This window comes from Phyllopteryx taeniolatus, chromosome 12, assembly GCF_024500385.1.
Source record: "Phyllopteryx taeniolatus isolate TA_2022b chromosome 12, UOR_Ptae_1.2, whole genome shotgun sequence".
Classification (NCBI taxonomy): Eukaryota; Metazoa; Chordata; class Actinopteri; order Syngnathiformes; family Syngnathidae; genus Phyllopteryx; species Phyllopteryx taeniolatus.
In genome coordinates this window covers 10,091,513-10,210,168 of record NC_084513.1, presented here as the reverse complement: position 1 = coordinate 10,210,168, position 118,656 = coordinate 10,091,513, and the positions used below count along the sequence as shown (strand labels likewise).

General features: G+C 41.0%; 4 protein-coding genes across 11 annotated transcripts; 2 read left to right on the top strand and 2 right to left on the bottom strand.

Annotated features, from left to right (window-relative positions):
* Positions 1–12,905: 12,905 nt before the first annotated feature.
* On the bottom strand, positions 12,906–17,186 carry htr2aa (5-hydroxytryptamine (serotonin) receptor 2A, genome duplicate a). Its single transcript, XM_061791597.1, has 2 exons — positions 16,875–17,186; positions 12,906–15,900 (listed from the first exon to the last, which is right to left on the bottom strand). Exon 2 carries the CDS (start codon positions 15,890–15,892, stop codon positions 15,104–15,106), a length of 789 nt encoding a protein of 262 aa, XP_061647581.1. The 5' UTR covers positions 15,893–15,900; positions 16,875–17,186; the 3' UTR covers positions 12,906–15,103.
* A 56-nt stretch (positions 17,187–17,242) lies between these two features.
* On the top strand, positions 17,243–45,294 carry esd (esterase D/formylglutathione hydrolase). 5 transcript variants are annotated; one of them, XM_061791593.1, is made up of 11 exons: positions 17,243–17,389; positions 17,552–17,712; positions 33,188–33,313; positions 39,833–39,900; positions 39,995–40,083; positions 42,688–42,786; positions 43,200–43,324; positions 43,408–43,527; positions 43,697–43,795; positions 44,018–44,185; positions 45,121–45,294. In XM_061791593.1, the coding sequence occupies exons 1-11, from the start codon at positions 17,377–17,379 to the stop codon at positions 45,199–45,201; spliced, it is 1,149 nt and encodes a 382-aa protein (XP_061647577.1). In that variant the 5' UTR covers positions 17,243–17,376; the 3' UTR covers positions 45,202–45,294. The 5 variants fall into 5 exon arrangements, with proteins under 5 accessions (XP_061647577.1, XP_061647575.1, XP_061647578.1 ...); XM_061791591.1 differs by lacking the exon at positions 17,243–17,389 and having other exon boundaries at positions 17,396–17,712; XM_061791594.1 differs by lacking the exons at positions 17,243–17,389; positions 33,188–33,313 and having other exon boundaries at positions 17,396–17,712.
* Positions 45,295–45,931: 637 nt separating this feature from the next.
* lrch1 (leucine-rich repeats and calponin homology (CH) domain containing 1) lies at positions 45,932–89,908 on the bottom strand. 4 transcript variants are annotated; one of them, XM_061791587.1, is made up of 19 exons: positions 89,538–89,908; positions 76,733–76,877; positions 74,784–74,910; positions 74,577–74,682; positions 73,117–73,253; positions 71,926–72,041; positions 70,395–70,482; positions 68,650–68,755; positions 67,826–67,917; positions 64,408–64,484; positions 62,510–62,602; positions 62,354–62,431; positions 60,626–60,662; positions 56,868–56,937; positions 56,250–56,369; positions 53,285–53,394; positions 52,726–52,863; positions 52,573–52,650; positions 45,932–50,716 (listed from the first exon to the last, which is right to left on the bottom strand). In XM_061791587.1, the coding sequence occupies exons 1-19, from the start codon at positions 89,758–89,760 to the stop codon at positions 50,441–50,443; spliced, it is 2,217 nt and encodes a 738-aa protein (XP_061647571.1). In that variant the 5' UTR covers positions 89,761–89,908; the 3' UTR covers positions 45,932–50,440. The 4 variants fall into 4 exon arrangements, with proteins under 4 accessions (XP_061647571.1, XP_061647573.1, XP_061647572.1 ...); XM_061791589.1 differs by having other exon boundaries at positions 45,932–47,619; XM_061791588.1 differs by lacking the exon at positions 56,250–56,369.
* A 469-nt stretch (positions 89,909–90,377) lies between these two features.
* Positions 90,378–94,525, top strand: LOC133486448 (uncharacterized). Its single transcript, XM_061791598.1, has 6 exons — positions 90,378–90,617; positions 91,357–91,555; positions 91,654–91,843; positions 92,392–92,590; positions 93,799–93,844; positions 93,954–94,525. The coding sequence occupies exons 1-6, from the start codon at positions 90,542–90,544 to the stop codon at positions 94,015–94,017; spliced, it is 774 nt and encodes a 257-aa protein (XP_061647582.1). The 5' UTR covers positions 90,378–90,541; the 3' UTR covers positions 94,018–94,525.
* Positions 94,526–118,656: the final 24,131 nt, after the last annotated feature.

The following is a 118,656-nucleotide window of genomic DNA, read 5'->3' as shown; positions in this document are numbered from 1 at the left end:
GAGAATTGTAATGCTGAGTTATCCAATTTATTTGGAGTGCGTCATGAATTGATGTTGCTTCAGTCACTCCCTATTAATTAGTTGTGCTGACTGACACGCTGAGATCATCCAAGTGAGAATTATATCCAAACCCGAATCAAATGGAGTAATACCAACAATTGGATAAATACAAATGTCACCACAACCTTGTGGCCTTGTGGGTTCAAGTATTAAATTAAATATAAAATGAAAATATTGTTTCTAGTTTCGTGGTACTGTAATTCTGACCGCCAAAAGGTTTGTGGGTAATTTTGTGTCATGATTGTCTGAAAGTGCTGAATTGCTAATTTGCTAATGGGGTGTGTCAGAAGAGTCTGCTCATTTGCATAATGTTCCAGTTTTACACTAATGCAACTGAGGTGTTTGTTTATAGCAGCGCCGCACAAACCACTCACACATAGTGCCACATTTCAAGTTCCTTTCCTGGGTGCCGAACTTACCCATTACTTCTTCATCACCCTGTTTCCGTCACCGACATGTCCATTACAATCTGCACCAGTCACGATTTTCTCTCTATCTGGGATGCTCGGAAGTACTTCGTCTAGCTCCTTCCAGAATTTCTCTTTTCACCTCGAGGTCACATCCTACCTGTGGGGCATATCCATTAATTACATTAGATATAACACCCTCAATTGCGAGTTCCAACCTCATCACTCAACCTGACACTCTTTTCACCTCTAAGACATTCTTAGCTTACTCTTCCCTTAAAATAACCCCTACTCCATTTCTCTTCCCATCTACACAATGGATAAAATAATTGGAGGCCTGCCTCTAAACTTCGAGCCTTACTGCTTTTCCACCTGCTCTCCTGGACACACAATATATCAACATTTCTCCTAATCATCATGTCAACCAACTCCCGAGCTTTTCCTGTCTTAGTCCCAACATTCAAAGTCCCCACATTCAGTTCTAGGCTCTGCTTACTTCTCTTTCTGCCAAAGAACCCGCTTTTTTCATCTTCGACCCACAGTATCTGAATTTCCACCGGCGTCCTGTTGGTTAACAGCGCCGGTGACGGACGTTGTTAACCCTGGCCACGACCAATCCGGTATGGAATTCTTGGATGAATGCTCATATATGTTTGGCAAAGTTTTAAGCCAGATGCCCTTCCTTATGCAAAAAACTATATTTGAAACCCTTCAAATGGGTCTTTTGAGAATATCAAGAGTTGACTTCAACAGAAGAGCAAATTTATTTGATGAAAGGAGGGATGAAGGATGAATATGACCACTTTCTGGAAATATTTTTTACTCATCATAAAAGAAAGATAGAGTGTGTGTGCAAATGTGTTTCTCCATAGACTCAGACTTGTGTGGTCTGGTGTATAATTGCTAATTTTATTGCATTAAGTGCTTATTTTTCACAGCCCTTTTAACCCCAAATTGGGTAGAGAGTGGAAATGTGTGTGTGTGTGTGTGTGAGAGAGAGAGAGAGAGAGAATGAGATACAGTGCTCTCCAAAAGTATTGGAACGGCAAGGTCAATTCCTTTCTTTTTGTTGTATACTGAAGACATTTGGGTTTGATATCAAAAGATGAATATGAGACAAAAGTTTACATCTAGAGGTATTACACAGCGCCTTTTGTTTAAAGCCACCCACGTTTCAAGTGAACAAAAGTATTGGAACAGACATTACATGAACTTAAAGTGAATAACATTTAATATTTGGTCGCATAACCCTTACTTGCAATAACTGCATCAACCCTACGACCCATTGACTTCATCAGACTTGCATTCTTCATTTGAAATGCTTTTCCAGGCCTTAACTGCAACCTCTTTCAATTCTAGTTTGTTTCTTGGGGTTTCTCCCTTTAGTCTCCTCTTCAGGAGGTAAAATGCATGCTCAATTGGGTTAAGGTCTGCTGATTGACTTGGCCAGTCTAAGACCTCCCACTTTTCCCCCCTGATGAAGTCCTTTTTTGTGTTGGCAGTGTGTTTTTGGTCATTGTCTTGTTCCATGATGAAGCTTCTCCCGATTAGTTTGGATGCATTTTCTGTAAATTGCCAAACAAAATGGTTTTGTAGACTTCAGAATTTATTCTGCTGCTACCATCATGAGTTACATAATCAATCAAGACTAGTGAGCCCGTTCCAGAAGCAGCCATGCAAGCCCAAGCCCTGACATTACCTCCACCATGCTTCACAGATGAGCTTGTGTGTTTTGGATCATAAACAGATTCTTTCTTTCTCTGTAATTTGGCCTTTCCATCACTTTGGTAGAGGTTAATCTTGGTCTCAGCAGTCCCTCAAACTTGGTTTTAAAACATTTGTGGCTCATACATGTACTTCTTTTCAAAATCCAATCTGGCCTTCTGATTCTTTTTGCTGATGAGTAGTTTGCATCTTGTGGTATGGCCTGTATATTTCGTCTCACGAAGTCTTCTTCGAAAAGTGAATTGTGATACCTTCACCCCTGCTCTGTGGAGCTTGGCAGTGATGTCACTGACTGTTGTCTTTGGCTGTTTCTTCACAGCTCTCACAATGTTTCTGTCATCCACTGTTGTTGATACCATTGGCCGACGTGTTTGATGTCTGTTGCTCAGTACACCAGTAGTTTCTTTCTTTTTCAGGATATTTCAAATTGTTGTATTGGCTATGACCAATGTTTGTGCCATAGCTCTGATGGATTTTCCCTCTTCTCTCAGCTTCAAAATGGTTTGCTTTTCTCCCATAGACAGCTCACTGGTCTTCATGTTTGCTTAACAGCAAATACTTTTCACAGGTTAAACCCAAAGCCAAAAACAAGCACTATCTACTGTGTAAGCAATCAATCTAAAAGGCAACACCTGAGCAACTACAAAACACCGATCAGTCGCATGTTCCAATAAGTTTGCTCACTTGAAAAGTGGGTGGCTTCAAACAATAGGTGCTCTGTCCTGAGTTGTTTAACACATCTAGATGTAAATACCATGAAATAAAAGCTGGAATTCTGAAATTTGTCTTATATTCATGCTTTGATCTGAAACCTTAATATCTTCTGTATACAACAAAAACAAAGGAATTGACCTTGCTGTTCCGATATTTTTTAAGGGGAATATATATATAAAGCATCACAATGACTGTAATATTAATGTTGATAAAGAGTTGGACACTTTTTGACCTCATCATCAAAACAAACAATGTAACCTTTCCTTACAAGACCAAATGTGCTGCACCCTGATTTATTGTTTTTGTCTGGAAGTATTTTCAAGCCCCAAAAAAACTGTTTTTTGGTCCTCAGGTCATCATATGAGGGGAAGTTTACAAATAATGACAAATCTAGAAGTGACTCATCAAGACCTTTAACTTGACGTGTGACTTCTAGCAGTTTGTTGGAAATGCATTTTGTGTCCTTGCCATGTCAAATTATTTTGAAAATGAATTTTCAAACAAAAAAAGGTCCTTTTGGTTAGCAAATCATCAGATGAGGGCATATTACCAAATAAGGACACATCTGGAAGTCAAGCCTTTCATTTGCAGTGTGAGTCAATGGGTGCAACCAGATTTACAGAGTTAAGAATTTTCACGTTTCACAAAAAAACATGTTTCTTGGGTTATTCCATCATTATATGAGGGCATATCACCAAAATAATAACGCATCTGGAAGTTACTCATCAAGACCTTTAATTTGAGGCGGCACTCTGTGTGACATGCTCTGCCAACTGATTTTGTGAGTTTAATAAGAATTTGGTATGGCCATGGCATTATCATATGAGGGCATATCACCAACATAACGAGAGATTTGGAAGGCCCTCGTCCAGACCTTTGATTTGAGGTGCGACTCGATGTGTGCCGTGTAACAAGAATTTTCAAGCATTTTTTTGGTGCACTTTTTTTAGGCAAAAGAAGTGTCGGCCTCAAAAAAAGCTGTTCAGAGCGAGCTGCTGGCTCCCTGTTGTTGATGTTTGTAAGGACACGCTCAATAGATAGGCGGCCTTGTTAACGCACACTTGTAAAAGACGGGGTGTTGCTGCACCCCCTCAACCGCCATCGAGAAAATGAAGCGTATGAGTCATCGCATGCAGCACATTTCATCTCCTTGACAACCACAGCCAGAGCTTTCTTGCTTCAAGGCAGCACCGCTTGAGGTCATTGCACAGAGCTCTTGATTGCATCTCCTCTTGCTGTTTTTAGGTGTGCACCCACTCGTTTATTTATTTATTTGGGGTCTACCCCCTCTTGGTGTTTTTATGCCCCCACCCCCTTGCTGTTTTAGGGTTAACTTCCTTTTGAGGTTTTTAGAAGCATGCCCCCCACTTTGTGTTAGCGCACCCCCGATTAGTGATTTTAGGGGTGCACCTCTTCTTGGTGTTTTAGGGTCAGGCCTCCTCTTTGGGTTTTTAGAAGCACACTCCCATCTGGTGTTGGTACACCCCTCTTTGTGTTTTTAGGACGCATCGCCTCTTGTAGTTTTTAGGGGCATACTGTCACTTGGTTCTTTTGGAGCAAAGGGTGCATCCCCTCTGTTTTATAGGGGTGCACCCCCTCTTGGTGTTTTCATGGGTGCACTCCCTCTGTGTTTTAGGGTCAGGCCCCCTCTTTGTGTTGGCATGCACCTTGTTGGTGCTTTTCGGGCTGCACCCCTTTTTTCTGTGATTTAAGGGTGCACCCCCTTTTGCTGTTTTTGGGGGGTGCGCAGTAATTGGATAGTTAAAAACCATTGTAAGACTCAGGGAACTTTTGCAGCCGTTTCCAGCGAATGAAGAGACATCAGAACTTTCCCCCCAATATTTCCTCTTTATGAGCTACTGAATTTAGGGTTTTATTCGCTGTGAGCCATGATGAAAAGATATAAAGACTTGAAACGTGTTGAATATATGGAATGTACAAGTTTCACTTTTTAATTGAACTCTTCAACTAAATGATCTTTTGCACCATATTCTAATTTATTGCACCTGAACACTACATTCCATGCGTGGACAATTTCTCCAGAATGAACAGAGGACGTTTGGCTTCTTTTTTTCTCTCTTTTACTTCTTCTTCTTGCCGGTGCTGCCTGGCGGCTTTGGAAGGTCTCCGAATGTGTTTTTAATTTCAGCTGTGACCCTTGAAGCCCTCTGGAAATGGACAAATATTATTTCATAAATAAGATTTCCCGGACAAAATGAGAGTTAAATGTCTCGTTCGGGGGGCAGCCGAGGAGAAGGAGAGGGGCTTTAATACAGAGGACACTTGAGCCGCCTGACGAAGCCCGTCGCTCCTCCTCCTCATTTTCCCCTCTTCTTCATCTGTTCCTTCTCTTCTTCCTCATCTTCTCCCTAATCCTTCTCCTCCTCTTCCTCCTCCAATAGTTGTCTTGCCTTTCTTCTTTCCATCCTTGTCCTCTTCTTCCTCCTCCTTTTCCTCCTCTTCCTCCTATAATCCTCCTGCTCTTCCGCTTCATCCTACTCCTCCTTTCTATCCTCTTCCTTGTCTTATTCCTCCTCATCCTCCTTTTCTTCCTCCTTCTCCTGCCTTTTCCTGCTCTTTCTCCTAATCCTCCATCCCCCTCCTCTTGTTCCTTGTCCTCCTTTCTTTCCATCCTCCTTTCCCCCCCTCTACTTGTCCTGTTTTCCTTCCTATTCCTCTTGCTCTTCTTCCCTCTCGTCCTCTTGCTCTTCCACTTCATTCGACGATGAGTCTTCTTTCCATCCTCCACATCCCTTTCCCTCTCCCATTCTCTTCTCCTTTTCCTCCTCTTCTTGTTGTCCTCCTCCTTCTTTATTCCTCCTTTTGCTCTTCCTGACCTTCCTTTTTTCTTCCTCCTCCCATTCCCCCTTTGCCCCTCCTCTTCTTTCTGGTCTTACTCCTCTTCGCCCCCCTAGTCCTCTTGCTTTTATTCTTACCTTCTTCTTCTTCCTCCTCCTCTTCCTCATAGCCCTCTTTCCATCCTTCCCCTCATCCTCCTCGTTTGCTTCTTCATCGCTTCCTGCTTCCCCTCTCCCTTCTCTTCCTCATCCTCCTCCTCATGTTTCCTCTTCTTCTCTTCTTTCTCCTTGTTCTCCTCTTTGTCCTCCTCTTCCTCCTTCTCTATGTCGTCCTAATCTTCCTCAGCCAAACGAAATCAGTCCAAAGCTGGAAAAAGGAGGGGGGTGGGGTGGAACCCCCCCCCTGTTATCAGCAAGGAGCAAACAGGCGCTGAGCCAGGCCAGAAGAGGACTTTCACAGCTGGACAATCTTTCTTTCTGCCAGTGTGCAAACCTGCATTCAAACACATGCAGACGGGGCGGGCTTTTATCTGGATGCATTTTTAAACTATGTAAAAAAAATAGTGCTATATTATAATTGACAAACATTTGAAAACAAAATACAGTGGTGCCTTGCGGTACGAGTGACACCACATGAGTTTTTCGAGATACAAGCCGTCATTCGGCCGTTTTATTTATTTTTTTTGCTTTGACTTGTGAGCTTAGACTTAACATAAGAGTGCTGTATGGTGGCAGTGGACTCAGCTCACTTCACAATGAGAACCATTTTGAAAAATAGTGAAATTAAAAAAAAAAGGCTTCAAGCGGTTTATTGCAGCTCCCAGTTGAAGTTCACTGTCACACATAACACAAAATGGAATTGCATCTTGTGTATTTAAAGCTGCCACATAATTTTGGCTTTCAGTCTGCTACCTTAATGCTAACGCTAAATAGCATCTATGCTGCAGTGCTATAACCATTTAAGCAACGAATTGAACACAAACAGTGCAGCAACACCTGTAGACAGACAATATAACAGTACTCAAAGTCATAGTTTTATCCTCTGTGAATAACTGATAGTGCTGTACTGATGATCTGAAGGAGTTGAACCATCTCAATGAAGAGTTTATCAGTTCTTCTGCCTTATACTGCCCCAGGTGGCCAAGGCAGACACACACGAAGGAGCAGCATTTAATTGATGCTGTGTGACAAGTGTTTGCTTTTAATTTTAAAAGTACAATATTATCGAGTTCTATTTTTCTTTAGTTTCCTTGTTTTTTTGGGGTGAAGACTGGAATGGATTAATAGCTAACCATTCATTTCATTGGGGAAAGATGATGATGAAGACTAGTGTTTTGCGTCATGAGCCTGGTCACGGAACAAAGTAAACTCTTATCTCAAGGCACCACTGTGTGTACAAGAAGCAAATAGTGGATTACTAGGATTTTCCTGACTGGATTATTTATGGTCGTTGGAATTCGTGGTTATCATAAATGGTGAGGAATACTTGTCATAATAATTTTATGTATGTACTGTGGAATTTTATGACTGGATTATTGTGAGTGGTTGTGTGTCATTACTATTGTGCAAGGTGATCCATACATTGCTCTCACGAATGAGATTTTGATTTGTGTCCAATTAAAATCTACCTTGATTAAAGCAAAAAAAATTAAAATAGTTCAACAGTGGTGATAGTTTGTATTTCTTTTCTCTCTTTTTTTTACCATGAGTGGATTCTCACTCTCTCCTCAGCACCAGACGATGATGATAGCAACTGATGTGGTGCCGCAGGGAGGTTTGTCGCAGAACACTAGTGAGGAGGCGTGGGAATTAACAACACTGGCCTGCCCGCACGCACGCGCGCGCACACACACACACACACACACAAATGCACACACACATGTACTGTATTTGCTATTCGGATTCAGCATCTTGCAGGCAAACGGCAGAAGATATCTGATTATTTGTGTGCTTCATTGTTGACAAGCGATTAAAGGAAGTATAAGGAGCCGACAACGACTAGAAATAATCCACTGAGTAGAAAAAAAGAAAGGCCCACAGCGCTGGTGTGCATGCAATATAGACCAGTTGTATAATTACTGTCATGTGATTGTTTCTTGCCAGCTTTCTTACACAATAAAATAAAGTGACTTAATAAAAATAATCCACATAGTCAAAAAAAAAAAAAAAAAGTCTACAGGTTACATTGGAACATGTGCAGACTAAATCCAAGCTAAACTCCTCTTGACAGTTATTCCTGATAATGGCCACTTTGCACAATAGAAATTAAAACAATACCTAGAAAGAAGCCACAGTCAAAAAAATAATAATCTACGGCATGCTTATTGTGCACAATGTGTCGCTATTCTAAAATTACTGTCATGTGATCCTTCCTTGGCAGTCGATGATGATAACCGCTCCCTTGCACAACAGAAAAAAACACTGATGAAAAATAATCCACGGCATGCACAGTGCTTGGACGGTAGACCTGTCATACGATTAATGGGTGTGTTTCTCTCACCAATTAATTGTGATTACTACCACCTTGCACAATAGAAATAAATTAATCCACAGTAAAAAAAAAAAAAAGGCCACTGCAAGCTTGGTGGGTGCCTTTGATGTAACGCTTCTTTCTTCAAGTCCTTTTTATTTTTTTGGGGGGCTGTTGAAAAATTTCACCTGCTCCGCTTTATTTTGCAAAGTGGCCAACCTCAAGCTCCATATCTAGTTTACCTCCACAGCGATCACATTATTTACATACATGACGCGTAGATTGCTCGCACACACATTACAGAGCATGATGTGGTCTTTTTTAATGACTTGATGGAATTTTTCTAGTGGTTGTGTTCAAGGTAGCAGTTATCATATATAACTGGTGAGAGGCCCCGTCGTAATAAATGTACGACTTCTACTTCCATAGCACACGTGACAAAGTGTGCTGTGGTCTTTTTTAATGACTGGAGATTATTTCTAGGCATTCTGTTAATGTCTATCATTCAAGATGGCAGTTATCATGAATAACTGGCGGAAGGCGCTATCGCATCAATTATACGATGCATATCTTGCTCGCCCACACGTGAATGAACATGCTGTGTTATTTTTTACGAATGCGTATTATTTTCATTGGTTGTGTTTATTTCTGTCATGTAACATGGTAGTTATCATGAAAAACTGGAGAGAGGTGGCGTCATATTAATGATCTGACATGTATGTGACAGTGTGATGTGAGCTGTGATTTTTATGACTTTGTGGATTATTTCTAGGCATGATTCATTTGTGTTGTGCCAAGTGGCGGTCATCATGGATAAATGCTAGAAGAGCAATCGCATTAATTACACGACTTGTACGTCCCTCGTACGCACGTGACAGTGTGTTGTGGTCCTTTTTTTAAAAGACGTGGATTATTACTAGGCATTGTGTTAATTTCCGTTGTGCAAAGTGGCCCTTATCATGAAGTTATCTGGTGAAAGGAGCTATCGCATCAATTATACAAGCTTGCTTGCCCACACGTGACTGAACATGAAAATTCTTTGCTGCTGTGGATTATTTCTCATACTTGTGTTGATTTCTATTGTGCAACGTCGGCTCAGGAAAGTTCAAAAGTGATATACACAAAAGTATTCGGACACCGCCGCAATCTTTTCCGCTCTGAATGTCTTCACTTACTTCTGCTGGACTCCTTTTTCAACTTCTTCTTTTTCTTCTTTTCCCATCGCAAGGCGATATTATTTAATGAGACGCTCAATCGTCCAACTAAGACTCCCACCCCAGAATCCCCCGTGGGCGTCCGCTGGGCACAATGAATCTCACTTACCTTCATCTTCAGCATCATCCTCCTCTTCCTCCTCTTGCGCATTGACCTTTACTCGCTTTCCTCACCGCTGGATTGTCTCATCTGTCGTCTCTGCAGAGACTTTTTCGAGAATGTCACTCACTAAATTAATAGCTGACAGGTTTTTGCTCAACTTGTCAAACTGCTGCTAATAGCATAATATTGTGTCATAAAAATGTTAAATCTGTGTAAAAATGCTCAATCTCTGTGCACTACCGAATATATTTGAACATAAAAAACATTCCTTTGACCTTGCTCATTGGAACGATCGGTACTCCTCTCGACAGTTTTTTCATGATAACAATGTATTATAAAAATAAACAAATAATAAAAAATAATCCCCAGAGTCAAGAAAACTGTGATGCCTTCAGATGTAAGTACCTTGACCTAATTTTTATTGAGTCAGGAGCAATTATTTTGTCTTGGGATACGAACAAAAACTTGAGATACTATTGTGCTTCAGTGCCCCACCGCTAGATTGTGCCAGCAAACCTCACAGCATCCGGTCACCATCAATTCACATTGGTTTCTTCTCAGTGGAAGGACGACATCAGTTGGAAAATATGTTGGTTTTATTTTTTTAGATGGTTTACCAACCGCCAATAGAGACCACAGAAGAAGAAGACGAAGACGAAGAAAGAAGGGCAAAACATTAGGGACAGTTGTGTTTCCAGCTTATGTGGAGAGAAAATGTTAGTATTGTGTATCGTACAGTACAGTACTGTTAATTGGATTTTTTTTGTAAAAATAAATGTAAAACAAAATTGTTTTTTTTTTTTGGGGGGGTGGGGGATTGCTGGAACAGATTAACTGCAATTCCATTCATTTCAACAAGGACAGATGATGTTTTGAAATACAAGTGAAGTCGTGGGACAGATTAAACTTGTATCGCAAGGCACCACCGTATATTGTAGTGAAGCGCCTACTGTATCGCTGACGTACAAATACTGTGACGCAATAGTTCCTTTGGTAGGCAGGGCTAACTATTATTACAACAACTACATTTATCGGAATGGCGCCGTGATGAGTTTCATTTTCATTCGTTTGTTTTTATTTGTTTCTATGCTGCTCTGTCAAAATATGTCTATGTCAAAGTGACTCAGTGGCGCAAAATAGCTGACGATCGCTGATCTAGAGAACGCCAGATGCCCCCTGTTTTTGTATTGATGGAACTCCATACATGCATTCATTCATGTTTTGATTGAATTACGTTTATAGGATTTATTCGTACAGAACACAAAAAACAAAACAAAACAAAAAACACTCTTCTTCAACGTGAAGGTCCGCTCGTGGCGACCGGCTGACTCTGAGTCCGCTACATAAGGTATTTCCAGATTTAAAGTGTGCTATATTTTTTTTCACAGATTTTAATAACATGTACAAGCCTCAGGAAATATTCCAACCTCGGCCGTTAGCGAATCACGCTTATTTCTTTGTTGTTTCTGCGTTCCTTTCCAGTTTATGCGTGGTGGGTGTGAGGAAAGTCTGTATGTGCAAATGAAAAGTGCGCAAACTTGCATGTGTATAAAAGTACTTACCCAGATGGATGAATTTAACCCAATGTTTGTTATCATATAATTACTGTGATGGCTCCTCAGTAACCCCTAACCACTCAGTAAAGATTAAATAGGGAGACTTGTAGATTTACACAAGTTGTGAAAGAGACACTTTTGGTACAGAGATCCTGAAACTTCTAGAATAGGCCTAACCAAAACCCTGACCTCAACCCAATTGAACATGTGAGGAATAGCATGCATGATTTTGAGAATGTGGGAGGAAGCCGGACTCCTGGGAGAAAAACCAACACAAGAGCACAGGGAGAACATGCAAACGCGAACCCAGAATGTCTGCACTACGAGGTAGACGTGCTAACCCCGAATTAACCATGTCCCGCAAACGCCGTTCAGGCCCAGGCGTGTTTATCGCCTTGTTGAAAAGAGGACCAATCGTGCGAGTGGAGCAGCTGTGTGAATAACACAGCAGGAAGGCGGCATTGGCCGAAATAATAGCTCGCTCGGCTCGCTTTTCTTTTACTCGTTGGCTTTATTCAGATGAACCCCGAGGATAATGGGACACCTCGATCCGTCATAAGAAGGATGATAAACACATTGTTGAAGCCGTGACGCATTTCACACGGTGACACGCGCTCGGATCATTACGAGACAAAATCAACAAAATTGGTGGTGGGCTGCCAGGGGTTTTGAAGACAGAATGATGGGCCAGGTTATTTGTTGATTAAGTTTAAAAAAAAAAAAAAAAAAGTAGTAGAAGTAAAATAAGTACAATTGTTTATTTTAAGAACAAAATAATGCTAATTTTTAAACATTACTTTATAACTTATTTAACTGTAATTAATTAAAACAATTATTTAATATCGTTTCAATGTGTGGGTAAAACAGTTTTTACTCATGTTATTTTCCATCCATCCATCCATTTTCTGAGCCACTTCTCCTCACTAGGGTCGCGGGCGTGCTGGAGCCTAACCCAGCTGTCATCGGGGTACACCCTGAACTGGTTGCCAGCCAATCGCAGGGCACATACAAACAAACAACCATTCGCACTCACAGTTACACCTACGGGCAATTTAGAGTCTCCAATTAATGCATGTTTTTGGGATGTGGGAGGAAACCGGAGTGCCCGGAGAAAAACCCACGCAGGCACGGGGAGAACATGCAAACTCCACACAGGCGGGGGCGGGGATTGAACCCGGGTCCTCAGAACTGTTAGGCTGACGCTCTAACCAGTCGCCCACCGTGCCGCCTCATGCTATTTTGCTATTTATAATTATTCCGGGAGTGCCGGAGCCCATTCCAGCAATCATCGGTCAGCAGGCGGGTTACACCCTGAACTGGTTGCCAGAGGAAAAATTGGCTAAATTAATGCAACATAGTTTCATTCATAAAATAATTCCACAGTTAGGGTTTCAAATTATAGTTTCAGACAGGGTTAGAGTTTAAAAGTGGGGTTTCAAATTATGATTTCAAACTAGGATTGGGGGTTTAAATAATGGTTGTGCTTTAAAAGTAGGGCTTCAAGGATTTAAGGTTGTAGTTCTAATTTGGGTTTCAAGACAAGGTTTGTGTTTCAATCCACAATTGGGGTTTAAAATTAGGGTTTCAAATCTAGGATAGGGTTTGAAATTATACTTCTAATTAGGGTTTCGAGACTTGATTAGTGTTTCAATCGAGGGTTAGGGTTTCATAGTAAGGTTTCAAGCCACAGTTAGGGTTTGAAACCAAGGTTGGGGTTTTAAATTAGCATTTTAAGCCTTAGTGTTGAAACCAGTGTTTGGGATTTCAAAGTAGGGTTTCATCCAGCATTAGGGCTATCAGATGAATAAATTAATGCCATACTCATGTCAAAGGGAAGAAATGTGAGGAAAAAAGAAAATGAGAATCCCATCTTTATTGGCATTTGACAAAAAGAAAGATGATTGGACTCCGAGCTCCTTTCATCTTCCACGCACCTTTTTTTTCATCATCCCACTGAAAATAATCCCGCAGTTTCTTTGTGATTCTGGAATGTTCCGCGTGAGTGGTTCACACTGACGCTGACAGCACGTTGCGCTTGTTATCCCCACCATCTCACTGATTTAAAAAACTAACTCTTGAGTTTATTTACACAGCTCCGCCCAGAATATAAAATATAGCTTTACGTACTGGACACTTATTATACATCATAATTTGTACATATGTGCATATAAACATGACATCAGACATCAGATCCTCACTTGTGTCCCCACTTCACACATCCATGCAAGGACCACCATTGTGACACTTTTTTCTGGTCCAACAGAAATCCTTTCAGTTGCCAACATGGCCGGTTTTTGACGTAATCCGCATTTTTGACACACTTAATGACTCTGGCACAATTCACACTTATGGCACATTTTGCACTTTTGACACAATTGCCATTTTTTGCAGAATTTGCATTTTTCTAACAAAATGTAAACAAAATGTGGAGTTCACATTTTTTAGCATAAAGATTTGCCATTTTTGACACAATTTCCATTTTTACACAATTCCTTTTTTCATCAATTCACATTTTAGACATTGATCCCATTTTCTGCAAAATTCCCACTTTTTTCAGAATTCCAATTTTCATGCATTTACAGATTTCTGGCAGAATTCCCAAATTTTTGCACAATTCCCTTTTTTTTTTTTACACCAATTCCAAATGTTGGCGCAAATCACACTTTTGGCACAATTCACAATTTTGACAGTATAATTTTTTACACAGTTAACATTTTACGCACATTTTCCATTTTTGACAGTTCCCAATTTTTGGCAAAATTCCCTTCAAAAAAACAATTCCCGTTTCTTAGTACATTTCCATTTTTTACATGATTGCAATTTTTTGGTAAAATTCCCATTTTTGTCAAAGTTCCCATTTTTTATCACAATTCCCATTTTTGACCCAGTTCCCGATTTTGGCACAGTTCCTGTTTTAGTAAACTTTTTGTAATTTTTGTACAGTTCCCATTTCTGACATTTCCCACCTTTCCCACCAAATTTTGGCACAATTCACACTTCTTACACAATTGCTAATTTTGATAAAACTTCTATGTTTTTGACAAAATTCACCCTTTTTTGACGTTTCACGATTTTGGCACAATTCTCAGTTTGGGCACAATTCACATTCTGACGCAATTCGCGGTTTTGACACAATTACCATTTTTGGCAGGATTACCATTTTGGACAAAATTACTTTTGGCAAAGTTCCAATTACTATGCACAATTCTTATTTTTGTCAAAATAAATGTTTTTTTTTTTTTTTTTTTTTAGCCCAATCAGTATTTTGACACGATTCCCATTTCGACATGATCCTTTTTTTTTTTTTTACCTGGTTTTGACAAAGCTCCCATTTATTGCGCAATTCCTGTTTTTGGGCAGCAGTATTTTTTTATTTTTTTTATCACAACTCCCATTTTTGCCACAATTGCAATTTTTGACAGAATTTCCCATTTTTGGTACAAACAAGTATGAATAATTCTGACATCATATCGAAAAAAAATAATGGATTGTTGCTATATGTGAGAATAGCAACTGTTAGCGTGTTAAGAAGTACGATTTGAAAATGATACCTTTTTATGCTTTTTGTAGTCAGGCTACAGTATCTCGCTATGTAATATAATGCTGAGCTATTTTTATTGCTAATCATGTTTGGGCTGTGCTTCGTGTTTGTTTGTGACAATGAGAATCCAGGAAAAAAAAGCCGTCTTAGTTGTCAGATTGAAAGGGATTTCAGGATCAATGCTAATGCTAAGCAAATGATAATCATATTCGGGCTATGCTTGGTGTTTGTACACAATAGGTTATGACAAAAGCTAATTTAAATGGACAATGTGAAGTGGGATAATGTTTACAGATTACCTAATACAGATACAGTAATGCTAAAGCTAATGCTAAGCTAATTTTAATGCTAATTAGGTTAGGCTAATTAATGTTAGGGCTGTGCTTGGTGTTTCAATGCAACAGTGAGAATTAGAATAAATCCGATTTAGATGAGAAGTTTTTGCTTTAGCTAATGCTAATGCTAATCAAGTTCGGGCTGTGCTTGGTGTGCATAGAGGACCGTTAACTCGCTGCTCACACGCAGCTTTCGTCTTTGTCTCCCATCGTTCTGTCCAGTTCTTGGGGCTCTTTTTCCCGACCGTCAACGGAGAAATCGGGGAGCGGGGATACATTGTGTATGCCCTCGATGGAGGGGTATGCCATTGGGGGGATGGTGTTGACCAGGATGAGCTGGAGGGGCTTCTTGGAGGGCGGCGCGTAGCGGCAGCGCAGGTAGCGCAGAAAGGCGGCGCGGTATGTCTTGTTGAACAGCGTGTACACAAGCGGATTGACGGCGGACGACAGGTAGCCCACCCACACGAACACGTTGAGCAGGCCCCCCATGAGGGTGGCGTCGCAGGCCGGCGCATCGCACACCGCCACCAGCACGTTGGTGATGAAGAAGGGGCACCACATGACCACAAAGAGGAAGAAGACCACTCCCAGGACCTTGGATGCCTTCTGCTCGTTACTAATGGACTGCATGGTGCGCCCCCCGAAGAACGAACCCACCGGACCCCCGCTCCCTCGGCCGCCACCCACTTCCCGCCTCACCAGTTTCTCGGAGGACAGCGAGGCCTGCGGGAAGAAGCTGAGCGTGAAGGCAGCGCCCCACTTAGGTCGTGGGACCAGCTGGTCCAAGCACAGGGTGGCCTCGTTCTGGAGGGCCCGGATGGTCAGGAAGTAGGTGACCACCATGATGGTGAGCGGCACGAAGAAGGCCACGAAGGAGCCGGCGAGCACGAAGCTGTCGTCGGTCAGCAGGCAGCTGCCGTCCTTGAACACCTTGGACCGGTCACGCAGTCCCATCACCGGGACGGGCATGGAGATACCTGTGCACAGGAAATGAAACATGTACAGTCAACCTACATTTATCACGGGGGATATGTTCTAAACACACCCGCAATAGGTGAAAATCCATTACATACTGAATGCAGTAAGTTATATAGCCGTCCCTTGCCACAACTAATTTTATATCGCGGGATTTTGCGGTGACCATTTTTCCACACGGACTAATGTTACTGCAGACTTATGTAGCAATAAGTGTGAGCCAGGAGGAAAGAGTGCATAAAAGAGAATGTCCAAAGTTTGGGATCATTTTACAGTTAATAGACGAAGATTCAACTCTGACGGCTATTTTACTTGTGTCGAAAGCCATTGTCACTGATATTTTATATGTCTCACCAGACCAGACGCTAACGATCTCACGCAGGATTTGGGATTCGGTGTTGCTGTGTGAAATCATATCTCGCTTTGCTGAGTTCTGTGTGAAAAGCAAACCCCTGATCTTTTATGGCTGCCGGAATGGGACATGGGACATGAGTGTAAAGTTTAACACTCTACACTTACTACTTCCGCCTCGAAAGCAATTGTCGCTAATGTCGTCACACATGATTCGGGACTGTGTGAAATCATATCTCACTTTTGCTGGGTTCTGTGTAAAAGGTAAAGCTGAAATCTTACGTTAGGGCATTAATGGCAATTTTGATCGTTGTATCGAAAGCAATTCTCGCTACTATTTTATACATCACACCAGATGCCTACGTTATCACACAGGATTTGTGATTCTGCGTGAAATAACATTCCGATTTGCTGGGTCGTATGCCAAAAGCCAACTCTTTTGTTACTACTCCAAAACTCCAGATTTGCTGTATCTTTGTGTGGGGGGAAAAAGTTAAGTTAGGTACAAAGGGTGCACACACAAGTGTGAGCAGTAACGACATTCGCGCTGACGCTAGCGCTTACGCAACACAGCAAGCGTCTGACGGTTGCCATGGCAACGTAGCCGATGCTATCTTTTACTTACTCGCAGAGGAGGCTTCATTCTTCTTTGTTGTTTTTTTTTAGCACAACAAATTGTTGCTGATGATGACACAATCCGGCCGTGGTCTCATAACATTGATTAAAAATGACCAAAGCCTATTAAATATTTGTAACACAGAACCACGGGGAAATGAAAACCATCTGTGTCATAACAGATGCAGATTCAGCACACATGGCAAGTGATGCTTATGCTGTCAAGCCATACCATCTGTATGAGTGTGTGTATGTGTATGTATTTAGGGGTGTGTGCGTGCGTGTGTGTGTGTGTGTGTGTGTGCGTGCGTGCATGGCGGCAGACAGATGGCCCGGTAGTCTCCAGAGGGATTGTTACGCTGGCTCATATTATGGCTGGAAGCAGACCAAGAGACACAACTGCAACCTGGATGCACTCACACACACACACACGCTGTATATACACACAACCATACGTCTTTGTTGTCCTGTAGTGTGGTACTATTACAAACGGGAATTGCTGAAACGCTAACATGCTAAGTATAGGTGTGTGTCTGTTGTTCTAACAGTTCCTGTGCTAACATATAGCAAGATAGCAACCTAAGTGTTAAGGCTGATCCTTAAGAATTTGACATCCTACTCTGTAGTTGGCTATTATTTCAAATGAGAGTTTCTAAAATGCTAACATGCTACGACTGTGTGTGTTAGCGCTTGCCCGCCGAGATGGTCCACACGGCCATGATCTTGATGCGGGCCTTGGTGCGCGAGTTGAAGCGGCTGTGGTGGATGGGGTTCCGGATGGCGATGTAGCGGTCCAGCGAGATGGCACACAGATGCATGATGGATGCCGTCGAGAAGAGCACGTCCAGGTAGATCCACACAGGACACAGCTCTGACGGCAGAGGCCATCCGTAATCTGAACGAGCGGAAGGGATTACGGAACACTGTTACATCCTCAAGTGCTAACATGTTTACTTTTTGCTATGCTAACACATAGCTACCAGTGTACAAAAAGCACAAAGCCAGATAAGGATTTGAAATCATACCCTGTAGTCCAGAGGTGGGACCAAGTCATTGCTTTGCAAGTCACAAGTCTCAAGTCTTTACCCTCAAGTCCCAAGTCAAGTCCCAATTCAAGATAGGAAAGTTCCGAGTCAAGTCACAAGTATTACACTTTGAGTTTCGAATCCTTTCGAGTCATTTTAACAACAAAGTAATAATGTATTTTAATATATATAATATTTATAGATGTAATTAATACCTTGTATTTTTGTTTGTACCCTTTCAAAACCGATCGATAGTATGTTTTCAGTTATTCTATGAAAAATTATACAAAATGCTATGACTTACTTTTTCTCACTTTGTTTCTGAGGTGACATTAAACAGACCTGTCACAAATGAGAATTTGCATTTAGTAGTGCTATAATTAATAATCAAGTGTCCTACTGACAATACTATCGAATAATCAAGTAATCGGCTAAAATACAGATTTGTGTGTAGTGGTGTGACGGTGGCGGAAGAGGAATATAACTAGGGTTGAGTATGATTTCAAATGAGAATAGATCAAATCCTAACAGTTGCTAGGTTAACACATAGCATCCAGCGTACAAAAAGTGCCATCCATCCATTTTCTTTTACCGCTTATCCTCACGCGGGTCGCGGGCATGCTGGATTCTATCCCAGCTATCTTCGGGCGCGAGGCGGGGTACACCCCGAACTGGTCACCAGCCAATCGCAGGGCACATAGAAACAAACAACCATTCATGCTCACATTCACACCTACGGGCAATTTAGAGTCTTCAATCAACCTACCACAGATGTTTTTGGGATGTGGGAGAAAACCGGAGTACCCGGAGAAAACCCACCCAGGCACGGGGAGAACATGCAAACTCCACACAGGCGGGGCCGGGATTTGAACCCCGGTCCCCAGAACTGTGAGGCAGATGTGCTAACCAGTCGTCCACTGTGCCGGCCAAAAAGTTCCAATTAAGGCAAATCCATAAGGATTTGAAATTGTGACCTGTCTGGGACAGGTGCTATTTCAATTGTGAATTGCTCAAAGGCTAACATGCTAACACATAGCAATCTGTGTATAAAAATCACCAAGGCATAGCTATTAGAATTTTAAATTATGCCCTATTGTTTGGTACTTTTTCAAATGAGAATTGCTAAAAGGCTAACAAGCTTGCTGGCTCACAGCCAATCAAAAACAACAACAAACAATTGACAGCAGAAGAGCAAAATGGCCTCTTCAAACCGAAAAACAATCTGCATGTATGTTATACAGCATGGCTTTTTGAGATGATAATTTTTTTTTTTTTTTGGGGTCGACTCATGATTAACACATCTAGCAAAGTGAAGTGAAGCTTGCACTGACTGATTTTTTTTGTTTTTTGTTTTTTTTTTGGACTTCATGCCTGGGACTATCTAAAGATACATTTTCGCCACAGCTGCAAAATGTGTGAGATGTTGCTTATGGCCTAAGAATGATGAAATTTGAAGAGGGCCCTAAGTAGCACCAGAGCTGTAACGAGCAGCCGTGGGAGGTGTTTATGAACAATTAATGACACATAACATATTGGATCCGTCCGCTGTCTCATTAGCTAGGACTCGTTAGGGCGGAAACAACCCGCGTGACCTTCGTTAGTGTCGCCATCAAGCCGAGTGTTTTTGGCGGAATGTTGGCGGCATGTGAATTGAACAAATTACATATTTTCTTCTTAAGTGAGCAATCCTCCGCTTGTCCTTGCCACTCCTTAAGCATAATTAAGGAGCCCTAAACACTCCCTAGCATGACACACGTTAAAGTGAAGCTTCTCAGCTGCTTTGGCTTTCATGCAGAGAGCAAACCTCCTGTCACAAAGCTTCTTACTAAGACCAATCAAACGTTAGTGTTCCTCTCCCGTGGCCTAACTCAACCTGCGGCGCGCAGGCCATCATGAAATTGCTTCCCTTTATATTCTGGGCCCAAATAAATCACCATTTTGAGATATTTCCCAGCCTCTAAACGGCCGACAGAATTTTGGGAAACCGAATCCCTCAAAGACAGTTCTACTTTGCAACATGAAATTTGGTGGACATGTCAATCATGTGTAGACTCACTCAAAAATGTCTCAAGACGCCATGAATGAAAATGCACACGAAGTCTGTCATTTTGGTTTAAAGTGGCCAGTGTAAGGCCAATTTGGCCATTTCCAGGGGTCCTTCAAATGGTTTGCAAATTCTGCCCCAGCCCAGTTGCACTTAACAACATGAAATTTGATAGCTGTGTCAAGCATGAGTAGACCCAGAAAAAAGTCTCAAGAAGCAATGACTGAAAAGACACAGGAAGTCTGACATTTTAATTTGATTTACCAATTTTATGGTCATTTTGGCCATTTCCAGGGATCTTTCAAATGATTTGAAAATTCACCCCCATAAAAGAGATTGCCAAATCGACATGTAATTTGGTGGGCACATGAGTGGACCCACCAACAAGTCTCAAGAAGTCCTGCTCGTAAAGACACAGGAAGTCTGACATTTGGATTATAAGTGGCCGTTTTGGGGAAAAAAAACTAAATTGAAGTTTGAACCAGTAGACGGATAGGTAACAAAAAATTTGTAATTTCCTCCCTGAGGTGCTCTGCTCTTTTATTGTTTGCTTGTCTGATTTGTTGGCTTCATTAAGCGGGATGATGTTAGACACACAAAATTAACACAAACCTACGTAAAATGATTTCTTCCTATTTGCTGATGAACACAATCATGGGCCGTCGTTGGTTCCCTGCCGGAGCAGTTGAGCTTTATTCCCTGCGCCGGTCGTTTATTTCCCACATTAGTCAGTGCCAGCACAAAAGAAACACCGAATGACTCAAATGCGGCCAAAACCCACGGAAACAACCAGCTCGTAAACAACGCCGGTCCCAAAAGAGATGTGTGTGCATGTTGCAGATATTGTGTCAGTCGGACGCAATGGTGCTATATGGCGGCGTGACCAAAATCTTTGCAACACTTTTTTCTAAAATATAAAATTTTTATTTGGAAATATAAACTTTTTTTTTTTTTTTGGAAAATATACGACTATTTAGAAAACATACAACTTGCTGAAATTGTTTATTTTATTTTATTTTTTTATTGCATAAATCATTAATCATACACTTGACACTATGTGAGTCCCAGAATGTACATGTCTGGAAACAATGAGTCCCAGCCCTGGAACAATGACTCCCTGAAACCTACCATCACGGAATACAGATACAGTAATCCTCCGCTATATCACGGTTCTTGCTTCACAGTCCTGCTATAGTTCAGATTTTTATTTGTACAATTTGTACAATATTTTTGTGTTACCCATTGCCCTCGCTCTCTATCAATATATTATGTTTCAGCCTGTCACGATAGCAATTTTTTTAGGCCAATATATTTTCCCAAAAACTATCACGATAAACCATAGTATCGTTGATGTTTTTTTATGCCACTGATAAAATTATATTATGGAGCAGTGCTTCTTAACCTGGGTTCGGCAGTCGCTGGGGTTCAACGGAGGACTCGACACACATATGTGTTGTTGGTGAAGAGCTTCCACACACAGCGAATCAAAAGTACGAATCCCGTGTTGGTGCTAGCCAATGAGAGTCAGAGTATGGCGGGATTATCGTTCCATACAATGGACATGGAATTTTTTTTGAATTCGATACATTTTCATTGTTGTGGAAACACCCGCCACGCCACTCTCAACACAGCAAGTCGCTAGCAGAATTGTGTTTGCTCTGTAGATGCACACTAGTGGGAAACTTTAGGGAAAGTTAACTGTTTATTACAATCGATAGCTTGCGCGCTAATGAGCTAGCGAGCTAAGGGCTGGAGCTAAAAAGCTCCCTCGACTGAGAGACTCGGAGTTGTGTACGTGTGTTCCCCACATAACACACACACATTTCAATCCCCGGCCCCGCCTGTGTGGAGTTTGCATGTTCTCCCCCTGCCTGCGTGGGTTTTCTCCGGGTATATGGAGTATATATATATCTAGTTTAGAAAAATATCCAACTTTTTTCAAAAATATCCAACCTTTTTCAGAAATACATTACTATTTTTTCGCTAAAATATAAAACTTTATTTTCTTGATAATATTACTTTTTTCTAAAATGTACAAAAAAAAATTTCAGTGCGACACTACTTAAAAAAATATTTAGCCTATACGTTTTTGCCATATTTTGTATACAGTATATATATTTTTAGATACACACGTTTACACAACATTTTTAATGAAAATATCAAACTTTTTAGAGGGAAATAGAAAACCATTTTTACTGAAAATACTCTGACGCCATACTCTGACTCTCATATATTTTCGAAATGTAAAACATTTTTGAAAAACTTTTATTGACTTTTTTAATGAATGACATTTATTTGGAAATTTACGATAAATTATTCCCAAAAACTCTTCCATTTTTTATGCTTGGGGTACTTTGATGAGCACATGCCACAGACATGTTAATAAGACACCTGGGAACTCCAAAAACAGCATGTCTCCTTTGATGTGGTCTGCTTGGTACATGAATTGAAAAGCTGGTTTGTGCTCAGCGAGCCGCCGAGCGACTCGCAAAGACGAGCTAATTGCGCCGTGTGTGTGTTTGTTGTTAGTTTGTCTAATGACTTGTTTGTCATCTCCTTAGAGAGACTAATCACTGCCCTAGGCTTCTGCTTTTTCTTTTCTCCTAAGTGATTTACTCTGCTCCTGTGCTCTGTGCATGCGTGTGTTTGAGCAATAAACACAAAAATATGCTTATAACGCAGCAAGACAAAGTCAGAAAACATATGTCGCACCGACATTGGTTTTAAGGCTGCCACACATGGCGACATGGCCGAAGTGATTGAACTATCGTGCAGTGTGTGGGGTTTGACAGCTGTTTTCATGAGTGGCCGATCGTTCTGCCACTGGTTTTGTCGCCATTCCAAATTTTAATTGCCGGCGCACGGAGTCGCAATTTCACAGCTTACAGCTAATCAAAATGCATAAAAGCTTTCCCTCGCACTGGAAATACATTTACGGGTTTTAAGTGTGCCGCGCTGCCGTGCCGCCCCCAGTGATAAAAATAGTATATAAACCATCAGATATGGTGTTTTACGTCAATACTTAACTGTATTCATAATCTATAAAGTGCCTGTAGATGAAAAAGTGAAGTTTGCGACAAAGATGTACGCGAACGTACGTACTGAGCTGGGAACGTTCAAATGCGAGACTCCTTTAAAATATCCACATGGTGTTCTGTGGGTTGATGTTTTGACAGTAGTAGGATTTCCACATTGGGCAAGTGAATGCAGCACTGAGCCGATCAGCAGAGTGAATGGAGCAGAACAACCCTCGTTCAGACATCATGTGGTGGTAATTTTCGAATTAATGTCGACGTCGCTGCGACATGTTGCCAACGAGCAGAAGCACTCCCTAAAACATCGTTGCGATGGAATTTGTTTAATTATATTTGTTTGTCTTTATGGATCGGCCTTGCCGTTTCACCTACCAGGTTTTTCTTCTATTTTTAAGCATAGCAATGGTTAGCATGTTAGCATTTAATCTGTTTTAGCAATTTCTCAAAAAAAGAGTTTCTATTTATGTATATATTTCTATTTTGATGTTGCTATAGCAACTGTTAGGATCTTAGAATTTTAGCTACCTCAGCGGTATACCTATTCAGGTTGCTATCTCGCTGTTTGTTAGCATAGCAACCGTTAGTATGTTATCATTTGAGCCCCCTTAGCGCTTTCTATACTCAGGTTGCTAGCTCACTACATTGTTACCATAGCAATGTTAGCATTTGAGCAATTCTTGTTTGCAATAGTACTCAACTAGATAAGACAGAATCTATGGCAGGGGTGGGCAAACTACGGCCCGCGGGCCACATCCAGCCTGTTGGTCATTTCAATCTGGCCCGCCAAAGATTGGTACAGAATCGCCCAAACCATATCAAAATCATGACTAAATTCATTTGACCTTGTTCTGTAATGCCCAGTGGTTCCAACAGGTTGTGCTGTAATGCCCAGTGGTTCCACCAGGTAGCGCAGTAGGCACAGTGATACATTGACTTGACTTTGGCTGTTCTGTTTTTACTCTGCTACTGCTCTGAACCCTTCTTCAACCATGAGTGGGCCAAAGAAAAGTCGACGGTGATTGCCGAGTGTTTAATATAGAATGGACGACTAAATACTTTTTCACTGAAGTCCGGTCAAAGCCTGTATGTCTTATTTATTAAGAAAACCATTGCGGTTTTAGAGGAATAGAACATCAGCTGTCACTTTTCTACCAAGCATGCTGATTATGCTAACAAACAGTCAACCCAGGAACTAATGGCTATAGCTCAGTGGTTAAAATCAAGCTTGCAGGCTCAGCAAATCACCTTTATCTAACAAACTGCCATCCAACATTCAGTCACCACGGCTAGTTTTTTTCTGACATTCAAACTAGCAAAGACCAGCAAGCCTCTTTCTCAAGCGGAGTTTCTGAAAGAATGCATGGTAGAGACAGCAAGTATCTTGTGTCTTGAGAACAAGAACAAATTTGAAAACATCAGCTTATCACACAGGACAGTGACTCACCGTGTTGAGCTAATTAACGAAGACTTAGCTAACAAGCTAAACAAAAAAGCAGAGTCATTTACATTGTATTCAGTGGTACTGGACGAAAGTAATGACACAAAGGATACCGCTCAACTTTTAATTGTTATGAGAGGGCTTAATGACAATTTCGAAATAACGGAGGAGTTTTTGGCCATGGAATCCCTGAAGGGAAAAACGTGAGGAGAGGATTTGTATGACAGCCTGTCGGGTGTCATCAAGAGACACAAGCTACCTTGCCAACATTACCACAGATGGATCGCTAAATCAGTCACTGATGGTGTAGTGGTGCACTTGCCTAACTTTGGTGCGGGCAGCGTGGGTTCAGTTCCCGCTCAGTGACGGTTTAAGTGAGAATCGTTGTCTGTGTCTATATGTGCCCTGCGACTGACTGGCGACCAGTTCAGGGTTTAGTCTGCCTTTCACCATAAACTTGTCAATCGTAGATTCAAAAGCCACGTGGTCGTGTAATATGGACAAAGATGTCAAGGTCTTTGTGGATGAATTACACCCAGGGAAAGCCTGGAGACATAAACCTCCTGCTTGGTGTCTTCATGAACCTGAATTTTATTAAGCCCACATTATTAAAACATCTTTTGTTTTTTAAACCGAGTCCCAGACTAGACAAAACAATCAGGAAGGAAAAAAAGATTACTTTTGGGGTTGAAAAAATAAGAAATGCTGCTGCCATGTGGCTCCTCTTTCATCTCTCTGCATGAAATAGCTAAAGTGGTCCATCTGTCCTTAGTAATCAAACATCAACTGCCCTTTATCCATCCATCTTTCTATATTTCCATCCATCCATCTATACATCCATCCAGTTAGAAGATGAAAACTACACAACAAGGCCAGATCCCAGATGCAAACCCTGAACCTGAGCACTGTGACGCAGATATTGTAATTCTGTCAGACTTGAGGTTCGGGGGATAAATCTAGTCCCCCACATCTTGTTCTCTCTCTCTCTCTCTCTCGCTCTCTCTCTCGCTCTCTTTCTTTCTCTCTCTCTCCATCTATCCATCTATCCATTTTCTACACTGAATGCAAATCAAATTTGCTTAACCAAAAAAATATGTAGTTTATAGTGTATATAGGCTATACAGTTTGAAGTGTAAAAAGCAAAAAATATTAGCGTCAAAGTTACTGTTCTGCTTGAAGTTTCTTTTCACAAAAAGCTAAATTTCTCCACTTTTTCGTCAAAAACTGGTGTTTGGGGTAAAACCAACTCATGTTTTACCGCTGATTACTATAGGACAGAAAATGCTACAAACGAAGTTGTTTCTGGTGAAAAAAAAGAGAATCTACACAATCTGGGGTAATAAGGGACTGCCTGGTAATAAGGGAAACAATTTCAGAATGTTTTTTTTATTGCATTTTTCTAATCACTGGAACTGGTAAAATGATGAAATGAACAACATCTGCCTCAGTTTACAGTACTTTTTGTTGCAAAGCAGATAATAAAAATGTGATTTAAGTAATTTCTGAAAATTTTTCCCTTTTTACCAGGCAGTCCCTTATTACTCCACAGTAATAAGGGATCACAGATTAAAATATTCAGCGGGTCTTTAAAGACAAGTCAAAATGCTCTAAAACGGCAGGCAGTACAGGGAACTCTACTTTGAAAATGGCTACCAGTTAATGTGTTGATATAAGTCCAGCAATCTTATTTATATTTGGTTGTCACTATTTGCCATGATGCCTGATTTCAAATTAAATCTGTTGTTAAAATTATATGCAGTGAAACCCGAATATTCATAGGGGGTAGGGACCGAGCCCTACAGATTGCGATAATCTGTGAGTGATTGACACCCACCCAAAAAGGTTTGTTATTGCATATAGATGCCACAAGAAAAGCAGGAAAGCACAAGACAAGGCTATCACCTGACTAAATGAAGCTCCTTCTGTTACTTCAACAGAGTTTCTTAGCTCCAAGATGCCACAAGATGGTGCCAATGCAATATTTCTTAATTAGACATGGCGTTGGCCTGATCTTAAAAACAGCGAATGGAATTTCCAGCGAATAATGGAGGCTGGGTCTCCAAAAAACAAAAATCAAGAAATACTTGAATTGAACTGTAAATAGGAAAGCATAACTATGATGGAGCAATGAAAATGAGTTTGTTACCCCATTTTCCAACTGTCAATGTAGCTAACATGCATGTTTTTGGAATGTGAAAGGAAGTCCCTGAAGAAAACCCACGCAAATACATGGAGAACACGCAAACTCCACATAGAAAAGCCATAGCCCAGATCCCAACCCTGAACCTCAGAATTGTGAGGCAGACGTTGTAACCACTCGACCACTATGCTGCCCCAATTGTACTTTGTTTACAAATTGAGTCAGCAGCGGGCAGTGCACCAAACAACAAAAAAGCCCTGGCTGCTTACCGTAGAGGATGGTCACCATGGAGACCGGCATGACCAACATGCCCAGGAGCATGTCTGCCACGGCCAGAGACATCAAGAAGTAGTTGGTTGCATTCTGGAGTTTCTTCTCGAGGGAGACAGCCAGAATGACCAGGATGTTGCCCATCACGGTGACGCCGATCACCGCCAGGATCAGCAGCGCCGCCCAGTTCTTGCTCGCCTTCGCCACATCCTGGCAGAACCAGCCACCCCCGTCCTCGTTTGAGCTGTTCCCGACGTAAGAACACTTGGCGTGGCTGGTGTTAGCAGGGCCCGGTAGGAACCCATGCGAGGGCCACAAGTTGGGTTCCAGGACCTCTGGGGGGGTTCCGACAACCAGGGTTTGAGAGATGAGCTCGGACACATTGCTGCCACCCCGCAGGTTCATGGTTTTACCGGCCCCTCAGGGTCTGGGAAACGGGTCGAACGTTGCAGTGTTTGGCTCTCTGAAAGCCCAGTCAGCACTCGGTGAATAGCACCATCCCATTTTAAAAAAAATACAAAAAAAATCTAATCTCTAAGGATGTTAAATGGATGAACTGGTGCAACCCGGATAAAGGCATTGTGATGCGACCACTGAACAACTCAGTGATTATTCCCTGTCTCCATCCTCGCTAGTAGGATCCATTTGAGGGCACGCTGGCAGGGTTTGCTTCCCTCAAGGTGGAAGATTTTAATTAGGAGTCGTAATCCAGAGTTTCCTATATACTTCTGGAGAAATAGCCGACACAAGGGAGGGTTTTGCCTACCTTTCTACCTACACGTGTGTCCTTGCGGTCTTGACCCTCACCTGAAGCTCGGAGACTTTGAAATACGTGATTGACGAAAACACCAAATATTCCTTCATAAGATTCTCCACTGAGGACCTCCTGCAGGTTTCTTAGGGGTTGTGGGGGGAGTCTGAAGGGAATTAAGAGAGCTGGAATAGATTTCTGCTGGTCGTCTCCTTCACGCTGTCACTCGCCTTCGCTCTTTGCGCTCTCAACTGGGAGCTCCCCCGCCTCTTGTCCCCTCCCTCCATCCCTTGCTCCCTCGCTCTCTTTTAGTCAGCGTCACAGAGCCAGCGCTCGCTCCGGTTGCATGAATGAACATTTACGTTGTCTCCTGGCTTTGTGTTTGTTCTGGGAAAATCCTCAGGCTCATGATTTAAGTCACTATTGTGGAGTCCTGAGGGATCTCTTTTTACATTTGGTCCATTAAGTTAACATTACCAAGATTTCTGATGCCTACCGTGGAAGTCTGATGATGAAGACATTTTATTTTCTCGAGAGTCACAGTTGGCCCCCACAAGTGTCAGTTAAAAAGCGTACTTTTGTTGTGTTTATGAAAAATCCGGAGATGATGAGCCTGTGTCAATAAACCAAGTACAGTGGTACTTTGAATGACAAATTTAATTTGTTTCGTGACCAAATTCGTTAACTAAATTTACTCTTGCATCAAATCATTTTCCCACATTGAAATGATTTGAAATGCATAAGCCGCCCGCTCCTGCCCCCTTTAGGGTTCGTGTTTAGGGGTTAGGCTTTTGTGTTAGGGATTTACATTTAAGGTATAATTTTAGGGTTAGGTTTTGGGTTTGGGTTCAGCATTAGGTTTAGCCATTTGGGATTAGGTTTACAATGTAGGGATTTAGTAATAGTGGTTAGGTTTATGTCTTAGAGGTTACGGTTAGGGTCCACTTCAAAGTTGAATAAATGAAAGTCAATGTGTTGTCCTGCCATTCTACTGGAGAGTGGAAGACAGTTTTGCTCAACTTGAATTTCTGAGTCCGGGGTCTCCGTTGTCGTATTCTACGCTTCATGCGCCACACATTTTCAATGGGAGACAGGTCTGGACTGCAGGCAGGCCAGTCTAGTACCCGCACTCTTTTACTACGAAGCTACACTGTTGTAACACGTGCAGAATGTGGTTTGGCATTGTCTTGCTGAATTAAGCAGGGGCGTCCATGAAAAAGACGTTGCTTGGATGGCAGCATGTGTTTCTCCAAAACCTGTATGTACCTTTCAGCATTAATGGTGCCTTCACAGATGTGTAAGTTACCCATGATGCTGGCTTTTGAACTTTGCATCTATAACAGTCCAGATGGTTCTTTTCCTCTTTGGCCTGGAGGACACGACGTCCACAATTTCCAAAAACAATTTGGAATGTGGACTCGTCAGACCACAGAACACTTTTCCACTTTTCATTAGTCCATCTTAGATGAACTCTGGCCCAGAGAAGCCGGCGGCGTTTCTGGGTGTTGTTGATAAATGGCTTTTGATTTGCATAGTAGAGTTTCAAGTTGCACTTACGGATGTAGCGCCGAACTGTATTTACTGACATTGTTTTTCTGAAGTGTTCCTGAGCCCATGTGGTGATATCCTTTACACATTGATGTTGGTTTTTGATGCAGTGCCGCCTGAGGGATCGAAGGTCACGGCCATTCAATGTTGGTTTTTGGCCTTGCCGCTTACATGCAGTGATTTCTCCAGATTCTCTGAACCTTTTGATGATATTATGGACCGTAGATGATGAAATCCCTAAATTCCTTGCAATTGTACATTGAGGAACATTGTCCTTAAACTGTTCGACTATTTTCTCACGCACTTGTTCACAAAGAGGTGAACCTCGCCCCATCTTTGCTTGTGAATGACTGAGCAATTCAGGGAAGCTCCTTTTATACCCAATCATGGCACCCACCTGTTCCCAATTAGCCTGTTCACCTGTGGGATGTTCCAAACAGGTGTTTGATGAGCATTCCTCAACTTTCTCAGTTTTTTTTGCCACCTGTCCCAGCTTTTTTGGAATGTGTTGCAGCCATAAAATTCTAAGTTAATGATTATTTGCTAAAAACAATAAAGTTTATCAGTTTAAACATTAAATATCTTGTCTTTGTAGTGTATTCAATTAAATATAGGTTTTTAGGACACGTGATGAAGTGTTCCAAGAATTCCAAATAACAGGTGGAAACTTTCTTCAATACAATAAATTAAAAGCAGCAATAAAAAAAAACATACCAACACGCTCGAACTGCCGGAGTTTGTCAAGCAAACAGTGAAGCTTCTTCCGCAAAGGAAAAAAAATCTATCTATCTATCTATCTATCTATCTATCTATCTATCTATCTATCTATCTATCTATCTATCTATCTATCTATCTATCTATCTATCTATATATATATCTATATATATACGATATACTGTGTATAAATATATATATATATAAATATATATATATATATATATATATATATATATATATATATATATATATATATATATATACATGTGAGTGCGAATGGTTGTTTGTTTGTATGTGCCCTGCGATTGGCTGGCAACCAGTTCAGGGTGTACCCCGCCTCCTGCCCGATGACAGCTGGGATAGGCTCCAGCATGCCCGCGACCCTAGTGAGGAGAAGCGGCTCAGAAAATGGATGGATGGATGGATTTTAGGAAATGGCTGTAATATAACAAAGGGTGAAAATTTTAAGGGGTTCTGAATACTTCCCGTACCCGTATATATATATATATATATATATATATATATATGATGTGGATTGCGCGTGGGGATTACGGTGTTTGGCCAGACGAGCCCACGGCTGACCTGCCTGTGCCCCGGCGGAGGTTAGCAGCAAGAAGGACCAGCGTGATAAGGCAGGATGAAGTCTGCCAGCAGCCAATAGATGCATCACGTAGATATCCACTAACGAGTAAGCCAACAGCAGCAGCGATAAACACCACGGAGAAGAAGAGGATGAAGAATGGACCACTACTTGAGCTCTACGTGTAAACAACACACTCCAAATCACCCCAGAAAGAAATCGGACCATTGTTGACAACAAAACTACGGGGTGATCAACATTTTTGCACCTTCAAAACCAATTGCGAGTAGGTCTATGAAAATGCTATGCTATGACTTACTTTTTCTCACTTTATTTCTGAAGTGATATTAAACAGACAAATAAGAATTTGCATCCAGTAGTGCTGCGATTATTAGTTCATTATTCTACTGACAATTCTATCGGAATAATCAAGTATAAGGATAAATATATATATTACATGGAAAAGGATGACGCGCTGTGGTGACCCCTAACGGGACAAGCCGAGAGGAAAAGAAGAAGAAGGATAAAATCTATTTTTGTTTTTTGCTTTTTGCTTCCCTCTCCCCAGCCACTTCCTCTAGCTCTTCCGGGGTGCTGATTATCATCCCAACTGCTTCAAACTCGGCTGCGAACCGCTCCAGTGAGAGTTGGAGATTACGGCTTGATGAAGCCAACAGAACCACATGATCTGCAAAAAAAGCAGAGATGCAAAACTGAGGCCACCAGACCAGACCCTCTCTACGCCTCGGCTGCGCCTAGAAATTCTGTCCATAAAAGTTATGAACAAAATCGGTGACACAGGGCAGACTTGGCGGAGTCCAACCCTCACCGGAAACGAATCCGACTTACTGCCAGCAATGCGGACCAAACGCTGACGCTGGTCCAACCAATACTAACCCATACTCCATCTAACCCATACTCCCAAAGCACTATATCCAGTCGTAACTTCTCAACCTCACACACCAGCTCAGGCTCTTTCCCTGCCAGAGAGGTGACGTTCCGCATCCCTGGAGCCAGCTTCTGTAGCCGGGGATTGGATCGCCAAGGTCCCTGCCTTTGGCCACTGCCCAGCTCACACTGCACCCGACCCCTATGGCCCCTCCCAAAGGGGGTGAGCCCATGGGAAGGGGGGCCCACGTTACCCTCTCAGGCTGTGCCCAGCCGGCCCCCATGGGTGGAGGCCCGGCCACCAGGCGCTTGCCTTTGAGCATTACCTCCAGGCCTGGCTCCAAGGGGGGGCTCAGTGACCCACGTCCGGGCAAGTGAAACTGATGTCCATTTATATTAATCATCATAAGAGTTCATTTGAGCCGTGCTTAGTCTGGTCCCTCACCTAGGACCTGTTTGCCATGGGTGACCCTGCCACACAAACACCTCCACCATGATAAGGTGACAGCACAAGGAGGGGTTTTCTTAAATTCACATTGTGGAAATATCAGGAAACTGCATTTTCTTGTCTATAAACATTTCTTGTGAGGCAATTTCAAATACAAATATAATTTCAAACTTGGAAATTCTTGTATCAAAAACATAAGGCATTAATTTAAAAAAAAAAGAGGAACACAAGTTGCTGGCATGGTGGACACTGGTTAGCACATCTGCCTCACAGTTCTGGAGACCGGGGTTCAAATCCCAGCCCCGCCTGTGTGGAGTTTGCATGTTGTCTCCGTGCCTGGGTAGGTTTTCTTGTTTTGTAATTTGGTTCTCGACTATTTTTTGACTTTTCTCTTTACATTGTCCATAACTTGGTTTGTTACTTGGTTATTAGTTTGGTTCTTGATCTGTTTCTTTATTTGGTTCTTGACAGGTTCTTAACTTGGTCCTTAACTTGGTTCTTAACTTGTTTCTTGGCGTGGTTCTTTGTGGGTTTATTTTCTTGGTCTGTTGTTCTTGACTGGTTCATGACCCTGGTTTGTAACTTGGTTCTTGGTTCTTTACATGGCTTGTATCTTGTTTCTTGACTTGGTTCCTGACATGGATCTTTTTTTGTTTCTTACATTTGTTCTTAACTTTGTTCCTTACTGGATTTTTGACCTGTTTTGTAACTTGGTCCTTGCTTGGTTTTTGATGTGAAAAGGACAAATGACGTTTCTACAAAAGGTCGCCTGTGTTGATTTATATTATTGATCCTTATCGGTCTGTGCGTGTTTGTGTGTACGTGTCTGTCTGTGAGTTTAAAGTTGTGTTGCAGAGGTTACGTAAGGTCTGATCCTGTCCTGCGTATTTATGTCCTTTTGCCCCCCCGACTTCCTCCAAATACCATCTGTCAATCAAGCACCTCAGGTGACTCATCAGTGTGTGTGTGTCTGTGTCGCTCTCTGCATTAGTTACCATGGCAACAGTGACACTAGCATCAGGCCTGCTGACCTGTTACACCTACAAATAACAAAACAAAAGTAAAGAAAACATACTAGACTAGGCTCCTAAATGTGATTACATTGTCATGTATTGATTCTAGACATGGCGAAGCAGCATGTGGTTCATTGCACAAAGTTGTTTTTTTTAACCATACCCTGTGGTTATTGAAATGACACTTGACTTGTATTTTTTGGTTGGTTCTGAAATTGGATTATCTTGATTTATTTATGTATGTATTTATTTATTTATTTTTACTTGGTCTTTAACTTGTCGCTCTCTGCGCAGTGCACTCAAACCCGACTGAACCAGACCATCGCATAAAAATAAGAGTTGCCGACACACCCTCGCACATTGCCAATTGACTGTATGGACACCCTGAACAATGAGCCTATATATATATATATATATATACCGCAGGTGGCGGTCCATTGGAAGGGGGACCAACATTGTCCAGGCCCGGCTACCAGACCGCTACTAGGTGTTCACCATCGAGCCCCACCTCAAAGACTGTCTCCAGAGGGGGTCCTGGAGACCTGCATCGGGGTGAGGGAAAGCATTTTTCCAAACATAGTGTACTTCACCGGGGAGTTTTGAGCCATGCTTTGTCTGGTCCCTCACCTCGGACATGTTAGCATTGGATGACCCTGCCATGAAGCCCCATACAGTTTAGCTCCTACAATCTTTGGGACACACAAATCCCTCCACCATGGTAAGGTGATGGCTCAGGGAGAAGTTTCTTTACTTGGTTCTCTATTTGGTTTGTAACTTAGTTCTTTACATGGTTATTTGTGTGGTTCTTATCTTGGTTCTTAACTTGGTTTCCTGACAGTTAATTCCAAGACCCATCCTGTACGGTGCTTGGATTTCACCATGATGTGTCATGTGTTTGACTTTGAGTAGTTCTTCTTGGACGCTTTAATGACCTGTCAGGAAGAATTAAAGTTTGATCACGGTACACCACGCTGCGTGACTACTGCCGCCACATTGAAGTTCCGTCACGGCGCACCACGCTGCGTGGCGTCTCCCTGCACAAATGTCACATGACGTGCCCCTCGCAGCCTCCACATTGTGTTTGACAGACGCAAGTGGTGCCGCATTAACAAGGTATGTGCTGGAACCACCAATTTGCTGCTGTTTTGTGTGGGGAAAAAGTCAGTTGTGAGGCATCCATTCCTCCCTTAAAAACCTTCATTCATGACACTTTACCACACTTTTTGTGAATCTCACTATAACCCCTGTGTGTGTGTGTGTGTGTGTGTGTGTGTGTGTGTGTGTGCGCAAACATGCATGCATGTGTGTATGTGTGTGAAACAAATTTGTTGCTGTTGTGATTAGAAAAATTGGTCAAACATTTAGTTCACTTTTCTGTAGATGTAGAAATTCCGTCTCTGTAATCACATACTTCAAGGAAGTGATTTGTAAGCCAAGCGGATGGTTGAGCAGGAAGAAAAACCAAGAAAAACTCTGATGGGATCCAAATCGTGATGAGAAATGTGCTTGCACCAGATGGAGTCAGAAACACACACAGGCTACAAGCAAACATCCAGCACAGACAAAGACAACATTAGGGTTTTGAACTAGCGTTTCAGACCACAATGAGTGTTTCGAGCCAAGGTTATCGTTTACACACCAGGTTGACGGTTTCCAGACTGGTTGAGAGTTTCAAGTTTTGATTTCAAACATAGGTTAGGGTTTCAAATTAGTATTTTAAACAAGGGTTAGGGTTTCAAGCCAGGATTACAAGTTTCAAAGCAGGGTTTCAAACTAGGGCAAGGGTTTTAATCCTATATTAGGGTGAGAAACTAGGGTTAGGTGTTCCAATTAGGGTTTCAAACCTGGGTTCTAAATTTCAAGTTAGGATTAGTTTTCAAATTTGGACAATATCCTACGATAACATCCATCCATTTGTCCATTATATTTTACCGCTTATCCTCACTAGGGTCGTGGGCTGCTGGAGCCATCCATCCATCCATTTTCTGAGCCGCTTCTCCGCACTAGGGTCGCGGGCTGGCTGGAGCCTATCCCAGCTGTCATCGGGCAGGAGGCGGGGTACACCCTGAACTGGTTGCCAGCCAATTGCAGGGCACATAGGAACAAACAACCATTCGCACTCACAGTCACAGTCATGCCTATGGGCAATTTAGAGTCTCCAATTCATGCATGTTTTTGGGATGTGGGAGGAAACCGGAGTGCCCAGAGAAAACCCACGCAGGCACGGGGAGAACATGCAAACTCCACACAGGCGGGGCCGGGGATTGAACCCGGGTCCTCAGAACTGTGAGGCTGACGCTCTAACCAGTCGCCCACCGTGCCGCCTCTGCTGGAGCCTATCCCAGCTATCTTGGGGCGAGAGGCGGGCTACACCCTGAACTGTTCGCCAGCCAATCGCAGGGCTCGTATAAACAAACAACCATTCGCACTCACATTCACACCTACGGGCAATTTAGAGTCTCCAATCTATCACGCATGTTTTTGGGATGTGGGAGGAAACCAAAGTGCCCGGAGAAAACATAGGCAGGTACGGGGAGAACATGCAAACTCCACACAGGCGAGGCCGGGATTTGAACCCCGGTACTCAGAACTGCGTGGCAGATGTGCTAACCAGTCGGTCACCGTGCCAGCCCTACGATAACATGATAAATGGAAAATATGATGATCACATCTTGCGGTGGGTTATTTGTCCTGATGGGAAATTTTTCCGACTTGTTTCGTAATACTCATAAAAATATTCATGAAGAATTTTGTCTGTGGACTGAGAACACTAAAGTCCAGTTTAATGAAATACTTTTTACTTCATGCCTGTCCAATGTGTGTGTGTGTTGGGGGAGGGCGGGACTCGGAGTGAATCCAGTGTGTGTGTGTGTGTGTGTGTGTGTGCATGTATGCGCGCGTGTATGTGTGTGTGTGCGTATCCACCTGTTTGCTGCTTGGTGTGGCGTCACTGGTTGCCACAGCAACAGCTGTTGTTGGTCCGCTTGGCGGGGGACTGACGTTAATTGATTCTGATTGGTCGCCCGATCCTAAGAGACGACAGGCACCGGCCTGTCATTGGCTAACACACCAAAGACCACCCACACAGGTCACATGCAGGGACCACCGCGAAGGTCACATATGCACACATCGGTTTGTGTGTGTATAAGTGTGTGTGTGTGTGTGTGTGTTTGTGTGTGTGTGTGCACAAGAGGTGCACGCACGTTTGTGTGTCGTGAGGGGGGACTGACAGCTTTGAAAGACAAGTCAGGGTAGAGTTTCAAGTTTGGGTTTCAACTTCTGGTTTTGAGAAGGGGTTATGGTTTCAAATGTGGGTTCTCTTAGGCTAATTTAAACTGTTAACCTTGTTTGAAACCCTAACCAAGAATTAAAACCTTGATTAGAAACCTTAATTTTGAACCCTAACCACGATCTGAAACCTAATTTCAAACCATAATTTGAAACCCTAACCCCAGATTAATACCCTAATTTGAAAACCTAACCCTGGTTTAAAACCCTAATTTTAAGCCCTAACCTTGTCTTGAAACCCTAATTTCAAACTACAAATCCCAATTTCAATGAAGATAAGACTTTGTATAAAACGTTAATAAAAACAACTACAATGATTTGCAAATCCTGCAAGGACAAGATATGTTCAAACTGATGAACATTATTGTTTTTTGTTGTTGTTGTTTGTTTTTTGCAAGTATTCTCTCATTTTGAATTCTGTATCTATGACACATTCCCAAAAAGCTGGGACAGGGATAAAAAAAAAAAAAACACCTGCTTGGAACATTCCACTGGCGAACAGGTTAATTGGAAACATGTGAGTGTCATGATTGGGTATAAAAGTGGCATCTCCGAGAAGCTCAGTTGTTCACAAGCAAGGATGTTCACCTCTTTGTGAACAACTGCGTGAGCAAATAGTCCAACAGTTTAGCAACAACATACGATTGCAAGGAATTTAGGTATTTCATCATCTGCGGTCCATAATATTGACAAAAGATTCAGAGAATCTGGAGCAGTCTCTGCATGTAAGTGGCAAGGCAAAAAACCAACACTAAATGCCCGTGACCTTTGATCCCTCAGGTGACGCTGCATTAACAACTGGGATTATTGTGTAAAGGATATTGCCACGTAGTCTCAGGAAAACTTTAGGAAACCACTGTCAGTTAACACAGTTTGTCACTACATCTACGAATGCAAGTTAAAACTCTAACATGCAAAACGAAAGCCATATATTAACAACACTCAGAAACGCCGCCGGCTTCTCTGGGTCTGAGCTCATTTCAGATGGACTAACGCAGAGTGGAAAAGTGTGCTGTGATCTGACAAGTCCACATTTCAAATAGTTCTTGGAACTCATGGACTTTGTGTCATTCCAGACAAAGATCTGGATTTTTATTGGCGCAAAGTTCAAAAGCCAGCATCTGTGATGTTATGGGTTTGTGTTTAGTGCCCCTGGCATGGGTAATTTGCACATCTGTGAAGCCAACATTAATGCTGAAAAATAAATGCAAGTTTTGGAGCAACATATGCTGCCATCCAAACAACGTCTTTTTCAGGGACATCCCTGCTTATTTCAGCAAGGCAAGGCCAAGCCACAGTCATCACGTGTTACAACAGTGCCACTCAATACATTATTATTATCTATCCATCCATCCATTTTCTGAGCCGGTTATCCTCACAAAGGTCACGGAAGTGCTGGAGTCTATCAAATAAACTGATTAATAATAATAATAATCCCAGCTATCTTCAAGCAGGAGGCGGGGTACACCCTGAACTGGTTCCCAGTCAATCGCAGACATTATTATTCTTATTTTTTTTAAACAAGTAAAGGCAATTGTACTCTCTCCAGGATGCAAACACCTTATGTAGGGGGTTTACTGTAATCAAGAGTTGAAAACGTTAATTTTGGCTTCAATTATATAAGTAAAACAAAAACAACACAAACATTGTTTCAGGCCATCAGAAGTTTATCCTAATTTTTTTCCCGCTCATTTTATTCAACTTTCAAACATTAAAAAGTAAACAAAACAGGAGGGTAAAATATTTTGTGTCGAAGAATGTGTGTGTGCGTGCGTGTGTCCGCGTGTGTGTGCGTGTGCGTGCGCGCGCGAGAAGAGGGATGATCCCCTCTCTGATTCAGTACCCTGGGAACTTCTTTGCTGCCACCTTTGGCGCCCTCGTGTGGCAGATTGCTCATAAGTGTGACTACAGTAATGCTGAGTTGATGGTAAATGTCAATGCAAAGCTTTGACTGCGTGGTGTGAACATGTTGTTTCGTCTGCAAGGACCACACAAACTCTGACTAGAACTTTAAAAAAAGGTTTTTGTTTTATTGATTGCATCAGTCATTCTCAGTACGAGAACCACTAGTGGTTACGTGGGTTCTCCCTAGTGGTACGCAAAATCAATGCCTTAGTACAGTTCAGTTGAATTGAACTTTTAAGTACAATACATTTGCATTGAATAATTTTTATTTTTATTTTCCTCTACTCAAACGCAGTGTTAATGTGCAAACTGTGCATAATGGTACATGTTATGGCTTACAATCATATTTAATGTTCAGTACTTTTTAGGAATTAAAGCTTTGCCTTGTTTTTTGAAGACCACTTGGGCCTCCTACGCTACTGTATGTTAAGGATGGTGATACTTGGAGGGCTCATATTTTTTTTAGGTGGTACTTGGTGTCAAAATTTTGAGAACCACTGGATTGCATTGTTTCTCTGGGACTAACCGAGCTGTGTGAATGGTATATGCAATTGTTACCACCTTTGGCTTGATCCAATATGGCCCCAAGGTTTCTCAAATTAGGATGAACATTTTTAGAAAGTGAGCCGAAATAGATGGCAACTTTGGGAGCCAAGATATCGTGGACCACAATTAATATGTCACTTTCAAAAATATACATTTTATAATTGCATTGTTGTTTTTTTAATTTTAAAATTTAAAATAAATTTAGTTCTAATTAAATGAATACTTTATAGTACAATATTTTAATATATAAAAAAGAATGTATTATTTTTAAATGATCTATGCAATTCTATTCATATATATATATATATATATCCATAAAAAACACCAAATTTAATAGTTTAGCTCTACTTCCATCTGCTGGTCAAAATGTGTACGTACAGTAAACGTGCACGCACACTGCAAAGTAAAATGGGCGGTGCTGTGGAGTGACGTCATCACGTCACCCCCCCCGACGCACGCCCTCGGACTTGTGGACTGGTGGCTGCAGCAAAGCTAAAAGTGGACATTTACGAGCAACGCGCGGAGTATACAAAATACTGCGTTTTATCAAGGTACTTTCAGGGCAACTGTCCGCCATTGCTGAAGAGCAAATGTTTAACGTCATCTCCGAGCAGAAGACGGTTGCTCACTCATTAAGCTAACTTTTTTTTTTTTTTTTTGAACGTCCACAGGAGGAGCGCACAGTCCGCGCCACACTCGCACGGAAAAACCGACGTTTTACAGAGTGTTGCTCGCTACAAATGAATCGCGTTGGCCTTAAGGCGATACTCGATGCGGATCGCGTTCTGCAAGTGTATCTCGGCAATTCGGCGGTGGCGTGGCTTTTCCATTTGCGCTGCAAATTGCTTGAATTTGCAAGCGAGTGAACGCTTTTTTGAGTATTTTTGATTCGTAATTTCACCCTTAAATCAGATCCCAGATGTAATATGATAATAATCTTGTTCCACGGCTGTGGCGCAACATTCACGCAGTGACTCTTTTGCATACCACCGACGGGAACCTGAGTACCACACTTTGATAATTACTGATTTAGACAATTATGATATTAGGCTAACGGTTTAAGAGCCAACCTACAAGTTTGTAAATTCCTGTATTTCTGTTCAATCCCACAAATTCCTGTTCACTTCCCATTGGGAGAGGTTTTCAACTTTTAAATTGCCGCTGGAAAAAAACCAAAAAGGACTTTTGACCCTGTAAATTTAGAACACTAATGTTTATACATACAATATTTGATGATATAATGCCTGGAAATTTTTGTTTAGTTTGTTTGTGGTGTGTGTGTGAAAATGTCACCGAATGTATCTTTCATGTAGTGCTCTTTTTTGCCATCAGATGGCGCTCACTCAGGTGTCCTCCAACAAGTGTGCCGGAGGTTTCCAGAAGGTCTTTGAGCATGACAGGTGAAGGCAGCGCATGCGTGTGGTGGTTTAGCTAACATCCGCTAGTAGCTAACCCAGCTTATTCTTCTTCTTGCTCTTATTGTTCTTTGTGCAGCGTGGAGCTGAAGTGCAAAATGAAGTTTGCCGTCTTCCTGCCGCCCAAAGCGGAGACGCACAAGTGTCCCGTCCTGTACTGGCTCTCAGGTGGGCCAGTTGTAGATTTTAAATATATTCATCAAAACAATTTAAAAAAGTATAAGTGGCTTCCAAACGTGGGTTCCATCTCATCGTGTGCAGAATTACCGCCTAAGTGCAGTTCAGTCATATTTAACCTTTAAGTTCAATACATTTGTATTGAAACTGTTTTTAAATATGTATTTAGATTTAATTTAACATTTATGTGCAATTCATTTTCGTTGATATCAGCAATATTTTCCTAAATTTAAACCACTGGCTTGCGCTAACAACATGGCTGCGAACGGAGAGGCGCTAGTTTAAAAAAAAGCACGGTCGCTATAATAAGCCACTTCTTGACTCCTGCAGCGACTTTTTTTTTTCCATAAAAATGACTCTCAAGCTCAGAGTTAATGGTGCTGACCATTGCCAAATCATGGTAACCATTTCCATTTTGCAAAAGTAGTCATTTATCCACAATCGTTAAACATTTCAAATGTTAATTAAGGATCATGTTTCCATACTGGAGATCTTTTGACAAAAGTTCCGCCCCCCCAAGAGGAAATGATTGTTTCTACATAAAGAACAATATTTATTATGGAAGTTGATGCGATTTAAAAAAGAAAAAATGCTTCCAACTCAGTACTACAAATAGTTTCTAAATGTGTTCAGTGTCAGGAGACATAAAGCAAATGTTAGGGGGGAAGAAACTTGTTTTAAATACAACCCCAATTCCAATGAAGTTGGGACGTTGTGTTAAACATAAGAACAGAATACAAAGATTTGCAAATCATGTTCAACCTATATTTGATTGAATACACTACAAAGACAAGATATTTCATGTTCAAACTGATCAACTTTATTGTTTTTAGAATATAATCATTAATCAACACGTTCCCAAAAAGCTCTGACAGGAGTGTTGGATTTATCTTACCCAACATTATAAAAAATAGCCACAAAAGGAATGAAGACACTGGTTTCTTTTTCTCATGAGGAGGGCGTATGGGAGATTGTTCAGATCACAGCCTCTCAACACGCTCTAAACAATCTCCCCCGTCGCTCCTGCATTTATTTGAAATAGGAGGGATTTACAAGTCATAATGTTCTAAGCAATAAGACACAACACAAAATATTTGATAATAGGAGGGTTTTTCCCAGGCATAGTGTTCTAAGCAATAAGACACAACACAAAACATTGGACCAACACTTGTCACGACCCGACCACATCCGAGCACGTCCTTGCCATGGCACTTTCCTTCAACGCCTTCAAGACAGTTATGGAGATAGACACCATGGGAACGTTCAACACCAGCAAAGTTGTGTATGAGAAGTGGTTCAAGGATCACGGAGGCAACACAAAACATTGGACCAACACCTGTCACGACCCGACCACATCCGATCACGTCCTTGGTCCAGGCGCCCTTCCATCGGATGATGCTGAGTCTTCTTTTTGAAGGCGAGACATCTAAAATCGTCCATAATACTAATGCAAGCTAAGCAAATAAATGATAACTTCTATAATATATTTAACAAGGAGGCAAAAAGACTGAGAAAGTTGAGGAATGCTCATCACACACCTGTTTGGAACATCCCACAGGTGAACAGGCGGGAACCTCCCTGAATTGCTCAGTCATTCACAAGCAAAGATGGGGTGAGGTTCACCTCTTTGTGAACAAGTGTGTGAGAAAATAATCGAACAGTTTAAGAACAATGTTCCTCAAGTTACAATTGCAAGGAATTGAGGGATTTCATCATCTACGGTCCATAATATCATCAAAAGGTTCAGAGAATCTGGAGAAATCACTGCATGTAAGCGGCAAGGCCGAAAACCAACATTGAATGCCCGTGACCTTCGATCCCTCAGGCGGCACTGCATCAAAAACCGACATCAATGTGTAAAGGATATCACCACATGGGCTCAGGAACGCTTCAGAAAACCAATGTCAGTAAATACAGTTCGACGCTACATCCGTAAGTGCAACTTGAAACTCTACTACGCAAAGCAAAAGCCATTTATCAACAACATCCAGAAACGGCGCCGACTTCTCTGGGCCCGAGCTCATCTAAGATGGACTGATGCAAAGTGGAAAAGGGTTCTGTGGTCCGAGGAGTCCACATTTCAAATTGTTTTTGGAAATTGTGGACGCAAAAGTTCAAAAGCCAGCATCTGTGATGGTATGGGGCTGTGTTAGTGCCAATGGCATGGGTAACTTACACATCTGTGAAGGCACCATTAATGTTGAAAGGTACAAACAGGTTTTGGAGAAACATATGCTGCCATCCAAGCAACCTCTTTTTCATGGAGGCCCCTGCTTATTTCAGCAAGACAATGCCAAACCACATTCTGTACGTGTTACAACAGCGTGGCTTCATAGTAAAAGAATGCAGGTACTAGACTGGCCTGCCTGCAGTCCAGACCTGTCTCCCATTGAAAATGTGTGGCGCATTATGTAACGTAAAATACGACAACGGAGACCCCGGACTGTTGAACAGCTGAAGCTGAACAACAAGCAAGAATGGGAAAGAATTCCACCTACAAAGCTTTACTTTAGATGATCGAATTCTGACGGGCAAATGTTAGGACAGCTCTTTCTTTTTTTGTATTTTTATAAAGGGTCCTCTGGTGTCTTGCAGGCCTGACGTGCACCGAGCAGAACTTCATCACCAAGGCAGGAAGTCAGCTGGCAGCGGCGGAGAACGGCATCATCATCGTTGCGCCCGACACCAGCCCACGTATGGACACACACACACACACACTCACACACACGCGGGTTGGAAGTTTTGGCATGTTGAAAGAAGTTTGGGTTTGTTGGAAATTCGGGCCTGTTTTGAAGCTTGAGAATGTTGAAGTTTGGGCATCTTTAAATGAAGTTTGGGTGTGTGTGTGAAGTTTGGGTATCTATTAAAGTTTGTGTGTTTTGGAATTTGGGCATTTTTGAATGAAGTTTGGGCTAATTTGAAGTTTTGACATGTTGAATGAAGTTTGGGTGTGCTGGAAATTCAGGGATGTTTTGAATCTTAACTATGTTAAAGTTTGGGCATCTTTAAATGAAGTTTGGGTGCCTGTTAACGTTTGTGTGTGTTTTGGAGTTTGGGCCGTCTGTCATTTGGGTATGTTTGACGTTTTGGGCATGTGTTGTTTCCAGGCGGCTGTGGCGTGGAGGGCGAGGACGACAGCTGGGATTTGGGCACCGGCGCTGGTTTCTACGTGGACGCCACCCACGAGCCGTGGAAGAACAATTATCGCATGTACTCCTACGTCACCCAGGAAGTACGCCTGAAGGGTTAAACGCCGTCATCATCTGCCCTAAAAACAAAAACCGCTGCTTTGATCGGTTTCTGTTCTGCCCCCAGCTGCCCAAACTGATCAACAGCAACTTCCCCGCCGACCCAGACAGGATGTCCATTAGCGGCCATTCCATGGGCGGCCACGGGGCGCTCATTTGTGCCCTCAAGAACCCCGGAAAGTACAAGGTAGGACCAGAACTGCTTGAACCCCGCCCCCTTGACAAATCCCCTTTACACCAATAAGCACGGTCTGGTTCTGTATGGTTGTGATGGATACCAAAATAACCCATCCATACCTTTCTGATCCCATCACCCTCTTTCACCCTGTTTTTTTTTTTCTTTTTTTGTCCCGCAGGCTGTGTCTGCGTTTGCCCCCATCTGCAACCCCATGCAGTGCCCGTGGGGGCAGAAAGCCTTCAACGCCTACCTCGGTCCTGACCGCACCACCTGGGAGGTAAGCGGTCCTCGCTTTCCTGCCTCATTCCTGATGAACTCTGAAGCCTATTATCCATTTACGTATTTCAATGTTGATTGTTTTGGTGGTACTTAGAGGGCTAAGAATATTTTGACGTGCTACTTGGTGTCAACAAGCACTGCTCCGGACTGTATTTCGGATTAAGCGAAATTGGGTTATTCCCTGCAACACTTACGTGCCCCTGTGGTGGCCTCCCCCAAGGCATACGACGCCACAACCCTGGCGTCGGGGTACTCGGGCCCGCAACTGGACATCCTGATAGACCAAGGCCGCGACGACCAGTTCCTATCCGCCAGCCAGCTGCTGCCCGACAACCTGATCGCCGTCTGCTCCGAAAAGAAGATCCCCGTTGTCTTCCGCCTGCAGCCAGTTCGTCCTCTTCCATTTACTTATGCAATTTACATTGAAGTCAATTAGAATTCATTTGCCAATAATTGAGGAAAATACTAAATTGGTGCAAACTTCCATCCATCCATTTTCTGTACCGCGTACCCTCACTGGGGTTGTGGGTGTGCTGACTCCTATCTCAGCTGACTCCGGGCGACAGGTGGGGTTTAATCTATATACATTTGTAAATTATACAAATATTCATTTCAATAGTAAAACCATTCATACTTTTAATTTTATTTAGAATTGAATAACCAATGGTTTAATAAATGTTACATTTATGTATGTGTGACATTGCTCATTTTACAATTATTTGCCATTTATTAATTTACAGATTATCTCATGACAAATAAATAAAAAATACAAAACTAAATACATGTAAACTTATTTTAATAAAATAATTCAGTCTCATGAAATGTTATAAATTAACCAATTTAATTAAATACAAATTGGTGTAAATGTATATGTCTATTTTATGAGTACAATTTACATATTGTAAGGTGAAGAAATGATCTATTTAGTTAATAAAAAAACAAACATACAGAAATGAATACCAAATGCGCTTATAAGCTTGTTCTGTTTGACTTTTATTTACAATAAATTAGCGATTTGAGTATAAATCTAAAATATATTTTTATATTATATTTATATCGAATGTCTGCTTATTTTAATAAAATAGTAATTACATTAAAAATTGTATTTACATTGGATCAATGAACCTATTTAAGGAGCCAAAGATAGATTTGAACAGATTTTAGGGGAAAATTTGCCAAACTAATGCAAACTGATTGCAGTGCTCTTGATAATGTGAGTGCACCGGATTTAAAAAAAAAAAAAAAAACCCAAAACAAAACAGGACCAAGTCCTCCTCGCCTCCAGGAGGCAGTGATCACCTATTTTCCATATTTCTCCCACAGGGCTACGACCACAGCTACTACTTCATCTACTCCTTCTTCAATGACCACATCAAGCATCATGCCAAGTTCCTCAACGCCTGACCAACCTCTCCACAGGCCAGCCAGCTAGTCACCGTTAGCATGTAACTGTGTGTCGCTTGCTAGTTTTACACAATAAAAAGTCCTGCTTCCTCATTATGTGTGCGTGTGTTGAGCCCCTTTTACACCGCAGACTGCATACTTGTAAACTCACTCAGTAGCGCCCCCTGGATAGCTTGCAAATAAATTAACAGTTTGTCGTACCAACACAAAATTTGGGGAACTTGAACTTTTTCTTAACAGGTCGCACAAAAAAGTCTCATGGATCCATGTTGAAAATTTAACAGGAAGGTGGCTATTTTGGTTTAAAGCAGCCTTTTTGGATGAATTCCAGGGCTTGTTCTTCATTAGGAAAAAAATAAAATATAAAAATCAATGAAACTTGTTTCACCAATCAATGCAAAATTGGTCAGACATGTCTCTTGTGACAGGACATGCGAAAAAGTCTTAAAGACCCATGCCGGGAATCAAACAGGAAGTTGGACATTTGGGTTTGAAGCAGACATTTTGGGCAAATTCCTGGGCTCATACTGTTAGAAAGTTAGGGGGGGAGAAATCGCCCCAGACACAAGTGTCACTGATCAACAATTCAGTTGTTTATCATGATATGATGCATGAAAAACTCAAGAGACGCATGCCTGAAACTCAAAAGAAGTCGGCTGTTTCAGTTTAAAGCAGCCATTTTGAAGAAGGCGCTGAAGTGTGTTTGGGAACAAAAAGGCAGACAAAAGACTGCAGATATTTTTTTTTTAATTGCAGTGATAACAAAACACTCTTTGGATGTACAAAAAGCTCCACAGCAGTTAAGGCGCATCAAAGGGACTTTTCATGCATCAACAACAACAATGAAAACATCCTTAATCAAAAATATTTATAATACACTTGCTCCCCGTCGGATAAAAAAAAAACGTGAGCGTACTCAAGTTATTTACACTTTCTTTTCATAAAAGGTTTTTGTTAACGTCACAGTCAAAAACAAAAAGAAAAGCAAAAAAAACAACAAAACATAAATAGAAAAGTTAAAGTGCCGATAAAGTCAGTTTGTGTTTATTGCTGTAACGGAGCCAAAACTACTTTCCAGAGGGAAACAAACAACCACTTTGGCCCAAGCGTGTCAAATCCAAAAGGTAAGCAGAGCTGCAGTGTTTGCTCAGATTAGCAGCATTTTTAATAATGGCCGCTCGCTCACTTTCCACACTCAGGACAGATCCGTCACTGAAACGAGACAATTTCACCCTGGCGAGAAATATGATGTAAACATGTCTATGTAGATTTCTTGATCCTTGGGGGATTTTTGACAAAAGCATGACATAGAAATGTTTACTACGACAAATGGGATCTCTTAAATTGTGGGGGGGGGGAAATGCAAAAGTTTCCTTTAACATTTGCAATATTTTGGATTTTAATATTTTTGAACAAATAATCCTCACGTGTCTATATAGAATCATTAAATTGCATAAATAACATTTTTCAAAGGAGCAAATTATTTGGAAAGCTCTTCCTGCCACCCAGTCTGGCAGGATGAGATATTACAACATAGTGATTAAAAAAAGAACTGGTAGCCAGTTCGCGGTTTACTTAATGACACCCACCAGCTAAAATGTACACTCTTAAAAATGATTGGTCATGGTCGCGCGTTTGGAAGAACATCGGATCATTTTCACTTAAAGCCGACCAAAATGTTACAAAACATGCTGGCTCAAAAAGTCCACAGAGATGCGACATATGGTTTAAAAAATCCACACAATTCTAACAAAAATATATTAGCCAAAAATAGTTCTTGAATGTACGCAAAGTCCTGTTATAAATATATTTTTGTTGCCGATTAAATACAAACGCGAGCAAAACATTTTTATTTAAAAGTCGACAAAGGTGGCAAAAATATTCTAAATGTTGTATTAACCTGCGAAATACTGGAGGAACTAAAACCCTAACTAGCGGATTATTGACCTAAATCTCAAACAAGACACAGCGAAGCAGGATAATACCGCAAAATGGCATCCTGCAAACTAGATGTAGTCTCGGGATTCCGTAACAGAAAAGCCGGAATTTCATTGCCTGGGATATTTTAGGATGCTTTACTTAAAATTCCGATATATATATATCTCACAGTGTCTCTGGATTTCAAACGGCCAGATTTTTTTTTTTTGGTGTGTGCAAGATTAAAACAGCGAACGGCTCCCAATGTTAGCGTTTTTTTTTTTTTTTTAATGGTACCAAGCCTGTGGAAAGGAATTGCAATGTAACATCTAAAATTGTCAGTCGCCCCAAAAAACTCCCATCATGTTTTCCATCATGCGATGATCCTCACGTGTGCTGTCCCGGTCTGGAGGGCTTGTGGTCCAGGAGGGCCTGGACCATGACGCTGACCTTAACGAGGCCTTTCTCCTCCAGGATGTGGTGCGGGAGACACAGCTTGTCCTGGGAAGGCAAGGCGGGACAAAGAGGACAAAAAGTGCGGCACGTGGTTTAGACAAGTGTTTAGAAGACATCCAGAACAAGAGAGCCACTTTTCCGCTGGTGCCTTTCAAGCAGAGATTCTACAGTGGTGCAATTATCCCACTTTGTAAGACTCATCTTCTGTTTTTAAACCACACCGTTCAAACTGGGGATTTTTTTGGTTGAAATTGTTTTTAGGTTCTAATTGGGGCAATTTTCAGTTTCACATTGGGGCCATTTCCATGTCTAAATCAGGCTATATTCAGGTTGACCTTTTCATGTTGAAATTTGGGACTGTTCGATGGAATTTGTGATGCTTTCAAATTGAAATTGAGGCAGTTCAAATTGGGGACTTTTCAGGTTGAAATTTGGCAGTTTTCAGGTTCCATTTGGGGCCATTTTCAGGTCCTAATCAGGCAATTTTCAGGTTTGAACTAACGACTTTCCAGGTTGAAATTTGACTGGTTGGGGGTTTAAAAGGTTGAAATTTGGACTCTTCGATTTACAATAATTGGGGGGTGTTTTCAGGTTGAAATAGGTCCCGTTGTCGGGTTGAAATTGGAGCCGATTTTCGGTAGAAATTGAGGGAATTTTTATGTGCATATCTGGCTTTTTTTCAGGTTCAAAGCAGGGATTTTCCAGATTCAAATGAGGCAATTTTAAGGTTGAAGCTGGGGCCATTTTCAGGTTAAATTTGGGCAATTTTAAACTTGGAATTGGGTCATTTTTCAATTATAAATTGGCAGTTTTCAGGTCTAAAATAGGTTATTTTCAAGTTCGAACTGAGGATTTTCCGAGTTGGAATTTGGTTGTATTTAGAGCTACAGTATATTGGGTGGTTTTAGGTTGAAATTGGAGCCGTAATGTTGAAATTAGGTATTTTCAGGTTGAAAAAAAAACAGGTTTGTCTGGTTCAAATTGGAGCCATTTTTCGGTTGAAACTAGAGTCATTTTCTGGTTAAATTTGAGTTGTTTTAAGCGTGAAATTGGGTCTGTTTTTAGGATGAAACAGGTTATTTTTAGGTTGAAATTTGAATTTTTTAGGTTCAGATAAGGCTGTTTTCAGGGTGAAATGCCCCCCACACTCCATTGGCCCCACTTCAGGTTCAAATTGTTGGTTTTCAGATCACAATCTTAATTGTTTTTAATATCAAATTGGACTGTTTTCACTTCAAAAGTGGGGGTGATTTCTCATTGAAATCGAGTCTGTTTTCAGGTTTGAAATTCAAACACAGCACAACTTTCACTGAAATGCTTTAACAGCCCCACCTCCGGCAGCGTCGTCACAAAGAAATGGAAATGTCACCGTTAGTGTGTCGTTAACGTCCGTAACAGGTAGGCACAGAGGCATAAAAAAATAAATAAAAAAAAAAAAAAAGAAAATCACACAACACGGTTAAATCAAGGAAATAATTTAACATCTTAAGTAGCTAAACATACATATGGTTAAATATGGTTTCTTTGTAACACAAAGCTATCACGTAAATCACAGTTTCTTACTCTGCTTTACCGTTGCCAACGTTTCAAGTTTTCAAGGACATAACAAAGCACAAATTGTACATTTTTAAACCGAGCATTTTCATATGGCTTCTGTTTTCTATGAGAAACTAGCTCATTAGCTTAGCTAGAAACTATTCATCTCCGCAAATAAATTCTGGAAGAAAACAAATGCTTCGACGTGTCGAGATTTGAGCCATCAAACACAGGTTTTCGTACACAAGTCTCCAGCCGTTTATCCACTGTTTGTTAACCATTTGCTCGCTGAGATTCATGTTAGCATCGCTGCTAGCAGACGTTGCGCTGTTAAAATATTCTGGTAGGATTGTGGTAGATTAGCATTTTGTTGCTCAAATTTTTAAAATGTAAGCAATTAGAAAAACCTACAAAAGTCGACACGAGAAGAAGCTAAAGCTAAATGCTAACAGGGCCATGCTAACATGAGCTAGCGTTAGCCTTCTAAGAACATTGCAGATAATAACCGAGTGGTATGATTTCAATCACAAAATGAAATGTTTTCACGTTCACATTGGGGCTGTTTTCAGATTAAATGGGAGACGTTTTCAGATTTCAATTCGGACTGTTACATTAAATAGGGGGTGTATTCCTGTTCGAACTGGGGCACTTTTCAGTTTCAAACAGTTCAGTTTTTAGGTTGAAACTGGGACCCTTTTCAAGTTCCAGGTTGAAATTGGGAATATGCTCGAGTTCAAATTCAAGCCTGAAATTGGGACTGTTTACGTTCAAATTGTGACCGTATTCAGGTTAAAATTGGGGCCGTTTTCAAGCAGCTCGACGCTAGCGTGGGAAGCTAGTCAAGCATGTCATTGTCATTTCTTTGGACCAATAATGACAATAACTGAAAAAGGTGCGCACCAGAGATGTGAACCAGGCTGCAGCCGATCAGATCTCACAATCGACAGGTCATTCATTCTTCGTTTGAATTTCGGTTGTTTTCACATTACACAGTAGTAAGATATTTTTAGATTGGAATTGGGGTCATTTTCACATTCAAATTCAGATAGTTTGACATTGGGATCGATTTCATGTTCTAGTCCAAGGTTGAAACTGGGGCATTCTCAGGTTGAAATTTGGATTATCTTCAGTTTTGAATTTGGGCTGTTTTCAGATTGAAACTGGGCGGTTTCATGGTCAAATTTAATGTTTAAATTGGGGACCTTTTCAGGTTGAAATTTTGGTCCTTTTCAGTTTATAGTTGTGCGAACATGTGCAAAGAGAAACTCGTCCTATTGTTATGTGTGCTCCTGGGGAAGAAAAAAAAAATAAGTTTTTTGTTGAGCCGCGGTTACGTCAGCTCGCTCCACACGTAGACGGCAAAGAGCAACATCAGGCAGAGGACGTGAACCAGGCTGCAGCCAATCAAGTCCCACCACCGCCAGGCCAGAGGCGGGGTCTGAGTGGTCACCGAGACAGAGTCCTGCGACGGGAGGGCAGCGGCGGGGGGGCTTTTTTTCTGAGGCGGGATCCCCTCCGGCCGCTTCCCGCCCACCAGCATCCTGACCGTGGCGCACAGCGGCGGCAGGCGGCGCTGGATGATATCATACGGGGAGCACAGAGAACACTGGTGCCCCGAGGAGGACGATGGAGTGATAGAGGGATGGATGGAGTGATGGATAGATGGAGGAGGAGCGGGAACGAGGAAGTGAAAAAGACGAAGATGACGACGAAAAGGAGGAAAATCCAGGCGGAGAGCGAAAAGAGAAAGAAGAGGCACGAGGTTAAAAATTGAGCAAGGAAAGGGAGTTGGTAACCATGGTGATACAGACGGTCGTATCCATGGCAACCGGCAGGTATGCTGAAGGGGAGGATGAGGAGGTCCACCTCCTCTTCCTCCGGATGCAACCGGCAAGGAGAAGCAAGGCTAGCAGTGTGTTAGCACGGGTAGCTTTTAGCCAGCTAGCAGCACAGCAGGCGAGCGAGCTGAGTGTAAGCATGTGGCAGCTTGTAAGCAAGCTAGTGGCGCAACAAGCGACCTAGCAGCGTGTTAGCACAGGTGGCTTGTCGCTACCTGTTAAGCGGTTAATTCCGACTGCAGGGGTAAAGGCGGAAGTTGCAAACATCCAGCTAGCACAGAACAAGAGCAAACGTTTGATGACGGCATCTGAAGCTAGCAATGCTGATGTAGCATTTGTGCTATTGTATTTACTTGGAAGCACAGAGGAAGCTCACGTCCAAATAGAAAATAACAGAAAAAACAAGTCAGCACAAACAGGAAGTCCCCGCTCGGACGGAGGAAGCAGCCATGAGGCAAGAGTGACCTCCTGTGAGGAAAGCTGAGCGATTCTGGCTTTGATTCCCCAAAAAGGGTGAATGACGTCAAACCCTCAGCCTTCCCATCAGGACCGTGCCAAAAGCTTTAGCAACGCAAAAGAAATGCAAACGCGTTCAAAAGGCGTTTTGTGGTCTTTGTGCGACAGCCAAACGGCAGCACACACACTTCAACTGGGACGTTTTCAGGTTCAATTTATAGGTTCAAATTGGGACTATTTTCTGACTGAAATTTAGGACTGGAACCTGGCCCATTTTCAGCTTCGAATTGGGGACATTTTTAGTTGGAACTTTACAGTTGAATTTGGCTGGTTTTGGTCGAAATTGGGACAGTTTTCAGTTTCAGGTTGTTTTGGGCTCAAAGTTTTGGTCGTCTTCATGTTGAAATTTAGGTAGTTTCAAACAGGCTGTTGGTTCAAATTTAAGGTTGAAATTCAAGCCCTTCTCAGGTTTAAGTTGGACCCATTTTGGAGTTCAAAATGTAGCTCTCTTTTGGTTGAAATGGAGGGGGGGCATTTTGAGGTTAAAATCAGCGCTGTTAATCAGGTTGAAATCTCAACTGTTTTTTAGTTGAAATTGTCAGGTTGAAATTTGAGTTGTTTTGGGGATGAAATTGGGGCTGTTTGTGACTTCAAAGTGGAGCGGCTTTGTGGCTGAAATGGGGGGGAATTTTTAGGTTAAAACGAGGGAGGTTAATCAGGTTGAAATTTAAACTCTAATTTAAGGTTGAAAATGGGACAGTTTTGACATTCAAATTTGGGCCATTTTTAAGTTCAAATTGGAGCAGTTTTCTGGTTTAAATGGGGGGTTAAATTGGGGTTGTGTTGAGGTTGAAATTGGAGCCGTTTCAAAGCTGCAATTAGGTCTGTTTCGAAGTTCAAATTTCAGGTTGAATTCTGGGGTGTTGTAAGGGTCAAATTTAAGCTCTAAAATGGGGGGGGGGGATGTTTTCAGATTCAAATCCAGGTTGTTTTTAGGTTGAACTTGGGGCTGTTTCCAGGTTGAAATTGGGTCCGTCAAGTTGAAAGGAGGGCTATTTTCACATTGCAACTGGGCTGTTTTCAGTACATTGATTGGACTCTACATGTCAGGAACATTCAAACTTGAGAACGTGCCCAGTTTGCGCCGAGGGTTGGTCGTAGGCCTTACCTCGGGCACACCGATCTTCCGACAGGCGTCCAGGAAGTTCTCCACGTTCCGGCGACACTTGGCCATGCTGAGTTTGGGCTGTCGCAAAATAAATGTCAGTGAAGGATTCCAAAGTAGTGGTACATAAAAGCAAAGACGGGCAGCAGGGCGTACCACAGCGGGCGAGGGCACGTGGATGCTGCCGACTGAGCGCGGGCGAATGTGATTGGCCAGGTGGCAAAGCACTACGCCATCCATCAGTGAGTTGCCCAAGTCGTCGGGAAGAACCACCTTCAGGCGGCTCTCAATACTCTGCAAAAGAAGGGGGAGCATTTCCTTATTTCGAGTCCATATTTCTTTTTTACCATTTTACAGTTGTAATTAAAACTTTGGAGCAGTGAGGCAGCGTGGAATTTGGGACCTGAAACACCCCAAGAAATGGCCAAATTGACACAAATAAGGCTGGTTCAATACAAAATGGCAGACTTCCTGTGTCCTTCCAGGCATTTTTGGGGGTCTACTCATGGTGGACACGTCCACTAAATTTCATGTTGCTAAGACAAACTGTCTTTGCAACTGGACAGGGCCAAATTGACACAAAGTCTCTTTTCTGACTTTGCTTCTTTAGACGTTTTTGTTCATCTCCTCATGATAGACAAGCCTACCAAATTTCATGTTGTTAAGTCAAACTCGGTCCGGGGGGGAGGGAGGGGTACTAGGGGTCGCTACTTACATCTCTGAGCTGTTCCATCAGCTCTAGCTCTTCTCTCAGCTGCTCCATCTTCCTCCTCATGGTGAACTGAGGGTCCACACACTCCAGACTCTTGTGGCTGCGTAGGAACACTGAGAAAAAAAAGTAGAAAAAGTAGTTGTAGAAGTAAATTTATTTTAAACAAAATAACTCATTCACTTGCAGCCATTTTCAAAGCAGAGTTCCCCATATTGCAAGTCATTTCAGAGCATTTTCACTGATCCTTCGAGACCCACGGAATATTGTTCTGACAACATAATCACCAAACCTACCAAGATAAACAGCACATTTTTTTCACCAGTAAAAAGGTTTGTTTCTAGCTTTTTCCTTTCTTTAGTAATCTGCAGTAGAACATGGGTTGGTTTCACCAAAAACGGCAGTTTCTGACCAAAAAGTGGAGAAAAGTAGCTTTTTGTAAAAAGAAACCTGTCGAGCAGAACCATGATTTTGACGCAAATGTCTTTTGCTTTTGTGACACCTCAAACTATAAGAACAAAAATATGCTGTAGGAAGAGCTTCTGATGGTAAAATAGTAAATGGATTACACTTATATAGTGCTTTAACTACACCATCACTGTGCCCAAAGCACTTTACAGATCACACATTCACACACAAATTTGTTTATTGACGGATATACAACTATGAAATGCGCCCTGAGGGCTGATGACTCACCACATGGCTCGAGTTGAATGTGACTTTTTTTACATGGCATTTGCCAATCGCTACATGATCTACCTCATCTTTTCTCATGATCGGGCACAAACTTTGAACTACCTACCGTGAAAAATACTCTGTTTATACCTACATTGTCTATTCGAGTGTCAGGTGCCTAAACTTGTCCGACGTCCAACTTGTAGGCATTTCCCTCCCTCATAATCGACGTGACAAACTGAGCTTCATCGCTTAATCTTTATCCTCAACTCAGAAGCTGTACTGATCTCAAATCAAAAGTGTTCCAACACCGCCATCTAGATGGATCTGTACATCATTACAGTGGTTTACAAACCTGAATTTCAGAGACAAGCTGAGCCAGACTTCTACACCTACTGTTAGAAAACTGTACTTGACGAATATATACGCCGGTGGCAGTAAACGTTTGGATTCCAGCTGACCAATATAAACGGCCACTGCAGTGAAGGAGTTCAGTGCAAATTGTTCTACCAGGCAAAACTAAACATTTTCATTGCGAACAAATATAGTGTTTTAATTGCCACTGACTTTTAGTGCACTTGTTTGCACCCCTTGCATTGTCCTACGAACGTCCCGTTTTTCCCACGGTGAACTGAAATGGGGCTGCCGGGGCTGCTGGGAACATAGTGTGAATGTAGTCAAAAAAGACACGTCCCACTTTTCCTTGAATGGACCAACACCTTCACTAATGAGGTATGTGTGTGTGTGTGTGTGTGTGTGTGTCTGAGTGCGTGCGTGTCTGAGTGCGTGTGTGTTGGAGTAACAAAATTAAACATGATTAAAGCGAAACGTCAAGTCAGTTGCAAATAGCAGAGACTTAATAGACCTGAAATAGTGTCGTCGTTGTCCCCCCCGTGGATCATCTCTTGATGACGCACAAGCACACAGAACATTTCCTGGTGATTTCACACGCCTCGAGGCTTGGAACCATTGCAATCTATTAGTTGCTACAATGTCACGCTAACTAACTTGTGGCGTTTTGTGCAATTTTTCCCAACTTTTAGAAAAGAAATTGACTTCTATTTAACAAATACGAATTTTTCCTCGCGGCACAGTGATATTGTTAGCCTAATAGCATGTGTTTGTTTCTTGTTTTACAAAACATTGAAAAAACAAATATGCTATTAAGATCACGATATAATACGATTGGATTATGATGAGCCGGCACGGTGGATGGCTGGTCACCACAGTTCTGGGGACCGGGGTTCAAATCCGGGCCCCGCCTGTGTGGAGTTTGCATGATCTCCCCGTGCCTGCGTGGGTTTTCTCCAGGTATTCCGGTTTGCATGGTAGGTTAATTGAAGACTCTAAAATTGCCCATAGATGTGAATGTGAGCGTGAATGGTTGGTTGTTCATATGTGCCCTGCGATTGGATGGTGACCAGTTCAGGGTGTACCCCGTCTCTCGCCCGAAGATAGCTGGGATGGGCTTCAGCACGCCTGCATCACTAGTGAGGATAAGCTGTACAGAAAATGGATGGATGGACTTTTTCCTCAAAAAAAAAATCCTGCGGAAAAAAACATTTTGAGCCTTTTTCCTTAAAAACAAGAATAAATATCTTGAAAAAAGTTTTTTTTTCCCCTCTACATTTTTCTTCAAGAAAATGCATATCATCCATAAAAAAAAAAACCTTCAGGGTCGTAAACCGTGGACACCCCGTAATCTTTATACCACCTTGTCTATGACCAATCCATAATGGGTCCTGACACGTCAGTTGAGAATCGCTGGTTTAGGATATGATTATTTGCAAACTGCATCATGTCGCCAATGAAACGAACAAACAAACAAACAAAAAAAACAGCAAAGTGATCTATCAAAGTACTGATTGTAATTCTTGGCTACCTGTCCATGACCAACTTTTTGGGTCCCGTCCCATCATTTGAGAATCAATGGTTTGGGACATGATTATTGGCAAATTGCATGTCCTGTAAAAGCTAAGGATAAAAAACGGTAATCAAATCCGAGGACCGCTTGTCATTTTTTTACTCCCTATCTGTGACACACCGATAATGGGTCTGTGACCAACCAGTTTAAAATCACTGGTTTAGGACATGATTATTGGTAAATTTCATCATGTCCTACACAAGCCAAAGAAAACAAACAAATCAGAGGACCGCCAGAAATTTTTTTTTTGGGTCCTAACCCATCAGTTGAGAATTTCTGGTTAAGTGCATGATTACCAGCACATTGCATAATGTCCTGAAAACAAAGGTGATCAAATCTGAGGCCCTGGGTTTGCGTTGGTCCGAAACCTACCACGCTCCGGCACGCCTCCGTTGCCGCGGCTACGGCGAAAACCACAGAAGAGCGGCGGGGCCTGTGAGAGACGGGAGGGGGAGGGCGAGGGAGGGGGCGAGCAGGGCAGCGAGGACGGGGCTATAACCGGGGAGAGGGGGGGTATGCAAGCGGGCAGGTGCATTGTGGGTAAAAGTCCATGCGGCGGATCATCGCAACAGTCGTAAATAAACGGGTAAAAAAATAATCAAAAGATGTCAAAATGGGAGACGACAACACAAGACAGCACACATAAAAAAAACAAAGATTCATGTTAGCATCACGTTTGCTTTATTAGCGGTTTGCAACACGTCACATGCTAAGCAAACAAAAGGCCCTATGGAGGCAAAGCGAGCAAGCACAACAAGTGTTTAGCATATTAGCGGCGGCAGGGACCGGTTAACTAAGGCTAGCAATTAGCGCAGTTAGCTAGGATTTGCTACTTTACTTCAACCGATTTCGCAGAGACGGCTTTACTACAACATAGACGCAACAAAGGTTTACGATGGAGTATGGTTCAAATCACTTTGATTGGACTCGTGTGACCCCATATAACATTTGTACTGGCGTATTTAATATAACATTTGTATTAAAACTCACCTGAGCGAGGTTTCAGTCCAAATGGTACGCTGGAGAGTGCGGGAAATCTGCCATCAGACTGGTCTAGTCGCTATGGTAACACAAATGTAAAAAAAATCAATGAGTTTTCTGGCAAAAGAGACAGACACTAACACACCTAAAAAATGGCTGCACGCACAAACCACACAGCTGTGCAACGCTGCAAAGTTAATCTTAAAATGGCACATGGACTTGACCCTAAAATAGCCACTTCAATGACTTCCTGTGTATATTTTGGCATGGTTTCTTGAGACTTTTTTATGGGTTTACTCACGATAGACATATGAAACAGGCTTTTGGGGCTCAATAAAATAAAATAAAAAAACATTGAAGGACTCCTGGAAATGGCCAAATGGGCCTTAAAGCTGAAATAGCGACGCTTGCATTCATTGTCTCCAGGGATGATCATCATGGCAGGTTCAATTCCAATGAATGGGAGCAGATGATGAGGATAACCTCAAAATATCCCCCTCTCTTTTAATTTTCACCCACATCCCCTCAGATCACGTTGATGTACTGTGCTTCCCAATGATAGTAATGGGGCACGGGCGTACTACTGGCTGCAACCCTCGCAGGGCGAAGGGCTGTAATGGGGAGGAGAACTAGGAAGAAAAAAAAAAATCAATTCAAAGGAACCAGCCAGGGTAACTTTTCGCCCTGCCCGTGGCTGCTCGCAGCGCAGCACATCTTTACCGGACGCGAGGGCGCCGACGGCTCTCTGAAGAGGATTGAGGCGGGAGGAGCATATCAATGTTGCGCAAATGAAGCGAATGCGCGTTCAGTGTGCATAAATAACCCTGCGATCAAACTCCTGCGAGGGACACAAGTCTGAACGTAGCATTATGGAAGAGCGCGACATCGCAATGAATGCTTGGTCGCCCCAAGCTTCGAACACTAGTAGACACCGTCACATGGACTAGGTCTCCAACGAATACTAGAATATTTCGAATACTTTGAATACTAAAAACGCTTGAGGAATTTTCTCTACCTCGGGATTCCCCTTATTCAACTCACTCACTGCCAGCCCTCCCAGTTTGATACTGTATCTGTAATTATGTGTGTACGACGTTAAGAGGGCGGGCGGGGTGAGTAGTGTGACATAAGTGCAAGGGAAGGTCAGTCTGGGAAGACCCTGTTGGCATGAGTTGTGGCTGACAGAAGCTCATAAGTTTGTGATGATCTTGTGTTGCTGCGAGTTCAATACAGTGACTGAAAGTGCACTGGCCCAATGCTTCCTCCTTGACCACTTCAGAGGGCATTACAATACTCTTGGTCTATACAGTCGCTGTTATGTCATGTTACAATCGCGCACACTCTAGTTGGCCATATCATGGCCAGTGTACTACCATCGTATCATCAAGTGGCTACATTTGAGTTAAATACTGCGGTGAAAAAATAAATAAATGCGAGTGGCAAAGTTTGTGAAAAAAGTTGATTAAGGTAACATTTGTGTTTCCTATCGAGGTGTCTTCATTTTCATCTTCATTTTAGTTTAGTAAGTGTGGTCTAAGATCATAAACCCACAGCCACGAACCTACTGTATTATGTCACATCCTAAAATGCTAGCTGTGAAGTTTTACAACAGGTTCCTTATCCCTTGTCAATTAATGACGTATGTTTTTTTTTTATATACTTACAAGAAATGCTAAGAATGTTAAGAAGAAAAAATGCAAACTTTAAACTGAAATTTGTTTTCTTGCTTCATTGAAAATATTTCTCAACAAGAAAATACAGTTTGCCGCTCAATGTGAATTTACGAAATAAAACAGTTATCTAAAAGAAGAAAAACAATTGGTCGTTGATTTTTAAGTGAAATGGCTTAGTTTTTCATGTGTATTCATAATTGGTCTTTAACGAAGCAAAACTATAATTAATCCGAATACTGGATTATTCGATAAATGTTTGAGTAGGATATTCGAATACTAAAATATTCGATAGCTGCAGCCCTAATATGGACCAATCAGAGCCAAGCTCTTTTCCATATTTTGAATGAGCGATCCTATCAGAGCAAAGCTCGTTTACATGTCGCATAATATTGAGAAATCGGACGGTCTCAAATACTAGGTGGAAAAGACCAACTAGAATGGCTTGAAAAAGGACATTTTGGGCATTTCCAACCAAAATTATCAAGCAAACCCAATAAAAGGACACCAAAGATTCTAAACATTCAATTTACCAAAAAAAACAACAAAAACAAACTATGTACCTTAAAATCAAAATGGAAGACTTCCTGTGTATTCACAGACATTGCTTCTTGAGACTTATTGGGTGGGTCTAGTTATGATGACTAAGTTTGATGTTGATAAATGAAACTGGCTTCAGGGGCTGAATTGTAGCAAAAATTGAAGGAGTCCTGGAAAAGCCCAAAGAGACTTTAAAATGTCCACTTCAAATCAAAATGCCTAACTTCTGTGTCTTTCAGACATGGCTTCTTGAGCGCTTTTCATTATGTCTATTCATAATAGACACACCTATCAAATGTCCTGTTCCTTTTATCCCTGACGCTTCGGCGACGACACGTCAGGGATAACCTAACCCTGCTAGATATTGAAAATTCCAAGTTTTCTGGGGAAAAGGGGCAAAAGCACTTATTCACAGGACATTTTCTGACCCTTTTCATAGTCAAAAAGTCCAGGCAGACATTTTGAGGCTTAGGTGTTAAAGGGTTAAATGAGAGACCCCCTGCAAATAGCAAAATTGACCCTAAAATGGCCACTTTAACGCAAAATAGCTAACCTTGTGTGTCTTTTCCGGCATGGCTTCTTCAAACTTCTTTGGCCTACCAAATTTCATGTTATAAAGTGAAACTAGATTGCGAGGCTGAATTAAAAAATAAAACTGGTGTTCACACACAAAGCAACAAAAAGCCAGTCGGGTTCTGCGTCAAACACACAAACCACAGCAGACCAAACCATGTCAGTAAACTGCGCGTCGGTTTAACCGAACGACATGATGGCGGCCAGCTCGACAGACAGGATGCCCAACCTACTGCAGGTTGCACCACGTTTTTACCTGGATGGACAAGTGCCACTCGTACTGGCGGCATGCGAGCTGGGCCTCAAAGCGGGCCTTCTCTAGAATCATCTGTCGCTTCTTCTGGAACTCATAGCCACCTCCCACCTCTTCCTCCTCCACCACATGCTGCAGCAGGATGCAGTTGAGGCTTTCAAAATAAACTTCATGGGCCAATTCATACTGATTTATACCCAGTTTACACAGCCTTTCATCAAAGTGCCATTTAGACAAAAATAGTGCAATGCTTACAATCTGACTGCCTAACATGCCATCGTTCAATGTTGCATTTCCTAACCCTGTAAAACCAAACAACTCGTATGTAAAACTGAATTTACGTCATCAAGAACTCGACACATACTTCCTTAAATATGTCCACGCCCGTTATTTCTCGTTAACTGTGCAATCAATGTGACTTTTCTCTCCCTTTGTAGGACTTGCTAGGATTAAGGCTTAAATTAAATTCATTTAAGAGATTGCAGTTCCAGTACACTCACCTGTTATTTATTTATATTCACGAAGCATAATACAATTTCAGTATAATTTTATAGTGATGTGAAAAATTTGGACTTGTCTGTTTTTGAAGAAAATACATACTTTTGAATAAAATACTTTTTTTTCTTCCCAAATGTACCTATTCATTGTTTAATTGATATGAATTTAGAATACCTTCCATACAAATTCTAATCATTCATAATAATTAATACATTCAAGTTGTGTGAACATACCTTTGGTGTGGTGACGTCATCATCGCTGTCCTGCCCGCTGAGGGGGAAACAAAAAGTCCCATTAGGACGTGCCACAGAAGCCTTACCCACAAGAAATGCGTGATGGTAGACCATCCATCCATCCATCCATCCATTTTCTGAGCCGCTTATCCTCGGGTCGGGTCGCGGGCTGCTGGAGCCTATCCCAGCTATCTTCGGGCGGGAGTTGGGGTACACCCTGAACCGGTCGCCAGACAATCGCAGGGCACATAGAAACAAACAACCATTCACACTCACATCCACACTTAATGGGAAATTTAGAGTCCTCAATCAACCTACCACGCATGGTTTTGGGATGTGGGAGGAAACCGGAGTGCATAGCATCACAAAAAATATAGATTTGGTCAGGAAAGTAGTAGTTGCCCATGGAAATGATGTCGTTTTGAAACACTATTTGGTCACAAAAGGCTACATTAAACAGCGAAAATTGAATAAATAACCCTAACCCTACCCGAACAGGTAGGTATGTTTTTGTTGAATTTACGCCACTTAACATTTTTTGAAAAGCCTATAAACACACCTAAAACAAGACAAACACATTTAATAAGAGAGAGCAAGAACAATGGATAGCACAAAAATATTGTACAAACAGTATAAAAAAATGGAGTAACAACTGTAATCAAAATCTTCAATATATAGTTTGTACTTCTCAGTGGGAAGTTCCCATTGGGAGCACTTATTAAAAGAGCATATACTGTATGTGAAACATTATGAAACAAAGGTTTTGAACAAGCATAACCTCTAAAATGGTTAAGCTGTTAAGAGTTGTTAAGTTGGGGAGTGGTTCTGATGGTGTAGCGGTACATTTGCCTGACTTCAGTGCAGGCAGCGTGGGCTCAGTTCCCACTCAGTGACGGTGTGAAAGTGAGTGCGAATGGTTGTCCGTGTCTATATGTACCCTATTTTTTATTTAGCAGATGAGAGAACATTACACTGTTGTGCTCATATGTTTGATTACCAGGGCAGAATTTGTAAGATGTGTACAATTCTTTATTATGTTCTAATATCATTATATCAGTGGCATAAAAAACATCAACAATCCTATCATTTATCATGAAAGTTTTGGGGAAAATATATCATTCTAAAAAATTTCCTATCGTGGCAGGCCTAAACTCATATTGAGAGAGAGCAAGAGCAATGGATAACAAAAATATTCTACAAACAGTATACAAGATAAGAGTAACAACTGCAATAAAAATCTGCAATATAGTGGGACCACGAAACAAGAACCGTGATGTAGCGGGTGTATCTGTATTTTGTGATAAATTGCAGGGACTCATTGTTCCAGGGTTGGGACTCATTGTTTCCATGACACGTGCATCCCGGACTAACATAGTCTCAAGTGTAAAATGATCTACGCATGGCAATGCAATATTTTGCAATTAGAACTCAATATTTGTCCACAAAAATGCTATGAAAATGTTTGTTTATGCCTGGGGGGAGAGGGGGGGGGGAACACATTTAAGAGGCCAAAGAAAAATAAAATTTGCCTTAAAAGGCTATGTTTCCAATATATATATTTTTTCTAAAACACGCTCCACCTGTGGAGCTTTGCGGACCAAAAATATGATGGTTGGCCGCACGAAAGTTGTATTTTGGCACAGAAATGCTTCACTTTGACGCCAAAACTGTACACTGTATAATGCCACAAGAACAGCAATCTCCCAGCATCCATTGGCGCTGACTTACTTGACAGACTCTTCCACTGTGACCAATTCCACGGGGTACAGTTGCACCCCGCACAGGTCCTCTTGCTCCAAGTTGATTCTAAAGGGCACAAACCACAGGTTGATAAAAAAAATTCTGAATAGAAATATGACATCCTGACTAAGGTGTAGCTCTGACCTGCTGGGATCCTGAAGTAGCTCCACAGCCTCTTTAAGCTGGCTGATCATGTCCAAGTGCAGCCCACTGTCCCCTGTTACCTTTGACCTGGAACTAACACAAAGAACCCACTTCTATTGACTTAAGTTTGTTTCAAATAAATATTCTAAATACCTATTAAGAATGAAATGAATAATCATATTTCAAATTAATTATAATTTAGTAATTGTAGCATACCGCGACCCTAGTGAGGATAAGTGGTACAGAAAATGGATGGATGGATAATTGCAGCATATTCTTGTGTCAATTCATTATAAAAATTAATGGGTAAAATGAGTTTCGATGTGTATTATTTTAATACTTTTTGATGAATTATTATTGTTTTTTTGTACTTTTTAACTTCTAATTACTATATTCATTTAATATAGTATAAATGTTTATGTAAATATACAACATGATATAATAGTAACAGTAAGAATTAAAAGAAAATTATATGAATGGTAACAGATTAACTGTAGGTAATTCAGGGTGGGCACTGGGTCATGAAACCTCTTAGCCAATGTGGCTAAACAATATAAAAATCTCCTAGCCACACTTGTGTGTAGTTAGCCACAACATCACATGTGTTGATGTGGCTAAACCTTTAGCCACACTTAGCCAGTCCTCGTCACTAGGAAGCCGATAAATATTAACGATGTGGGCCCAATTAAAACTACGTACTCATCATTCAGAAGTAGTGCTCAATAAAATACGCTTAATTGCGAGGGTTTTTTTTTTGGTTTCTTTTAAACAAATATTGTAATTGCGATTTAGCATGCGATTTCTCGGGAGGAAGTTTGTTATCTTCAGCATTGTACACTAAACACAAGAAATAAATTATTGTATAGTATGACCAACACAACATTGGATATAGCCAACAAATAAACAACTATTTCCTGTAGGCCAGGCCTAAATGTTGTGAGGAATTGATATGACTTGCATATGAGTTTCAATAATAAATATGCATGTTTCAACTTGGACGCACGGCGGCATCGGGTCTGGTCCCGATGCGCCGCTTGCCGCAGCTGGGAAAGCCCGTGAGCTTGACTGCTTTTAGCCAGCAGCGGCGGGACGGCGGATTGAAGCATTTTACGAAGAGGGTGAAAAAAACTAAAACATTAACACCGTTCACACATGGCAGAATGAGTGTGCCCACTTTTTCTCACGAAGGCCTTTTGACACAGGCAATTTTGATTCGCCAGCGTGGCGAACGTGGGCAACATTTGCTTCGCCACATCCTGTTTCAATTAGCCATTGACAAGGTGGGGAACAGGCGGTGCAAACCCTGCTAATTTCACATTAATTAGAACTAGAAACATTTTAAAATAAATAAATAACCAAGTATTAATTCAGTTCATATTACCTATAACCATACACATATATATATATATATTAAAAAAATGCACAATTCCAAACTAAAAACATTTATTGACGTCTCATTCACTAAATGCGCTTTAGCAGTTAGCTATAATAATAATAATAATAAAAATATGAATGAACATATACATTTATATTAATTTTCATAATGATGTAATAAAACAGTAATATAAATACATCTTTTAGATGATAAAAACTTTCATTTACACTTCAAGTTTTAATTTTTCTAACAGAATCTCATTTGTTAAAATGTGTGAGTGCTATCAAATAAAAAATATATTTTAAAAAATAAACAAATACATAATTTTTCATGATTACTTAAAATTGTAAACTATATATTAAAAAAATGGTGGTCTGCCGCTTAAATTTTTTTTGAAAGCAAATCTAATAATTAAGGCTTAATAAAACATCTGGTGACATTCTGAACTCTTTCGGAATCACTCAGCATTAGCATCATTAGCCATAAATGCTAACTGGGACATCTCTGAAAGCAAATTTCTCACCGCTGCTCTGTGGTCCAGTGCAAGTCTTCATCGATCCTCAGCGGCTCGTCTAAGTCTGCCGACGTCGTCGTACGCTCCTGAAAGCCAAACACGCACCGTAAATGTCAGTCGCTTTTGCAAATAAATGCAATATTTTATCGTTAAAACACTATATTTGCTCACAAAAAGCTTACATTAGGCTATGAAAATGTAATGTGTTGCCATAAACATTTGTTCAGCAAAAGGCTGCCACTAAAACATGATTATTTTGCCTTAAAAGCTTTAAGGCATGACTGAATTTCGCTTAAACAACCTACTTTCACATGTGAATGCAATAATTTGCCATTAAGACACTTTATTTGTTCACAAAAAGGCTATATTAGGCTATGATAATGTCACGTTGCTACTAAAATGTCATTTGTTGAGGAAAAGGCTCTATTTTGCTCTAAAATGTAGCAAGCCAAAAAAAGGCTAGTGTCACCTTCAAAACGTATTTTTCACCATTAAAACACCGTATTGGTTCACAAAAAGGCAAAATTAGGGTATAAAAGTGTTGGGTTTTTCCTGAAAAAAAAAATACAATTTTACATTCAAAGTTCAATTAAGTTAAAGGGTAAATGTTGCCATCTAATTTTGACAACTTTCCACATAAATGCAATATTCTGGCATACTAGATTTGCTCACAAGAAGACTTTAATAGACAAGGCGTCAGTGACATGATGACATCTGACAACAGAAATGCTAACAAACACACACCAGCATCTTAGAGAAATGTTCTTCTTCTTTGCCACAGAATTGTATATTTGACCTCATATTTGTGCACAAAAATGCAGTGAATGATCACAAAAATGTGTATTTTGAGACAAAAATCCTATATATTCAGCCAGGAAGGTGGTAGTTTCCCATGGAAATGCAGTATTTTACATTTTTTTTAAAAACTACATTTGTTCCCCAAAAGGCGACATTAGGCTATGAAGAAAGGATGACTCACAACAAACGTTCTTGTCGTCACACTCATGAATATTTTATGCACAGGCGCTTCCGTTGCACGGTAACATCCAGAAAAAAGCCTGTCTTAAAAATTCTTCCACCATGTTTGTCACGGCAAAATGTCATGTTTTCATGGTTGAATGTGGTCTTTTGTGAGCAAATAGACTGCTTTATAATCACAATATTGACTTTCAAATGGGAACAGCTTATTTTAGTAAAAATGTGTATTTTAAAGCAAAATGTGTATTTGTGGCCTTTAGTTTTTAAATAACAGTGCTTTGACGTAGTACAGATGCTTTCATCGCTTAATGTAGACAATTTGTGACCAAATATAGTGTTTTAATGACAAATGGGTGCATTTCCGCAGGAAACTCCCACTTTATTGGCCAAATATATAACTTTAGCGTCATGATATAGTGTTTTGGGAGCAATGTATGGCAACTTTTTGTGATGAACTATACATTCATGTGCACAAATATGAAACTTTTGTTGCCAAATAGGCCATGTTTGTGGCAAAGAATTGTTTGACGACAAGATGTTAATGTTTTTGTGGACATTTTTGTCAGAGATGATGGATGTTGGTCATGGAAAAATATTTTAGTAGTCTAATATTGCCTTTGGTAAACAAATACAGTGGTTTAATAACAAAATATAATATTTATAAGGGAAACTAGCCTGTTTGAGCTAAATTCCAGACCGGTGAAGAACAGAACCCAAGCTGCTTGAGGTCCAGTGTGAAATATCCACAGTCAGTCATGATTTGGGGTGCAATGTCCAGTGCAGGTGTTGGTAAACTCTGCTTTCTTCAATCCAAGGTCACCGCAACAGTCTACCAGAACGTTTTAGAGGACTTCATGATTCCTTCTGCTGAGGATCTGAATGGAGATGCAGACTTCATCTTCCAGCAGGACCTGGCCCCTGCCCATACCGCCAGAAGCACCAAAACCTGGTTTGAGGCCCATGCCACCACAGTGCTTGACTGGTCAGCCAACTCGCCATATCTAAACCCCATTGAGAATCTATGGGGTATTATCAAGAGGAAAATGAGGGGCACCAGACCCAAAAACAAAGAAGAACTGAAAGCAAGCATCAAGGAAATCTGGGCTTCCATAACTCCCAGGCAATGCCACAGGCTGATTGCCTCAATGCCACGGCGCATCGGGGCAGTGATTAAAGCAAAGGGATTCCCAACCAAGTATTGAAGATTAACATATCGTTTTGAGGGTAACATATTTTGATTGATTTAATGTGATCCTGTTTCTATGTGCCCTGCGATTGGCTGGCGACCGGTTCAGTGTGTACCCCGCCTCCCACCCGAAGATAGTTGGGATAGGCTCCAGCAGCCCGCGAGACCCTAGTGAGGATAAGCTATAAAGATAATGGATGGATAATGTGATCCTAATTTCTTTTTTTTTCTTTCTACAAATACTGAGAAGTAAATGGGGATTTCTTCACAGTATTACAATTTTTTGAATTCCTGATTTTGTGGGTTTTATGAGCTGGAAGCCCAAATTATGTAAAAATAAACATATAAATACTTGAAATTGTTAAATTGTGGGCCCTGAATCTATAATCTATGAACGTTGAACTTTTTGAATGGAATTATGGAACTAAATCAACTTTTCCATGATCTACTAATTTTTTGGAAAGGGTCTGTATATATATGTTTTTAGATTTAGTGGCAAAATATTGCATTTTCATAGCCTAATGTTGCCTTTGTATGCTTTAATAGCAAAATATAACATTTATTAGGGAATCTAGCCTGTCTGAGCAAAATTATTTGGCAAACTATAGCCTTTTCCTTAACAAATCGAGGTTCTTTTTGGTTTAAGTACCAAAATAGGGAATTTTCATAGCCAATGTGACCTTTTGTGAGCTAATATAGTGTTTTAATGACACAATATCACATTTTGGAAATTTGAGCCAAATTCCAAGTAGCCTTTTCCTCAACACATAGTATTTTATTGTTTTAGTGGCAAAACATAGGCTAATGTTGCCTTTTTATGAATAAATACATTTGTTTTAATAGAAAAATACAACATTTGTAAGCAAAACTAGCCTGCTTGAGCTCAATTCTGTATAGCCTTTTCCTCAACAAATACTATTTCTTTAGTCTTAGTGGCTAAACATTATAGATTTACAGCCTAATCTGGACTATTTGTGAACATATACAGGGTGTTACTGGCAAAATATTGCATTTCTGTGGCTTGGAAGCCAAATTGTCCAAAATGACCCCCAGGTCCTATTTCACTGACTGATAAAGAGTGCTGCCCCAAAGCTTTTGTCCACACAGTGTATTCTAATCAGTACTTTTTTGCAGCTGGATGAAAAAGAATTTAAAAAAAGTTTACAAGCCCGTTAGGCTTTGTTGTGCCTTATGTCCTTATTTGGTCACAGACGACTTTACACGATGAGGTAAGCGCAAGGGACTCGCCCTAATATAGCCCACCAAGCGAGCGGCGGCGTCTCGATAGGCCAGCTGCTCCCTCAGCGCCTCTGTTGGGCTCTCCTCGATAAGCCGCACCGGCTCCGAGCTGGGATCTGCATGGAAAAAGACAGGCTAAAGATTCCACACAGTTGGTGCAGCCGAGCACTAATTCGCCGATTGCGGGAAACCGTGTGTCTGTGTGGAAATCCACATATTCTGCAATTTCCCACTTTTTTAGTTTGTGTGTGAAAGAAAGGAGCATTTTTTTGTAATCTCTGTCTGAAAGAGACTGGACGTTCCACAAAACTGGTGCATTCGAGCACTACTTCACTGATTGTTTCCACTTAGTTGGATTTTGTGTAAAAGACACTGGCGGATAAATTCCAGCCTCTGAATGTACAAAATCTCTGTGTGAAAGAGGCTAGAGAGTTCCCAATATTGGCGCATCCGAGGACAAATTCACTTATTGGCCCCCTTTGTTGGGTTCTGTGTGAAAGATACAGGCAACTAAATGCCAGCTCTACTGCTGTGCCAGTTTTGTGGAAACTCGGTGGGAACGAGGCTAGAACGTTTGCACAATTGGTGCATCCAAGCACTAATTCACTGATTGATCCCTCTTGACTTGACTGGGTTCTGTGTGAAAGACACAAGTGAATAAATGTTATTCTACAGTTAATGAGGGTGAAGGGGGCTTTCATTTGGAGACGTCAGACAAGAAAATGCTAACAATTTTGTTTCTTAGCATCCATTTTAATGTCCCGTGTGCGCTGACCCGGTTGAGGCTGATTGAAGTCTATTTAAGTGGCGCGTCTGGGGAGTGCGTGCGTGTGTGCGTGTGCGCGCACCTGTCAGAGAGCTGATGTGTTCGCTGGAGTCGTCTTTACTGAGTCCGTCCTCCTCCGTGATGTGACTCATTGGAACGTTGAGACTCAAACTGTCTTCATCCGATGGCTACGCACACAACAACATAACACACGTTATACACAGTACACACACTCACGCACATCCATGCACACACATTAAAGGGTAATGAATCATGCTGAGGGTTGTTTCTAATATTTTGACCCCTTGCAAGGGACAAGATATTCATCTTGCGCCCACAATAATGAATGTACTGTTCAATTAATGTCTCTGATGACATTGCCTCAATCCAAATGGAATATTTAATAAAGATTCATATTAATTTAACATGAGTAAAAAAAGCAATTTAACAACAAATTGAATAGCTAAAAATGCATTTTACATTTAATTGAATCAAAGTACCGGTATATGTTTTACTTTGTAATTTTTGTCATTTTTATTTAAATTCATTTAGGGAGAAAAACATTTCTGACAGTATTACTCAAAAGTGATTTTATTTTTAAATATCAAATTTGTATTGACTTTCTTTGTAATTGGTTTAGATTCAATCCAATTTAATTACATTTGTATTAAATAAAAATACATTTTAATATATCTTTCTATAAAACCCTATCATTTTCAATAATCAAAAAAGAAATTGTAAATGCAAATAAATAAAAAAATTCTACATTTTAACTTAATGTAATAAATACTCAGATTTTTAAATTAATCTGTAGGTTTTTTTTATTTGAACACATTTAATTAAATCAATACAAAATACAGATACCTTTCAGTGTCCATCAATAAAAATGAGATGTTTTACCCCTTCTAACACCAAATAGCAGAGGTGTACTTGATGTGAGGGGAGACATAATCTACGAGCAAAAGCATGCATGCAGCTTTCACAAAAGTAACAACAACAACTGTAATAATATGCGGAATCCATAGACAGATTCGCCTATTTAAGCTTGCAGCAAAAGCAATTGGATTTATGAAAGTATAATCACAGGTGGAGTCAGGACCAACATCAATGTCACAAGTTTATAATATAATAATAATAATAATAAACACCTTAAATATTCCACAAACATTCCGCCAGCAGTACGCTGTTGCTCTCATAAAAACTTTATGAAATGCATGTGATGAAGTGCAGTGCAGAAGTCCATAGATGGATTTGGCGATTTAAGCTTGCAGCAAAAGCAATTGGATTTATGAAAGTATAATCACAGGTGGAGTCAGGACCAACATCAATGTCACAAGTTTATAATATAATAATAATAATAATAAACACCTTAAATATTCCACAAACATTCCGCCAGCAGTACGCTGTTGCTCTCATAAAAACTTTATGAAATGCATGTGATGAAGTGCAGTGCAGAAGTCCATAGATGGATTTGGCGATTTAAGCTTGCAGCAAAAGCAATTGGATTTATGAAAGTATAATCACAGGTGGAGTCAGGACCAACATCAATGTCACAAGTTTATAATATAATAATAATAATAATAAACACCTTAAATATTCCACAAACATTCCGCCAGCAGTACGCTGTTGCTCTCATAAAAACTTTATGAAATGCATGTGATGAAGTGCAGTGCAGAAGTCCATAGATGGATTTGGCGATTTAAGCTTGCAGCAAAAGCAATGGGACTTTTCAAAGAATAACATAAATAAAGTCATTACAAACATCAAGCGTATAAGTATACTGTATATGCAGTATACATAATATATTTAGACACATACACGGCGTACCTCCGTTGCTGATAGCCTCTTGTCTCCAATATCGCTGCCGACTCCAGAGTCGCTGTCCTGCTTCCTTTGCTGCTCCATGTCCTCCACACTACTCACGCACACATGCACGCATGCACGCACGCACACACCCACGCACACACACACACACACACACACCTGAAGCACAGTTCTCTCCTCTCTGTACCCACCAATAAACTGACGACTTGAAAGCCTTGCAACCAGAGGATCGAAGGTTCGTAGCCCTGCTCGAGTGCATGTGGTCATTATGTCCCTGGGCAAGACACTTAACCCGCATTTCCTATGAATGAATGTGGTTGGATGTTTGGTGGTGATCTGAAGGGCCATAGGCGTAGAATGGCAGCCACACTTCCGTCAGACTGCCCAGGGCAGATGTGGCTACATAAGTAGCTTACCACCACTAGGGTGTGACTGAATGAATGAATAAAGTGTGCAATTGTAAAGCATCTTTGAGTGTCTTGAAAAGCGCTATAAAAGTGGTATACATTATTATTATTATTGAAAGGACCATCCCAGAAAGGCTCAGTTATTCACAAGCAAGCATGAGGTGAGGCTCACCACTTTGTGAACAACTACATGAGCAAATAGTCCAACAGTTAAAGAACAACATTTTTCAATGGGCAATTGCAAAGAATTTAGGGACTTCATCATGCAGGGTCCATAATATACTCACAAGATTCAGAGAATCTGGAGAAATATTTGCAGGTAAGCGGCAAGGCCAAAAACCAACATTGATTGCGCGTGAACTTCGATTCCTCAGATGGCATTGCATTAAAAACCGGCATCCTGTGGGTACAGGAACACTTCAGAAAACCATTCTCAGTTGACGCAATTCATCGCTACAGCAACAAATGCAAGTTAAAACTACCAAGCAAAGCAAAACCATATATCAACAACACCCAGAAACGGCGCTGGCTTCTCTAGGTCCAAGCTCATCTAAAATGACGCAAAGTGGAAAAGGCGTGCTGTGCTCTGACAAGTCCACATTTCAAATTGTTTTTGGAAATCATGGATGTCGTCTCCTCCGGGCCAAAGAAGAAAAGGACCATCCGGATTGTTATGAGTACAAAGTTCAAAAGTCAGCCTCGGTGATGGTATAGGGGTGTGTTCGTCCCCACGGCATGGGTAACTTTCACAACTGTGAAGGCACCATTAATTCTGAAAGGTATATACAGGATTTGGAGCAACATATGCTGCACTCCAAGCAACGTCTTTTGCACATGTTGCAACAGCGTGGCTTCTTAGTAAAAGAGTGCAAGTACTAGACTGGCCTCCCAATAGTCCAGACCTGTCTCCCATTGAAAATTAAATAATAATTAATTGAGACGCGGTGTCTATTAAAAAAGGAACTGTCATTATTTGAGAAAAGACTGTATATATAAATGCTGCTATTTTGTTTGACTAGCAACGTTTGTTTGCCTGTAACTAGTGTTTGACTAAAGCCCCTGCTTTAGCAGCCGATCCTCGTCACTACCATTAGCTTCTACCATTAGCCTCCCAAAATGTAACTCACCGCGTCAGGCTGAGGCGCTCCATGACAGGGAGGTAGAGAGCGTCGGCCATCTTGTCGCTGCGACACGCCTCCATGCTGAGATACTTGAAGATGTGAACTTTACCCTTAAGACATATCTGAGGGGGAAAGGAGAGAACAGGTTTTAGTCCTGACAGTAGGTTCTTAATTCCAAGAGAAGGTTTTAGACCAGCGAGGTTTTCATCCCAAGAGAGGTTTTTCAGTCCCAAATTAAAATTCTCACCCTGAGAGAATGGTCCAGTTCCAAGAAAATGTTCTAGCCCCAAGAGAGAGTTTTAGTCCGGAGAGAAGGTTCTAATCTAGATAGAAGGTTCTCATCCTAAGAGAAGGTTCTAGTCCCTAGAAAAAAAAATTGAGTCATGAGAGAATCGTTCCAAAGTACATTTTAGTCCAGTGAAAAGGTTCAAGTCCCAAGTGAAGGATATAGTCCGGAGAGAAGGTTCTAATTTGGAGAGAAAGTTCCAGTCCCAAGAGAAGGTTTGTGTCCCGAGGGATGGTTCTGGTCCAAAGAGAAGGCTTGTAGTGATTAGTCTAGTCCCAGGGAAGGTTCTAGTCCCAAGAGATTCTAATCCAGAGACAAAGTTATTGTGAAAATAGAGGTTTTTAGTCCTGAGAGAAGCTTCTGGTCCAGGGAAAAAGTTCTAGTCCCAAGGTAAGGTTCCATGCCCGAGTGAATGGTCTGGGCCGGTAACAAGAAAAGGTTTTAATCACAAGAGAAAGGTCTAGTCCCGAGAGAGAATGGTCTAGTCCTGAGGGAAGGTTTTTGTCCCAAGAGAAGGTACTAGTCCGAAGATAAGGTTTTAGTCCCCAGAGAAGGTTTTAGTCCCGCGAGAATGTCCTAGTCCTTCGACAAACATCCTACTCCGAAGAGGTTTTAGTCCCTAAAGAAGGTTCATACTTCATGCACAGTACATGTATAATCTTTTTCTTTTAATTTATTTTTATTAATTTAAAAATGTATTAGCAAACCTTTAAAAAAAAGTTTTTAATGCTATCGTTATGTGATTGTGTGTAGAATTTTTAAGAGAGAATTTATTTTAAGATAAGGCTGGAACATAACAAAATGTGGAAAAAGGTGACGCGCTGTGAATACTTTCCAGGTGCGCCGTATATAAACGTGGGCGGCGACAGCGGCAGACAGATGGTGGAACCGGTAGAGGTGGGCGGCGGTACCTGTGCTGGGGGGCTCTGCAGCGGGTTGTTCTCCAGCCGCAGCGCCTGTAGCTGCGCCATCTTCCGGTAGCTCAGCGGAATGGTGGACACCTTGTTGCACGAGAAGTCCAACTTGACCAGAGGAAGGTCCGCCAGGTCTGCATGCACACACCAACAGCTAAGCTAAGCTAAAAAAGATTGCAATCTTACTATATATTGATACACAAACTGTTAGCGTTTGTAGTAGCTGACTAAAGACCACAATTTACCAAAGCGAGTTCCGAATTCATGTATCTTTTATGGCTGTATGTTGACATGTTAGAATCACTCCTCATTAGAAATAGTACTCGACTACAGGACATGATGTAAATTTCTTAGTGATGTGCCTTCACATTTTCTGTATTCAGGTTGCAACTCATGTAATATGTTAACATAAAAATTGTTAGCAAGTAGGCATTTGATCAGTTCTCATTAGAAATAGTACCTGACACCCTGATGTGAAATCTTTATTTATCTACATAAGCAAGTTCTGTATTAATGCTGCTATCTTGCTATATATTAGCATAGTAACTGTGAGCATGTTATCATTTCTACAGTTCTCATGAGAAAAAATACCTGACGTGATGATTTAAAATTCTTATTCATCTGTCTAAGGAATTTCTTTATTGAAGTTGCAATCTTCCTGTATGTTAGCAAATCAACTGTTAGCATTTTAGCAATTCCCATTTGAAATCCGAAATTGTAAAATCCTTAGTGATCTACCTCAGCCTTTTCTGTACTCAGTGTGCTGTATCGCTACATATTAGCATACAACTGTTAGTTTGTTAGCATTCTGCCTTTTCTTTTAGTATGACACTAACCTGTCCACTGAGGCCCGAGACGTCGCAGACTTAACGTTAAGTGTCTTCGCGGGTTCTGAGATGTTAGCATGCTTTTTGTTATTAGCATTTCATCAATTCCCATTTAGAATGCTATCCGACACCAGGGGATCCTTATCAAGCAAGTTATGTAACATTGTTGCTTTATGGTGGTGTTTTAGCATATCAACTGTTAGCATATTAGCCACTGATGGTGTAGTGGTACACTCGCCTGACTTTGATGCGGGCAGCGTGGGTTCATTTCCTAGTCAGTGACGGTGTGAATGTGAGTGCGAATTTGTTGTCCGTGTCTTTATGTGCCCTGTGACTGACTGGTGACCAGTTCAGAGTGTAGTCCGACTTTCGCCCAAAGTCAACTGGGATAGACTGCAGTGCCCCGCGACCCTAACCAGGATAAGCGGTGTTGAAAATGGATGGATGGAACTGTTAGCATACTAGCTTTTTATCAGTTCTCAGTCAGCTTTATAAGTATAGCGCCTGTCCACTGAGGCCTGATACGTTTCAGATTCAACATGTCTGCACGGGTTGTTAGATAGCCAGATGTTAGAATGCTACCCGTTAGCATTGTTAGGATTTACAATCGCAGCGTTGTGGCCGACAAACCTTCTGGAAGGACGCAGAGCAGGTTCCGGCGTACATTGAGCTCCCTTAGAGCTCGCAGTCGTCCGATGTGTCGTGGAAGAGTTGTGAGCTCGTTACAGCTGATGTCCTGCAGGAAGAGACAAACGCAACCTTTATATGTTTTTTTTTTTTTTTTTTTTTTTTTTTAACTAATTGTGTAGTAGTCCAAAACAGTGGTGCGACGCTCACCAGCTCCATGAGGCGGCGTAGTTGTCCGACGCTCTCTGGTAGGCTGACAAGTTTGTTGTTGCTGGCATTGAGGACTCTGAGCGGTAAAGTGCACAAGCAGGCCGGTAGAGAGCTCAGCTGATTGCGACTGATAATACAAGAAGAAATACCATCACTGTTGATGTCAATCGCACAGAAAACGACACTCTCAACACAATATATCATGTCTTCAAGGACCTTTACAATACAGTATGTTCCTCTGCACCATTCAGGCCAGTGCAATTTGTATGTCCTTAAAGGACTATACTTTAACGAGATGGATAAAGATACGCCTGAGGCGATACAATTACACAAATTACAATCCCGTATACTACCAATTATGTTATGACACGATTAACTCCAATTACTGTACGGTACGATTAACTGTAATAAACTATACAATACACTTCAGTCAATTGAGATATTGTTAGCCAAATAGCATGTGTTTTTTCTTGTTTTACAAAACATTGAGAAAACGTCGATATCACAATATAATACGATTGGATTATGAGGAGCTGGCACAGTGGAGGCTGGTTAGCACATTCGCCTCACAGTTCTGGGGACCGGGGTTCAAATCCCGGCCCTGCCTGTGTGGAGTTTGCATGTTCTCCCCCTGCCTGCGTGGGTTTTATCCGGGTACTCCGGTTTCCTCCCAAATCCCAAAAACATGCGTGGTAGGTTGATTGAAGACTCCAAATTGCCCGTAGGTGTGACTGTGAGTGTGAATGGTTTATATATATATATATTTTGTTTATATGTGCCCTGCGATTGGGAGGTGCCCTGCGATTGGTTGGCAACGGGTTCAGGGTGTACCCCGCCTCCCGCCCGAAGATAGCTGGGAAAGCCTCCAGCAGCCCGCGACCATAGTGAGGAGAAACGGTAAAGAAAATGGATGGATGGATGGATTATGATGCGATATGATGTGATTTACTCCAGTTACTATACAATAATAACATTCCAACAAATCACGGTAAGATCCAATCCAATTACGACACTATGATTCCTCTCAATTAATAAGCGATACAATTCACTTCAATTAAAATGTGACACGCTATGACTTACCCAAATTAAGATGCAATACGATACGCTTCACTTCAATTAATATGCGGTAAGCTTGATTGAAATGAAGATGCGATACGACTAGGGCTGCAATGAGTACTCGGGTATTTTGAGTAACTTGAATAAAAACATGGTATTTTAAAACGAGGTATTTTCTCTGCCTCTGGCAACCGTTGTTTTTCTATTGTAATGTGTCAGGGACGCACAGGCCACTATTAATGTAGCACAATGCGGTTACATCACCCATGTACACAAGGAAAGGAAGAGGAAGCGGATGTTACGTATTTGATTCACGGAGCGGGAAGATTAAAGAGGCGAGCAGGAACGGCGAAGACTTAGAAAAATGCCAGAAGAAAGACAGCTGTCTATAGTGTGTAAACATGACAGATTAAACAACAGCAAGGCGAACACCATGACGTGTAATAGTTGGAACACAGACCTTACCTATTACAAAAGCACGTCTTCTATGTTGCAGCATTTGCGCCGAAGAAAGCCAGAATTGGGTGAACGACCCGATACAAGATTAACGTAACACAAATCAGTTTTATTTATTTTTATTAGTGTTTGAAATTCCCTTTCTGGAAATGTTTCTAGACAAGAGAACACAGTTTGCTGCTATACAGAATATTAATTTTGCAAATAAAAACTTATCTAAAAAAGAAAAACAATTGTCAGACATTTTTAAGTGAAATGTCTTATTTTCTCATGTATTCATAATTGCTCTTTGACCAAGCAAAAATATATTTTATACGAATACTCGATTATACGATAGAAATTTCAGTAGGATACTTGAATACTAAAATATTCGATAGCTGCAGCCCTAGATACAACTCACTAGTTTGTTTCCTTGTCTTTCCACATATTTTGTGTACCTGAGGTTGAGCGAGGTGAGCGAGTGCAGGCTGATGACGGCATCCGGGATGCTCCTGATGCAGTTGTGGTACAGGTTGAGGGTCTCCAAGGCCACCAGGTGGCACACTTCTGAGGGAACGTCAGACAGACGGTTCTTGGACAAATCTGAACATACGAAAGCACATAAAAAGGCTTTTAAAATCAAAAGTTCAACTCATCTCAAACTGTTTTGACTGACATATCAAGACCCACAGAATATTGTCTTATTTTACAATATAAGCATCGAACCAACCAAAAGAAATAATACAGTACTCTTCTTTCACAGGAAAAAAATATTTTCTAGCTTTTTCCCTTATTTACTAACCAACAGTAGAACATGGGTTGGTTTCACCAAAAACACTGGTTTCTGATCAAAAAGCGGCAAAACGAGCTTTTGGTGAAAAGAAACATCTCAAGCAGAACAGGGAGTTTGACACTAATATTTATTACTTTTGTGACACCTCAAACTATAAAACAACAAGACCGAGAAAGTGCTCTTGATGGCAAATCAATTATTTACGGATATACAACTAAGTAATGCCCCGTGAGCAACACTGACTCATCGCACGGCTTGAGTTGAACGTCATTGGCTTTTGCCATTCACTCCAGGCTTTTATTTTTTTTACATAGCGTTTGCCATTCACTCCACAGACTACGTCAGCTTTTCTTACGATGGCGACGCACACTTTACACTACCTATCGCCACACATACTCTCATACATATACATACGCCGTTCGAATGTGAGGTGCCTAAACTGTTCTAACTTCTGACATGTTGGCATTTCGCTCCCTCTTAATTGACGTGACAAGTCAAGATTCATCCCTTAATCTTGATCTTCCACTCAAAAGCAGTGCTGATCTCAAATCCAAAGCAACGCAACGTCACCATCTACTGGCGGCTGCTTGTAATTACATTTATTTAGAAGCTTGAATTTCACAGACAAGCTCGGCGAGACCCTCTTCCGCCTCTACCCATTAAAACAAAAAGCACTTGACAATTAAGATGGCACCAGAAAACCGTTTATTGCTTTTGCATGACCACAAAAAACAGTGAATTTGCTTTTGTAATAAATGTATTTAATTGCAAAGATTTGTTAAAGACATGCACACACACGCACGCCGATACACACAACCACGCGTGCACACACACACACACACACTGTATGTGACGAGCAGGGAAGTAAAATAGTCGATCACAAAAAATAATTTGCCATAAAAATACTATAGTGCTTTACCTCAAAAACACTATATGTAGTGGACGTTTACTGTAAATCCTGCAATGGTCAGTACCTATGGGCAGGGTGTAAACTTTAGCCTTGGTGTGTGTGTGTGTGGGGGGGGGGGTGAGGCAGCTGCATCCTCAGGAAAAAGGCGAGACTCCTCCCTATAATAACACACTCAACCAAAAACCCGACTCTGCACTGCACCGCCATGCTGCCATTCTTCATCACCACCATCCTCCGCCTCAAAAGGAAATGACAATGTCATTATTCAAAACAAATTTAGTTTGGGGGGATTTACTTTATTTCTCCTGATACCAAATAAGACACTTTTTTTCCACAACATTACTTTGCATCAACTTATAGGGAAAACTGTCTTTACAGTTACGGTGGTAATGGAAAGCAAAACCACAGTTGCCTGTTTATTGAACAGGACAAACAGTCAATCACACAAATACAAATGAGAGCACTTGCAAGGGGCTGCTATAGGCCATAACTCACACCCAGACAATCACACGCCGGCTAACCGGCCAACCCGAATCACTCACTAGACCACGCCTCTTAAAGGCACAAAACCAACACACAAATACTAGAGTACGTACAGTAATTACACGTTATAAAAGCCGTTTTATTTCTTACATTCACTATTGTTTTATTATGTTTAGGACCCGACAGATGGACTTTTTGAGGCAGATGCTGATTCTGATATTTGGCAGAAGAAAAATTCGACAACCGATTAATCAGCAGATTCATTTTTAAAATATATATACTGAAGAAAATAACTTATTTTTGTCGTTTAATGCTTAGAGCAGTAAAGATAAGAATAACAGGGACTGCATTTGACTGTTTTACAATACTTTGTCCCTTAGTATTTAACTTTAAAACAGAAGAGAAAAAAAGAAAATCAGGAAAAATCTGCACAAAATGGGGAATTTTTGTGTGTTTGAATGTCATTATATTTGTCTTATTCTGTAAATATAAAAACAAAATATTTGCCGATTTTTGGAACAAATTAACGGCATTTAAATTTATTTCAATGGGAAACCCTTATTTGATGTACAAAGAAATTGAATTCCAAGCTTGGTTACGGAACAAATTAAACTCTTACGTCAAGGGTACCACTACTGTAATGTGAAAATAAGGTACCTTTTGTCCATCTGGTCAAGGCTTGAACATAAACATGATCCATAATAAAGTAAGATTTTACATTTTCATAATTGCCTTCCAGCAGGCTCTTTTCTTGTTATACGCAAAACAATGTGAAAATTAGTCCAATCATGTTCTGTCTGTCTGTGTTTTCTTAGTGGGAATTAAAGTTTGGAAAAATAATCTCAAGAGCAGCAAGAAAAGTTGCTAAATACTGTGGCAAAGTTGTTGTTGACCAATACTGTCCACAAATGTGCCTGAGTAGCATCTGCACCATTTGCACAATCGACTGAGTAGTATCTGCAACATTTGCACAATCGACATTGTCCCAGATTATTGCACTGCTGGTCACTTTAAACTGCATACATTTCTTGAAGTCTCGGCGCCCTTTGCACAATGGTCATTGCACCGGACTATTGCTCTATTAGTCATTCAAACTGCTCTCAGAAATCTGCATCTTTTTGCAAAATTGTCCCAAATTTTTTTTTTAAATAAATAAAAATTGTACCGGCATGACCAGATTACTAACAACCTTTTATTGCTCAGTTTTCTCAGTGTCTTTATTTATCAAATGTATTCTCGGTATATTGAGTGTCTGTTGTCGTACTAGAGCGGCTCCAACTACCGGAGACAAATTCCTTGTGTGTTTTTGACATACTTGGCGAAATAAAGATGATTCTGATTCTGATGTCACTCACCTTGTTTTTGGACAGGTTTTGGTTAACCCCCCGGACCACGATAGACCTAGGAGGGAGCCAACTAGGGATGTCGCACAGGGCACCATTCAAGCCAGCACCGTTACTGACAGCACTGTTTATGCTTTTGTAAACTAGCTCGAATCTGTTTGCAGCCCTGTTGTTAGTGTAAGGAGTGCACATGGAAGCGCTTTGAACTGCGGATGCAGCTAAAGGGAAATGTAGTTAAATCAAATCAAATACAAATTCATGGAAGTATCCTTTCATCACCCTGTGCTACAAGTTACGACGTCAGGATCTGATGGTAAAATAAAGAAAACGGAAGAATCAACGAGAGTCAGGGATTTTACAGCTGAGTAAGCCCGTGTGGTCGCATAAACACACACGAATACATACACACACACACACTCACTCCCACATATGAAAGCACGCGCACACACATATACATGCACATACACGCTGATACACACACACGCATCTCTGTATTTTTAGAACGTGCGGTAACGTTTGAAGGCCGCACAGAGGACTTGACAGAGCAGTAGCAAACGTTGGCTACATTGTCAGTATTAAAGATACACAGTGTCGTCCTCCCATTGGTCACATGACAAAGAAACTACACACCAACACAACCCATCCAGCATGAGAGCGTTTCTGCACGCAATGCAGTTTGTGTGTGTGCATGTGAGTCTACTCGCATGAGTGGCGGTGAAAATGTGTGTCAGCACGAGTGTGTGTGTGTTTCTGTGGGGGCAGAGAATTGCATATTTGCAGTTTGTCCAATTTCTAAACATAGACTATCGTCATGAAGTCTAAATGTCTTGCGAGCACATTTGGACAGCGTCTTTGATGTTTTCAAAAATGACTCTAGCTGTGATGTGTGCCTTCCTGTTTGTCATAAAGATACTTAATCGAACACATAAGTGTGTGTGACTTTAATCTTGCCTATTAATTCAAATATTTCGATATTGAGATGAGATTAAATATGGAGGCGTCTGTTCATGTCGAACGTGTGTGTGACTGTAAACTAAACCAAACAGTATATACATCATGTCGTGTAATTTTGATGGGGTCTTTGATGTTTGACTTCAAATGTGATATAATGTTCATGTCATGAGCTGTGCCCTGCAGTTCCGTTGTTGGAGCTTGGGTGGCGCTTTGCCCCCGGCCGCATCCCAGGCCTTCTACCAGATAAAAACTCTTTTCACCAGTGCTCCCATCCTGCGACACCCTGACCCCTCCCTCCAGTTCTTGGTGGAGGCCGTCCTCTCGCAGCGGGACCCCACTTAACAGAAACCTCATTCCTGTGCCTTTTTCTGCTGTCGTCTGTCCCCTGCTGAAAGGAATTATGATGTTGTCTGGCATGTGAGGACTTTATGATGAGGTCTTTGATGGTTTCATGAGTTTAGGTAATTGTGTGTGTATCCATGGTGCATAATTGGACTTTTAATGTTTGTGACAATTAACTTGTCTATTTGTCGTTAGGAGGAGCAAGACTAAACCTGGCGTGTGAAGACATTTGAGTTGATGTTTTTAAGATGACTTCAGGTATGGAGATTTTGGCCTTCATTTTGGAAAACTTAAAGACACCCTGGCCACAGGAATTCCAAACGACCCATTTCTCGACCTATGTCCATCTGTTGCGACCTCACACACGTACGCACACACAGACACAGACACAGACACACTCACACACACTAAAGGAACATCTTTTATGCTCCAGTTGATTGATTCGCCTCCCAAGTCGCTGCAGGCTATGTTGGATGGAATGCATGTATGCTTACACAATTACAGCCTAGAGACGACAAACTTCACTGTGACACACACACACACACACAATCTATCTCACAAATACGTACACACTCACTGACTTGCACAAAAACAGACATACACATTTTCAGTCATACTATAACAAACTTGCACACAAATACTCACACATACACCTACACACACTCATACACTTTCACATGACACACAAACGGGCACTCACGCACCCTCTCGCACACAAAATACACAAATACTCTCATTCTTTTACAGACACTCTCAATCTTTCTCTCACACACTTATAAACACACTCAACACTCTTACAAACATGCACTCACACTCACAAACACTCACACTCACATACACACAATCTCTCTCACACACAAACACTCTCACATGGAAATACACACACTGACACTGTCTCATTCACATACACGGACACACACTCTCTCACACACACACCCATGAATGCAAAAAAAAAAAGTACATACACAGGCTAACACACTCACACAACACTGACACGCAAACACAGAAAAAACACTAACACACACACAGTCATACAAACAATTATCGAATCTTCCTCTCACCCCCCACACACACACTCTTGCTCTCATTACTTGCACAAAAACACATCCACAACTCTCTCACACACATGCACTCACTCTCTCTCACACACTCAAACACATCTACACACACACACAAATGTGACATAAGAGTGTCCTCACACTGTCAACAAAGTAGACGATCACTAAATAAATGATGTATTGTCACTAGCATTACGTAACAGCAATGCCTTCTTTACGGTGCTCGTTCCTCGTCCCACTTTCGTGCCTCTCAGTCAGGAGAATGTAGGACGAGGAGAAAAGAGAGAGCAAGAGAGATCGGTGGCGGCGGTCGCTACGCTGCCGCGACCGCTTCCTTTGTTCTGATTGTTGGTGGAAACGACCAGCTCGTTAACATCGTTAGCTCACTGGAGCTTGACAGCGCCACAAAAGTGTGGATGAGGTGCTGGAAAAGGAAAAAAGCGAGAAATAAATTAACAGGATTACGGATTTAGGTAGGGGGGCTCGAACTCGGAAGTCAGCAGACATGTCAAAACACACGGGTTTGCTGAAGGCTGTGTAATATGTGGGTCAGTGGGGGGGGGGGGGGGGGGTTGTTACAGTCTGTGTGTGTGTCATACAGATAGAGCAATGGTGCTAATGTCTCTAAGCTAAACCGAACCTCCACTAAATGCATATCAGCATTAAGTGTTGATGTAATCGCTCCCATGATTGCTCATAAATGTTTTGAAAATCCTGCCGCTGAAGCCAGTTTAATTTAGCAACATGAAATTTGGTAGAAATGTCAATCATTAGTAGACCCACAAACTAGTCTCAAGAAGCCATGCCTGAAACTACACAGTAAGTCTGCCATTTTGATGTGAAGTGGACATTTTATGTTTTGTTTTTTTAAGCCATTTCCAGGGGTCCTTCAACTTTTTTGAAAGGTAAGCCCCAGAATCCAATTCAACTAAGCAACTTGTAATTTGGTAGACATGTCTATCATGAGTAGACCCACAATAAAGTCTTCCATTTTAAGGTCAAATTAGTCATTTACAGAGGTTCTTCAAAGTCTAACTTGTCCGAGAGATTTAGTCCGATTGCTACCAAATTTGAAACATATACACCAGCCAGATGGACAACGCTAAATTGGAAAGAAATTGAGATTTTGTCATTGTAATTTTTGAAATTTTGTTTGACTCATTTGTTTCATTTAAGGGTAATATTGGCTTTCCAGGGGTCCTTCAAAGACAAAGTCCACCCAATACAAGACACAATTGGGTCAAAAGTTGAACTGCGACTTAAAAAGCTTCCCCTCGACACGTTTCATTTGATTTAACTGAAAGCCAGTCGTGCGTGTGCGAGCGTGTGATAATGCTCATTTATGTACGCCGCCGTGAGCTTCACGGCGTATTACGATAAGCCTGAAGTGATGCACTATGGAGAGAGGCTGAATGTGACTGTGTGTGTGTGTCACAGTATGTGTGAGTGTGTGGTTGATTTTGGCCTACATTTGGTGAAGGGGGTGGTGGGAAGGGTGGGGTGATTGCTCCAGTTTATTTACTGAAAAGGATTTGGCGTCTGTCAGATTGGGAGACACCGCAAAGTCAGAGACGACGTTTTCACACTTTCAGGCTCTAACACAAAATCCTCAAGCAACTGAGCATCTTTGTTTTGGTTTGGAAGGTCTAATGAGATGCATTTCAGGCATCCAAAAATAGATAGCAACGCTCCCATTTGATTGACACTCTCAGTATTATTATTATGATTCATTTTATTATGCCCCCCCCCACCCCACCCCCCAACCCCCTCACACACACACACTTTTAAACAGTTCCAAGTTGTCAATGAAGCATTTTTGGCCACAAATATGTAAAGAGGAAGTATTTGAAACTAGATTTTAAAAAAATAAAAATACTAATAAGCAGTCAAAGAAATTTTGTGGCTAATCTTTAACATATCAAAGACTCTACTCACCACCAAAACTCCATCACTCTACTATTTATTATATCATTGCTGTCGGGAGGAATCCTCGCATCTCCAAAATGAATAGTTTTCAGGAAATCAAAAAAATATGATATGGGGCTGGACCAACGAATCGATAAAAATCGATAATTAAAAGTGCTGGCAGCGAATTTTAATATCTTTTTGTAGTTTCGCGTAATTATTACGTCAGTCGCCCATGCCATTGCTGCATAGCACACAAGAGCAACGGACCCATGGGCTGCTCTCGTGGGTATTGACATATTTGCGTCTCTAAACCAATAATTACGCTGAATTTGGATGATGTCAGCAATACTGGTTTATGATATTCCTGATTAACTAATCACAATCAAGTCATGACGATTTCAATGCGTGCAGTGACGACAGGGCAGACTAAAGAGAAATCATGGCGGCCTGTATTCCAACAGGCAAATATAAGTGTTCATTTTGGATCAGAAATACATATTTATACTCATGCTAGCCAAACAAACTTGCTCTCAGTATAATTTTAAGAGTTACAAGTGACAATTTCCTAAATTGTTTTGAAACTATATCACGGAATTATGAATTTAGAGGATTTTTTTTCAAAGTACGTGTGCCACCCAGTGGACATCTGTGGAAACACAATGTAGCCCAGCACTCAGCTGTTTATTGTTAGTACTAGACTTTACACCGATTTTATCGGCCTGATTGGTATCGGCCGATAATTAGCATTTTATGCTGATCGGCTGATTAAATGTCATAATTTGCCGATCCGATCTCCGCAAAAGACATTGACTCCGCGTCGCCATCGTATTCCGTATATTTGAATCCAAAAGTTAGTTTATTTTTAAGTTTAACAACAACCTTTCTCAACGTATAATTGCAAGGCATTACAAAAAGCCTTTAACACTTCACAAAAGCAAAAACCTGGTAACATCACGCACGCACTTACCTTCATGGATGACCGGTTCCTTCTGCACCGAAGCATTACAGCGATCCATTTTTAACAAAACAGGCTTCCTCAAATACATATAAATACTAGGCCTGTTCATGAATCGGTGGTGACTTGCATTGGCATCCGAGTCCGCCGAAAAAACCGAATGCTGAAGCAGAATTTTTTTAATCAGATTCGAATCACAATGAATCAAAGAATAATATACAACTTACTTTATTCTTACAAGAGCTACAACTGCTGCCATGCCGCATTTACTTCCAAAAATACTCAATATTTCATCATTCTTTACCTTTGTGGCCGACACCTTTGGGGTTATTGCGTGCTATTTCTGCGCTTGTACGCAGTTGTATCTAAGTCCTACACCGAGATCTCTGCAGAAGGAGGCGTGCAATAGCCTAGCCCAAGGAGCTGTACGGATATTCATGTCTGCGCCGCAAATGAAGCCAAAAGGGCTCCATCGCCGATGGGGACGGCGACCTCGGCAGAATGAATGATGACGAGAGCTAGCTAGGTAGTCAGTCGACCGGCTAGAGAGGAGGCAGCTGGTCAGAAGGCAGCAAGGATTTACGGCACTGACACGCCCAAAACCAACCGGTGTTACACCTTTGACCATGGTACAGTGAGGGATCCTGATTAAAGTAAGCCATTTTAAACTGAAAAGAAAAACTTTTCCAGAGGGAGAAGCGGCAGCCAAAACCCTTTCTGGTTCAATTTATAGTTTTCAGATGTTGAAATTTGATTTTTCATCTGTTGGGCCATCATTTTGGAATAGTACAAGGAGTAAAGATTCAATTCTGTCATTTGTTACTCTGAACACAAATAGTAGAATGCGAGTGCGAGCCCTAAAAAATACATCTAAAAAACATCATGACTTTCAAACTTGAGGCAACGTAGTGGTGCTCCCACTGAGTGAGGGAAGAGGCGGAGTTAATATATTTTTTTTCAAACTATTTTCAACACTTTCAATTGTGTAATAATGGATAAAAGTAACAGATGACGTGGAGACAGACCAATAGTATCGTTTTGTGAAAAAATATGAAATAGAATTTATTTGGATGACAGTGCTAAAACTCTAATCACCCAGCACTCTACTATTTAATAGATGAAAACAATTTATTTTTTGTTGGTTTGTTTTTAAATAAATAATAATAATCATCATTTAAGTAATTTACCTGGTGTTTAAAGGGTTAAAAATCATGTAAATTACTGAATATTTATTTTAATCATGGCTGAAATTGATTTAAGGAATTCAAGCAAAAACAAAACAATTCTCAAAAAATATTGATATTGAAATATTGACATGAAGTACAGATTTGGTACGTGTACATTTTGATAACATACCCAATACTGTTATAACCACCAAAGCCCCTTCACATATTTTGGTTTGCTTTCTGAACCAAAAAATGATATAAGCCAAATGCCAGCTCTTGTGTTGTTATACGGCATATTTTGATCGATCTCAAGTCTTTTGGACTTTTGTAGGTTTTTGATTTTCTTTCCAATTTGTCTTCTTGCCGTTTATGCTGTGTGAAACTGTTGGACTTTTACTGGTGGGGTGGCGCACCAGTCGTTGGCTTCCAGCAGAGGAAAGGATGGCCTCCAGAAAACAATGAGCTGGGGTGCGGCCACTTCCTGTCTCTTCGGGGTTAGCTTCTTGCGAGTGAGCTAACTATTGAGCTAGCGTGTCTCCCTGTCCAAAGATTTTCTGGTCAGACCAGTTCTAAGCAGGTCCACAATCGGTCTGCACGATATTGGAAAAAAATGACATTGCCATTTTCTTTAACCATGTGACATATATTGCAATGTTAAAAAATAGATAACATACATGTAACGTGAACACTAGCACACATTCCTCTTTTCTAGAAACACTATACTCAGTAGGGCACAAATGTATACAGAGTCATTCGTATGAAGTCTACTTGTATTTAAATGCACTCTAGTATTGCGGAATAGTCCAGCCAGACATAAAGATACAAAAAAAAGTTTCATCCCCAGTTATCCTGTAGTCATTAGCACATTCCTAACATTATTCATTTGTTTTTAATCAATCTGTTATTTTACACCTATAAAAAAGGTTAAAAAAAAAAAAAAAAAGGAAAACACATTGTTGTGTACACCAGAAGTTTGTCCCTTCAATAATGCCATGGCTCTACCTGCATCTCCTCCCCCTAAATGTAATCTCTTGGAACATGCGTTTGTACATTACATTCTGAAGAGAGATACAGTAAATGCAGGCGTATAATTGTTTTGCGTGTCCTCATTAACAGTTATCAAACAAGAAAAGTATATAACAGTCTAGGCTCCTCTGTGTGTGTTGTTTGATGGGTTATAATTTACTGAAACATTGGCGTTAATCTTATTAGCATGTCAAACCAGGTCCCTATGTTGGTCCCTTATTAATATTACAGTTGATTGACTGCATACAGTATCAATACACCAACATTGCACAGGACCCTGCGACTATTGCGCAGAGGTACATTGCGATAACGATGCCCCAACGATATATTGTGCAGCCCTCGTCCATACCATACACTGCTGGCCTCATTTTTTGAGGATTTACAACCAGAAACGACAAAAATAAACACACACGCTAACGTTAGCTAACCTGTTGCTTTGCATTAGCACCACTGCATTGTTCCGCCCCCCAGTCTCCACTTTGCTGCTGTTACACTCCACAGTCCCTGCTTTTCTGCAATCTCATATAGCAGGGTCCCCTTTGCTTCATTATGCTCCACAATCTCTTCTTTCCTGCAGTATTACACTCCACACTTTGCTTCATTAGGCAGTCTCGTCTCCACTAAACTATGCTGCTACAGTGGACCTCTGCTATACACGGGGAATAGGGACCGGGCCAGACTGCAAATGGCAAGAATCCGCGGATAATTGACTCCTATTATAAAAGCATTACTATTCCCCCCCAAGATTCTTGAACAAGCATTTTCGGGGTTGGTTCCCCCCCAAAAAAGAAAAAACAAAAAAGAAAAAATTTAAATTGTGTGTGAGAATCCGCAGGGGTCCACTGTATTCCTCTCCACAGTCTCCACTTTTCTATATATCTATATATTTAATATTATACTACAACGTTCACAGTGCTTCATCATGCTCCACTGTGTCCACTTCACTGATTGTACGCCAGTCTGCATTTTGGCTCATTAGACTCCACAGTCTCCACTACTGCAGTATTACACTTCACAGCATGGGTCACCAACATTGTCCTGTTCTAAAAATAGCTCACTAGAGATGGGACATTGTGACTGATTTCCTAGGAATGTTATAGAGGTGGTCATTTGAAAAGGTAAACATGTGGAGAGATTTATAGAAATAAAGTGTTGCAAATTGATATTTATATGTTTTGGGGGCTTCACTAGCTAATATTTTCTAGAATCAATTATTCTGTCAATTATTCCATCAATTCAGTGAATAATGAGATAAATATTTTGTAATAAAGTTTATTGCAAAATGTTTTTTCCCCCCCGATTCTGTTTATTAACTATTATTGCTGTTTATTTGGTAATGTTTGATGATTTAACAAAACCAAATAAATGATCAATAAAGCAATATCAGACGAGAGAGAGGGAGAGAAAGATGTTGTACTCACCAATGTGTTTGAAACTGAGAACCAGTTTGGGTACTGATTAATGCAAAAGGGTTACTAGTTTGAGATACACTTCTGAGGCTTGTTCATGTTCAACTACATGTCAATTACAGGTTATTTATACCATTAATATTTTTCCCATTAATTGATTATGACTCAGTTATTGGTTTGGCCTGTGAAATCTAACAACATTTGCAAAGACTGTGGCCATTGTTTTCCAAAGTTTAAAGCAAATGTTTACAAAAGTCTTATTTTGATTCAACATGACAGAGAATCAGTAAGCGTTCATGAAGGTCTTCAGGAATAAATCAGAGTATATTTAATGTTGAGAGGCTGAAATCAGAGGATTTGGACAATTTTAAGTTAAAGCGTGACTCTCAACGATTAATCAATTATCAAGAGTTGTTGATTAAGTCAATTGATTAATTGTGACACATCTGTTTCATACCTTGTTAAATCATTGCTCTTTATTGTAAGAAATCAATAACACGATCGCTGTCTTTATATTAATGAAGGATATTAATTATGAATAATTACCGGTAAGGTAATTTAACCAAATGTGTTACTTCAGATGTTTCAAAGTTAATTATTAACCAAGAAGTCGCTCTCCGTTTCAAAAAGGTTGCTGAGCCGAGCTCCACAGCGTCCACTTTGCTGTAGTATCATCGACAAAAGCCTCCAATTCGCTTTATTCCATGCCGCAGTATCAGTGGATGCGTGCTTACGCGTTCGAGCCCGGCGCGTCTTTGTGACGACACAGACCTCCCGGGTTGACAGCACGCGCGCCCCCGTGGATGTTGACAAGCCTTCGCCGAGTCACAGACAGGAAGCGACGAGGGGGGGCAATTCCATGGGAACGGCGCCCACACCATACCGATACACACCCCCCACGCCCACGCTTCCTTACCTGCCTCCACCGTGTCACTCAGGTCGTGACCGGCGGCCGTCCGTGGGAAATCCTTGAGTTTACGGGCGCTGAGGTTGAGCGAGCCGCTGAGGGTCGCCTCCTCCAGCGTCCGTTCCAAGCCGCGGTTGTTGGGCGGCGAGGGCGCGCCGTTGCTAAGATTTTGGCCAGGCGGCGGCGACGCGAGGGGCGCAGGGCGGGCCGACTCCGGTCCTTGCGTCGCCATGGTGGTGATGCTGCTGCTGCTGCTGCTGCTGCTGCTTCGCCGTCGCCGTCGGTGGCGCTCCGCCTCTCGTCCGCTTCCTGCCGCGTCGATGCTGCGCGAGCGGCATCAAACTACACCACAAAGACAACAACAACTACACGACACTTCCGCTCGGACCCCTTTCAAAATACAACTTCCGGAAGTGCCTATTCAAGGCACACGTACTGTACTTTGAAAATGTGTGTATTGCATTGACGTGGAAAGGAGGGCCGAAGCTTGGTCAACAACGACACCTAGCGGATAACAGTGGCGTCACGTAGTCGGTGGGCGAATGTGTGCGTTTTTGCAGATTTTTGAAAACAAGGCCTAAACACGTGTGTGCGCGTGTGTGCGTTCAGAGAGAGAGGGATAGTGATAGAGAGAATGTGTGTTTGTGTGTGTGACTGAGAGCGTGTCTGAACACTTCACTCTCCCTGAGTTGTCCTGTCACAATACATTTTCTTTTCACATTCCGTGGTTTGCGTTACACTTTTGCCAGTATCCCTTCTGTGGTGACATCACACAAAAAAGGCAAAGAAAAAGCCACATGCTACAAATATTCATTACTTCTATCCTGTGCAGAAAGACTGGGACGAGAAGTACAACCTGCCAGTGAATACAAGAAGTGCGCTTTACATCCTGCACATTGCTGACATGTGAGTTGACAACAAAGGAAGTTGCACGACACAACTCAGTGTAGTCGTTGACGTGATTGACAGACAAAGCGGGACAAAGAAGTGTCACAGCAGCATTTGGAAGGATCATGTCCTCCAGAACTCACCGATGCAAACATGTCAGCTGGTGCGTGGACTCTCCACTTCCTGTAACTGCCACACCAGGTAACTTCTGCTTTACGTGACCACCTGGCCAATACACTTGTAGGTGCGAAAACGGGCACAAACTTGATTATATACTAGCCGAGCGCACCCGGGATTGCGTCTGCCAAACTTGAGAAATTGCCATGCCATTCATTTTTGCACCTTCTAGGACGAGTAGACGTAAGTAGATTAATTGAGCCACTAAGAACGAGACTCCATTTTTGTCTAAAGGTTTAGTTCCCATTTTGACATATAGAGGGAACTCTAAAATTGCACTCAGCAGTTCCCCCGATTCTTCAGTGCAACACTGGGCCAACTCTCATTTCCTAGATGAACCCAGGCTTCACCTCCTGCAAAAACATCCCAGAAAGTGAGGTTCAGAGATTGTTAAAAGACTCTGAAAGTAAGTAGCGCTTTAGCTTGGGTGCCAGTGCATCTGCAGTTTGTTCCATTCCATTCAGGAGCGAGTCACAGATAGGAGTCAGGAGTAAAAACAAGATTTTGCCTTGGGGCAAGTGTTTTACTACCCCACCATTTCCATCTAAATTTTGTTTAATCGTGTCCTACAATATTTTGCCTAACAGTTGCAATTTTGTGAATTGGGGGGGTGAATAAAACATATGATGATGTTTGTTGTCATTTCCCATCAACTTTTGCCTAGCAGTGGAGATTTTGCATACAGAGCAAATGTTGCACTGGCCCACCAGATCCAGCAGATTTTCTTTGAATCATGTTCTAAAACATTTTACACAAATATCAGATCCTCGCCCAAACAACGGGATTGTGACCCGAGTTCACGTGTCACCACCACAAGCCTGTGGAAGAGCACCTGATGAGGAGGATTTGGAAAAGCAGTCCACGGACCAATTTAGTTTCGATCCACAAAATGCTGGTCTTCGCCGGAGCAGCCCGGTCATCTCCAGACGCTGCAGACACATCTCCTGCGGGGGTGCCGCCCTGTACGTGGACCTCTAAAACTTGGCTATGTGATTCGTAGAACAGTCACTCAGAATTAGAATCAGAGTCAAGGTCTAACTTAACTTTGGTCTTATTTAAGGTCCGAGGACCCTTCCGGCCCCATGGGAGGCACCTGCTCCAACCACATGGGCCTCACAAAAAGGGGCTGTCCCTGTCTGAGATTGGGCACCAGGTTGCACCTTGCTGTTGGCAGCAAGTTCCGATTGGCTGAGAAGAAGCACATGGGGCGGGGCATGGGTCACTGCAGTGCCCAATGGGAGATGGAAAAGGTTACTCATGAATATTGATGAACTATTTCAACCTTAATCCCCAGGATATGGGGGTTAAGGTTAGGTTTTGGGGTTAGGGTTAATGTTAAGAGTTAGGATTCGGTTTACAGTTAGACATTAGGGTAAGGTTATTGTGATTAGTGGGAGGAGTACTTGTTATGTTGAAGGGTTTGGGGTCAAGATTTAATGGCTAGAGTTAGGATTAGGTTTTTACAGTTATGAGTTAAAGGCCTCTTTATACTCCCGCGCTCACGCGGCCGACAACGCTCGCATTGCATCATGTGACCGACTCACTGGGGGTTTATGGTTTACGATAAGAATTTTGTTTAGGGTTAGTGTAATATTTTTGGGATTAAAGGTTACGTTAGGATTTTAGGCGTTCAGGTTTAGGTTTGTGATCAGGGTTTGGGATTTTTAGCATTGCTGCTGCTTGCTCTCCCTCCTGTCCTGCCCTTTATTGTATATATATATATATATATATATATATATATATATATATGCTGTATATTTTCAGGATTAATGTTTTAACTGTAGCTGCAACTGTCCAGGAAAATGCTCACCTGCTGATGGTGGACTTGGTGCTGGAGATGCTGGAAGTCCTCCAGTGGACTCTGACCAAAACAAAAAGGACGTCGCCAAGGCCCGGACATCCAAGTAGCAAACGACGACAACACCACCAAGATGAGGAGGAGACTGTGGACGACCACAAATGCACACAAATCTACTCTGAGGTCACACAGTTGGCAGGTCAAACACTTTGTACACTTGACTGCTTCAAACCCTACTTTAAAACAGCAGTAATCTAGTCTAAAAAAACAAACAAACATTGTTTAAAACCTAACCCTTGCTTAAAACCCAAATTTTAAACCTTAACCCTGGCTTGAACAACTACTTTAAAACCTTAACCATGTCTTGAAACCTAATGAAACTATAACATGGTCGCGAAAATCTTTTTTGAAACCTTAACCTAGGCCTGAAAACCTACCCTGAAACTTTAATCATATTTTGAAATCTTAACCCAAGCTTGAAACCCTAATCCTGCCTGGGAAACCTAACCCTGGCTTGAACCCTAATTTGAACACTAACCTTGTCTTAAAACCCTCATTTGAAACCTTAACCCTAGTTTGAAACCCTATCCTTGTCTTGAAATCCTAATTTGAAACCCTAACTCTGTTTTGAAGCCCTAGTTTGAAATTCCACCCTTGTCTTGAAACCCTGATTTGAACCCATAATCCTGTTTTGAAACCCTCACCTTTTCTTGAAACCCTCATTTGAAACCCTATTCCTAGTTTGAAACCCTTATGATGTATTGAAACCCTAAGCCTGCTTTGGAATCCTAGTTTGAAACCCTAACCATGTTTGAAACCCTAATTTGTAACCTTAGCCCTGTTTTGAAAAACCCAATTTGAAACCCCAACCCTGTTCTGAAAGCCTAGCCATGTTTTTCAATTCTAATTTGAAACCCTAGCCCTGTTATGAATCACTAGTTTGAAATCGGCAGCACGGTGGACGACTGGTTAGAGCGTCAGCCTCACAGTTCTGAGGTGCGGGGTTCAATCCCCGTCCCCGCCTGTGTGGAGTTTGCATGTTCTCCCCGTGCCTGCGTGGGTTTTCTCCGGGCACTCCGGTTTCCTCCCACATCCCAAAAACATGCATTAATTGGAGACTCTAAATTGCCCGTAGGCATGACTGTGAGTGCGAATGGTTGTTTGTTTGTATATGCCCTGCGATTGGCAACCAGTTCAGGGTGTACCCCGCCTCCTGCCCGATGACAGCTGGGATAGGCTCCAGCACGCCCGCGACCCTAGTGAGGAGAAGTGGCTCAGAAAATGGATGGATGGATGGATAGTTTGAAATCCTAACCATGTATTGAAACCCTAATTGAAAATCCTAACCCTGTTGCAAATCCCTATTTTGAAACCCTAACCCTTTCTTGCTTGTTTGTTTGATTTCAGGCAGTGATGGTGAGGCTCACTCCTCGTGTTTCTCTCCACTCTGGAAGTAAGACAAACACAAACAAACCTTTACAATCATTTGGTCATAATCATACCCTGTTTTTGTAATTAATACAGAGCTTAGTGTCTTTTTTTTTTTTTTGTATTTAATGCAGAGCTGAGTGCCTTGCCCGACAGCTGATACTGGACTTTGGGAGGAGGTGCTTTCCCTCCCAATAGCCTCCACTGTGACGCAGGAGGGGTTTGATGTCATGGCTCATTGCAAAAATGGGAAGCATACAATTGTCCAAGACTAAGTGGTCCCAAATTGAGGCCATCAGTGAATTTTCACAACTTTTTATTTACCGCTTTCAGAATCTGAATCAGAATCATCTTTATTTGCCAAGTATGTCAAAAACACACAAGGAATTTGTCTCCGGTAGTTGGAGCTGCTCTAGTACGACAACAGAATCGTAGAACACTTTTGAGACATAAAAACAGTCACTGAGCAATAAAAGGTTACCAGTAATGTGGTAATGCCGGGACAATTGTATTTATTTATTTTATTTTTACACTTGTGCAAATTGATGCCGAGTCAAAAAATGTATGCAGTTTAAAGTTACTAGTAGTGCGATAATCTGGGACAATGTCAATTGTGCAAATGGTGCAGACGCTACTCAAGCACATGAGGGCCCAGTATTGTTCAACAAGAGATATAGTTGTTGTGCAGCAAGGCGAGACTGGAGTGGACCGCAACTCGGCTTTATATATATATATATATATATATATATATATATATATATATTTGTCATTGTTGGAAAAGAAAAGCCCAGATTTAGCACTGGTTTCCCTGCAGTTCTCAACTCTTCCACCAGATGTCAGCAAAGACCTACGTTTATGTCCACAGACGATTGTGTTGAAAGATGTTTGTTCAAGTCTTGCAGCTCCAATAGTACCCAGTGCGCCACTGTAAGATATTTATTACAAATGAATATTACTTGGTTGTAAATTTGCAGCATGAAGGAAACCTCTCACACAGCATTACAGCTGCTTTGAAAACGTTTATGTAATTTTTCCTTGTATTAAATTGCAAAATGAAGAAGGGGTCACAAATATGGTCAAATGTGTCAGTTACTCGCCTGGTTGGATTTAGCATTTTATTTGTAGCCTATCCTCTGTTATTTGCTGAAAACTCACCTATTTGCTGTTTTTGTGCTCAAGCCAAAACAACATCAGTATTGCTTTGGTGCCATCTGGTGGCAGCACGGTGCTGAAGACGGTTTAAGAGCTTTATTTAGACAAAAGTACTTGCTCACTGCTATCTTATGGCCTCTAAAGGCAATTAAAGTGCTGTACAAACCGCCGTCAGTTACTGGCAGATTTTTGCTATTCGGGACCAAGCCCTGCCATGAATTGTATTATTACAAATAAATATTACTCTGTTGTAAATGTGCAGCATGAAGAAAAACAGTGAAAAACCATTACGACCGCCTCAAAAGAGATTTCAATAGAATTTTCCAAAGCATTAAATTGAAAATTACAAAGGCTTCACAAACTTGCATGTCATCTTTGCGCATGGAGAAACGCTTCCATCGTGACTCAAAACATGAGAAGAGGAATCCGATTTTCATCTGGATTGGCACATGCTTTGTTAATGGCTTGAAAGCCATGCTAAGCAACAATCTGCACTGAAAACAATAGCTGGCACCTTTGCACTCGGAGGAGGGAATCCACGCAAACCTCTTTCTGTGAAGGTGCCAAGTGTTTGCACACACGCCAACACGCCCACCCCACCCCAGTCGACACTTATTGGCCCGTTGGACTTTCGGACCGCCGTCTGCGTCGTGTTGGAGACGGCACCTGTAAGTGATGATGAGGAATGAACCCCTCAGCGAAATAAAGGTCTGCTGTTTAAAAGCAACTCTTGTGGTTCGTAATCACATTGTCCTGCTTTTATTTCATTAGGCTAGAATTGGAATTATTCTATTTTTGGGTCCAGCATGTAGCTTGGGAAAGGTTCTAGGCCTGCGTTTAGTCTGCATATCAAAAAAAAATTTTTCTTATTGGATGGTCGACGCCCCTCTGAAATATTTCAGCCCATCCATCCAGAGAGTTAACATTCTGTACACATCTAAAGGAACATATGTACATCATATTTACTTTTCGGTGCACCGCTAGTGTACCATATCTTTAATGATACATAATCTCATCGCATTCTGTGGTCTGTGACCCTCTGAAATATTTACATCATATTTAATGTTCTAATGCAACATATTTACATCATAATTAACAGTCCGTGCACCTCCAAGTGACCATATTTTTACCTCTAACATATAATTATCTACACACATCTAATGCACCAAATAACATTTCATGATCTGTGCCCGTCAAACTTATTTACATTATAATTAATGTTGTCTATATAACTAAGTTTTAATTAATGACCTGTGCACATCTAACCTTTCTATATGACATTTAATCTTCAAATGCTTTATATTTATGTCAGAGTTAATGGTCTGTGCACCTTTAATTGACCATATTTACATTATGTATAAATATGTATGCACAAGCAATGTACCAAATAATGGTCAGAGCGCCTCTTAACATGGTTACATAATATTTAATGCTCAATACAAATCTACTGCAGCATATTTACATCCTATTATATTGATCTACACACATCAAATGTACCATAATCACATCATATGCATTGGTCTGTGTCCCTCTAACATATTTGCATTATATTAAATTTTCTGCCCCATTTACCAGTCGGTGCACCTCTAATTGACCAGATTAACAATTTATGTATGGAAATATGTAAATACATCTAATGTACCAAATTTCATATTTTCCAGTCTGTCTCCCTCTAACTTATTTATATTACATGTACTAGAGCGGCTCCAACTACCGGAGACAAATTCCTTGTGTGTTTTGGACATACTTGGCAAATAAAGATGATTCTGATTCTGATTCTGATTCTGATTACACTTAATGTTCTACACACATCTAAAGTGACATATTTACATCATAGTTAATGATATTTTCACCTCTAACATATGAACATAATATTTAATGGTGTGTGCAACTATAACATTTTTACATTGTATTTCGTGGTCTGTGTGTGCAGCTATAATGTACCATATTGACATTATAACTAATCCACCATAGTTACATTATATTTAAAGGTCTGTACTCCTATAATGTACCATACAGCATCTACATCATATTTGGTCTTTTCACCTTAGATGTAGCATATTTACATTATATTTAGTGGTTTGTCCACCTCTAATCTAACATATTATATAACTGCACACCTTTGATGTACCATATTACCTGCACATTATATTTCTGTGTATCGCTAATGGTTCATACTTACAGTATATTCAGTATTTAATGGGATGAGCACCTGTAGCATACTACAGTTACATCACATTTGACAGTGTGTACACTTGCAATGTAGCATATTGACATCATGCTTGATGGTCTTTGCACATAATTGCATTTTATTTAAAGGTCTATACACCTCTAATGTACCACATTTACTTCAAATCTAACGGCTCTGGCAACAATGTAGCATATTTACTTTCTATTTATTGGTCTCCACACCTATGGGATACATTATATTTGATGGTGAAAATGCAGTGGCATTGTCGGATATCAGTTGAGTGGGACCTCCGCAGAGGTCCATTGGAGATGTCGCGCCTTTACCTGCGCAAACTGTGTCAATCTGCATCTGCGCCTGGCCGCATAAACACCGCTGCCAGCTTCAGCTGAGTGGCAAAACCCTTCCACATGCTCGTAGCACATGTGTCCAATTCTCAAGGTGTTATCGTGTCCTGGCCCTCCCTGCTATTGTCACACTAAATACAGCTCAACGTCACTGTGGTGTTCCATATTTCTGCATATTCACCTCATCGCAGTTTTTTGGGGGGAAACCTATCCTTTGTTATTATAACGTATCCACTGTTATTTAGGCTACTATGCAAGCTAATAATATCTGAAGGTGCTTTGTTTATGTTGAATAATTGAACGAGTGAATACAATCGATTGTGTAACATGGGTTCATGATCGTGTACATCCTAAATGCGTGGTGTGGATGTAGAGTAAATACTGTCATATTTTAAAAGTACCTAAATTTGTTGCTTGGTGGTTTTTTTTTTTTTTTTGGGCGGGGTCGGGGAGTAGCTGGGGTAGTCTGAAATGTAGCCAAATCTAGCAACAAGGGTGCTAAGTTGGCATCCATGATGTCATTGTCATGGTGGTATTCAATATGTCGGCGTATCGGCTCCGTGGGGAAAGGCAGTAACGTCGTTACCTGCTGCGCTTTTCAGACACATTTCCTGCTTTCCCATGCAATAAAGGTGTGAGCCATTAAAAAAAATGCATAGTGATGAAAACCAACATAAAAAGGCAGTAAAAAGGCAGATTCAAGTATGGAGTTGTAAAAAGGGATTCAAAATTGAGGCTGGAATAAAAATGACTTGAATTTTTACAAGTGTGAAGCTGAGAAACAATAGTTTTTTTTCCCTGTTTTTGTTTGTCTCGTAAATATTTTTTACGAGGGCCAACTCACCTTTACTGTTGCCGACAAAACACATCGTGCGTAATTGTGAAAATGTCAAATATAGACCAGCTAAATGGGCCGCGAAATGGATGTTCATTAGCTGTACTTCTAGATGTTCAACCAATTCATTTTAATAGGACACTGTGTTCTGTCGATTTTTTTAGTGTTTCATGGAACATTGTGTGACCTAAAAACAAAACATATTATATCCCTCATAACTTCAGCCTCGCCTTTGATGTTATCCAAAGTGACTTTACGTAGTTTAAGATTTACACAATGTTGTAGACCTTGTTAAATTGACGCGTAAAAACAGGGAAGGCAATTTTGTGGCTTTGTAGAATTCACATTATCAAGGTGGAAGATGATGGCCTGTGCCTTAAACTTATTCACCGCGAGCTGTTTTTAAAGCACACCATTTTGACTGATCTTTCAAGACCCACAGAATATTGTGTTCTGTGACAATATAAGCACAAACCTACCACAAGAAAGAGTAGACTCTCTTATTGCACCAGCAAAAATGTTTATTTCTTGATTTTTCAGCAGTAGAACATGGGTTGCTTTCACCAAAAACAAGCTTTTTGCGAGAAGAAACATCTCAAGCAAACTTTGACGCTAATATTTTTTGCTTTTGTGACACCTCAAACTACACAAGAGTAAAAAGAGATTGATAAAGTGCTTTTGATGACAAGTTGTATATTTCCAGTTATACAACTAAAAAACGTGCCATGAGTGACGCTGACTCACTGCAGGGCTCAAGTTGAATGCCACTGGCTTTTTTATATCGCGTTTGCTATTTACTCCATGAACTGCATCATCTCTCTCTTGTTCATGACACACACTTTCGTACTACCTACCACGACACATACTCCGTTTATACCGTACATGTAAAAAAGTGAAAAAAAGTTCTTGACAAATATATAAACGGTTGGATTCCTGTTGACGAATGGAAGCATCCACAGCGAGAGTTAAATAAGAAAAAATTTGATGGTAAAATTGTTATTTGGGATGGTGAAATATGTATTTTCAGTTAAATCTATCTATCTATCTATCTATCTATCTATCTATCTATCTATCTATCTATCTATCTATCTATCTATCTATCTATCTATCTATCTATCTATCTATCAAAAGCACACCACAGTTTGGGGATGTTATCTATGGGTAGATACGTAACATTCAGGTAGTTTTATTTGAACGCTCGAACCCCAGGCGCTGAACTCTCATCTTACGGTCTGAGATTTTCAAACACGTTTTCGTTTCGTCCGAGACAGTGTGGATAGTTTAGTATGTCAGGGTGTTTTTTCGCCGTTACCCGGTCGTTCGAGGATACTCGAGTCTGTCGGTCGTGGTTGAGGACTTTTAGTACACCATCATGAGAGACTGGTGATTCCCAGCAGGCCTGTGCATGTGGCCAAAAGTGACACGTTGCTTTAAAGATGATGCATAGCTGTTCTTCTTCTACTCCAGGGTGGTAAACATCATTCCATGTGTGGGGTTTAAGCCCTCCTTGAAGCACCCCTAATGTGACGTTGACGGATGATGACGAACCGCCGTGCGGTCGCATGTGACATCAAATCATTTTCTCCGTACCAGGTGATTGGTGACATCATAGAGTAGTTTGAATTGGGACAGATTACCAGCCACAGAATCCCATTCGTATGGCTCTCTTCTTGACTCCCTTGTGTCCTCAGGATCCTGATTTTGATTTTTTTTTTCATGTACGTGTTTGTAGCCCAGTGTTTCCCAACCATCCATTCCATCAATCCATCCATTGTCCGTACCGCTTATCCTCACTAGGGTTGTGGCTGTGCTGGAACCAATCCGAGCTGACTCTAGGCGAGAGGCTGGGTACCAAATTTTAGGTTAAAAAAAGTCTCACAGCACACCACCAACAAACAAACATAGAGTATCACATAAAGTGAGACCTTACGAGTTTAAAGTAGTCCCTCGTTTAGCGCAAGGGTTACGTTCCAGAACCCCCCACGATAGACGAAAATCTGCGACGTCATAACGATATAGTTATATTATTTATATGCATTTAAAAGCTTTATGCATACTACCAATACAAAATGTGGATGTGACATACAGATATTATTTTTGTCCACTTGGTGTCGTCATCCTCGTGTTCTACAGTGTAGTATCTGTGACTGAATGTGTGTGGCTTTAAAAGGCAGGGCCTGGCCTGCTGAGTGACGTGGAAGTCAGTGAATGAGAGTGTAGAGTTAGCTGTTGTTGGCTCAGGATAGTAGCTGGCATGTTAACTGGCTAGTGGCTACATGTTAGTCAGTCTGCATTGTGGCCATGGAGCTACACTATGAATGTGCTTGTTAATAGGGCTGTGAAAAAAAAAAATCAGATAACTCAGCTAAGTCGACCACAAAAATTGGTCGACGCAAACATTTCAGTCTTGAGGCAATGAAAAGTATTAGTAAAAGCATATTTGCGCTCCTCGGAACCAATTTGCGCCTCCTGGAACCATTTGGCCATTGTACATGTTTACCGCACCGACATTTGTTGCAGACGGATCCACTGTTGGGCCAGTGGGAAAGCACTGCCAAAAACGACAGAAGAGCATCTTTAAGTCATAAGACACTATTAGATTTGTTATGTACATATAACATGATGTATAAGTGAGATGAATGGTAGTTAGCGTTTTTCTTTAACCTAAAATGGTAATCGCTAGCACGCTAATCCTAATCACGAATGCATAAACATTTAGCAAAGGCTGATTTTATTGTCTCAAATTCAGTACAGTTTATACCATACACTCAGTACCAATATATGCAATTTAAGGATAGAAGTATACATGATAATAAAATGTGTGTTAGTAGTAAAAATAAAACAAGATTGAAAAAAAAATAATTACTCGAGTACTCAACAAAATATCTTTAGGATAATCGATTCCAATTTTTTTTTTATCGTGACAGCCCTACTTTTTATGTGTTTATTTTGTTACTGTTTGTTCAATAAAGCGATTGAACGTGCACCAGCGGCTGTGGCCATATGACCATCTGTGGAAGGATTACAATATGTACTGTACCTCTAATTATGGCTGGTAGGCTATATTAAAATTATCTCACAATGTTTACTTTACCGTAGATGTGAAGTTGTGTAAGCCAGTTCTGATTAGAAGTAGACACATTGCACGTTATCTTCTTTTTTTGGTGTAATGATCCCAAACATTTGACCTTCTCTGTCTTTTACCCACTTTTCTTCCTGACACTTATTGCCACTTATGTCTGTAGTAAAAGTCAGTGTGCAAAAATGACCACCACAAAATCCCACAATATAGCGAAAAATCTGCGATATACAATTAAATATATGTATGTTTTTAAAAAAAATCTGCAATCGAGTGAAACCCCAAGTGGATCGCGCTATGGTGAGCGAAGACTGTATATTAGTGTTTAAAAAAATAAAATAATTTAAAAGCGTAATCCCTGAAATTATTATTATTATTTCTTTATTTTGCATCATGACACCACTGTCATTCATGTTTTTTCACTTGAAAGGCAGTTAAGAATGCCTGTACAGAACATTTTGAGCTTGGTCTGTAATCAGTTGAAACAGTTGCAATTAAAACACACCATTTTATTTTCATCAAGTTGGCATTATTTTTGTTTTATTATATGCACAGCAATAGTTCTTGGCTCTAGGAAGCGAGCTGGGGTTAGGGTGATAATGGCGCAGGAGGTGGGCGGTTTGTTTGTTGTCCTTTTTGCATAAATCTCCATTGATTACGCAGCCGGAGACAATTTAATGCCTGTTTGCTGCATGCTCCAAATGTGTTGTTCTTTTTGCGCCAACAGCTGGGCGAAAGGTGACGCTAACTCTTATCGCCTGTGTTGGGAATCATTCACCCATTCCCTGCGCATTCCCTATTTTTATATACTTAACTAAAAAGTCGGCAAAAAATCCTAGAAATGTGATTATGAAGTAGGGAATGAGTGAACGATTCCAAACGCAGTAACTGCTCATTCACTACTCCCAAATCATTACAAAGGGATTTTTTGTTATATCATGGAGAGTATCGACGGCAAAGGCAGCAAATTGTATTACGGAGGTCCGCTAGCTTAACGCTAACACATAATGGGAAACGCCATAGACAGGCTAAGTAACCGGGGGTCGAACTCATGCTAGCAAAAATCACCCACTTCTGTGTTTATTAGCTTTAGTGCTAATCACTAAGCTAAACTACAAACTAATACTCGTGCTGACAACCCAATGGTTGCCAGCCTCAGATAAATGGTTGACACCACTTAAGGCTGCCGACGTATGAGGTTTAATGCTGTGCTTTCGCACAGCGCAAGCAACGAATCAATAAAACGTGTTTGACACAAAACTACTGTGACACCGAAAGACATTATCAACATTTTAATCATTATTACAATCATTGTTTTGAGACGTCTTAACTCGTCTGTACTACACTAAGTCAGCATGACCGTAAGCTAGCTCTCAATCGTAACAAACTTACCTTCAAAATTGCAGCGATATGATGAGACATAAAACATGAAATAAAAAAATTGCAATTCCAGCAGTGGACGCTGATTAGCTTGACATGACTGGAAGTTGCCATGCCACTGAACAGTAATCTCTGATGACCCTGTTGCTTTTCAGATGGCTGTTCCCTTGTCAACCAGTACAGTTTACTGGCGTGTGGGGGTGCTTAAAGAAGTCATTGCCACGCCAAATGAAGCCCCATTAAAAGCCATCAAAGTCGCATCGCTCGTAAAAAAGCAAATAAAAAGCTCGCTGACAATCCGCCGAGCTTTGATTTAAAAGCCGGACTGAAATAAGAGCCCGGCTGCCATCTCCCGCTTACCGTCTTCCTGGTCCCGCTTTTAACATGTCCTCCAGGCGGCTGGTGGGTTGGCGACGGCCAGGGAAAAAACGGCGATGGACTGTGACAAGGCCTTTAATCAGGCCTCGCCGTCTTTTTCCCAACAATTTATGCTAATCGCTAAGGCTAGAACAAAGAGGATTTGATTATGCGAGGGCTTGATCTCGTCCACATCTGCTGCTTGTGTGGGGGTCACTGAGGTTCACCTCTTTGTGAACAAGTGTATGAGAAAATAGTTGAACAATTGAAGGACAATGTTCCTCAACGTACAATTGCAAGGAATTTAGGGGTTTAATCATCTATGGTCCATAATATCATCAAAAGGTTCAAAGAATCTGGAGAAATCACTGCGTGTAAGCGGCAAGCCCGAAAACCAACATTGAATGCCCGTGACCTTCGATCCCTCAGGCGGCACTGCATCAAAAACCGACATCAATGTGTAAAGGATATCACCACATGGGCTCAGGAACACTTCAGAAAACCAATATCAGTAAATACAGTTCGGCGCTACATCCGTAAGTGCAACTTGAAACTCTACTATGCAAAGCAAAAGCCATTTATCAACAACACCCAGAAACCCCGCCGGCTTCTCTGGGCCCGAGGTCATCTAAGATGGAGTGAGGAAAAGTGGAAAAGTGTTCTGTGGTCCGACGAGTCCACATTTCAAATTGTTTTGGGAAATTGTGGACGTCGTGTCCTCCGGGCCAAAGAGGAAAAGAACCATCCGGACTGTTTTGGACGCCAAGTTCAAAAGCCAGCATCTGTGATGGTATGGGCCTGTGTTAGTGCCAATGGCATGGGTAACTTACACATCTGTGAAGGCACCATTAATGCTGAAAGGTACATACAGGTTTTGGAGAAACATATGCTGCCATCCAAGCAATGTCTTTTTCATGGACGCCCCTGCTTATTTCAGCAACAGCAACAATTACACTCCTCAGTTCCCAAACGTTTATTGAATGTTGTTAAAAGAAAAGGTGATGTAACACAGTGGTAAACATGACCCTGTCCCAGCTTTTTTGGAACGTGTTGCATCCATAAAATTCTAAGTTAATGATTATTTGCTAAAAACAATCAAGTTTATCAGTTTGAACATTATATATCTTGTCTTTGTAGTGTTTTCAATTAAATATAGTTTGAACATAATTTGCAAATCATTGTATTCTGTTTTTATTTATGTTTAACACAACGTCCCAACTTCATTGGAATTGGGGTTGTACTTGTAAGCCACTTTACATTAACATACACCAGCAATCTACTTACCTAAACCTACTTACTGTATTCTTACAATCCTACTTACTATAAACCTACATACCTACAATCATACAATCTACTTACATTCAATCGATCTGTCTACCTACCTACTGTACCTACAAACTACAATCTACCAAGTGACTTGAGATATATGTGTACAATCAAGTCTGCAATTTACCAACCGACTTCCAATATACCTGGCAACCTACATACACACCTTATATAATTTTATAAGCGCAGACTGAAGTTTAGGACCTAACGATAATTTAATGAATGATACATTTGATGAAAACCTTCATTTCAGTGGCTACAGAAATGTTACAAAATATAAAACAGCTGATTGTATACATTCTGCACATTCATTCCAACCAAAAAATAAAACAAGAGATATATTTTTACCACCATATACAGTATGTGAAGTGTTGCCAAATTAATAGGAATGTTGGTGGCATGTGGTACAAAAAAATTTTCAACGTCGTCCCTTTGTGTATTTACACACTTATTCCAGCGGTCGTAGAGTTTACGGATCCCCTCTTCATAGAAGCTTGAGTCTTGGCACCCAAATACTATACTCTTCAATGACATCAACGATGTCATCATCTATGGCGAAAGGTTGACTGCTGAGCTCTTTTTTCCTCTTGTGGACTACATAGTGAGCTCAGAGAGCCAAATCAGGTGGACAGCCGCCACATTCACCTCATTTGATTGATGTGGACTTAAAGGGCGAGCCCTAATATATACTATATATTTTAAAAAGAAGAAAAGAACAAAACTCAATATATTCATCATACCAGGTATTCTTGGGTGGCACTTTAAAAAAATAATAAAAATAAAAATGAATAAAATATTAAAAGAGGAAAAGAGCAAAAGTCTGTATATTTATTGTACCATTTATGTATGGTGTTTGCAAATTTAAAAAATAACAAAATTAAAGCCAGCAGAAGTTTTTTTAATGTGTTATATTTCAAAAAATATTTTTTTTTCATGATTTGTATTTATTTATGTTTATTTGAAAAAGAAGTCATTTAAACACACGTCCATTTAAATCCAGGACTTGAAAGTAATTGAAAATTGTTGATTTGTTGAACAAACATACAGCTCTGAAAAAAAGACGTATTTATATAGATTTTGCAATTTAAAGGTTCGAAGAAAATTAACACCTTTGTTTAAACCCTTAAGCCATTGACAACAAGCAAATTACAGATCAAGTACTATAAATCATTTAATTCAGATAAATCATCTACAGTCATTTAGAGCATTAATTTGTGGAAAATTAAAAACGGTCAACATACCAAAAAAGGTCCAGTGTTCCATTTGGTCTCTTCATTTTTTCCAGAGCTGTATATGGACAGTAATAACAATAGTCTTAATAATGACATCATTTAATAAATGCATTACATCATTTAACAAATGAATGGTCATTTATATTAAGACTATAGTATCGGTATTACTTTTACGCTTCAACGTGATGTTGATAATTAACGACAGCATAAAAAACTGCGAAACACAGCAGCCACGAATAGCTTTTCGTATGCTTTCTCTTCAACTGTATTTCGGAATCTTCTTCTCTGTGACAATGCATTCTTTGTCTTTTTCTGTCCAAATCCTGTCGCACAATGCGTCCGTCCAAGCATCTAATTGTATCCTTTCCTTCGGCTCCATAAAGCCGGATATTTATTTTTATGAAACCCCAACCTAATTTGCGACAGCTGCACGTAAACATGGAGCGCTGCCTAATCAATCCGAAGACAACTTGAGGAATATATTTAGCTCAAAGGGATAAATCTATCATTTTTTACTGGTCTTTATGTGCACATGTGCAGGCGAGAGGATCTCTTGAGAGACGATAAATAGGCTAGCGAGTGACGCCCGCCACTAAGAATTGTTTTGTAGTGTTTTTTTGTGTGTTTTTTGTTGAAGCAGAGGCCGGGGCAGCTTTGTTCCTGGTTTACAGGCAGCGACTTTCTCTTTTCTCGTGACAATTTCTTAAAAAAAAAAAAAGAAAAACGAAATAAAAAAGAGCAGCTGCCTCCGAAAGTGAACACAGATCCGCGCTTCCTTCCTGCGGTGAGCACTTAGCGTTGTCCATCACTACCTCCTTTCAACTCAGCAAGAATGAGGGATTGCATGCACACCTCGCAACGGGATCTGGCACAGCACACCACCCGAATATATCAAATCTGAAACCAAAAGTCAAGCCGCATTTGAGCCGCTGAGAATTAGAGTGGGTTAACTCCATTGTTGTCATTTTGCAGGAAAGGCATTTAAAGTTTTATGGCTGCAATAAAATCTAGGGGAATTACATCTTGGTGATTAAAATGGCAATGATGAGTTCTTCTGGATAGTTGTTTTTACAGAAATTGTGGTTTTACTCAGATTTTTGTATTTCAACTAATAAAAAAAAATGTTTTAATTAGTTCAATAAAAAGTCACTGATGGTGTCGTGGTACAGTTGCCTGACTTCGGTTCCCACCCAGTGATGGTGTAAATGTGAGAGTGAATGGTTGTCTGTCTCTATATGAGCCCGGCGGCTGACCAGTCCAGGGTACAGCACACCCTTCAACTGGGATAGGCTTTAGCACACCCGTTACCCTGAACAGGAAATAAAGCATTTTATAAGATGGATGAATGGATAGTTTTTAAAAAACAGCTCAATAATAAGTAACAATCATTAATTGAATAGTTTTTATATACTACATTATTAGAATCTATAAGATGTAATAATTAGTTTAATTATAAAAAAATATGCAATAGCGGTCTAAGTCCAGACATTTGTAAAATCTATTAATAATTCATGATAGATGATATATTCCATTCATTTAGAGTAACATGCAGATGCACTGGCACCCAAGCTAAATAACTACTTACTTTCTGAGTCTTCTGTCATTCTCTGAACCACACTCTCTGGGATGTTTTTGTGGTTGGTGAAGCCCTGGCTAATCTAAGAAATGGGAGTTGGCCCAGTGTTGCACTGATGAGTCAGGTAAAGGGCTGAGTGCAATACAGGAGCGCCCCCTATATGTCATAGTTATGACTAAACCTTGATTTAGACAAGAATGGAGTTAGCCCACTGAAGTTCTTAGTGGCTGGTTTCCGAAATAAGGAAATATAAGGCTGTCAAGTAAAACAGCATTACATTTTTTTTAAACCCATCCACCCCCTTCGGTGCGCCCCAATCCTTGACGCCTAAAACAAACAAAAATTCAATCTGGTTTAGCATATAGATGTCCTGGTTTTATATCCCAAACTTTTTTAGCCACACATATCCTCTTCGACACCATAACCCTCCAACAATCCACCAAAACCCAAAAAATGTAAAAAATAAATAAATAAATATATATATATATATATATATATATATATATATATATACTTATTTATTTATTTTATTTTTTTAAAGTCCACGTTGTAGAAAGGTCTTTCCCAAAAAAATTTAAGCCACATATCCTCACAAGGGTGTGCCTATTCCAGCTATCTTCGGGCGAGAGCCGGGGTACACCTTGAACTGGTCGCCAGCCAGTCGCAGGGCACATATAAACAAACAACCATTCGCACTCACATTCACACCTACGGACAATTTAATTAACAATTAACCTACCATGCATGTTTTTGGGATGTGGGAGGAAACCGGAGTACTGGAGAAAACCCACGCAGGCACAGGGAGAACATGCAAACTCCACACAGGCGAGGCCGGGATTTGAACCCCGGTCCTCAGAACTGTGAGGCAGATGTGCTAACCGGTTGCTCACTGTGCCGCCACAAAAAATAAATAATGAAATCAATAAAACAACACATATTTTAGCAGTTTTTGTTTCTATGTCATACAACAGTCTTTCCAAGCCATGCACACTCTTCTGTATGCACTTATCCTTGACACCACAGCCCCGAATCAACCCATCCCAAAGAATGTAAACCAACCTGTTTATCATATCCAGTAGACACAAAGAAACACAGTTTAGCATATAGGTTTGTTCATTGTATGTTGTAGACCAAACTTTCTCTCACATTTGTAGTCATGCACCCCCTTCAACACCCCGACAGACTTGGTGCACCCCCATCCTCGTCACCACAAGCCCCATCAACACGCCTCTCCAAAATATCTAAACACCTGTTTAGCATAGTGATTTTGTTATCAAAAAGCGTTTCCTCAACTTTAAGCCATGCACCCCATTGGACACGCCGATAGACTTGGCGCACCTCTGTACCACAACTGCACATCAACCTGCCAAAAACTAAACTGAACTAAAATGACAAGCAAACAAACTCGGTTTAGCCTATAGTGATGTTGGCTTTCCGTCATCGAACTTTCAACACCCTCACAGAGTTAGCCCACACCCCCTAGAGTGCGCTCATGCACCCCCAGAGGTGCATGACCACCACAGTTAGGGATTCTGCTCTTCAGGGACGAAACCTCCAAAGAGGAGAAGTCAAGTGTTACGGGATAAACGTCTTCTAATAATGCAACATTAGAACAGCATGTAGTTGAAAAGCAAGCTCCCGTTGATAAGACGTGAACAGATGCATCGTTTAACGGAGCAGTTTGAAATGAAATCGTCGGGATTTTGATTTTCACAAGGCGGAAAGCATCCGAAGCTGAAATTGGAGGATCGGTTTCAGCTATAAAAAGGGGAAAAAATGTGTTTCAGAGCCAGTAGACTGACTCACTGTGGAAACGAGCAGGACTGAAAATGAGATTGCCTTACTTTTATGGTTGGTTTTCTACACCAGCGGTTCTCAAACTGGGGACCTCGAGCTATAGCTTGGGGATTTGCATAATTATTTGCAATAAATGATTATGCATTCCAATTTATGACAAACGGCCCACCACTAAAAGAAAACAAGTATAATAAACCAATGACTCCTCCCTACGTTAGCTTTGGGCTAATTAAAAGCTCTAGTTTTATGTGTCATATCATCACATAAATCTGACATCCCTGGATGAGCAGTCTTTTTTTTAAAAAAACATTTTTTTTTAGAATGAAGGTCTTTTCCAGAATAAAACGTGTAATATTAAAAAAATAAAGTTGGATTTATGAAATTCACATGTTCAAATGTGACCCTCGACATTTTTCCCCAAATAAGTCTATACTCTTGTAAATATTACTTATTTTCTTGTAAAAATAACACTTCTTTTATAAAATATTAACATTGTTTCTCTAAAAATCATAACATAAAATATGACTTTCTTTCATTGTTAAACTTTGACTTTAATGTGATAATATTACAACTTGATCCAGGAATAATTCTCGTAAAATGACGACTTTTCATACCGACAAAGTATGTGTTTGTTCTTTTTAAAATGACAACTTTTTTCTTGAAAATAGATCACATTATTCCCATAACATTACAGCTTTTTTCATCTAAAAAATACAAATTTGTTATCAAAACTTATTATAACATATATATGAATTTATTACCCCGCTGAACTATGACTTTAATATCATAACATTCCGACTATCTTGGAAATTCCGTGCCTATTCTTGTAGGATTGCGTCTGTCCATCCTGACAAAATTAGAGAGAGAGAGAGGATGCGCAGAGTGTGCAGAGTGTATGTGAATAACGGGCTCTTTTGCATGTTTTGATACAAGAGATGAAATAGTGAATTTGTTGTTGACAGAAAAGTAATTTACTCAAATTTATTGAGCTGGAGTATGTGCCCCCGAGCCCTCCGCTGACGCCGACTCTGGGGCCAGGCCCAGCAGGGGAGCTCATTCATTCGCCACAAACATGCTCCAAAGCTGCCTGGTGTTAACGTTTTATTCTTGGAAAGCCTTGATAGAACATGATCAATATGAAGGACCCCATCAGAACATGACAGGGTGGGATAGAACGTATCGGCATCCGTGGTAAATCGCAGGTCGAGCCGTAGCACACCTTTGACCCTCTGGGACTTAGAAACCCCTTGGTGAGAAAACTTAGCAAGACTTGAACACTGAGGAAAAAAAATTCCAAAATGCTGTGGACACTGGGAACATCCTGTAAAAATGGGCATGGTGATGTAGTGTACACGTGTTTGTGGGGGTGCACTGGTGCGACAGGAGGCCGCCCAGACCTGTTTTTGGTTAAAAGCAGAAGCCCCCACAACAAAGGGCCCACGGCCGGGGGAGTTTCTAATGAAAAGAATATCATTTTTCCTTCTTTGGCCTCTGCCATTGGGGCCTTCTTGCATTTCATTTTCAAAGCTCTATCTCGGCTGGCACAAGTCGGAAAAGACGGAACGCTGCCCTCAGCCTCTTCGCATCAGCCCTGTAAAAACAGAGGAGTCAATGCCAGCCCAGTGATTGATAAAAGAAGCATTGGATGTGTTGCAGAAGCATATTTCTCTGACGCCTCAGCACGGGATCAGCGGTAATCCTTCACACAGTTGAGGCTTTGTGGGTTCTCGGTGAGCAATCCCTGAGGAACACCCTTTTCCCTGCCTTGGATGAATTGACTCAGTACCTTATCACATCATACCACAGCATACCTACCATACCATGTCATGATATATTACATATTATACTATACCATGTCATGTCATATCATAGCATGCCATCACATACATACTCTGCCATATCATATCACATCATACCATGCCATGCCATGTCACACCATTTAGTGTCATTCCACATACCATGTCATACCATCCCTTGCTGTATCATACCAGCCATGCCATGCCGTATCACATCATACCATTCCGTGCTATGCCATATCACATCATATACTCATATATATCACGCCACAGGCCGCTCAAATATTTCATAACTGCACACCATGCTAAATGCTTCTTTCGTAGTTACCGTCTAAATATAACCTTTTAACATGGCTTCACCAGAGGTGGGTAGTAACGCGTTACATTTGCTGTAATGTTTTCTCAAGTAGCATTTTGGAACAACTTTACTTGTCAAAGTAGTTTTAATACAGCATACATTTTACTTTGACTCAAGTATTTATGTTAAGAAGAAACAGTACCTTTACTCCGTTACAATGATCTAAATGCCGCTCTCTACTTTTATTTATTAATTATTACTTATTTATCAACTACCTATCTGTTTAGACTATGACTTCGAATTCTGCATTGGATGCTGTTTGCTCTAATCCAATTTAAGCACTAGTGACGTTTAAGTCTAGTTCACCAATCAAATGACACAAGGAAGTCACATGACTGCACACAACGTCTTCGATTGGGTTTCCCGGGGATAGGTATTAACAGTAGATACACCAGTCCGGCTAAACGACGTCCCTACGTGGCAACGATGCTGGGAAGGTCGTCATTTCCATTGAAGGCAAATGCGCGCACCGTGTTTACATTCAGATGAACAAAAACAACAGTTTTCATGCATTGTAGTATTTTTCTGGCACTGTCTGTCCAAATACAGATAATTCAGCCCACTTCTAACTTGAGAAAACACCTTGTGTAAATTGCAGATGTTGTTGTTTTGGCTGTGCATATTAGCCCACATTAGCCCTACTTTATCACAAGTAACTGTAAAACATGCATCTCTTGGGGTATGTGCTAAGCTCAAGCTGCACACACACACACACACACACACACACACACACACACGAATGATGATTTAAGTCTTCTCTACCGCCATAGATTGAATGTGTGACATTTACATTTTAACAGTTGTTTCAAAAATCAACATGGTGGAAATTCAGACAGCTTAAACATGATCTTTGAGGGACTGTTTAATAAATTGACTTTTATGTTGCTCTGATTAATTGCAGAGAAGCGCTATTTTGATGCTGAAATGGATATCGTGCTGTAGCGTTAATGTTAGCTTGCAAGCTAGCCATTATGATTTGCTAAATGACTCAAAGACAAGTCTACCAAACATTGGAGGTTTGGTTCAAATCCTTCGTCCCTTCTTGTTCAAATCATCTTGTCACATATCAGCCACTCCTACTGTCTTCTGGCTATGTTCCGACTGATCTTAGAAGCACCAGATTTATGCTTCTGATTAAAAAAAAAAAAAAAAAAACTAATTTCCACTTATCTCTTCTTTGTCTATGATCCAAAACTCTTGCCACTGTACTGCAACTAGAATGACCTTCCAAATCTCCTCATGTTTTTAGTTTGTTTCACACAAAGTTCTTAGGAAAAGCTGTTGCGAAGGGATATAATTAGAAAACGCCACACGTAATGATTAAGAAAAGCAAAACCTGCTTGCCAAAGCTTTCTGGCTGCCAGACTTGAGATGTCCTCCTTTGAAGATGCCTTTTTAGATCTGCAAGTTGCTTTTTGTAAGGACGGATGATGTTAGCTCGCGTTAATGTGTTGTTCACGAGGCCAAAGCTCGCTCATCGTCCCGCTTCTGAGCGCTGACCTGACGTAACCTACGCTGGGACTGGTCCCTGTGGAAAAACTGACTGACCACTGACTCGGATTCAAGGCCTAATCTGCCATAGATCCTTCAGAAAAAAGGAAGCAGAACATTTATGGAGACTTCATCATCTCGTCCGGTTACAAACGAGAAAATCAACTGGTGGAAAAGCCATCATTCCTTTAATGCCAAAATATAAAACAATAGTCTATAAAAAGACAGAGAAATGTGCATTAATTAAACCACAGTATACTTCGAAAAACAGCGTGAGGTCCTGAACCTCACGCTTTTTAACAGCTACATAAGATGAAATAATTGCAAGAGAATGCTTTTGATTAGCGTTTACCTGATTTTATCCACCATGTGTTGTTTTTCGGCAACAACATTTGAATGAGCTCACTGTCCACTCCCTGGCCAGCGCAAAAGCAAAGACAGATGAAGTTGGTAACGAGAACATGGCCTCCTACCAATGGAATACAATATATAAGGACGTCCGGGGATGAGATGCGTTAAGATAGTCAAATGACTTGGAAAGGTATTTATAACAAACCTACGTCAAGGTAGCATAGCTTCTTGACAGGGTTTAGTTATGTGATTAATTCGTAATCTTAGATTTCCTCTAACGCCAGTTTCACAGATCCTAATGAAATTGGGTGGATGTGTGTTTCATAACAGGATCCATGACACCGTCACAAAGACCCAAGCCCGAAATTGAACAAGAAGTCGGACATTTTGGTTTTAAGCTGCCAGATTCAGCCCACATTGGCCATTTCCAGGGGTCCTTAAACATATTTGAAATTTCAGACTTCGAAGCCAGTTTCAATTAGCAGCATGACTGTCATGGTCTATGTTTTGGTTTGGGTTGTGTTTGGTTTTGTGTCATGTTTTCCTGTGTTCCATGTTTTTTCATGTCTCGTGTGCTCATTTAGTTAGTGTCCACCTGTTCTCATCAACCTTCTACCTTGTGTCAACCAATCAGCTCCCTCCAGCCACTGGTGTCTTGTCCAGGTGTTCCTCGTTGCCTCGTCAATCTGTTTGTATTTAGTTCCCTGGTTTCTTTCAGTTATTGTTGGTTCATTGTCATTGTCAGGTGTCATTGTCTCTGTCTGTGCCACGTCTTTTGTTTCCAGTTTTAGGTTTATTCAAGTGTTTCTTTGTTACTTTGGTTATCTGCTGTGGGACTTTGTTTAGTTTGCTTTATCCATTTTTCTTGTTTTCCCTTTTTTGAGAAATGAAATACAACCCCAATTCCAATGAAGTTGGGACGTTGTGTTAAACATAAATAAAAACAGAATACAATGATTTGCAAATCATGTTCATTTAATTGAATACACTACAAAGACAAGATATTTAATGTTTAAACTGATAAACTTTATTGTTTTTAGCAAATAATCATTAACTTAGAATTTTATGACAGCAACACGTTCCCAAAAAGCTGGGACAGGTGGCAAAAAAGACTGAGAAGGTTGAGGAATGCTCATCAAACACCTGTTTGGAACATCCCACAGGTGAACAGGCTAATTGGGAACAGGTGGGTGCAATGATTGGGTATAAAATTGCTCAGTCATTCACAAGAAAAGATGGGGCGAGGTTCACCATTTTGTGAACAAGTGCGTGAGAAAATAGTCCAACAGTTTAAGGACAATGTTCCTCAACCTACACTTGCAAGGAATTTAGGGATTTCATCATCTACGGGCCATAATATCATCAAAAGGTTCAAAGAATCTGGAGAAATCACTGCATGAAAGCGGCAAGCCCGAAAACTAAAATTGAATGCCCGTGACCTTCGATCCGTCAGGCGGCACTGCATCAAAAACCGACATCAATGTGTAAAGGATATCACCACATGGGCTCAGGAACACTTCAGAAAACCAATATCAGTAAATACAGTTCGGCGCTACATCCGTAAGTGCAACTTGAAACTCTACTATGCAAAGCAAAAGCCATTTATCAACAACACCCAGAAACGCCGCCGGCTTCTCTGGGCCCGAGCTCATCTAAGATGGACTGATGCAATGTGGAAAAGTGTTCTGTGGTCCGACGAGTCCACATTTCAAATTGTTTTTGGAAATTGTGGACGTCGTGTCCTCCGGGCCAAAGAGGAAAAGAACCATCCGGACTGTTATGGACTCAAACTTCAAAAGCCAGCATCTGTGATGGTATGGGGCTGTGTTAGTGCCAATGGCATGGGTGACTTACACATCTGTGAAGGCACCATTAATGCTGAAAGGTACATACAGGTTTTGGAGAAACATATGCTGCCAACCAAGCAACGTCTTTTTCATGGACGCCAGGCAAGACAATGCCAAACCACATTCTGCATGTGTTACAACAGTGTGGCTTCGTAGTAAAAGAGTGCGGGTACAAGACTGGCCTGCCTGCAGTCCAGACTTGTCTCCCATTGAAAATGTGTGGCGCATTATGAAGCGTAAAATACGACAACGGAGACCCCGGACTGTTGAACAGCTGAAGCTGTACATCAAGCAAGAATGGGAAAGAATTCCACCTACAAAGCTTCAACAATTAGTGTCCTCAGTTCCCAAACATTTATTGAATGTTGTTAAAAGAAAAGGTGATGTAACACAGTAGTAAAATTGACCCTGTCCCAGCTTTTTTGGAACGTGTTGCAGCCATAAAATTCGAAGTTAATGATTATTTGCTAAAAACAATAAAGTTAGCAGTTTGAATATTAAATATCTAGTCTTTGTAGTGTATTCAATTAAATATAGGTTGAACGTGATTTGCAAATCATTGTATTCTGTTTTTATTTATGTTTAACACGTCCCAACTTCATTGGAATTGGGGTTGTATAATTTTTTGAGACTCCTGCTCTCCTGCCTTGCCTCCGTGCTTCCCTGCCCTTGAGTCATCCACATTTTTGCCTTGCCTTCCTCGCCTTCAAATACCATTCGTGACAATGACATTTGTTATGCATGTCTATCATGAGTAGTAGACCCACTAAAATGTCTCAATAAGCCATGCCTTCAAAGACGTAGGAAGACTGCCATTTTGCTTTAAAGCGGGCAGTTTAGCATAATTTTTGGCCATTTCCAGGGGTCATTTCAAGAAAAGTTTTCCCCAAAAACCAGTTTAATTTAGCAGCATGCAATTTAGCAGACATATCTACCATGTGAAGACACAAAAAACATTTCAAGAAGCCATGTCTAAAAAGACACAGGAAGTCTGTCATTTTGGTTTGAAGCTACCACACATAATTCCATATTGTCTTGTGTGTAACGGTCCCGCCCTAAAAACAAAAGTAATTGTGATATAATATTAAACCTGAAATCGCTACCCAATGTTAGTATGTCCTTAATTAGATAATGAGAGGTCATAAATTTAAGCCTTCTGTTAAACCAGGAAGAAGAACTGCCCCCAAAAAGAACAATATGGGCTTGCTTTATCTAACAAGAATACTTATTGGGATTAGGAGAACATGTTTAAGATTAAAATCAATGATGTCGCATTGTCGTCCAAATGTAACAAAAGTTCTCCGGTTTCTCTCCTGGCACGACGCCTCTCACTTTGACTACAGCCGAACTGCGCTCTTTGCTATCGGGCCACCATGTTGCAGTAAAATGCAAAGCGCTTGTAGCACACATGCATACAATGTACATACACTGTGATATATGGACTATTAGTTTTCTAATCAATCATGATCGTCTGTCTCATGTATTGAACATATTTTTTTATTTATTTATTTATTTTTGATGCGTCATCGGTCTAAATTTACGTCCGGATGGAAGCGAGTCCACTTCCTCTTAATCTCCGTTTTTATTCGCCATCAAAGCGAATAGGGTTCACACCCATGCTATTGACAATAATCTAATCCCTTATGTCGCATGTGTGCTTCCTGCGTTCCACATTCTGTCCGACACGGTTTTGATGTGTGCAGACTTGTGAAAATGATTAAACCATGTGTTGTTGTTATCTACGTGCCCAGATACAGCTCACACATGGAGCTGGTCTGTGCACCACTCGCCCCGGGTTTGCCTCGACAGGGTTTCTCCATACTGGGAATCGGTCCAGTCCCCCTTTTCAGGGGGGGAGGCACTGAGGCTTTCATGGCATTTTAACAGATGTAGGCATCATACCAACTACAGTGGTACCTTGATTTACGTGTCCAATTCATGCCATGACATCTCAATAATTAGAATGGTGTCAAAACTTTATTTAGTTAGGTAGCTCAATTCACAAAGTGAAAGTCATATTATAGAGATGTACAACACACACTCAGAGTGAAATATTTCTTGATTTGTTTTATATGTATATATATATATATATATATATACGTATATGTATAATTTTGATGATTATAGGTTACAGCAAACTGAAACCCCAAATTGACTACCTCTAGAAACTAGAATATTACATAAAAAACAATAAACAAACAATGAAAATGATTTTTAATGTAGAAATTAGGCAGGACTTTGCATTCTGAAAAGTATTTTCTGAATTCCCCAAAATCTACAGTATATAATGTGTGTATAATGTACTACTGAAACAAAGGGACTTTTCTACCATCCATCCATCCATTTTCTGAGCCACTTCTCCTCACTAGGGTCACGGGCGTGCTGGAGCCCATCCCAGCTTTCATCGGGGAGGAGGCGGGGTACACCCTGAACTGGTTGCCAGCCAATCGCAGGGCACAAACAAACAAACAACCATTTGCACTCACATTCACACCTACGGGCAATTTAGAGTTTTCAATGAACCTACCATGCATGTTTTTGGGATGTGGGAGGAAACCAGAGTGCCCGGAGAAAACCCACGCAGGCACGGGGAGAACATGCAAACTCCACACAGGCGGGGCCGGGGATTGAACCCCGTACCGCCTTTTCTACCATATTCAGGTTTATTGAGAGGAACCTGGACAGTATATCAAATAAATGTTCCTCATTGAAATGAATTGAAATGCCATTGATCCGTTCCAGCCCCCACAAAAGAATTTTTTTTGTTACATGTTTTTAATACAGAAAAATAGCACTGTGTTGTATAAAAACACAACAAAACACAATAAAAGAGAATATAAATAAATAACTGGTTTTATAAAGGGCAATTTAGATTTTTGTGGGGAGGAATTTGGAAGTTAGATGTGTGCGTTGGATAATTTGGTTGGGTTCGTCTGCGTGTGAACCTCTGGGCGTGAGTTGTAGCCTACAGCACCTCTTGGTGAGTGTTGTCATTTTGTATTTGCGTATTTGACTACCTGACCCTTCAGTAAACATCTGAAAGTGCATCGGCGACTGTGACTCTCCTTGCCTACATGCAAGGGCAGAGTACCTTAATTGCTTGGCACTCGAGCAGCGGCATATTTGAAGCTCGCTCATAGCTCAACTTTTGGCTTGGAGCAAAAGTAAAAAAAAAAAATCAATCAAGCGATGACTCGTAACTGGAAAAAAACTGTAAGTTGCGACACATAAATGGAGGTAGGACTGTATTTTGCTGCGAGATCAAATCCACCCGGAAACAACAAAGTGGAGAATCTGTGTTGTTTTCCATTAAAGGGAGTGGCATGAAACTTGAAGCCGTGAGCCACAGATGTACCGAATTCTTAAAAACAGCCAGAGGGACGACTCATTGTGAGCGAACAGGGTTTAAAATTGGAACAAGAACTCAGTGAGAGCATGTACAGTACGCATTTCTGCCAAAAGGGGGCACCAATACATTTTTATCATCACGATTTTGAAGGGACACTAGAAATGGCCAAAGTGACCCTAAGAGGGCAGACTTCCTGTGTCTTTTTGAACATGGTTTTCTGAGGCTTTTTTTGTGGGTCTGCTCGTGGTGGACATGTCTAGAAAATTTCATAAAGCTATGTTAAACTGGTTTTTGAGTTTCATGTTTTATGCCAAGTTATTACATTTCGGTGCCCTGCTCTGCCCACATGCAATCACTAAAATCCAACATTTTCTCA

Coding starts and splice junctions, on each gene's coding strand:
- lrch1 (XM_061791587.1), bottom strand. CDS start 89,760: ATGGCGACGCAAGGACCGGAGTCGGCCCGCCCTGCGCCCCTCGCGTCG. Junction 70,483..71,925: donor GAGCGCCTCAGCCTGACGCG/GTGAGTTACATT, acceptor GTGCGTGAGTAG/TGTGGAGGACATGGAGCAGC. Junction 64,485..67,825: donor GAGACGCCGCCGCTCGCTTG/GTGGGCTATATT, acceptor TTTGGCTTTCAG/GAGCGTACGACGACGTCGGC.
- htr2aa (XM_061791597.1), bottom strand. CDS start 15,892: ATGCCCGTCCCGGTGATGGGACTGCGTGACCGGTCCAAGGTGTTCAAG.
- esd (XM_061791591.1), top strand. CDS start 17,530: ATGCTACGACTGTGTGTGTTAGCGCTTGCCCGCCGAGATGGTCCACAC. Junction 17,713..33,187: donor GTCGAGAAGAGCACGTCCAG/GTAGATCCACAC, acceptor TATATACCGCAG/GTGGCGGTCCATTGGAAGGG. Junction 33,314..39,832: donor TCCTGGAGACCTGCATCGGG/GTGAGGGAAAGC, acceptor TTTTGCCATCAG/ATGGCGCTCACTCAGGTGTC.
- LOC133486448 (XM_061791598.1), top strand. CDS start 90,542: ATGTCCTCCAGAACTCACCGATGCAAACATGTCAGCTGGTGCGTGGAC. Junction 90,618..91,356: donor TCCTGTAACTGCCACACCAG/GTAACTTCTGCT, acceptor CACAAATATCAG/ATCCTCGCCCAAACAACGGG. Junction 91,844..92,391: donor CCCAATGGGAGATGGAAAAG/GTTACTCATGAA, acceptor GCAACTGTCCAG/GAAAATGCTCACCTGCTGAT.